The sequence below is a fragment of the Argiope bruennichi genome, chromosome X1 (genome assembly GCF_947563725.1).
Source record: "Argiope bruennichi chromosome X1, qqArgBrue1.1, whole genome shotgun sequence".
Lineage (NCBI taxonomy): Eukaryota > Metazoa > Arthropoda > Arachnida > Araneae > Araneidae > Argiope > Argiope bruennichi.
Window position 1 is genome coordinate 21,594,687 of NC_079162.1, and position 144,179 is coordinate 21,738,865.

A 144,179-nucleotide genomic window follows, 5' to 3' on the forward strand; every position below is an offset into this window, starting at 1 on the left:
TGTAATGTAATGTGTTTCCATTTCCAGCGTGTGTAATGTAATGTAATGTGTTTCCATTTCCAGCGTGTGTAATGTAATGTAATGTGTTTCCATTTCCAGCGTGTGTAATGTAATGTAATGTGTTTCCATTTCCAGCGTGTGTAATGTAATGTGTTTCCATTTCCAGCGTGTGTATTACAATTGGTTGTATGCAATTTCTGTTCGACTGTGTATAATAAAATTGTTTTGTTCAATTAAATGTGTCATTTGTTTATATTAATCGTAAGATCTCTATTCTTTGCTGGCTAAGTAAAGTCATAATGGAAACAAAGTTCGAACTAAAGATTTTAACGTGTTGACTATATATTTTAATTGAAGTCTGAAATTAGCTTGTGAACCAAATTTATTATAATACTTTTAAAATATTTAGAGGTTTTGAAGACCTATTCTTAAACTAAAAATGTTTTGTACATAAGTATTTCGAACGAATGCAATACCCTCTACTAATCTGAACTATTTTGTGAAGAATATTTCTTGGATGATTTTTTATTCGGTCATGAATAACCAGCAAGAGCATCAAGTTTTGAAATTATCCAATGTCCAGATACTTCTGAGAGTTTAACAAAATACTGATAAGTATAATCCTATTCTAGGTAATAAAACGCCTTAAATCGCAGAAATCCCCAATTACTCAAGAGTTAAATTTAATGTGTAATACAGTTCTCAAAAAAAATTATCAAAAGATTATAATTACAAAAAATCTTTGTAAATTTGTTGCTATCGCACCTACTGAAAATTTATCGATGGAAATTTCTCAAGACAAGTTTATGGCGTTTCGGTTTTTATGATCTCCGTATTCAATGTAGGCCTTAACTTCATAAAAAATGTCCAATTCTTAATAAGGAATTGACTTGTTTTTAGAAAACTTGTTTTAATTGAGTTTCCCATCATCTTATCTATAACAAACCCTTTCTAAATCATTTGTCGAAAAACACGGTACGTAAGAAAATGCAAGCGAAGCTGGAGAAGTAAAACGTTCAATATTAATCAGTTAAATTGATGTTAAAGCAGAAACTATACATTTAACAATACAATTGTCTTAAAATCAAAAATAATACAAACGATTCTTCAATTTTGTTGCTGCCAATCCGCTTCAAGTTTGTGAATGATTTTTTTCTATTTAGAGTTAATTAGCATTTCGGAATTTTACCATTCCGAAAATCCGACTTTTTGATCACTCGATCCAGTGATTTTTATGTGCATCAAATTTCATTCCAAAATGTGAGATATAATTAATTTTAGATCTTTTCAAATAGTTTAAAGCAATCCACTATTGACCACATATTAAATAAATCTGAGTGCTAAAAGCAAAATAAAATGCATTAATTTTAATTTCACTTGAATTCCAAAGAATTAACTAAACTTGAATATGACTGATCGTTAGATTAAAACTCGCTTCCAAATTCCAATTAATATATTTTTAAAAATTTCAGGGCTTCGTTACTTCAAAATTTTTCAGAATCCGCCAGTGGTTTATCCCGCCCAAGATAATTTTATATCATGAAATTTTTATTGTGATTGAAATTCGATTCCAATACTTCTAAGTGAAATTTTACTTTATGAAGGAACTAATTAGTTTAATGACATTTTAAGCCAATGAATTTATTAACGTTTAAATAAAGGTGGATTTAAACTCAGTCAATCATAAATTTCAGTAAGTCTCATATCAGCAGATATTAGATTGCTATTGTCTGTTCTTCCAGCTTATACACAAATCCTTGTTCTCGACAAGTACGTGCTTGCGTATAGTAGGGTGGAACGAAAAAACGAGCTTTTGATTTTTAATTTGGACTAGCGTGGAAAAGTTGCCTTTTGGTGTAGATAAAATAAATTATAAATATGAGCAATATTCGAGTACGTCTTGAGGTGCAGCAAGAGCGTTAAAGTGTCATAAAATTGAAATTTTTGCTATATTTTAAAGTTTTTTATGAAATAATCAGCTTTTGATTTTTAATTTGTAATAGCGTGGAAAAGATGTCTTTTGGTATAGACAAGATAAATAAAAATTATTAGAGTACATCTTGTGGTGTCACAAGGACGTTAAATTTTCATAAAAACACACTTTTTGCAACTTTTTAAAGATTCTTGCGAGTCTCGATTAGGAAATAAAGAGCTTTAAATAGGCGTTTTAATATGAATAGAAAAATTAAATTTTACTCTTGCATTGGTATAGCATCCAGGAAGCCGAGTCCTCACTGAAGTAAATGTTATTGAGGGGAGACTGAGTTATGTCTGCGTTTGGTCATGAAATCAGAGCTGGTGCCGAGTTCAGTTGAGTTTAAGGATGAAAAATATTTTACGAGCGGTTATTACGTAACCAATATCAAAGTCACAAATACCAGTGATCAATACTTTTCAAAGAGGGGTGTAATTCAAATTCGTGATACGATCTTACTGGCGATATTCCGATTACAAGTCTTGGATCACGATAGAAAGTAACATCAATACGATCTGTCCAATGGAAGCTCTCGAACAAGAGTTCAATTAGAGATGCACAATCCATGATTTTTTGAATAACAAATAATTTTGCTATTGTTATTTTTAAATATTTGTTCCAAATATCTGTTATTTCAATCATATTATTAATTAAAAATTATTACTTAGTATTAAATATAAAATTTATTAATTGTAATTAATACTTAATTTGCTAATTTAAGTAACGTGTGATTGAACTAATTTATCTATTTGAGCTTACTTCTTAAATTTGATTTTTTTGAAAACTATTTAATTCCTTTATTAACCATTTTCTGAAAAATTTGAATTAAATATATGTCACTTCTTTAAAATGTTTACTTTACTTTAGTTCTACATTCTACTAATAGATGGCGCCAGCAGTAAACATAATCTATGTAAAGTCATGTCACAAGGAATTAAAAATGATTTCTATGGAATAGTGCATCATCAAATGCGAATATCGGAAAGTGAAGATCACTCTCATGAAGTGGAGCGGCGACCACACTTTCCAGCGAAGTCACCGCTTCGATAAATTTCAGTGATATGCAATCAATGATACGATAATTCCAAGAATAACCGGTCCGTTCACTTTTCAATCCGTTCACAGATTTCTCCTTTTCTGTTTCGTTCGAGAGTTTCCATTGGACAGATTGTATCGATTGTTACTTTCTATCGTGATCCAAAACCTGTAATCGAAATATCAGCAATAAGATCGTATCAAGGATTTCAATCACACCCCTCTTTGAAAAGTATTGATCACTGGTATTTGTGACTTTGATATTGGTTACGTAATAACCGCTCGTAAAATATTCGTCATCCCTAAGTTCAATCATGCATAGGAAAAGTCCGTTAGCCACTGAAGAGAACGGACCGGTTATTCTTGGAATTATCATATCATTGAATTGCATATCACTGAAACTTATCGGAGCGGTGATTTCACTGGAAAGTGTGAGGCTTCACTACAAAGTGCGAAGTCACCGCTACACTTCATGGGAGTGACCTTGACTTTCCGATTTTCGCATTTGACGGTGCGCTATTCCATAAATATCATTTTTAATTGCTACTGTTATTGCATATATTCTGTTTACAACTGGCGCCATTGGTAGAATAGAGAACTAAAGTAAACATTTTAAAGAAAGGACTTCGAAGTGGGTGATATGCTCCGATCATTTTGAAGGTGTGTGTCCATTTACTAAATTTAAGAAATTGAAACTCAAAGCCGTTCCAGTAATTTTTTAGAAAAACCCTTCGAAGAAAAAGAAATCGGAAAGCGATTTGCCATTAAAAACAAATAAGGACAATCAAACAATATCGTGAGTGTATTTACTTTATTGACATTTGATGAAATTTCTGATAATTTTAAATATGCTTAAAAGGTTTTAAAATGTTTACATGAATATTGTATTACATTTTACGTGCAAAAAAATCTTATCTAAATTTAATTGATGTAAGTAATCAAACTTCTATTGCAAAAAAAATATCACTCCTAACTTAAAATTAACAACTGATATAATGCTAAACTTGGGTGGAAGTGAATAAATTTCTTAAAAGATTTATTTAATAAGTGAATCCTTTACTAACTATTGAAAATCAAATTTTCTTATTGACTGTTATCATCATTTATAATTGATGTTAATTTGATAAATTGAAAGAGTGAACCAGATATGCTACCATTTTACTGTGGTAGCATATCTGACAAGGAACTTTTTATTAAAAGACATCTGATGGATGTATTAGAACCAAATGATGTTGTGATGGCAGATAAAGGTTTCCAAATTGAACAAGAACTACAAATAATAGGATATAAATTGAAATATCCTGAATTTTTAAAGGACTATTCAGTTTAATATTACTGAAAGAATTGATAACTCCAAGGTATCCAGTTTAGGGGTTACAGTAAAAAGAGCTATTTCAAGAATTAAAATGTGCAAATATTTTGTAGGGGCTCCCCCTTATACATGTTTATATAACATCAATTCATTATTTTTTATTACTTGCATGTTGTGTAACTTTCAAAGACCATTAATTAACATAAAATAATTTTTGTATTTGACTTTTAGTTTTTTTTTGGTATAATAAAATTCATTATGAGGTTTTACTGTTTTACTATGAATATTAAAGTTTTCTTTATCTTTTAGAAATTCATATTATTTAGTTATTGCTAGGTAATCATGTCAATATGGATTGTTCCAGAAAGCATTATTACTAGTTTTCCAAATACATTTGCTGCTTTGTGGTGGATTCAAGGTGAATTTATGACAAACAACTATTTCTATTGTTAAAAATGAAATGTCAATAGTTTCTTGTATTTAAACTGAAACTGATTGTTATCAATAATATCATGCTATATCATTGTGCACCTCTGTGATTTCTGTTTTAAAAAATATAGGTTTTTTCAACATTAAATAACATTTAAATAATATGTAAAAATTTAATTTTTCAAAAACACTGCCATAGCCATTTGTCAAAATGTATCTTTTGAACAAAAAAAGGGATATGGGGAAGTAAAGAATAAAAAAGCACCAAATTAATTAAAAAGCGATATTAATTAATTATGCAAAAACAATAATTACATTGAAAATACTAATTAAAATTTTAATGTAAAAAATAAAATTACATTGCTACGAAAATTTGGAGAAAATAATTCAAAATATTAATTTCTTTTTTTAGAAAAAAATCAAAAGTTTTTAATAATTATTCGGCTAGCGTAACGTTCAACTTCAATGCTTTCATCAACGTTATCGGCAGATATCCCGACATGCGCAGAACGGTTGAAAAGAAGTGGTTTGTTTGGTAGCTGACACGTGACTGTGAATTGACCCTATTATATACATATAGATAAGTACATAGGAAATCTATTGTTTCAGTAGTTCATTTTTCATATCTTACTAAGCATTGAATAAAAGAATAAGTTTGTACATACATTTACAAAATATTTTCTTCGGCTTTCTTAAAAATCAGCATCATTGTATCCTTCCCTCTTTATATATTATTTGCTTCCGAAAAATAGCAAATTTTTGATTGTATAATCGATTTTTGATTGATTTTTTTTGACGCAAGATTATTTATCTCAGATTCAAAACACATCTGAATTTGTGCGTACTGTTGCAACCTTTATTTAAAAACTCTTTTAGAAGATGAGTACGCTAAAAATCGATTTGTGGAGCAAATATTATATATATATATATATATATATATATATATATATATATATATATATATATATATATATATATATATATATATATATATATATATATTTTATTAAATATTCTGGATTTCTAAAATTTTCTTTTATAACGTTTTTTATAATTTTTCTTTTATATAACCATTTGAATTAATTTCTATATTTTATATACCCTCCATTATAAGATCATATATTCGTTCATTTAACATCATATGTCGTCCAAGAGTAATTGATACAAACTTAAATGCGTTGTTTGTCAAGAATGCTCTGACACTGATTACATTAATAGAAAAGTGAGTGTGAAGCATTCCGAATTAGTACAATAACAAAATCGGGTAGTTTCAGTCTAAGATGTAGGAGTGATGAAAAGGAAGAATCCATGGGAAATTATTTCATCCAAAGTTTCTCACTGGAAGACGATGGAAGCTCTAGCACTCTTTAGGCTAACACTATCAGAGATAGATTATTTCTCCTTATGAATTAAAATAGATTTATAAGAATTAACATAAGATTTTTTTCTGTTTTCTCCTGCCTTGACAATGAGTTATTCATCAATTCTTTTCGTATAATTATAAATTGTAAAAGCATTATTTATTTTAATTAATGAAGAAAACTTTTTGTAAATTTTTAAATTAATTCATTTCATTAAGCATTATTTTGCATATGTTATCATTATCCAATTTTAAACATTTATAAATTATTGTAGCCCTATTTGATTAATTCATTTTTGCTGTAATTGAAATATATTATAAATATTAAAAGCGATTCAGAAGATTAAAAATTTTATAAAATTCGAATCAAATTCAAAGTAATTAAAAAACGTAACCCTCGTGAAAGTCCGGTTAAATATTTCCATGACAATGCTACGACAAATTAAGGTGATGTATTGTTTCGATCTATTTACTAAAACCTAGAATGAAATATAACCATATTTTCTCAAAATCTAAGGGCAATTAAATTACAAGAGTCTCATAAAAAATAAATTCAAATATTTACATTCTTTTGATGGTAAGTAAATGAAACTGTGAACATTTTTTTTACAAATATCCTGGAATGTTAACAATGGGAGAAAGGATTAGGTATATCATATTTTAATAAAAAGGAAGAGAAAAATTTTTACTTACTTTTTATTGAGCTAATTAATTCTTAATTGGATATTATTAATTGCAAAATTAATTATTATGTGTTATTTTGAAGCTAAATTAGAGAAATTGTCCTGACCCTTGTCGATAAAGCTCAGCCACCGCTTTTGATTGAACTCTTAATAATGTTTTATTTTGTTAAATTCCAATTTTCAAAAAAAGGCCATTTTATTTTTCACATGTTGTCTGATGTTTTTTCTGCTAGCAAAGCAACTGCTAGCAAAGCAAACGAATTTGCAGCTTGGAAAATATTCGAAGTGTCGAATTCACAATATTCATTTCTTAAATCTAAAAGAGATTCATCGATTCATCAGTATCAAACAGCATTTTATTAACTTATTTTAACTAAAACTTTCCGATATCTAGGCATTTCAAGAAGAACGTTTAATAGTTACCAAGCAGAAAGGTTAATACAAATTGAGCATGCCTGAAACACTTACTAGAGACATCAACAAAGAGAGACAGTGATAGGGTAAAAAAATCAATGGGAAAAATGTTTGAAAAAAGGGAAGGAAATAAGCAGCTAAATTTCGACCGCTTGCTGGCAGTTTGCATGACGAGCCATTTCAGCTGTATTGGAAATCAGAAAGTTAAATAACTACGGGACCTAAAATTATTTTAAAATGTTAATCACGTTAAATCAACTATAAGTTTTCATTAATAACTTATATTTAACGCCACTGGCATAAATATAAGTCTAGAATATGACAAATTTTGGAAAAACAATGCTACACAATATTGTTTTACAATATTGAAACAGTATAATATATGACTTTTGTTATATTGGTCAATATTGGGTTCGGATATTGTATAATATAGTTCCCACTATTGTGCAATACAGTTTTCCCGGTATTCAACAAGTGTCCCAATACTAATAATTTAATTTAATCACCAAATTGAATTTTAATTACACATTAGAATATAAAAAAAATTCTTAAATTTTAGCACATTTCTAAAGGATTTTTTTAATTTAAAAAATTAATTGGTATTGCTGTTTTTTACTAACCTTGAGATTCAAACATGGGTCCTTTTGTTTTGCTAAAGTCAGCTTATCAACTGAATCAGGGAGACCATGAAATACTATTGTAAATCATGGTAATTACATGTTTGACTAGATAGGAATAAACCTAAACTGGATTGCACCTTCAAACTATTAACTGTTTGTGTCTGAATGTCTCCTCTCAGGCACCATTAAAGGCGATGCATCATTTTGAAGTTTTATTTATTCTTTTTAATTTTGATTGTTAAAAATACCTAAAGAGTGATAAGAAGATGTGAATTAATTTTTGGGAAAATAAACTTTAAGCAATTATATATATTTATTTTTCAAAGCAATACACAAATTATTGTAATAGGTGCATCGAATTATTTTCCCGAGTGGAAAGCGGTAACTTATTTATATAATTTAAACTTGAGAAAGTAATTTGAAAATAAAAAGGAAACGAATTAACTCACAATTAAGATTTTCTGGTAAAATAAATTATGGAAGTTAGGTTCAAAACTAATAGTTTTTAAATATGTGAAACAGTAAAAAAAAACTATTTTTTCGAAACTATTTACCGTTTTTTTTAAAATTTTGTTTTTGATTTAATTAAAAAAAATTAAAATTTCAAGATTAAGAAAAAAGTAAAATAAAGGTCTCTTCAAAAAAACTTTCTTGATAATTTGCGTAACATAAAATTTTTGGCATAACCTATTAATAGTAAAAGTTACATAAAAATTTTGAAAATTGAAATTTATTTATTCATTAAAAAAGCAAATGTCTTTTCATTCATTTTTTAATATTCTTTCATTTTACTTTAAATAAATAAAGGGCTAATTAGGACATTTTATTAAAAACAGATGTTTTGTAAATCAAAACAAAGATATCAAAAATTTTATTCGGGCTGCCTGATCATTTCAGGCAAAATATTGCAAGCAATACCCCGACCTAACCAGACACCATGCGGGAAACTTGATGGAGCCGCCGATGAGCAACCCCACCTAGCACGAAGGAACAAACAATATTTGATGACATTTGCAAATAAAAAAAACATTGGTGGAGAAAAAAGAATAGGAAAAAAAATTACATTTTACATTATATATTAAATTTTGATACATTAAAAATGCATAAAATACATGAAATGTACTTTAGTTCTCCTCTAAAGTAAAAAGTTAAAGTCAAAAGCTTTGACAAAATGTCCCGAATAGAAGATTTAATGACTGGAATTTTTATGAGTTCTTCGACGTCAAGAGACATCCAATTTCTTCGCCATTTGAGTCTGTGTTCTCGCCATAGTGCGCAGGCTTTGATCACGTGATTTATAGATCTTTCTTCGGTGCCGCACTGACAAGTCGAACTTTTGTCAAAGAAACGACTTTAATGTGCAGAAAATACACCAGGTCCAGCTTATACTTGATTAAGATAAAAATCACCCTCAATTCGGTTAATAGAAACGTTTTTAAAATGTTAATAGGTTGTTCTCCCCTGGATGGGGTTATTCCATCTCTCTTGCAAATCCTTAATTTTTAGTTTTTTAGTCTTATTTCTGGATTTTGGACTCATGAAAAGATATTTCTTGGGTTTCTAAGTTTAAAGCTTCCTTGGCTAGTATATCTGCTTTTTCATTTCCAATATACCCCTGATGACCTCTGATACAGATCATTTCAACCCCAAGTTCAGCAGCCTTTTCTTTTATATCAAATATTATTATTATTATTTGTTTCACCAACGGAATTAAGGGCCATTACAATCGATCTGGAATCAGAAATTGTCTTTGCCCCTTTTACATTGCGTTGAGTGACAAACTCTAGAGCATTTCTGATTGCGACCACTTCTGCCATTGTCATTCAATCTAAATTTTCTAGATTCTTTTCGTTGTTTATTTTCGTACTATACAAAGCACACCACCCCCATTTTTGATCCATCTGTAAAAATACAATTGCCTTTAGCCGTAACATCCACATAATAGTTTCCTGTAATTCTTTTGACTTTCCATGCTGGATAGATAGTTCTAAATCAAAGTTTCGCCTATTGTCTGTATATTCTACATTCTTTGCTTCTCTAATTAACATAAGCCGCATCCCTTTCTCATTTAATATTATATCGATGGGGGACAACGACTGAAAATTTGAAGTGCGTCTGTGGATGTCGCACTATATGCTTTAGTTATAGAAGTGAAGGAATACGTTGAAGCTGTTGAAGTTTATTTATTTGTCTGCCTTTTAAAGTAAACCAAATAATAGACCTATATGTTATAATTTTTTCAAGTACATTTTTATAAGTTTCTTTCGTTGTAAAGAGAGTAAGTCCCCAAGCAGCCTTAGTCAGTCTGCTTATTTTTTCATTTAGTTTTCATACTTTAAATAACCTTTCATTTAAACGACAAAGTAGGGTGAAAATTGATTCCTAAGTACTTCAACTTTTTAGCGTATGGTATTCTCTTCCCATTTAATCTAATTCCTGGAAAATGACTGATTTCTTTTCTGTATTTAAACATGATATATTTGCATTTATTTGTGCTAAAATTTAATTTATACTTTTCCACCCAATTTTCCATAATTTTCATTATAACTTTGCTCATTTGGGCAAAATGAAAAGATGCTTTACTTCTCATAAGGATAACGCTTGTACTCTAAATTCAGGGTTGTCCTCAAATTCATTCAATAATTCGTTCATAATTAACAACCACAAAATTGGACCAGAACTTGAGCCCTGAGGAACTCTGATTATAATACTAAGCTTCGTTGTTATAAAGAAGATTACACGGTTACTCAAGAAACTGTCCAAAAGTCCATATGATGATTTGCTCACCTCATATTTTCTAAGTATCTTATGTCCCGCCAACCAATTGCATTAAACGCATTTTCAATATCTAATGAAATCATACACGTGATCAATTTGTAATCTCTTTCACAATTAATAAATTCCATAGCTTTACCCGAGGCCTGTATTGTCCTTATTCCTTTTGTGAAACAAAATTGGTTTTTACTTAAAATATTTCGAGACTCTAGGAAATACATCAGTCTGTTCATTAGAAGTTTATCTAAAACTTTGTCCCAAACCGGCAAAAGACAAATGGGTCTATAAAATTTATAATTCGTTAAATCCTTTCCCTCCTTTGGAATTAGAATTAATTTAGCTATCTTCCACTCTTTTGGAAAATAACCGTTATATAAGCACCATTTCATCATACTTGCAAACCATTCCTTGTCCGCAACGAATACCTCTTCAATAAATTCAGCACACAATCCATCGTGACCTGGAGCGGCTGTTTTTTCATACCTTTAAGAGTTTTCTCGATTTCCATAAAATGTTATATTGCAGTTTACAATAGTACATCACAGCACTGATAATTGACAATGTGTTACAAAATTTAAAATGTAATTTTCACAACATCGTTCCACGTCGCTCAAAATAAAATTTTCAATATTTTCACAATATTGCGCAATGTTATACATATTCGGCTTTTAATGAAAAATTGTTCCAGTTAATCCTCTGAAATTGAATTTTAAATTTTCTGAAATAAAACATTAAGTGAAAATTAATATTTTTGTCTCAGAATTTTACTACATGAATGCCTTTTGAATATTATTAGATATCGTGCAATTTCGTTGATACAGTAATCGTCGATATTCACAATATTGTTCAATATTTCCAAAATATTTTAGAATATTAATATTCTATTGAAGAAGTTTAACATTTTGCTTTATTTTATTATCATTTTTGGAACTTTTTACTGTTAAGAAATTAGAATTGTCTATATATTATTATTTTCTTCAAAAATAAAGAAAATTATCTCTTTACATAATATTATTGTACACTTTGAATGAAATATACATATACAATACCATTTATATGCAATCAGGAATATAACTGTAAACAAATGACGCAACACTATGATATATTTTATCAAATGAATGAATATCGAGGTGTTTAGGATTTTTATAAACAAACTTTTAAAGATTCACACAGTAATAACAGTAAGCTATCATATATTCTTACAAAATTTTAAACTTCAACAAAGAGTAATAGCAGTACTGAAAAAATTTACTTGCCATCTTCGGCGACCAACTGTTCATTCATCATCTATACATCTAAAATAACCAAACAACCATTTCAATCCAACGCTCTATCGAATACATGAAGAATTCAGAGGCAAGTTTGGAAAGCTTACATGAGTTCACCAGAGAGCGAATTAATTTATCAACTGAACGAAGACTTGTTATGAAGTCAGAGCAAAAGACTAACTTTTTTAAGAGAGTAATCAAGTCTAGAAGTAAACCCTACCCTACCCGACCCGACAGAGATATCTAAGTCTTTGGCTGCAACAAAATTGAGAAAGAAAAAAGAAGAAAGAAACTGAAACAACAAGAAACATAAAGAAACTGAACGATATCGTTTAAAGAGGTCACCCAATGTTAAGTCTAAAGCTATTCACATCAATTGGCTAGTTCCATATAGAGCTATTGATTGTGGTTTTATCTGGTAAGACTGCTCGGGCGTCAATGTTACGAATTTGCAATGTTGCTTCCCGGCACAGTGGGACTCCAAGTACGTAAGATAATTTTACAGATAGCTCTACTATCCTGCGACCTTCAAGGTCTTACACCCTTTCGGGTTCGCGGGTCGTTGCGAGTTAGACCTACAGATAGCTCTGATGGATGCTGAACGGTTGCAGAATCAATCAACTCGGCTTGATGGAAAAAAAAAAAAAAGAGAATCCAGAATTTATAATAATTTTGACAGATTCATTAGGACGTAAATTACAGTTGCTTTCTAAAGCCTTCTTTGGCTTGTCACGAAAACTATAAAAAGTCGGAAGACAGAGCTGCAGTCAGTCGTGTGCTGACTACCGAAAGAGTATTGAGTCAATCGAAGAGTTGAGTGCCGAGTAGCGAACGAGTTCTCTCTGAGAGCTTAATGCTGTTTATTACTTATAGTGTTCTGCTGTTTTTGTCTGGTGCAGGTGCTGTTCTTTTGTACGATGCGGCTGAGTTTTGTTGTCTGTGTGTCCATGCTTTTGTATAGAGTAAAATGTAGTTATTTTTTATTGAGTTTGTCAAACTGGTTCCTCATATACCCACTGCTCCAGACCCGTTGATTTTGGATTTTCCGTAACGATATAAACTCAACTGAAGAGCATAATGTACAAACAGTATGTTTTATCACAGAAAAATATTTGATCCCATCTGACAATGACATCAGTTTCCTTTGGACACTCACATATTTAGTTCACGATAATTAATATTTTATGTTAGTCAATTTATAGGCACCAGCACATACATTTCATTATATCTAATATATCTGAATCTGTATAAATGCCTTCAAGTCTACTTCCTGTCGCCACAAAAGAAAACCGCAATTAAATATAATTTCTTAAGATAAAGATTGAATGTGGTATAGATAAAAATAATTCATTGAAATAACCATTATTTTTTTCCCAGCTAAATATAAGAAAAGCAGTGTAATTTGAAAGAACGAAAAAGTGTTTCATTTCAGTGTGATTTTCTATCATTGAGATTTTTTAATCTTTTTCTCAGATTGCTTTCTTTCTGAAGAGGAGGATGAGGGAAAAGCCAATTCACTGAAACTAAGATTTACATGATGAATGTCGGACACAACGAAAATATAATTACGGTTTTGGTTTTAAGTGATATAAATTTGATTCAAAAATTTATGATTTGATGATTGATATGAAAAATGATAGTTTAATTGTTTTAATTTCCCCCTTCCTGTAATAAAATAGAAGGCATATTTATATAATAAACGTATATATCAATAACGATAGAAATAAAAACTCAACAGAGCTGAATATGCAATAATATTTTAATACATATCAAAGGTCCACAGAAAAATATTATCAAAAATAAAATGTAAAAATCAGAAATTTAACAGACAAGTTGTTCTTTTGTCAAAAAATAGATAAAGCATTTGTGTTTTAATATGAATAACAAAACGTAGCTTAAATACAATATGCAACAGCTAAAAAAAAAAAAAAAAGTATAATTATCCGAAAAAAAATCCTTCTCTATATTTAGAGAATTGGTATCACCTAAAAATGATTTTTAGAAATGTAACTAGCAAAAAGTCTTAAAAGCTTTAACACTGTTACATAACAGAATATTTTTGAGATTCCTCTAACATCAATATTAACGATTGTCGAAAATCAATATAATGCACTATCCATAAAAATAAATGGCACTATAATTTACTTTTAAGTTAATGTGGAAAATACTTGAAGATCACATTTGAGACTTTAGTAACTTTTGTAAAAAGGTATTAACTACTATTAATCCCTCCCATATGTATATAAAAAATCTTAAAATACTTTGGAAAAAACCTTTAACATCTTTAATAAAGATTAAATACCTTTAAACATCTTTAATACAAAACTAAACATATCAACCTACAAACATCTTGCATAACATTCGAGTTAACTACAGTAAAATTTCAAAAAATTTTATAATTATGAGCCTTATATTATCCATATGGGCTATTTTGATGAAAAGATAAAAACGTTTAAAACAGATTATCAACTTCAAAAAGAAATCAAGCAAAGAAGCAAGAAACCAACGAAGAGGGGGAAAATGAGATAGAAAATAAAGCTCACAAAGTTTTGCATCCATTAAAAAAAATATTTATTGCTCCCTTCTACTATGAAAAAAAAAAAAAAAAAAAAAAAGCAAGAATGTCAAAATGTTAATACAAAATGCAAAGCAAAATGACCAAATCTTGGGCTCAGTCTTAATTTTAAGTTTAATAAAAAAGTCACATTACTGAATTTCATTAAATTGTCAAAATCTTTTGTAATTATATTTTTAGCAAGTAAACTTAGAATAAATGTTTTTGCTAATAATTACGTTTCTAGAAAAAGAGCTCTAGAAACATTTGCTTTCATATAAACTTAAAATTATAATAAATTAATATATCTTAGTTTTCATGATCCTGAGAAAGCCACCTTAAACGATAAGTTTGTTTTTATCATAACTATGCTAAATTGTATTTCACTTACTGTAGCAATAAATTCTCAGTCTGTGTAGATGATTAATAATTCAAAATAAATTTTCATGATCTTCCAAATATGCTTAACTTTTGCCACACCTATCCATACAATTCCTGGGCACAGTCATAAACAATAAAATTACTCATATAAAGAAAAAGTCATGAAACAGATAAATGCAGTTCTTAACAATAAAATAACCCTGAAAAATAATACTTCAAACAAAATACAAATATCTTCATAAAATGCATATAATTTATAATTATATCACAGGAAACTTTGGAAAATATTGAACTAAAAATAAATAAGATTTAATACAGTGATTGTCTAACACTGTGCAGCTTCTGAAATAAATTACATTTTTTTACAGATTATACATTTGAACAAGAATTACAAGTGCCATAGAAAAGCTTTTATAAATAACATGTTGCTTCAACATTCAGTAAAAATTATTGTGCTATGGTAAAAGTAAGAAAAACCTTTAGATAAATCACAGATAATGTATTTCCGAGTACAACAGTCAACAAGAAAATTACATAAAATATATACATTTTTATATCATAATTTCACAACATAATATTTTACTTGAAAGCACATAAAAATTCATACCATTTCACTTATTTCTTTAATATGAGGTATAATATAAAAATAAGTTGATAAGAAAATTCGATTATAATCTTTGAATAATGTTAGACGTAAAAGTATAGAATTTTTCAGATTGCAAAACTCTTTTTGGCAATAATATACTAAGTCAGACTTCGCTTGAAATTTGAAGTTGACACACACACACACATATATATATATAATCAGATGCCTTATAGTCTTACGATAGTCAAAGCCGGTTTTACTAGGCGTGCAAAGAGCACATATACGATGGTGACCAACTATGGAAGGCGGTATAGGTCGGTCTCACCAAAATGCAATTTTAGCACAGGGCTCGTCTTTTCCTGTCAATTGTTTTTAATTTAAAAAATTGAATTCGAAATATAATCGTTTAGAAATGTGTGAATAAATGATTTAGAAAAGTATGGTAAATGAATGAAAGTATTACAGCAAGATTTTAGCGTGCGTCAGTTACGGCTCTGGGCAACTATTTCCCTAAAAATTTCGAAAATGAAAATTAGATAATAGTTTCATCTTATATTCGGGGCACTGATAATACTTCAGTTCAAGGAAGAGATAAAAATTTAGGTATTTTAAAGGTATTTTAAGCGCGAAAAATCTCCTGAATTATATATATATATATATATATATATATATATATATATATATATATATAAGCAAATTTTGGTTCAAAGGAAAAGATGACTATAAACATATTTCTGTGAAAACGGTTAATATTTTTTAATATCTTTCAACACGTCATATCTTTGATAAAATGAACTTCCATCCATATTAGTGATTAAAAACAAATGGAAGATAAAACTGTGACTTGGAATTAATTTAGGCTTGAATTAAATGAAGCCTGACATATCGGAATTGATTATAACAAAACGGATCCATTCATCACATTATTCTTCATCAACAATACATCTTAATATTTGCTATTATGTATTATTAAACACTATATTAACATACAGTATATTTATATCTTAAAATAATTTAAAAGTGTCATTTACGTTATTACATAAACTTAAAATGCTATAATATTTTATTATAAACATTCCATTTAGGATGCATTGATTTTTATATGGAAAATGCTTTTATGAAAGTACTTATATTTTTGATTCTTACTCATGCGGTATAAATGTTAATGTAATTACAAAGTTCTCAGAACCCCAGCATTATAGGATTAGGAATTGGCAGAAATTAACTGCGAAGACAGTGGCTTCGCCTCCAGAATCAAACATGTAATTAGGATCATGTTAAGACTGTATGGTCACATTATAAGTTCAATGAAAAAACAAACAGAAAAGCAAATTGTTTTTACAGAACATAATGGACACCGAGCATAGTGTTTAATTTCGTTAGTTCAGAGTAGTTTTAATAACTACATATGTGTACAGAAAGATATCAATACAGAAAATGAAACAGGTAAAATTTCTGCTAGCATTTTTTATTTTGTCATCAATTTGAAATTAAGTAGCTAGCTAGTTAACATCGGTCTAAAAATTAAACAAAGCAATCGCCTTTTTTTTTAATATAAAAACGGATTATGTAAAAAACTCATAAACAAATATGAATGGAATAAAGAGCAAATGAACAACAACAAAAAGATGATTGTTTATGTAACAAGTTCGTCATTACCATATTAATTTTGAATGAATTGCATGCAAATGAATTAGTAGAAATAATTTACCAATGTATATGCAGTACATTTTTCTTGTTTTTAAAATATTTTCCAATTTAATTTTAACAATAGCAGTAAAATGCTAACAATTCTAAAAATAATTTGATTGGTTCTAATATAATGCAGTATAATCAGGACGTTGGCAAAAATTTAAATACTCTCTCTCTCCAATTATAATGTTTGGTAGAAAACATCAAACCAATTACACTTCAATGGAAATCTCATGAATACGACCCTTCTAAGGAAACATGAAGTCAATTTCACTCCTACACAGATTGCTCCATTTTAGAATGTGTTAGTGTATTTAAAAACAATTAAATTTAAACAAGATATTATTTACTAAAATTCTTTTTTATAATAATTTCAGAAACTTTCATTTAAAAATTATATAAATCATTATTTACAATCTGTAACATGAGAAAAACGCTAGTGTACCATATATTATTAAACGCGAAATCTATTATTTATTGTTTCAACGAAATTGTTAAAAAATCTTCATAACCCTTGAGATGCTGACCCTTAATCTGAGCTTCCCTGTTTTGCATGTAGAGCATATTTAACCAATTAACTGCAATTTTTTCGAAATTTGTAGCCGGAGAAGTTACCTATACGCACAGAAAATTGTGCAACAGGATAATTAGAATCAAATTTTGTTTTGAAAATATTTGATATTATAATGCGCCAAATATAACAATTATGTTCCGTTCAACTTACAAATTTCAAATCTGTTTGCTTGTTATAAAGAAACGGAGCACAGAATACACATCTTCTGCTCCACTCAATATTGATTGATATACGTGGAATGAAACTAAATTGTCAGATGTACCAAATATATCTATGATATATGTAAAATTTCAAAATTGTCAAATGGAGATCATAGTAGCTAATAGGATAAAGTAATAGGATTTGGAATACTAATTATTGAATTAGATACATTAGGTCCTATATGGAGAACGCCTGGTCCTAAAATCTTAAAAGGCCTGCAGAAAGTGTAATTTAGAAGGTTAGGACTTACACACTTCCTATAGTGGGGAGATCTATGTTAGAAAGAAGAGCAAGAGGAGGTAAAGTCATGACTTAAATTTCCATTTCAGGCTCAATTAAGGCCCAACAGCCTTCCTATTACATAAAATAATATTAACTGAAAGGTGCATAAAACCAGAAAGTAAAAGGATATATCATGAGACTGGTTGGAAATGTATAAATCGCAAAAAAAACTTGCCAATATTTAGAATTAGTACTAAAGTAATAGTAGACCAATTCAAAAAATTATAAGAAAAATAATCTTTCAAAGGAAATTCCAGGAAATGAATTATTCACTTCTGCTGAAAACTTTTTAGATCAAGTGGCATATGATAATTAACATAAATTAATTTACAAAATAAAAAATTAACAAATAAAATTTGATCAAGAAAGTAAACAACTTTATATTAAGTTTCATATATAAATTAGTTAAATTGGATCTATCTTCAAATAAAAGAAATACTTTTTACAAATAGAAATGAAAGAAAGACCAAATTGTGTTGCAGTAGTTCACACAGAAATATCAAAACTACAAAGTCAACCCATAATTGGAAAGCCAAAATCAAACAGAATATGATCTTATAAAAATAACTTCAACATACTGGATATATTAGCTTAATGACAGGAAATATGCAGTGTCAATCGATAGTTCATGCAATCAAATTTCAATGGCAGCATGACAAATTATTGTTCATATATCTTAATTATTTTTTTCTTATTTAATATTAACTTACAATATAGAAAATACTCCACAAAGCTAATAGTTGTTTAAACAACACAAAAGATTTAAAAGATTAATAAAATGTTTTATTTCTACACCATGAAAATAATTATGTCTTTATAAAGTAAAGCTATTATATGGCAGTATTTTTCGAAACAAAACAAACCATAAATATAAAGCTTTTTTTTTTCATAATTAAAGAGCATAAAATGTTTAATTTCAGGCTAACAGGATGAATAATCACAATTCAAAAATTAAAACAAGAGGTAGAAATTCTTACCATGTCGAAAAATATAACCTAGAAATTCTCCAAGCAAAAGTTAGTCATGTGTACAATTTGTTTAGTTAAAACCAATGTATAATCTTTCTTTCAAAAGTTGTAAATGGAAGCTATAACCTGTCAGTTCAAACAATGGAGAAGTACTTCTACAATTAATAAACCATAACAGCAGCTTTATGATTTTTTGATAGGAGATGATTTTGCTTCATTCAGTTTTAAACAACGACAACAACGGAAACCTACAAGGAGGGGAAAAAAGCAAAGAAAGCATTCACTAAATATTGTAACTTACTTTAGCTACTCTTAAAAGTCAAAAACTTAAATAAAATTTTAAAAGAATTTGAACAAACTTTTTAATTTCAGAACTTCAGTAACTATATAATGCAATGCATTTAAATTAAAACAAACTTAATAATAATGATTAATAAGACATTTTCTTTAGAGGTGCTATGCTAAATAAAGTACTTGACAATTATTCTTCTGTTTAATATATTACAAATATAGCTTTTAAATCAAAACCAAGAAATATATTTTTAAAAAATTAATTGAAAATAATATGTTTGAAATATTTTATTTATTCAAGTTGCAACTTAAATGATGACCAACATGGAAATATTCCACAAAAAAAAAAAAAGCATTTGGCAAATTTGTTAATGTTGGTCAAAACAGTTATAAGTACCTTAAATATGTTAGAATGATAAAAAAAAAAAAAAAAGTTTCGACATAGACCATATACCTAGTTGAAAAAAATAAATATAACAGTCTTAACATGTATGATTCGTGTTCGTATTTTTAGAAAAGCAGATCTTTTTAGATATATCGTGCGCTGTCCAGTTTCTAGACAATTACAGTCATTAGAAGCACTTATTGCCAGGTTTCTCATACTAGATAACTATTTATTAAAGCACAGAACCTCCTGAATTCCTATCCTTGTTTTCGCGGTCGTTCCATCCAAAGAATAATCATTAAGAATTCTCGACAGTTAGGATTACAGAAATTTAGCAAGATTTTCAAACAGTTAAGTATAGCAAGAAACAGAGATAATAAAAATTATGCCAAGATACATGAAATTTAATTAATAAGAGATGAAAAAATCGGGGGAAAATAATAAATATAGTAAAGGCAAAACTGATAAGTATTAGAATATATTCATATTTGTTAAGTTCTTAATCCTTTATAATCTATGTTTGGGATTTTGATTTTTTTTAAATAAAGTATAATTATAGAAAAGCAATAAATCTATAAAAATTGATACTAATTCAAATAATTCAGCTCCATCTCAGTTTCTAAGAGCATGATTTATAGCTTGAATTGTAGTACGAATGCAATAAGCAGAAATAACAGCAGAGATTTTAATGTATATCCTTGAAGCTTTTCTGAACTTTAAAAATAAAAACTGCCCAACTTAAAAGCACATTTCAATCATTTTTTTTTAATCTTTATCTTTGGAATGTAGTCTTAGTATTATTTTCACTTACTTATGTAGTTAAATTCCTCTTTCAAAGCCATACCATTGTGATGATTGCAATGTCTGCAAATAAGGGCATTTTCTTTTTCTTCATTGAGAACATATTTCATGACACTATCCACTGAAGACTGTCTTTTTCGCTTTAAGCATAATTCTAATAAAAAGAAAAACCGAAAAATATATAAAAAATTAACAACTTTTAAATTAAAAATAATGAACATAAATGTTATTTGGACTTTTCTTTTATTAATAAATTAAGGTATGACAAAGATATCCAGTGGTTTACTTTTTTTATTGATTACCTTCACTTTTTAACATATTATCGTCAAGAAAACACGAAAAAAGTACATCTCAAACCATACTTTTGAGTTTTCCAGTACACAGTAAGATTAGCAATATCGGGGCATAATTTTTTAAAAAAAACACTTTTTTTTAAATCAACATAATTTTTTAAAATGCCTGTAGGAATGCAAAATACACTTAAAATTAATATTACAAAGAATCATTTGAAAGATCATAAATTAGCAGCATAACTACACAATAAACGCAAATAAATAAATAAAATAAAACAATTCACCTGCATTTTTATTCTGGCTTCCAAAATCCTACAAAAAAAAAAAAACATATTAATATACTAAGTAATACATAATATACTAAGTACAATACTCTGCAAACCAACATGGTTATATAAAGAAATTCTTAATTTAATATTTACTTCTAATATTGAGAAATAACCTCGAAAACACAAATACCAATACAGTCTTTATATGTTATTTAAAATAAGATACATTTAAAAAGTTTCAAAAATAATAACAAAAATTCGGTAACTTGTTTCAGTTTGAAAATAATACATTAAAAAGTAAAACAACATTCTACTTAAAAACAGTCATTACAATTTAACCAAATTTAAATATGAAAAATAGTCCATTGCATTGCTAAGCAGTGTTATATCAGGGGGAAACAAAAATGGTGTTTGCACCAACCAAATAAACATGTATAAAGAACTTAAATTCAACAAATTATGCTACGATGCTGAAATAGCAGTTACGCCACTTCTTCAATCAATGTTCATTTCAATTGTGAGATGTATGAATTCGTTAAGAACATAAAAAAAAACATTAGACGATTTTATTAAGTCTATTCTTTTTCACGGATGGTAAATCGCAATTTAGTCAACTCATCACTTCTTTGCCAAATAAAACACATTGAAGTTTGATCGTTGTTCATATTGATATGAAAGCAGTTGAAATACTTGATTCACTACTTTCCAATGAATAAAACTCTTTAGGGTTGCTCGATAACCACGAATGAAATTTATGATACTGCTTATTCTTGTTAATGTTCTGGCAGCGCTTGAGTCACATCCGAAGATATTTGTGAGCGTACACATTATCTGCCCTTTATTTCTAGTTCAATTGTTAAGAATGATCTTCACTGAAATTTACGAAGTTATTCTACAATTAAAATCTTACCCTAGATCTCAGAAACTGCTTTTAAAAGAGGACATAATAAATAGCTACATGATTTTGATGTTGTGTTAGAAGGGTTGAGGCTTTGAATCCATATTCCTTCATAATCATTTTCTGAACACAATGTTTTTATATCATTAACTATTATAAGTAGTTCTAAATTCAATAAACGAATCAAGTGTTGGTTAATTAATATATTTTTTTCCGAATCAATCTTTTAAAAGATGTATAGCTTTTGTAAAATTTTCTGTCATCAGTGGGACATCAGAAATTGTTATTAAGATAGAATCAGTCTACATATTTAAGATAACTGAACATATACACTTCCTTTAATTTAATATGCTTAAGTATCAAGGTTTCATACTATGATCAAAGACTCTAAAATTCACTAATATCCACATTAAATTTATTTAATATTCAGTCGGAATGATCTGTGATCAATTCTCTGCTCTATATTTGTTCTGAGAGATAGCTTCTTTTCATCTTATATAAAATAATGTTATTTCTATAATATAAGCAGCTCTGAAATTCAGTCTCATAATATCTCTTTGTAGTTATTTCAATTTCAATTACGGAATCAATTTTTAACAAGGTACTTTTGTTTTCAATGAATAACATCTAAGCGTTCCTCGAATGAATCCTAATTTCTTGTCAATTTTATTAATTAATTTGCCATAGATGATCCTAAATCTGTGCATCATTATTAAAACTTCCAAAAGTTCCATAAATATTTAAACAAGCCTACATAATTTATCTTTTACTTATTATTATTTTTTTAAAAAATTTATCTGACTTTCATCAAATTTTATCATCAAGCCTTATTTATATTTTTAGAGAAATAAAAGCTTGTATATCAAGTTTTTCGCATCATGTTTTAAAATTAATAAAATTACGCAAAATCAACCACAAGTAGTTACAACCTCCTTCCTATATATATTTTTGTCCTCTCGTTTTTACTATTGCATGCATCATCTCATATCTATTATTTAAATATATCTCAGATCGAATCATTTAAAGCAATAGTTGCATTCCTTACTGTTTTAGATTTTATTGTATGCATCAAATCACAAAATATTAAGAAGAAATTTGCAATACCTTCAATTTATTTAGATAAATGAAATAACTTCAGGGCATTCAATTAAAATATTATCTAAAATTTAAAACACTTTCCATTAAAATGTTTATCAATACACGATTGTTGCATATTTGTATCGAAGATGATTAAAATTTTTTCTACTTATTTACGTACTTATTCAACTTCATAAATGAAAATCTAAGTGAAATCTTTAAGCTTTCTATGGACTCATAACTAAAATTCGACCTTTTTCAAACTAAAGAAAATAATAATATAAATAAATAATTCAGATATTATTATGATAAAAGCAAGAGTTTGATGCAGCAGTTTTCGATTTTTATTGTTTACTAAAGCTTTATGATTATGAACTTTGTTTCTATATTTGAACATTGAGCATAAAAATGAGAGAAGAAACATGATAGAATGGGTATAAAATAACATGCAATAAAGTATAAAATATGGGAAACAAAAAAATGACATCCATATATAATAAGAATGTGTACATTTAGCAAGACAACGCATACATGAGAATTCTGTCTATTTCATTTAATGCAGTGCAAAACAATATTAAACAAAAAAAATTGTATCTATTGAGAAAGCTTCAGTTATAAATGAAAGATAGCAAAATCACATGTTAACCAAAGATTGGAATATCACAATCAAGAAAGGCGTAAGAAGAAATACCAAAAGTAGGCCACAAAAGCTCATTTCCAGACTGTGTGTGTGGGGGAGACAGAGAGGAGGAAATTGGGGGGGAGGGGAGAGCAAATAAATTTATGTGAATAAATACCTGAATTTAAATTTACTGAACAATTCATTGATTTATTATTATCCAAAGCAGATTAAATTCTTTCATTGGTAACACTTCTTTATCAGAAAAAATGATTTATGATATCTTAGTATATAATTATGTAATAATATAGAAACAGTAAATACAGAATTAGTTGAAAGTAAATATGCCAATTTAAATCTGTGTAGTTAAATTGGCCTATTTATTTAGTCTACCATATATTTTACAATGTTTTAAATTTATCTAAAATTTAATTACTATTCATTTTAATTTTTAGTAAAATAAAAGACGATTTCATCAAGATATATTCAGCAAGTGAACTAGTTTCTGATTTTAACTAAATACTTCGATACCAACAGTTTCTCAAAAATATAGTTAAAAATGACCAAATTTCAGATTCTACCCTAATACTTGGGACCATAACTTAGTTCAAGAAATCTTTATTCACATAAAAACAATCATAATCATCGACATACTTCTGTTTGATTTTTCACACAACTATATTCTTCAATAATGTCTTTAGCATCCTTAAATTTCATCTTAACTTTCACTTCAGACAAAATATTCTTCTTTCGATTATGGAGTTCAGAAAGCTTTTCACTGTTTCTCTTCATTTCAAGTTCAAAATACCACTTCAGAGACTTTTTTAAACAAGATATTCTAAAAACAACAACAAAAAATAAGTTTAAAACTCTTATAAAAGATCTTCAAAAGATTTGTATACAAATTAACATACAGTCGATTTTAATAATTAAAAAGGCAGCATATGCTTTCACAGTTTAAAAATGATGAGTGTAAGAAAAATTACACTCTGACCAAACAAGTTTGAAATAAGAGAGTCTCTAGTGAAACACAAAATTTGAACATTGTTTTGAATTAATGAAAAAGAACTAATGAATAATACACTTCTGATTAAAATAACTATATTAAAATGCAGCAAACATTTTATGACATTCATAAATACCAGTAACAAAATGAGGAAAAAAAAGAAAATGTGAAAAACTTGGACACAGAAGATAAAATTGGACTCTTGTTTAAAAAAAATGTTTCACACTTTTCCATACTGATTTTTTTTTTTTTTTTAAGCTTTCATTGAGAACTTTGAAATTATTCTGAGCTTTGGTGATAATTAGCACAAAATTTACAATTGTTACAATATTCTCATGTATTTAAAAAAATTAGTTAATGTATTATCACAAAATGTTATTACTGCATTGCATGAGTTCATGTTACTACTTGAGTTCAATGTATATTTTAAATTTATTTAAAAAATCTGACAAACTTTCAATCAGCTCATATGATAAACCAAATTTCTGAAATATATATGAATCAAAATATTTATTATACCATTACAATTTAATGTTGGTAAAAGTAGTTCTCATTTTTTTTTATTTATTTATTTTTTTTTTTTTTGTTGTTGTTCTTGGAAGAAGATAAAATCGTGAAGAAAAAAAAAAAAGAAAAAAAGATGGAAGTTAAAAAGGTAATATATAGCATAGTTTCTATGTAAGTTATAATGAATTCAATTATACAAAATAAGATAATAAAAAACTTAAACTAATTAAATTTTGCAAATGAATTGATTGAAATTTTAAAAAATATCTGATTAAAGATAATACTTACAAAATATAAAATAGCAATACTGGGCCACAAAATAAGATGTATTCCACTACTGTTGAAGGTAAGGTAGAGAAAAAGAATACTAAGGTTATCATTAAATATAGTAGTCTTGAGTAGGATACAATGAATTCATTTATCATGTAATACTGGTATTCCAGTGTTGCTTTACTTTTTTCCAGTTCCAATATTTCCTATAATGAAACAATTTTTTTTATACAAAAGCATTTCAATATAAGAATTAACATAAGAGGATATAATTTTATGATAGTGATAGTAAATGGTATAAATCACAATAAAATGCCAAATCTCGATAAGCTAAGAGTGTAGTAAAAATTTCATGGTGTATCAATGTGAGCAGTTAAATAGTCAAGAATATAAGTTCCATATACTTGGTTTTTAACACTATTATTAATATTATTTATAATGAAAATCTAAATTTATAATTGACTGCCATGGAATTTTATATAATGTTATTAATTGCTTAAAATATGACTATTGGTTTCATTCTGAAAGGATACATAAACCTAATCAGAACTTTATTATTTTGGTGTTTTTTTCTTTTTAATAAAGTTCAACATTTTTTTAAAATACAAGATCACCAGTGCCCATCACAATGCTAATGGAATAATTTCATTATTAAATGAGAATGTATTATGTATCTTTCAAATAACATTCTATTACAACAAATGCAGAAATATCTTGATGATTATGTTATATGGTGAAATGCACAGAGAGGGTGCCTGGTAGCGCTGGATGATAAATTAAAGATCAGTCTACTTTGTCAGTACTTATGATTCCCATGATGATAATGAAATAATTAGATATTGATAACCGATGACCCTTATGGTAATCTCAAAATGTTAAAATGGAAGGACTGAATTTCATAGTATCCCTTTTATAACCTCAACACATGTAGAAGCACATGCAGCCTCATTCATATCTTTCTTTGCGCAGTCAAACATGAGTGGTTAGTGATAATAATTATTAAGATTTATTTTTACTGTAGGCTATAAATTCAATTTTATTACTAAAAATTTCATCAAATTCTTTAAATATTCTACTCCACATGCAGAAATATTAAGCCACAAATAAAAAATAAAGTTAAAAAAATAAGGGAAAAATAAGTATAAAAAGTAAATGTATAAAAAAAAAATTAGAGAATTCAAATAAAATCATTCCAATTATCTTTCTTACTTAAAAAAAAAATGTTGGAGAATGGATAATAGAATAAAAAATGAATAATCAATCACAAAGAGGGTATTATGAGAGTTTTTTTTTAAACCTTATATATTTCCTAGTTGACTCTTGTAGAGATTACATTGACAATGTACAAAACCAGGTTTTAAGATCAAAAACTTGAATCATGAATAAGATTCATATTTGTAATAACATTTTAAAACATTCTGCATCAAATCATCAATCTTGCTTAATTACTAGCAATAATTACTATACTATGATTTATAATTGCATTTTAGATACATTTTTACATGTTCATGGTTAAACGACAATACGAGAAATGATGTACTATTATCTGACTATTTTATGGATAATTTTAGTTTATATAACAATACAAATAAATATAAAACATTTGCAAACTATCATACTTGTTCTGTTAATTCTGACTGAAGGTTTTATTATGATTCATTGCAAAACTACTGCAATTTTAAAAAAAATGTTCAATTACATAATATGCTTCAAAATTCTACTGGAGTGATGGCAGATTAAATGCCAGGAAAAAAATATATGGCCCATAAAACAAACAAAATATTTATTCTGGAAATAAAGAAACAACTTCAATTTAGACAAACAATAATATGAACTGATAAATACTAAAACTTTTAAATCAGCAAAATCAAGCAGCTGAAAAATGTCTTTTAAATTAGTTTTTAACTCAACATTGTCGTTATCAAGTATGAACCATTTGGATATTATAAATGCTAACCATAATTTGTTGCAAATTTCTTGGTTAATAAAATACAAAAGAATTAATTTGAAAAAAAAAATTAATTGATTTACTTACATTATTAATACCTTCCAATTCTTTCTTGTACACATCTGGGCTCTAAAATAAAATAGCAATAAAAAAATTAGAATTAATTTTTCATTGAAATTCTCCTTACAAAATAATGTCATTTTTACCAGCATATACATTGTGATCCTATTTCAAAAACCAGGAAAATTCTGCAGGAATAAAAATACAATTAATTTAGAATTCTAATGATATACATGCATTTATTATATACTAATGTTCAAATCTTATGAAATGTTCTGATTTTGCTGCGATTCTGCAAAAACTAAGATGGAAGACAAAACATTCATACTACAGATGCAAATACAGCTCTTAAGAGAATACAAAAAGTTTGGTAGGGAAAAAGATGGACAGAACACATATATTAGGGAACGAAGCAGAAAATGACTTTATGGACAGAACGATGGTGGTACAAAACAGTGATTGGACCAGAAGGAAAATAAATATACATATTCCTTAGTAAGGGATATAACTTCTCCTAACTGCAATGATGTGTGGCACCAATAGTTCATATCCAAAACAGTATTATCCAGCAATTCACAAGACAAGTGTCCCCATTTATCACTGAGCATCTGTGTCAGTTGTCTGCTGATCGATAGGATCGTGACTTTGGACTCCTCTCCAAAGCAACCCACATTTGTTTGATAGGATTTAAATTAGAAAAGAAAAGAAGGAGAGGCTAGGAAATTCATTTGTTGGATATTTCCACTATCCGGAAGCTCCTGAATAAGAGAATGAGACATGTGTGCTAGAGTGTTATCATCCATAAAAACTAAGTCAAGGCCTATGGAACCTCAGACAAAATGAACATGGGTCTTCATTATATCACAGCAACACACAACATCTCATTATAATATCTCAGGCATAACAGCCCTAGCTAGAAAAATAAGCATCTGTTGCATCTATCAACCAACACCAGTTTATGTCAGCCAATAAGAGAGCAATAGTGATCATTCATGTTCAATTCAGTGGAGGATGGTCACATCCACATAAGAGATGGGGTGGGGGAAACCTTGACATGGTAGAAAAAAATTAGCTATAGTTTTGAAAACAGCATCCGATTTAACTCTGAAATGGCTCAAAAATCGAACTCAACAGAACTTGCATTACAAACTGTTTCCTTGTGATTATTTCAAAGCATCCTGGCTATCAATGGTTAAAGATATAATAAGGCATAATATCAGTCATATAATTAATCTTTAAATGTTCAATCCTCTCCATAATTTGTAAGCATTTTAGATGATTTTAATGAATAAAATGAAAAGGAATAAAGTTAAAATGATTTAAAACAAAATAGCTCAAATATAGAAGGAAAATATACTTATTTTTTAGTAGGTATACATAAGGTGAGATAGGTTAGATAAGCCTTTTATGATGTAAAACTACAGACAAATAGTATCAAGGCTTGTAAGAGGTATGTAAAATAGATCTTTAAATGATTTTATAATACATGAATGGAAAGTTCAAAATTTTTTTGTTATAATAAAACAAATTTTGAGAAAGCTTTATAAATCAAATCTAAGCCAGTAACTTATTTTTGTTTTTATGAATGCAAAGAGTATTTAAAAAAGAAGTTAGATAATCTAATTACAGATTTATATACATAACTTCAAGCAGAATGTATAAATAATACAGATGGAAAATTTCATTTCTTTTAGATTTAAAGAACATGAATGAAAGCAATTTTTCTGCCAATGTTAATATTTTTATTATGCTAACATATACTTCACATAATAAAAATGTTAATAGTATATAATTTAGTTTTCATAAAAATTCAGAATGTATATTTTTTTAGAAAAAATTAATACACATTATTACTATATTAACTTTTAGAATTAAAATTTCTTGTATGTATATAATAATTTAATTCTTTTTTTCTTCTTCAAAATGCTAATTTTGACAATGACCAGGCATGTTTGGTCCTTTAATGGATTTACGTAATCATGCAAAATATTTTTTTTCTGTATCTCATAGTTCAGATTTTACAACTTGTTACAGTTCATAAGAATTTAAATGTTTTTATCGACCAGGCCTTGGAATCAAAATTTGCTGTCCTATTATTATTTTTCTTTTACCAAACAAGTTTGGTGAAAATTTTTACAAATACAGAGAATGTAAAAAATATAGAAATGCATATATTTATAAATATGTAAAGAACATAGAAAAAAAAAATTAAAATTAGAAAATATTCATATACGGCCAGAAAAAAAAAATATCTTAAGTTATATTAATACATTTTTAAAATAAAATATGGAGTTTTATGCAAACAGTAATATCTTGCAAAGGGAAAAGGATAATCATATATATATATATATATATATATATATATATATATATATATATATATATATATATATACTGTTTAAAAGATTACCACATGAGAAAATAAAATGAATGGTGTTTACCGTCCTTTACTATTTTTGCTGACTTTAAAATTACAAATGACTTAATTTTTTACAAATAAAAAAAAAGGCTTGAAAATGAAATAATTAAAAATTAAGTAACAAATTTGGTAGTACATTATTATAATAATTAGTCACTTGTACGGCTGAGTGATTAAAATGTGTTTTTGAAAAAGTATGAATTTTTACTAAAAGTAATCTGTGCCTCTCTTGAAAAACAAAACTTCAATTAAAGAAACGCTTCATACTGTAACTAGAGAATAGAGTAGGATAATTTTATAAAAGGGATTCCAAAGTGAAACCAGATCAAGAATTCTGTGCATCTTGCAAGAACAAAATGAAAGTAAAACAAATTGAGAGTAATATTGAAAACAGCTTAAATGTTCCAGGATGACAAAGTTCATGATGTAGGATTTAATACTGATGAACTGTTACAAAAAAAAAAAAAAAAAAAAAAAAAAGAAAAGAAGAAATATGATTGATGAACTAAATTCTTCATCCCATGAAAGTGGATGGTTTCCAATGAAATTGCATACACTTCATGAACATAGCAGATCATCCTATAGTAATGAACCTACAAAGGGTATTTGAAAATGTGAGAAGAAAAATTCAAACCCATCTTGAAGTTGATTTTACAAAGGAAAAAAAATTGGAAAAAGTTGTGATAAAAAAAAAAAATCTGTCTTTTTGTTGGAACGGACTCACAAATATAATTAAAAATGAATTAAGTGATGTATCAAGAAACAAACAGATTTGCTGAGAATTCCAGCTTCACTAATGTAGTCCTAAAAAAAGTAAAAGAGCTTTGCAACATATCCCATTATTTTGTTTGTAGGGCTCAAAAATTGTCCAGAGTTTTTTTTTTTTTTTTTTTTTTTTAAAGCAACTAGCTCTTAAATGTGAAAAAAACTAAGTCTTGAAATTATTGAATTGTTACAAAGGTTTTACCAACTTAGCTTGAACAGCTTAGAATTTTGCAGGTGATGAAAAATACAGTAATATACAAAAAAAAAAAAAGTATGAAAGAAAAGTTTGATTTTATGTAACTTAATAAGTTAAGACTCATATTTTAAATTGGAATACACCAATTCAAAAATAAGGAATTCCAAAAAATTGGCTCTCCGAGTTCAAAGTGCTATATATTTTGACTGCTGCCAGTGACTACAGTCAGTTTATATATATATGCACAATGCATATAAATGTTACTTTATTGATTCACTGAAAAGAAAACAGCAAAAAAGTTGTCATATATTGCTTTGTGAAGAAGTGGGAAATGAATATATGCTGCGACATTTTGACAAATGCCCATTTATATATTATCTTATTTAATTTTTTCAATCAAAATTTGTGGACTGTGTAGATGAATATACTGTTTAATACAGTCAGTGAGTTTCAATTGATCAAACTGAAAAGATATGGTGCTCAAACTCAATTAGTTTCAATTTATTGATAAATTAGTAGAAAAATGAATAAATTAAGACCATATTCATACATTGTCAAAATAAAAATTTAATTTTTTTTTATTTAAAAGATATATTTTTCTCAAATACAACTATAATCTTGATGAATTTTAATGAAAACTATGCTTTCACAATATAAGAAGAAGCTCATGGCAATCATTGGGCCTCAGATACATGCATAATTTATCCTGTCATGATTCACTACAAGGATGCAAGCAATGAAACATCGTTTTCCCCTTTTTATCAAAATTAATGACCTGAAACATAACATGAGTACAGTATGAGAAATCCAAAAAATGTGTTGGCCTTTTAAAAACAGAATTAACAACATGCTAAAAAACTTTCATTACTACAACGATGGATGAGCTAGACAATATAAAATTAAATCATGAATCTGTTTGTTCAAGAAGTATTTTCAACTCAAAGCCCAATGGTAATTTTTTCAACCAGTCATGGAAAAATAAAATGTGATAGAATATGAGTACAACCTAGCTAGGAAAGAAAGTTTTTAACAACATATGGGCAGCCAAATTACAACTATGAACAAACTTTTCAAATTTTACAAAATCAATATTAGAAATACTAATATCCTAAGCATTTCTAAAGAAACAGCTGTTTTGAAAAGCTGTAATAAAGATATTCAAACTCTTCCCTAAGCAATATCATTCCACAATTTTTAACCAAAAGATGACTTGGGAATGATTAGATTCGGATTAGAAAAACTTGATGTGATTCGAAAACTTGTGATGTAAAACCAGCTTTTACTTTCAACTTATGCAACAAGCAGCAAAATGGGAGATTATGGAAATGGAAGATTTATACCCTGGTTGTTTTATTAATAGTATTTATGATCAAGGATGAACACAGAAGATGTCACAATAAAGTTCAAATATTCTTAAGAATCACCAGTATCATTTTCTAGTACAAGAGGGACAGTATATGTGCAGTAACCATCCCTCTGGTTACTGCAATTAAGGAATCACTAAAAACAATGACTTAAAGAATTTACCAATTTTTTAAGAATCCATGACATCTTTTCAAAGAAATTTTAAAAACAAATTAGAAAATTAAAAATAATAGATATAGAATTCAAATTATTTTTTAACAGTGATTTTTGCAATAATACATCTTCTATTTCAATAAAATATAAATATGTGCCTAATTTTGCCATTAAATTTTTTTTACATTGTTAGTAATTTCTTTTAAAATTCTGATTCTTAAAGTTATGCTTGGGAACTTAACTACAATACACAATTGCAGTTAATTTCTCTAGTTTTGAAAGTAAAATGGCCGTGCTTATATTAAAGGAAATTTGAATTTAACACATTACAAATTAGCACTTGAATTTTAAAATTCTTTCTATGCAGTAGTTATTTTCAAAGTAGTAAAAAATAATTAAACTTAAAAAAAATCATTTTTTTATGTTCACAATGCAGAGCATATTTTTTAAAACATGAATAAATTTCCTTTTAAATTATTCTTTTCTCTTTTGAAGATATTCCATTTCGCAAAACTCTGTGTTTTATTAAAATTATATATATAAATAAAACTTAGGCATTTTTTAATTGGTTTAACTTATTTGTTTCTAGATTTTTTACATATTAATATATATTCATATAAATTTTCAAAAAAATTAGTTTGTAAATATAGATGATAATTTATCCCCTTATATCTTTTTTTTTTTTTTAAATCTGACATGGAATCAACTAGCATGAACATTATAACAGTTGTAATAAATGAACTGATAAAAAACAAGCTTGCTAATCCAATAAAAAATAATTCTTATTCAAGCAGAGCTTAAAGATGATGACCAGTAAAAAGACAAATACATTTCATTTAATCTATCTCATACATAATAATCTTAAAAGTTTTGAGTAATCTAATTTTATCTCGCTTCTTTAAATGCATTATTAAATGAATGACAACTCATATAATAATAGCCAGAATTTCTTAACCATTAATACATGTGATGATTTTAATTTATACTGTATTAAAATCCAAGGAATATTTTTTTTTTCTTAATTTAATTGAAGACAGAGTATGAGAGATTCAAAAGACAAACTCGTTGTTTTAAAGAATTCAATCAATCAATTTGTGTCTTTTGCCTTTTATACATTCTCTTGTCTCTTAAAAAAAGCTAAACATTTTAACTTAAATTCACCCAATTGTTTTCAAGCAGATATGACCATGCCAAAGCAGAGTTTGAGAAATTCAGCTATTTTTTTCTTTTAATCTTATATTCAAAGAAAAAGAAATGTAAATTTGTTTATAACATGTGCTAATGTAGGAAAATAGAAGATGTAAATGATATTGGATCAACCATTCTATCTTTACTTTGAAGTGATTTCAAATCTATAGCAAACATGATGCTACTATTATGATTTTCATTACATATATATATTGGCAATAAACAAAATTTTAAATGAAAATTAAGGTAGATTTTCCAAAATATTTTTCCAGAAAAATAAATAATGTACTAAATTGTAATAATAATAATAATAATAAAACATTTTTTAACCACACATTATTTGTAAAATTTATTTGACTTGATTAATAGGGTTTTGATAAAAATGTCTAAGATCGATCGTTGCAGTTTAAACATTTTAATCTAGTTTCTTGTTACTTCAAAAAAAAAAGAAGTTATTTACAACACAGGGAAGCCTACAATTATTATTTTAATTTCAACAATGAAAATATTTCATAAGATTCACTACTTTTTTGTTTGTGACAAAATGCTTCAAATCAAGAATATAAAATAATTCTGATTGAATGTCCGCAAGTTAAAACTATACATAAAAACTACCAAATATGAAAAATATTTAAAATCATCTGTCAGACAAGTAGTACAGAAATACATACCTTAGTAAAAGTGATTAATGATCGAATTCTTGATATATTTAAGCCCATATGACAATAGTAAATTACATATTTAAAACGAAATGAGATTCACTCTGAGTCATTAAGGAAAAAAACACGCCAACTGTATTTAGTTACAGTAGGAAAAGGGAAACATCACGTAGTTTTGATTTCCCCATTGCATCGACGAAAACAAGAGAGGAAAACAAAACACAAGTGATGCCAAACTTATGAAATTGTTACAGAAAGCTGTTTTGTTTTCAAGAAATGAACAGCCAAACGCAAAACAGCCAAATATGATTTTATGATTTTTATACTCTTGCCGAAAACAAATAATCAGCTAGAAAAGACGTAAGATTTGGGATCTGAAAGTCATCCTGGAGAAAGACTCGGAAACTCTACAGGTGAAACATGGTAAAACATACAATCATCTCATTCGAAATATCCTACAAATAATTAACTAAAGAAGATTTTCTGCATGAAGAGACGAAAAAGGACTTTTTAAATTCCCATGAACTTTACGAAATCAATGAAATGTAAATACCACACCACTACAATCATACTGTCGTACACCAAAAATCACGCTCATCATAGTAATGATATGCATACCGGCCGTTCAACTAAAAACGAGGTTAAAATTTTACTGATGTATCTCTTATGAACAATCTAATTTTAATGGATTAACACATTTAATTGAAAAATAAAACAACTTGGTGAAACCGATGAGTGAATAACTTGAATCAAATGAGTGGAAGACATCTTGATAGACACTGCTATAAAACAAAATCTAATTTTCCCCCATCAATCTGAGACATATATTTTTTTAAAAAAAGAACGTTAGTTGATTAAAAGCTCCTTTTAGTGCAGTGGCAGGCTTATTCTGAATAATTAGAGAATATATCAATATTAATACATAAAAAATAAGTGGGTAACAAGAATGGGGGATGGATCATCATTTGACTATAGAATGACTTGTATTGATTTATGCTATTTATAGCCATTCGAGGCACATTTCCTTTTCGTACGAGGGACTTCATCACTTCCTAGATACTCTGGTGTTGGGCTTCCTTTCAATTTACCCTCCTAACCATCTTTTGCCTTTTGTTTTCTCTCTCCTAAGAATAGACGAGTGGTTTCTAAATGAGAAACTGTTGCCACGTGGTTTGCTTCCTGCTTTTCATGAACAGCAAATACTTCGCGACCCATTAAAAGGTAGAACATTTTGGTTCCAGGTGTATATGTTGACAGATGTTCCAGCCATTTGTCTGATCTACTCAAGGGAATAAAGCGAAGAGGTCTGTTCTTGGGACTGACGTTAAAGGTGATCACTGCCTCCGGGTGAAACTTTCACCGTGTAGATTCTGGCAAGCATTATGTCAAGTGCCGAGGCTGGAATATTTCTAGAGTTGGTAACTACCACCCCTTGTTGAATTTTACGGTGAACGATGCCGCCGGGCCTGAATTACTTTCAATATCCTATGGCGTCTCTTTTAATAATGTCGTTGAAACCAAATTTACTACATGATACATGGTAATCCATATAGCTAATATTTTTCATTTCATTTCTCATCAGTAAACCAATTTTACATACTATTTGAGAGGATCAAAATATTAAAAAAACTACGATCTGCTGAATGATTGCCGCAAGTTTTTGAAAACCAAGTGTTACAGATCAATAAAATTCACAATTCTATCGAGTAAATGGCAAAAATTTTAAATTTTAAGGAAAGTATGGAGATTTGGTTTGTTTTCAAATACTTTGCTAATGATTTCCTTGAATCTAAAGGTTTGTGAAGGATTAAAATCCTGTTTATTGCAGAGAAACCGTCGAATGTTTGTATTTTGAGAAGTGAAGTAGAATGTGGTCTAAATTATGAATTCCTATTTGCATATTACACACTATCATTCTATTCATTTATTACATATTGGGGTTATTCGAAAGTTTAAATTTATTTTAAAAGCCTGGTCTATTAATGTTTTGCTGGAAATCATTGCACAAATAATATTTTGCATTCTATTCTTTATCCATTTAGTGATGGCTCTGATATTTCTAATTTCTCCAAGTTCTTCATAGCTCTATGCTTAAATTTTCCGATGTTTGAACTTTGTTTGATGTGGCAAACGATATCCTCCGAGTGAATCTAGTGAAATTATGGGCTATATTCCTGTGACTGATTTTGCAATATAATCTGTCTTTTCACTTGAGATTGTAGAGTGTCTAAGATCAAAAGCAGATAAATATGTTTATTTGTTTTAGATCTTTCGATTATTCTGTGAACGAGTTTGTAGATAACGGAAGGATATTTAGAGAACATTTTTGTAGTTCTATTATAACTGAAAAGCTGTCGGTGAAAACAGTCAATAGTCTATGTGGCATAGCAATTGGTGTCAAAAGTAAATTGTCAAAATTTCCACAGTGAATATTGAATTGATTTGTCTGATTTGAATAGCAAATGAAGGAAGTTCTGAGAAACTAGTGACTGAATTCATTTTTTGGATTTTTGACACAGGAGTTGCGATAGCGAAGCTTGAAATCATCTTGCACTGTTTCATTAAACATGTTCTTAATACTTGATTGAAGAAGAGATTTCTTCTGAAAAAATGTTTTGATGTGACGATAGGACATGAGAATTTTTGGAAATTGAAAGGAATTTGATTAAAAAATCATATGTTCCCAATTGATGCTTAAATAAAAGAAGTTTTTTTTCTCCCTAGATGAATCGTACCTGGTTTTGTGAGAATGAGACTAAATTATTTCGAATTCTTTTTGTAGATGACCGAAAAAGAATTATTTGAAATTTGTTCGATGAATAACTTAAGAAACGAACATTTGATTTTGTTTTATTACCCGAAATTTCTTGATAGGCAGTATGGAGTAATACTTTGTTTGGAGTCCATTGTAGAATCCTACGTGTGCTTAAATCTCAGAGATGTTGCATGCCTTCATATGAGGCTCTGGAAACCTGGTAATAATTAGATTTGCACAGAACAACTGCAAATTTCAATATCTGTGAGGGTTATAAGATCTCTTATCTTGGGCCATAATGTTTGAATGCAATACCTTTCAATGCATTAATTCCTCTGATAGTTTTATTTCTAATATTATTCATGATAGAGTCATTCTGATTTTTTTTTCGAAAATTGAATTATTAATGTTATGAATTCTTTCTATGGAAGGTTAATGAAATGTTTGGTAGATTAAGAATGATTTGTTGAAAAGGTATGTGACAGTACTTTTTTCTGGACAAATCGACAATTTTCAATGCATGCACTTTTTCCATTATCTGATGCAATTTTTTAGCGATTGCTGTGCTCAGAAAGTAAAAATGTTGTCAGCAAAAATTAAATATTCTACACCTTGTTCAGTTGTTTCTAAAAACTCAGACATGAAAATTGCAAATAAGATGGGAGAAAGGTCACTATTTTGAGGTAATCTGTTATTAAATTTTCTTATCCTGGACAGTCATTTTCTCTGTCTTACTTGAAAAGTGCGTTGGAGTACGAAAACTGACAGATCCAAAACCAATTTTTTCCTTTAATTCCTAATTCTAAACATACAGACAGAATCGAGCGCTTTTAGGTATCAAGACCAACTAAGAACTTTTTCTCCCTTTTTAAATTAGCATTGGCTAAATATAGAGCATAAGTAACGAATCTGTAATCCTTAAACTGGGGAAATTCAATTTGCTTGGGATTTAATTTTTCACATCTGTTAAAAAATAGGTAATTATTTTATTAATAATTCTTTCAAAATACTTTTGATGATACCTAGGTTAAGGCAATTATTTTTAGGAAATGATCAGAAGTTTGTCTTTATTTAGTTTTTGGATATGGATGAGAATAGCGTATTCTCATAATTTTGGGGTATGCATTCTGTTGAAGATATGTTAAAATAGCTCCAGAATATTGAAACGAGCGCTTTTATTTAGTTTTTTGAAGAAGACAGTGAGTATATTATCTATACTTGAAGTATTAGTTTTCGATTTTTTTTATTGGGACAATTACTTCTTCATTATGAAAATTTGAATTTAAGTTGTTTTCCGGGTTTTCCGGGTTTGCCGTGTATTGAATAAGTAATGGATCATGATTATAAGAAGAATAAGCATAATCATTTGCAAAAATATTACTTGCTAAGAAAGATTCTCTATATAAGTATTTTTATGAAAGATAATGTGGTAAAAGTTAGTTTCTTTATGTTTCAGATTTAAATTTTTAAATAGAAAAAAAAAAAAAAAAAAAAAGCAAAGTTTTATACTTATTTGCTTATCTTGGATTAAAACTTACGTTTCGTTTGTTAGCTATAATATTAGAATTTGCTTGAAAATTGTCTGTACAAAATCCAAAATTCGATTGAAACTGTACGAAGTGCTTTATTCCTGTAAATTAATTTTTAAGAATGTAATTTATGGCAGGTATTGTCCTACCATAATGGATATTGTTTATCTGACAACGAAATTTTCTTTGCATTTTAAAATCTAAGACAAAATCGTTTTTAAATTTTGTCCTTTCTCTTCAATGGCTTTTTTTGGAATAAAATGCAATGGTATTGGAAAATTCAGAATTCTGCTGCCAATTAAAACACACACACACACACACACACACACACACACACACACACACACACACACACACACACACACACACACACACACACACACACACACACATACACACACACACATACACATACACACACACACACACATTTTAATGCATTGTTGGCTTCCACATGAAAATAACCCAAAAAATATCTCAATTCCTGGATTAGAAATATTTTGAATATTAGATACTATTATAACATAAGATTTTTGAACAATATCGAATTCCCACATTTCAAAACTAATTTAAACATTAGATATTTTGATTTTGTTAGTCAGTAAACGTCTGTCTTCACAGCACATGCGTCGACGATAGTTTTAAATTTTTCTGAAAAGATAAATAACAAAGCTGTGAAGGATTGCTTCTTTCTGAAAAGATTCTGGCATTTTACAAAGGCAATAAAATTTGTAAAAATAAAAATATCAATTCTGGAAATTTCAAAGTATTCTCGCACTACATATATTTTCATAACTACTAAAAAAAGCACTGTCTATAACAAAGCATTACACTGGGAACCAGAAGTCGAATAACCACATAAAGATTTAGGGTATCGAAAATAAGTAAAACAGACAAACAACAACAACAACAACAAACTTGTTCATGAACAAAATAAATATTTCATGGTGAAATAAATAAAACCAATAACCAAGTATTTGTGAAGATTATTTTAGTTTTGTTCATTTTAAAGACCTCGAACTTTCATGTAGGAGCTCCACTTCTAGTTTAATGTTGTATTAATTGAGATTTTTACTTTATTTTCATAGTTATAAATAAATTTGTAAAATCTAAGAATACTATGAATTATAAAATATTATATACCAATTATTATACTTTCTAGTATAATTGGTTAGGCTCTTATATTTCATTTTGCTCACTTAGTAATAAGAGAATTTGTAAACATCGAAAGACTACATCAATAATAGTGAGCACAAGCATGAATGCAGGGCAGTTAGGAGTCATCATAGATAAATAGAAGCACACCCTCACAAAGTTAATAAAAATATATATTAACCTTAAATAATAATTAACATATATATATACCTAAATCCGCCATCGAACTTCATATGTTTATCTATAGGCAGTAAAATACCCTTTGAAGACAGTAATATCAAAAGTAATTAATGAATTTTCTGCGAATAATATTACTTAAATTTATTTTGTCTCAAACAGCCTGTTTATCAAGCACCAGTATTTAAAAATGTTTTTAAAAAGTTAAATTTCTGAAGTTTTTAAAAAATTTATGAAATGCTTAATTTTTAATATTTTTTAATTATTTCTATTATTATTTTTTGAATTGTTGACAACAAAAATTAGTGCGCTATAGAAAATTTGACTTTTTGTAAAATTTTAATTATTATTTTTTCAGCTAAACCTAAACAATAACAAAAAAAAAATATTGAAATTTTAGAAGTATCTTGTGCAGTTAAAAAAAATAATTAGTGTTCTCAGACTTAAATTAATGCTAATTCTTATAGCGCATATATATGAAATTATTTACAATAAATTTCAAGCTTCTATCTTGTACAGAAAAAGCCTGAGGGAGTAGAAAACACTTGCATGAACAAAAATAAAAATCTGAGAAAAATGTATTTAAAATCTGTAAAGTCATTAAACAAACAGCAATAACAATACTTTTTTTGGGGGGGAAGGGGGCTTTAACTTAACTGATTTTATTTTCAATATCCACAATAAAATACTTTGATATAGCAAGGCTATTTTTAATTTTATCCTTCATACCTGTATTCAAAACACTTTACTGTATTCAGAAGCCTCGCTAGTTTCTGTAGAATGCTTACTTTCAGAATTATTGTTTTGACTAATCTGTCATCTCTATAAAGAATGATTTTTGTGGTTCCAGTTTAGACCTATCAACAAAAGAATGAATACGAAATACGAAAAATAACAAAATAATAAGCTGCAAAGTTTCTAAGTAAAAACAAAAAATCTTGTAAAAACTAATATCGGTTTTGGGAAAAAAATCCTTTTTATCGATATTAGGTAGAAATGAAAGCTTAAAATGAAAGTCGAACATAAACGGAAACGATTTTAACAGGGAAATATCAAAATACCATATAGGGAATTGATTTATTCAAAAAATATTTTTAATTAATTAAGAACCAGAAATTGCTTCAAAATGAAAAGGAAACTAACCACGACCTTAAAAAATGCTTTCATATTTTTGTCAATTTTAAGGTATTGTGTAATGGGGTCAATTCACGGTCACGTGTCAAGTACCAAACAAACCGTTTCTGTTCAATTTTCAACCGCTCTGCGCAGTCGGGATGTCTGCCGATAACGTTGATGAAACCATTGTTTATTAAATGTTACGCTATCCGATCAATTATTAAAAACTTCCGATTTTTCTTAAAAAAATATTATTTTCATCAAGTTTTCGTAATTATATAATTTTATTTCTTATATTAAAATTTTTATTTCTATTTTCAATGGAATTATTGTTTTTGCATAATTAATTAACATCGCTTTTTAACTCGTCCTTTATATCCTTCCCCCCCCCCCTTTTTTATTCAAAGGATACATTTTGACAAATGGCTATGGCAGTGTTTTTGAAAAATTACTTCTTTTTTACATATTATTGAATATTGAATCTTATGAATATAGTTATTTTTAAAAATAATTATTACTCTTAGATAAGTTAATATTTTAAAGCTTGCTAATAAAAAAATATTTTTTTTCTTATGTAATGATTTTTATTAATATTGAGACTTTGATGTTTTCAGTTTGCTCAGAGGAAAGAACATGAAATTCAAATTAGTATATATTGAATAAATTATGTTTACAATTTCAAATTATAAAATATAAAAAGTATAGATACCTTTTTTTAAATCTATGCAACGTATGAATCAGTTATTTCATTTTAATTTGTAGAGATCATTAAAGGAAAACAAAGTTACACTTTCATATTTTTTATTTACACATTACAATATATATATATATATATATATATATATATATATATATATATATATATATATATATATATATATATATATATATATATATATATATATATATATATATATATATGATAATTATTTGAAAAAATGTGATCAAATGGATGTTTCAATGTACTCACTAATTCAAAAAACTATTTATCAACATTTATTTTTCTAGACACTTAGAAAAAATATAAACACAGTATGACAAGAATGTCAATGTAAATGATGAAATCAATTTTATTCAACAGAAACATTCCAAATACTAAACAACAGTTGTTGTTTTTTATCACGAATAAAAACATCATGTTGAACAATATACTTTTAAAGCAGAACATTTATGAAATTTTTTTAAATGTCAAAGTTACATTAATAAAAATTACATTGAATGATTATCATAAAATAAAACATACAATACAGTAAATTTAATAAACAAAAATAAGGTCATGATATATATATATATATATATATATATATATATATATATATATATATATATATATATATAGAGAGAGAGAGAGAGAGAGAGAGAAAGTTAAATAGGATATAAAGATGAGTTAGAAGAAACACTTTTATGCTTTTACAGAATTTTATAATTCAAAATTGATATGTTAAAAAAATAGAAAAAAAAAAGTGAAACATGCATGTAGCAATGAAGTTGGGAATAAAAATTATATAATAAATGCTGATATGGAAATTGATTTTCAATGAAAAAAACCTATATTTATTAAAACAGAAATCACTGAGGTGAACAATGGTATAACATGATATTATGATAACAGTCAATTTTAGTTTAAATACTATAAACTATTGACATTTTATTTTTAACAATAGAAAAGTTGTTTGATATAAATTCACTTTGAATCCATCACAAATCTGCAAATGTAATTAGAAAACTAGTAATAATGCTTTCTGGAGCCATCCATTTTGCTCTTTTGTTATTAGACATGATTACCCAGCAATAACTGAATAACATGAATTACTAAAAGATAAAGAAAACTTTAAGGTTCATAATAAAAAAGTAAAACCTCATAATGCATTTTATTATAATACCAAAAATCAAATGCAAAAATTATTTGACGTTAATTAATGGTTTTTATATTTAACTAATTTATATACTTAATTAAATGACATGTGTTTTCAAAACTTAAATATATATATATTTCTTATATATAGCATTCAATTTGTCAAATTAAGAGCACTTTTAATAAAATACATCAATTATATATATATTATAACAGTAAATAAGAAAATTCAATTTTCAGTAGTTAGTAAAGATTTCACTTATTAAATAAATCTTTAAGAAATTTATTCTCTTCCACCTAAGTTTAGCATTATAGCAGTTGTTATGTTTGTTCACTTACATTAATTAAATTTAGATAAGATTTTTTAGAAAATGCGATGTAATATTCATGTAAACATTTTTAAACCTTCTAAGCATATTCAAAATTATCAGAAATTTCACCAAATGTGAATAAAGTGAATTAGAAATGCTCTCACGAATTTGTTTGATTGTTTTTGTTGGCAAATCACTTACCAAATTCTATTTTTCGAAGAATTTTTCTAAAAAATTACTGAAACATTGGCGATTACTGGAATTCCATTTACGATTTAATAAATGAACACACACTGAATGAATTCTTCAAAACGATCGAAGCATATCACCGACTTCGAAGGCTTGAAAAAATCTATACCAAAGGTACCAACCTAGGCAGGATTGTTGAAAGGAAAATAAGAAAACATTTTATCATGACACTCTTGTGTTTCGCATTAAAGCATCCATCAGCACACCAGTATTTCCTTTTTTAACACATAATAAGAGGAAAGAAAAAGACTCAAAAATTATAACTTCAAATGTAAACCTCAAAATCCGCTTCATACTCGGCGGAGAACGTTAATGGCAGACTAATCGACGAAAGCGGTGCGGATGAAACTTAAATGCCATGCGCGGATAGCTCATGACATGTGACTTTTACGTCACATGAATTGACCCCATTCGAAACATAAGTTCTCTTATTACAGAATGACTACTATATATTTACATTGTTATTGATCTCTGTTTCAATATATAAGCCTAAACAGAGGTAGCGAAGGTAAGAAGCATATCCTGAAGCTCGAGATAAAAATATTTTCATGTCTTTTATAAAAGAAAAATAATTCTATAATTATCATGAAAGTTTCATTAAACCTCCCTTATTCTTCAATATATAAGCAAAATTTTAAGTGATTATCTATACTTATATATAAAACTCAATGTGTGTGTGTGTGTGTTGGTGCTCTACAGAAAAGATCATTTGACCTACAGTAACCAAATTTGGTACGTGTATACCTTGGAGGTCGGGAATGTGCACCTGGGGTCCCTTTTTTTGAAATTTTAATTATTAATTAAAAACTAACTTTCCCGCCAAAAAAATCCTTTCATTTTCCTCTCCGCCAAATGAGTAAGGCTTCAGTTTTTTTTCTCCAACAACAATGAGGCTAGGGCTAACATTTTTCGGCGGATTATTTCAAACGATTCTGTTTATTTTCTTAATGTTTTATGCATTTAAAACTAAACATTGTTAATTAATAGATTTTTCAGATTCATTCTGAAGTACTTTTGAATTAAAATAAAACAGATTAAAGGAAATTTAAAACTTCTAATCTACATAGCGTTACCCCAACTGGCGTAGAAAAATTCACGCATTTGCGTTACCGTAACTGGCGTTGAAAATTCACACATGCGCATTGTATTCTGATTGTTTACATTTCAACGGAAGCGTACTTGATTTAAATTATTTTTAGGTTAGTTGTATGCTTTTGTAATTAAATTGTATTTATGTTAGTTTAAGTTCATCGTTTTTTAAGTAATTTTTTTTAACCTATTTTCGACCGATTATTTGAAACGATTCTGTTTATTTTCTTAGTGTTTGATGCATTTAAAATTAAACATTGTTAATTAATATACCTGCTCAAGAAGAATCTGATAAAATTTTGTTGACAAATTCTTGAGATATTACATAAATTAAGAAAGATATTCTTTAGTGCCTATAAGGTTTAAATGCTCAGTGACTCTGTTTTCAGTAATCATATTACAAAAAAAAAAAAAAAATGCTTTGTTTCAGTAAAAAATATTATTATATTAATTGCAGATTAAACATTTCCACTTTAATTTAAAGCATAAATTCTACGGGAGCTAACAGAAAATTGGAGAGATACAGATTACGTTATGACTGAATTCCTTTATAATATTCTGAGCGAATTGAAATTTGAAGTTTTAAAATATTTTAATGAAGAAGCTATTAAAGTAGGAATTACATAAAATAGTTAATTATTAAAATTTTAACGAGCATTAAGATTGGCGAATCGGCTGGTCACCAAACGCGGCTAGTAACATTATAAAGGCAACAGTTATCATTTCAAATCGGCTATTGTTGGGTGCGCTGCGTAAATGTCATTTGTTATCGAGTAAAAATATATTTATTATAATTCTTGATGGAATGCCAGCGTCAAGGAAAATAATATATTTTTTAAAAGTATGAATTAATTTATTGTATATAATTAGCCTGCGTAAAATAGTATAAAAAATTCATCTTATTGACTGCAACTTTTATTTTTAACTGAAGTGAAAATATCATTTGTATTAAACAATTTTTAGATCTCATAGCTTCTTAGAAAAATTACAGATTATATCAACCAAATTTTAACCCCTGCTGAAAATTATTATTTTTTCAATTAGGTAATAATTTTTAAAGAATGATACAAAATTTAGGTTTGGTTAAGTTTAAATACTTAAAAATAGTCATAATATTTCCATTCATTAGGAATAGCAATATTAAAAATATATGGAAGGCTAGTTTTTAGTTAATAAAAAAATTACCATTTAATTAATTCAACAAAACCATTTCTTATACTTCATAATATTTGTATTAATAGTATTTGTATTTGTATTAATTCAACAAAACCATTTCTTATACTTCATAGTATTTGTGAGCAACAATTGAAGAATCCCGCTACTCTCGTTCTTGGGGAAAAAAAAAAAAAAAAAAAAGATCACTGTCTTCGATGAATCCACAGCAATTCTGGCCAGCCAAGTTGTATGAAAACTTGCTCTAAAGACAAGACAAAAAGAAAGTGTCCAGTGAAATTTTGATCATGCCATTGCTCATCTCTCTCCACCCCTAACAGTATTAATTATCTATCAAATCTACAAGATAAGTAATATAAGTTAAAAAAATGTACAGAAAATTTTAAGAATATGTACAGAAAAATGTAAGAAAAGAAGTAAACGTCGATGTAACAATATACACCCGCACTGTAATTATATTTCTAACTTAATACAAGTTAACGGATTACCGCCAACTCGAAAACTTATACATATTGTGAAAAGCCGTGTATTCTCAATGGGTTAGTCGGGTTTCTTTATCTTGGATACTGTAAAGGTGATTCAGATAAGAAAATTTTAATAGTTATTCGGTGATACAAATTGCTGTGTGAGACAGTATAGCACATGAAAAGTCGGCGGAACATTTTTCTTACAGGGTATTGGATAGACATAAGTTTTCAGTTGTCAGAAATCTTTCCTTCTTATCTAAAAATTTCATGGAATTCAGATGTATACTTTCGAAGCCTGTTAAGAAAAATCTCAACAATATTTGTATTTCTTCCATTCACAAAACAAACCACTTTCTCTTCATTACCTTGCTTTTAGTTTTTTGAACGAATAAAATATACTTATTAAGGTTTTATCTTTCAACAATTTCACAGTTATTGTTCCAATTCAATGTCAACGGTCTGTTCTCGATTTTCATTATCTTTTGGTGATTTTCGAAGAAACATCTAATCCACGGCTATTACGATTCACTTTAAGGTGTTTCCTTGCAGTTAACTGATAATCCTTTCGAAACCTGTTTATTCTAGGTCAAACTGCACTTTCCTCATCAGATACTCGCTACGTCAAAAGTGAATTCGGATGTCTCCTTTTATTTTTACTTCTCATTTTTTCCTATTCGATTGGCACTTTTTGTATGTAATTAAGATGATGCAAAAAAAAAAAAAAAAAAAAGACAAGTGTGCACAGCAGTCTTACTATTATCAGTTGACTTATTATGTGTATGATATTCATATATATTTGTAACATCCATTGTTAACTTTTTTTTGGAACAGGAATAAAAGTATCATTTTAATCCAATTCTTAGTGATTTATATTTGCATCACTTTAGTCGTTACCGTTTTTCTTTTAATTTTAAACAATTCAATATTTGATAAAAAAAACTGATCTTCACAGCAAATTTTTTTTTGAAGAAGGAAAGCCTTTAGAAAAGAAATTTTAATTATTCTATTAATCTTTTTTAGATTTATTAATTGCATTTAAAAATTCAATTTAAATTTCTTTTTGCATTATTTTTACTCATTTATATAGATTTTGATAGCGTTTGTTGAAAACCAGAAAAAAAACATATAATGTTAGCTAGTATAAATAATGAGAATCAATGGAAATTAAATTTCTCATTTCTCAATAGTTTGCTCACATTACATTGAAAAAAAGTCCCCCACCCCCTCATTTTTTAAGTAAAGAAAAATTTCAATATAAATAGAAGCGACATTAGAAGTCAGTAATGGAAGACAAAGATTTTATTTTTGAATGATTTATTTCTGTTATATTTAAAAATGTTGATATTTGATTTTGCTTATATAATTTAGGACTTCCAGCAAATGTAGTCAAAGATAGCTATTTTTTTATTGCCCTAATCACAAAACAAAGCTTTTAAAAGAAAATAATTCATTTAATCAAAAAAAAAAGGAACAATTTTTATGTCTCAAAAAAAAGACAAGTTTTTAATTCAAAATTTTTAAATTTTGAGAACACCGATATTTTTCCTCTTGCAAAATCCTAAAGTAAATCTAGTTCTGAGTGTACATTTTGTTCTTGTATCAATTTTTGGAAAAAAAAAATTAAGAGAATTTGCCTTGAGGAAACAGATATAGTTTGAAACGAGAATAATAATAAGAAATCTAAAGGGAAACAGAAAATTATAGTTGATATTCAAGAAATTTTTATGTAGTCAGGAAAATAATTGACAAATATGCCGAGAAAAGATAAAGGATTTTCAGAGAACAGAGAGACCATGATAAATTTCTGATTCAGATGTGAGAACTATAAGAGCAGAGATCGAAACAATGCATCTGAAAATATGTAAGAATGTCTCAAAATAATATGCAAATATCAAGTAAAGATAGCAAACACATATAAAAATCATAGAGGAGTTTGCTTCGGCTCTGCCTAAGAAAGGGATGTAATCTGAACGACCGCAATAGTAAGGAAAGAAAAAGGCTGAGCCCAAAGAGCCATTACCGGGTACGATGAAAAACTCTCGTAAAAATTACGGCTTGCCATTGGAGTGGAGGAAACTCGACATTACTATGCTATGTTGCCCACCAGGAAGCGTGAGCTCGATTGCTTGTACAGCGACATATCGCATAAATACAAAAAAAAAAAAAAAAAAAGAGCAATTCCTGCAATGCCTATGCATTTGGGGTAATCTGAATTACCGAGTCGCAGTGAAGATTAAAACGAACCCAGTGGTGAATACGAATATTTCTACAGAGGTACGACCCGTTATCTCACTCTGGTTAACTTACCCTAATATTACATCCAACAGGGAAACGTGAATCAGCCACTATACCAGACGCTTCTTATTATCATATCTGATGGAAAGATTCCGCATAAGAAACCACTCATATCTGAAGGAAGCCAGAATAAACGTCTACAATTTGCCAGAAAGCGCCGCAGCAGGAATTTAAATTTTTGTAATAATGTTTTATATAGTGATAAATATAACTGAAATTTTCCGCGCAAAGAAACCGGCAAAAATATGAAGACGGAAAAACGAAAAATTTAGCAATAAATATGCGGTTAAAATAATTTTTCTATAGTATGTCGATATGGGAGGGTTCTGCTATGGTTAAGGAGATGCAGCAACAGATTCGTCGGCTACTTAACTAACTTGAGACAAAATGTTGACTCTAGCATTGAGAAATCGAAATTGTTAAAGAATTGAATATTTCAAAAAGTTAACGGTTTCAAACACATGACATATCTAAAGGGTTGGTTCAACATAGGGACATAAAACATTGCATCTCCCGAGATTCTCAGATTTTAATATCATTGAATATTTGTCGTCAAATATGATAACAAACTACTCTAAAGAATCCTTTTAAATAAGGAAGAGCTGAAAAACTATCAAGGAAGAATGAGAAAAAATGCCGTCCGAATTGACAAAAAAACTGGGGATATCGATACTTTGACGATTAAAGGTGGTGATTAAATCAAAAGGAAAGCAGATGAAATATTTTCATTTTATCATTTTATTTTAGTTATCAGCGTTTTCTCATTTTTTGACGAGTAAATTGGTGTCCATTTTGTTTAAATTATTATTATTAATTATTTTCCATTGTACTTTGTTTTAATTAAATATTTGTAAGTTGCTAAATTTTACTTGAATAAATTTTTAAGTCAGTATATTTATTTTATATTCAAACATGTATGTTTAAAATAAATGATTTTATAAATCAGCATGAATACTAATTTTTTGCTATCATTTTATATTACGATTTTCTTGTCAACAAGAAGTTAATACTTACCTACTTACTATACTTAATACATATCTTTTAATACCTACGATATCTTAATTTCTAAGGAGTGGAAACTAACATAAAACTTCGAACATAAAAGTTGTTCATTGTGATAAGGTAGTTATTTGCCTGATAGGATTAAAACTTTTTGAACTAAAGATGGTTTTGAGTTCCAAGTACTATAATCTGAGAAGATATGTAGATGTCGTATGGTATCTGCAACAATTCTCGTGCCATAACATGTACTAAAATATGTAAACAGTTTCAAAGGAATCTATTTAAAAGTATTTAGGGAATTAAACATCACTTTTTCCGAAACGGCTTCAAAACTTTAATGCAGTTACGCTCGCATATACAAGAAGAAAATAATAATAATAATTAAAAAAACCGAGAGTTTAAAGTTCCATACCAAATAGCTTAAAGCTGAGAATTTTTTAATATTACCATTTGCATAATATTAAACTTTATAACTATGTACGTGTATATATAATAATATTAATAATTTTTCTCTCCATTTTTTAGCCTAAGTATGAATTACTTGTACAGTAGCGATTATTACTTGATATAAATTAGATTTATAAACAAAAACTCTTTCGATTTAAGAGCCGTGTTTGATTGTTCTTGCTTTTAACTATTATTTAACTTCATTGTTGCAATTTATAAAATTGATGTTTGTAGTTTATTGCAACTACTTTTTCACAACCTTCCATACTCCGTTATTAATTTTTGATTTACGACTACTTTATTCTCTTTTTCAGTATTCCATGCATGATTAGTAAGAGAATTAGCTGGATTCATACTTGTTTCGTGCTCCGATTTTTCCAATAATTTAATAATGATTTAGATGTAAATAGCTTTGTTTTATTTTGTGAAGGCAAAGAAATACTATCTTTTTATTAAATATCGACAAGAAAATATTATTTTAACAGTGCAAATAATTGATTTAAAAAAATTTTTTTTTCCTTTTTTTTCAAAAACTTTCCATTAAATCCAAGATTTTGAAAAACTACAAATCCTTTTATCAATAATTTCTTTCGATTCTTTATATTAAGTTTCCAAATCTTCTCCTTCTCCCTTACATTAATAAATAAACTTCTTTTAAAAATCAAAATTGTTTATTTTCTTCAGTCACTGAACAAAAGTTTCTGCGCGCAGCTCTACGTTCGACCTCACGTCTAATGATAAGAACATGAAAAATATATTTTTTGTTTTTAATTGTTTTCGAACATTATTCATTATTTTATTTGCATTTGAAGTTAAGGAATTTAAGGATTTTTAAGCAGTTTTTTGAGCGTATTTCAAGATGAAAGTTCTTATCTTAGAAACGTTCATGGAAATTCGCTTCTTTTTCAGATAGGTTTTTAGAATTTTCTCAGTTAATTGTAATTTTACTAATTTTTCTTTTATAATTAATTGCTATACCTATTCTGTTTTAGAAGTATAGATACATAGATTTTTACAACGTTCTTTAATAACAACTTTTAATAATAACTGTTTTTGGAAAAAACAAAAATACAGATTTCTATTTATTTCTTTACAAATATCATTTATATTTTTAAAAAAATTAAACCACATTTTATTACATTTAAAAGTTTGAGCAAGAATTACGGAAGAAATATAATTATTTTAAATTTACGGTTAATTATATATCCAAGTAAAAAATTTCCCAAGTGTCAGAACAGTCTCTGTAAAATTCAGATAGAACAAACAAAATTCATATTTATATTTTAGACTGAGATGAATATATTAAAAATGAGTGAAATAAAGAAGAGTTTAAAGTTAAATTTAGTTGTTTCGTAGGAAAAGATTTTTGTCTCATCATTTAATGCATTTTCCGTCATTTCTCTCAGACAAAATTTATGTACTTTATATATTATTGTGTAACATAAAATTTGAAGAATAATTGCATTATAATGCGAAGACGGTCTTCTTTTTAATTGCTTTTTGTCAAAAAAACAAAATATTCACAGTTTTGAAGCTCTAGACAGCATTTACAATTAGAAATCCAATGAAAGAATAAAAATATAACGAGATTTTAATTAATTAACAATTTATTTACTTCACATTGGTATTAATGAGCCCGATACTATTTCGAGTCATGAATAACAAAACACAAAGTTTTATATAAGAGTTTAAGAGAGAATATAGAGCAACTGTTCTTCTATTTAAAGCTCGATGTGTTACATCATTTCTTCTGAAACGCCGATACCATAGAAAGCTATTTGATTATCATAAGCATAATATAATGTATCAGTTTCATCTTAATTACTTTAATAAGTGAAAGTACAAACTTTCTTCAATCACTTTCCTGCGACGTATTGGTTTTATTAATGAATCATTTTGGCCACAAGAAGTCCCTGGGGGACAAACATCTGACTGATTGGAAATGTTTCCTCCAGAACACGTGAACCCCTCCCATCCGAGGCTTCGAGCTGGCAATCCCTTCTCAGAGGGCATATTTATTTATTAATGGCTAATTTTTTAGCTAAGCTTTTTTCTTGCAGACGTCCTACTCTCTTCAGAAACTTCTAAATATTGAACTCTTTCGCTTACGGTCAAGTTGCAAATGTTCCTGTTTTTTGTTCTATTTATGATGTTAATTGCCGCTTCTATTAAAAGACACACCTATCGATCTTGAGCACAGGTGATCATTCGGAAATAAAAATATTAATTGTACGATTATTCCAAGATCCATTTTCTATATCAAAAGGAAGTCACTATAAAAGTGAAAGGAGGAGTGAAACTTTACGTGCAGATCGAGTAGCGCTCACGAATGACATGGCCTTTACGGTAAGTTCTCTCATACCGTTGACTGTTTCTTTATATTGACTATTGACCGTTCACTATTCCATTGTATGGAATTACTAAGTTTGGGTCAGCAGTGTTTTAACTTTAAAAAAAAAAAAACCTATATTGACAAACTGTATTAAACTTTATTTTTCTGTCAAATTTTTGTTGTAGTCTTAAAAATCCTTAAGATTCAAAGAAATTTTAAATTTGAAAATCATTTTAGGAAGTTGGTATGAGATACTATACTAAATTATTATGCTTCAGTAGTTTTGTTTTGAAGAAGCTTTGTCACGGGTTGAATAGCCCCTTCTGTTTATTTCACAAAGATTTAGTTACAATTTTTTAAATGAAGAAACTTTACTATAATATTTGAACTTGAAAATCATGAAAAATCATTTTAGCATCTAAATCTGTGGTAATATTAAAATATCACAACAGTTTAATTAAGTTTGATAAACTATATTTGAAATTTGGATTGAAATACATCAGTTCAGAACTCAATTTTTTGTCAGTATTTTGTGAATGCGGAAGCTGAGTGGTTATAGTATGTAGGTTTAAACTATGAAAGAGACTTCTATGACTAATATTAATTTAATATTTAGAATTCTGACAGTGCTAATTATTTTTTAAAGATTTTGTAACATTTTTTCCTTAATTGATATCTGACTGATTGTTTAAGTCATTACTAAGAATCAATGTTTTTGTAGTATATTATATTAACTTTGGAATTAAAAACATTTACTGCATAGCGCTTTTCCGTTCGTAGAAATTTTAATCTTAGTTTAATATAAATTTAAGAAAAAATTGCTCCACAAAGAGTAATTTACTAAATATAAGTATATAGTAAAATGTTTATTTGATTTGATATTATATTAACACATGGGCCGTAGAAAATTTTCTATAACTTACTTTTCATTAAAATATTAGAATAATTTTTTCATTACTATATTCTGCACTTTAGTTCAGTATTCTGATCTATTATAAATCGATTTTATGTTTTTGTGCGCGTAGGTTTGATATATGGATAGAAAATGCCGGTTCAGATGTCGCCTTTATTCTTTGACCATGGTTTTAAATTAAATACGAAGTAATTTAAATAATGTTGCTTTTTTCAAAACTTTATATAGCTTCAGATCGGAAAGTGTTACACTACATAAATCCAAGTTAATTATATCATGCCTTTCGTCGTGTGTTATTTAAATTATAAATGTTATCAATGTAACATATCGGATTTTTCATTTTTTAAAATTTTAATTAATGAAAAGAAGTTTTCTTCAGCTTCAAATTTCTAGAGATTTCTCACAATAATACAAGAATATTTTTTACTTGCTTTAAAATATTCATAATTATCCACAAGTAGTTATGGTTAATTGAAGTGAGTTTTCTTTTAATAATTCTAATTCAAAATATTGAATTTTTTAATTTACTAATTTCAGATGAAAATTAAATTAAAAATTTAAATTTTCAATTATTTTTCTTTATTTATTGTACTTAATTACATAGGTTCTGAAAACTTTTGTTTTAAAAAAATATAAGGTTTAGGACTAATTAATATGTAGTGCAGAGAAGCTGAATGTATTAAACATTTCTTTTTCCTTATTATTTTTGAGAACCTGCTGTTAACAGAAGACCGCCTAAATGAAATTTTATTCTGATAGGGTGAACATAGGTCCTTTCTTATATACAATCAGATTATTCAATTTTAGCATAATAAAGTTTAAATTGCGCTGTCCCACTTTAAAGTTTATCCTTTTTTTTTCTTTCAAAAAGAGCATTGGAAATAATCGCTATTATTTTATGGAAATTATTTTCAATCATATAAAAAGCTTTGTTATTAAAAATTAGTATTTTAAGAGAAAAAAATCTCTTGGCGGGCGGGAAATAGATCGTTATATAGATTTTTTATAATATATTTGTTTTATTTGGATCTATAGAACAAAAATTTACGATAAAAGTATTGAGTTTTGAATAATTAGAACAAACCTTCAATTTTGATGCTTTGACAGTAATATTCAGTTAGTAAAAATTCTTAAACAATCATTTTTTTTTCAAAATTCTGCTATGTATTAAACAGGTTGTTTCTTTTTTACAGTATAAAATTTAGAAAAGGAAGAAAAGCAAGCAATTTTTTTTTTGAAATTATCCTTATACATTGCTCTACTTTTTCAAAGCCTTGATGATTAAAGTTTGCAAAGGATTTCAGAAATTAAGTTCTTGAACGCTACTATTAATTCATCAATGTTATGTTTTTGTAAATGGTGTTATTTTTTGCATGCAAATTTTATAACCATAAAATTATTCTGTGTAAAAAAATTATCAGATTTTATCTTGCACAGTGTAATTTTCCGTTTGCAAAAGATGTTTAATATGAATTAATATATCTGTAACGATTTTAATTAATGGTGAAATATTTATTGAAATAGGTGGCATTCGCTCTTTTACTCCTGCCATTCTCTGCAGTTGAAGGCACATTTGGAGTGCAAATTTTTGGACCACACTTTTCTCCATTTGGAATATCTCAAAGTAATGGCTGGATAGGATTGAAAAGTTTCCCATCTCATAGTGAATCTTCTGAAACGTTGAATTCTGAGTATAGCCATGCCTTATACCCTATAGGTAAACATCAATACTTAAGAATACCTGTAAAAGGTGGCCTTAAAGTTGTACCAGCTCCAAAGAATTTAGATTTGTTCAAAGGAACTCATGATTATTTGAAACATGTTCCCTTAGTGAAAAAGCCACCTCTGACATCTTTCGGAGGTTATCATTTTCAAGATTCTTCGTATCTTGCGAAAAATTCTGAGAGACCATTAATATCAGTACCTGGAACAGGAAATTCTATTATATTAATCCATGGGCATCCTCTTAACCACCATGCTCAGTTACACACTGCAAGCTATTTAGATGACATTTCTCTATCTGGAATTCATAGTTACAAACCTATAAAAACTGTTAAAAGTATTCTTGAAAGTTATCCCCATTCCAAATCTCACCCTGTTTTAAAATTAAAAGACAAATATGGAAGTTCATTAATTTCGTCCGATCATAAAGGTCACAGCTATCCTTCCCTTGTTTACAAAACACCTCATGTCGAGGATTCTGGTAGTAAGCACGAATTACCACATAGCCAGCATCATAGTATTGGAGATAGTTTACTGTATAAGCATAAATCTGATGTTGCTCATAGTTTAATTCCCAGTCATCATTCTGGCGTCGGACATGAATTAACCCATGTTCATCACTCTGATATAGAACATGATTCATTACATGATCATCATTCTGATACTGAAGAATTTTTACACGATCACCATTCTGATATTGAACATGATTTATCACACGAACACCATTCTGATATTGAACATGATTTATCACACGAACACCAGTCTGAAATTACACATGACGTGCACGATCATCATTCTGACATTAGACATAGTTTATCGCATGGACACCATTCTGATATTGCACATGATGTACATGATCATCATTCTGATATTGCACATGAAGTGCATGATCACCATTCTGATATTGCGCATGATGTACATGATCATCATTCTGATGTTACACATCATGTGCATGGTCATCATTCTAATATTGCACATGATGTGCATGATCATCATTCTATTGCACATGATGTGCATGACCATCATTCTGATATTGCACATGATATACATGACCATCATGCTGATATTGAACATGATGTACACGATCACCATTCTGATACTGGACATGATTTATCACACGAACACCATTCTGATATTGGACATGATTTATCACACGAACACCATTCTGATATTGCGCATGATGTGCAAGATCGCCATTCTGATATAGAGCATGATGTGCACGATCGCCATTCTGATATAGAGCATGATTTATCACATAACTATCATTCTGATATTGAACATAGTCACCATTCTTTTCATGACTCAGATCATTCAAATATACATGATGATGATGAAGATGACGAAGAGGAGGATGTTGAAGAACATGGCTTAGATATTGATGAAGAACATGATGTAAGTTCTCATGCTGAAGAAGAACACAATACTTATGCAAAGAAAATACGTGATTACAAATTACTGAGACTCGCAAAGAAAATTCTTAAACCAATTGCCAAAACTGAAGAGAAAATAGAAGAAAAACCAACCGAGGAAGAAACTGATAAAAATTCTAAGAAAAAATTTCCTCCATCAAAATATTTTAAAAATTATCACAAAATCGTAAAGCAAGAAAAAATCGAAGACATAGAAGAAAAAGTAATGGAAAGCATGAAAGAAAAAATAATGGAAAAAATGAAAGAAGAGATTATGAAAAACATGAAAGAAGAAATGGTAGAAAACCTGAGCAAAAAAATGATGGAAAAAATGAAAGAAGAAATGATTGGAGGCATAGGAGAAAAGTTAGAGGAAATTGACGAAGAAACGGAAGAGATGGATGAAAAAATAGAAGAAATTAATGATAATTTAGATCACGTACCTATTCCACGTAGGCCAAATATTAAATTTGCAAATCCAAGTTACATTCCAAGAGAGACAGAAACCGGTAAATATCATAAACGAGAAGACACATATAAAATATTTCATAAAATCCACCATAAAAGTCCAATAATCGAGAGAGAAGATATCCGGAAATTATACGACAAGTACCATGTGCATCGTCAGACTAATCTTGAAGAATCTCATCCTAGTCATCCATACATTCCAAAAATCCTTTCTCATGAGGTTGTAAAATATTCTGGTGGAAGGCATCCAGTTCGTCCAGTTCATAAATATGTTGAGCAGACATATTATACAACCGAACAGCCACAGAAAGCCGAAGATGTTGAAAAAGAACATAAGTATTTTCATGAAATTCCTGTAAAAGTTGAGCAACAAGAACAATTACAAGAGGAAGATTACAAACCAAAATTTCCAATTAAAACTAAATCAGATTCTTTTGGCAATACTCAGAGTCATTCGTACCGTGAGTCTCAAAGATCCAAGCATGTTCGTTACGAATATAAACCTAAAATATCTCTTCCACGAGGTAGATCAAAAATATATCGAAACTACGAGCAGCCCCGCACTAGCAGCTACGCAGTTGAAATTCAGCATTCAAGAAGACATGGAAATGCTAAAAAAGATGCAACTGAAAATTATCGTCTAACTCCTAAAAAAACAGAAGTAGATCGACATGAAAGACAACAAAAGGAAAACGACGAGGAAGATTTTGATTATCTGGAAAGCCAATTATCCTTCACCGAAGAGAGTTTAGCTGGAAAAAAATTTGGCGATAAACTGAGAAAAGAATAAGAGACCAGAGGTAATAAAAAATTTTTACAATGCCATTTTATTCATAATTTTTTTACTAGTTATAAGCTGAAAGGATTTATATATTTCAGACACATTCATGATTTATTTAATAGATATTATATTTATTTATCAGAATTTATATAACAAATATTTATAGGGAATTTTAAGCTTAAATATTTATTAAGGATGAGTTCAAAACATCTTAATACTTTTAAAAAGAATTTTTAACAAGGGAAAGTTAAAACTAAACATTAAAGAATTGAAATAAAAGTTTATTAGCAAAAACATTGCTATCATTTTTAATTTAAAGTAATCTAATTATTTTTATCCATAGACTGTCCGAATTCATAATTAGTAAAGAAGCAAATTCTAATTCTAATCGGAATTCATAATTAGTTGCAAGTAAATCCAAATAATATTACAACTAAAACATTAGTAGAAGTAGGTTATTTAAATTGTTTCATTTCATGTAGGTAAGCATTGACATTTTAATTAATACTGCAATGTTCGGATTTACTCAGTCACTATTTAATGTTATAATAACTAAATACATTATAAGCAGATGCTTAGTTTAATAGCTTTTGTGATTTAAACATTAGGTTATTTTGGTTTTCTCGGATAATTTAACAAATATTTTGCATAAGAATTAAGGAATTATATAAATTACTTTTCCTTATTTGTGAGAGCCCTATTTTAAATCGATTTAAACTAAATGCGAATCAACCCATTCATATATTATTAAATTAGAATTCTTTGTTTGAAGAATTCTATTTTAATACTTATTTTAAGAAAGATATGATACACCAGTTAAAAGAGTTTTGGAATTTTTGAAATGAGAATATGGAAAAAAAGAAGTTGGAATGATTTTACCCCAATTCTGAAGACATAATCATTGTAGATAAAAGGTATTATACTATGTTATATTGTCAATAAGACATTAAAAATTTTAAAACATTAAAAAAAGAAAAATATATTGCACAATAAAACTTGAAATTATAAAGAAACTGGAAATATTTAATTTGGTGGTGCAAAATATTTGTTTATCAACATGTAATCAAAAGTTATTGTCTCCTATTGTAAATTTAAGGAATGAATATTGTGAGTAGTAACATAAATCTTAGTTTTTTTTCTGTATATGATTTTATAGTACCTTAATAATCAAAGATTTTTTTTAATAATCTGTTAAATTATTATGAAAATTCAGTTAGTTATTCATAATCTACCTGGATATGTACTTTAAATTTCTTTTAAATGTTCAATATTCTTCTAAGCAAGAATATAGCTATAATGATAAACAGTCGAATAAGCTTACCTCATGAGAAAATGAGTTTGCTTTAAAAATAAAAGAAATATTTTCAATTTTTTTTAATATTCTTTTTGCAGTTAGATGATTTCATTCTGGAAGAATTTGTAATTACTTTTAGAATATTTTTTGATGTATAATACTAAAATATTCAAAACTCATCCTTTTCGACAAATTCGTTGAGACTGAAATTTCTTTAAACCACGTCACGAGATAAAAGTCAAATATAAATGTCAATGTACATGCAGGTTACATTATGCCACATCGATCAATTCCTTCTTTCAAATTCAAAGATGATTTTTATAGAGATTTGGGCAATTACAAGTCATAATGAAGCTATTACCATTTAACGCCATAATTTTTCTGTTTCCATTTTAAGTTCATAAAAACAGTGCTTGTCTCTTAATCGAGGTAAGACATGATTTTTTTTTGCTTCAATTTTTAGACGAGGAGAAAAAAAGCTTATCTCTTTATTCAGGTAAGGTATGATTTTTTTATTTTCCGGCTTCAGATGAGCTGTGCTTGTCAATTGTCTGATGGGAAACGTATTTTTCAGTTTCCATCTTCATATCGGGTACCTTTGCATTTTTTTTTCAGATTTGACTATTTTTTTTCCATTAACAGAAAATTACAGAAATGAGATTCTTTCTAGACCTAGGACTGCAGTTGCCTCAGACATGGCCTGAAACATAGGACATGAGCTTTCCATGTTCATGAAATCCTCTGACTTTTCCATGTGAGGTTTCCAATCTAATTCCACCAAAGATATGGTACCCATGTTGGCCTGTTGTGTATTAAATCTGATGTCAAAGGTCGAATTTCCTCCTGCTGCTGTGGAGTGGAAGTTTGGAGAGGGAAATGTTGGCTTCAATGAATTTTAGCCATCTGAAGTTAATTCAAAATTTTTGAATCTGTCTCAATAAATCTCCTGAAATCGGGCATTAATTGAAGTAAACTAACCCTTTTTAGCATCCTTTGAAATAAAGCAATGAATCCTTCTTCCTCTTCTTACTTCATTAAAGAATGTGCAGTACTACCAGATCGTCACCACTTATTATCACATTGTTATAAATTTTTTAAAAAGATATTGCTTTTATTGTAATTGTAATAATGATTCCGATTCGAATTCGATCAGACACTCTTCTTCAGCTAATGTTGATATTTCATTTCTGTCATCATATCGACATCTTTTGTTGTTGTTATTACTTATGACACTTGCCAGATACAAGCCCTCTGACGAAATCGAGATCTTTTCAAATTATTGATAAATGCTCTTCTTCGTAATGTAATATTTTTTTTGTGAGTATTTGCGAAAAGCCATAGCTTTCAATACAACCTTTCAACTTTATTTAAGTTGAGGAGCCTTCTTCACCGACCAAATTTTAACAATTTTGTTTTTAAATAAAATAATTCACTTTTGGTATTGCAAGCTCATTTACAATTTGATTCAGTTGTCTTTGTCATTTTGGAAATTTCACCTCATACGAAAATAAAACGTTGCAGCTTAGAGCTTCTCAAATGAACCCAGAACACGTTATTTTGTTATGATTAATAAATTTATAGAAGAAGAAAGTTCGAAAAAACAAACAGCAACAATGAATAAAAAATAACTTCACTACATTAAACTCTTAATTCGATTGAATTTCTAGAATAACTCATAGCATTTTATATAATAAACCCAGATTTTAGAATGTAAAAATAAAAAGAAAGAAGACAAGAAATTCCAGTGATATGTAGTATTTGAATGAACGTAATTTTTAAGAGGTTGAAATTTTTATTCAATCAAAGTAATTGATTTTTTTTGACAAAACGAAATGAAAGATTGAGTTTCGAGAGTTTTTAAGTTCTTTCGAGTTATTTATACTTCCCCGTATTTTAAATGACCTTTACTGTCATTTCGTTAATAAAAGCTGATAAATAATGTCATAATAACAACTCATATAGAATATATTTTTAATGCGAAGAACAAGAACATATTTATAACGAATTGAGTTTTCTCATTTTATATATACATATATATGTGTACGTATGTATATAACATTTTTCTTTTTTTCTTTATTAGTTAATTTAATCAGCTAACTAATCAGTCTTCTCTCTTTATATTAGAGAAAATATTTTCTTAAAACTTAAAATTAATTTTCTACATAATTTTTTTTCCTGGATTTTTCAACAACTGAAGAAAATAAATAACGTGAAAACATTCTTTTCTTTTCTTTTTTTTAAATGATTGATATTCTTTTCTGAAAATATATTTACATGTCATGTCGGCCAGAAAACAGAGACGCGTGTTCGAGAAATGATTTTAGGAAAGATCCGGCTTCTATACGGGTTTGAAGCAAATTAAATCCGTCGAGTCGTACATCCTTCCGCTGATATGACGTGAGAATACGAAAGAGGTTTTTCCTTTTTTTTTTTATCTGACCGCTGTGGAAAATTACCAGATCCTTTTTTAATCTCTCATACGAAGAACTTATTTAAAATCCTAATAAAATGGCACGTTTTATTTTGGACATTTATAATTATTTCTATCAGTATAAGAATGGAAAAGAGCAGAGATAATTTAGCGAGTGCAAGAGATTTTTGTAATTAATTAATTGCCATTTTAATTTAAAGGCAGGATTGAACATCAATCATTCTGTAATTCGACACACCAGTCTGAAGCGTTACACAAAGGGTTAAATATATCTAATATAAAATTTCTTTTTTTTTTAAGTACGGAAATGATAATTTAATCGGTTGGTTTGAAAATACGTAAAAAGGCTGTAAATTTGCCTATTTTTGAAAAGTAAAATTATGTAAACGCAAATTTCTGTAAAAAAAAGAAAAGGTTATCAAAAAGATTTCATTTAATTAAATCTACGTTCGATAAAATTTTAAACATAAAAACTTAAAGTTTTTTTTTTTTTTTTTTTTTTTGAATTGCGTTCTAAATATTACAAATGTTAGATTAATGTTGGAATGAAATGAAATGAAAGATTAAAAATCATTGCAAGTTTATAATCCATTTCTCTTCTGAAAGTTTCATTTTTATATTGAATAGCAAAATTCATATTTATTTATCGAGTGACAGAATGAAAGTATTTCTAATAATGGCAGCATAGCAGAGAGATAAAAAATTTCAATCCCAAGAAAGGCAAATTTGAGGAATATGCATTTTTGGGAAATAGATGAAAAAAAGTTTCCACATCTCAGAAAAGAGGCAATCTGGCCTTTTATAAATATAATTTAATTTTTTTCGTATAATTATTCAATTACATTGATAATGAATCTCACTTAGAATTAAAAATAATGAAAGTATATAAAAAATTTCCGTTTTCATACTTTGCCTAAAAACTCCAGGCTTTCTATACAATTTTTAGGTAATCTATAACTGTTGCCCTCAGTAAAAAATTGGATCTAGAAATTTAGATGAAACTCGACATTTTAGCCTTTCCTGAGTTCGAAAAAAAAATTTTTTTTTAGAATTTAGCCTTTTTGTCAGTGAACAGGGTAACTAACTAACTAACAGGGTAACTCAAAAACTAAACGAATTGGGAAATTTTATATGCGATCATTAAAGTACAATTTTTGACTCCTATTAAATTATGGACGAAATCGTCAGTGGGAATAGTTCATGTGCATCTGAAAATGGTAACTAAAGGCGTATCGAGTAAGGCAGAAGAAATTTGCTACTAGAATTATTGTTCTGCTCAAATTTTAGACCAAACGCGTGGCTGGTAATAATCTATCGAATGCGCTACAATTGAAATACTCAGCTCGTGAGGGGATGAGTTGTAATATATTATCTTTGCGTTAAATCTTAAGATACGAGTTTGATTATGAACTATATCCGCTTGTTTGTTTCGTACATGATCCTGATTATTTTTGTTATAGAAAAAAGCTGAACCAAAATTATTTTTTTTAAAAATATACCGGAAAATCTTGGGGAAAAGAGTATCGCTGGTAGTATCCTCTGTTTTCCCACAATCTGAACGACATTCTATCGTGATTTGGTGTTTTCCTGCGATTTATTTTTATTTTCTCTAGTTTTCTCATTAAGGATATTGAAATCTTATTATCTCATACAACTGTAAAATTGCAAATCTGTATGTGTAAGAGTTTTTTTTTATTTTTAGGTAAATGGCACCATTGCTTGAAATGAAATGTGTGTAGATTCTCGTCATCCTACGGATAATGATCCGATGGAATAATCTTCAACTCATCAGTACAAATACTTTTAGTCCGAACACTATCTTCACGCATATGTTGGGGTGTGTAAATATAAAAAGTAGTAGAGTCAAAAGAAATTCAATCTTGATTCCTGAAACTGTTATTATATTAAAAGTGTGCATGAATTGTAAGTCTTTTATGATATGAAGGAAACAAGCACAATCTTGTATATATATCTACTACTTATCAGTTTGCATTTTACTACAGTCAAAAAGTATGATTAAAAAAACGACTCCATTATAAATTTAATATAGTTATATACTTTGCACCTTTTTTAATTAAAAAAAAGCAAAAGTAAAAAATTAAGAAGAAATACTTGAAATAAATCAATTAATTCAAAGCATCATTATTTCAACCACAATTTTTAATTCTATCATTGACGATGTGAAAAGATTTCGAATTATTCATAAATATTGTATAAGAGACTTAAAATTGCAAATAACATGCATAAGCAGCACAATCTTATGACTAATGTTTAATTTGAATTTGTGTTGAATTTCATTATTCACATAGCCCTACCTATTTTAATACGTTTTATCTATTTTTTAAAATAGAAATGAATCCAATATCTATTTAAAATTCGCTGCTCTCCTTTTACTTATTCGCTTTATTAAAGATCGCAAAAAAAAATGAAAGCTAATTTGAATGGTTATACAATGAGTGCTAATTTTTAAAAGTATTTTTCAATTTTGAACTTTATATGCCTTTGAAGTAACATGATTTTTATTTTATATATTGAAATATTTTCTTATTAACCTTGATTTTTTAGCGACGAATTAAATATTTTTTATCCTTATTGGGTATTAAGATGCAGTACTGTATGTTTTTTTCTGACTGATCTCAATACATTTTTTTAAAGATCAGATTTTGTCTCGTCAGTAAAAGTTATTGTTTCTTCAGAAATCGATGGATTTTAAGGAATTTGCAAAGATAATATATAAATATTACAAAAGATTTGATAATTGGTGGTTATTTTGTGTATCATAATGAAGAGAAAATGATGCACTATAGAGAGGGGAAAGGAGAATATGAGGTTTATTTGAGGTGATAATGTTTGAGTACTTTGCAAAAGAATTGATAAACAATTGGAGGGCAGTGCAATATAGTTGATTCTAATTTTTCTTCATCGTGATGAAGAAAAATGATGTCCAAAAGAAAAAGGAAAGGTACACATATTTTTACCTATCAAAACAATAGTTCAAATTAAGTTTCGCACTTATTCTTGTAGAGTCGCAAATATTGAATTTATCCTCGCTTTTTTTCTACAATGTATGTATATAACGATTTTTTTCTTTATGTATACTGTTTTTATGGGAAAAAAGTTCTAAGCAAGTATTGGTGTAGTTTTCAGTCATTTCTTTTGTATATAATTTCTGTAAAAAGGTTGTATGTATGTATATATATGATGAATTAAATGTTATTTTCTTTTCTACTTAGAGTGTCTCGTTCTTTCTGAGAAAATATAAAGCTTCTTTACTAAAAATTTTACTTTTAAGTGACTCATTACACACGTAATGCCTTCTTTAGTTATATTATGCTACAAAAAAAAAGGAAAAGTATTGTGAACAGAAAATAGTGATGATATGGAATAGTATTATTTTCAGACATTTTCGGTCTATTTCAACTTTGAACAGAAGTGGTAAATTTTCTAAAGAAATATCTTATAGGCAGAAATCTCAATTATTAGCAATGCATCAGAGTTGAAATTGTTATGTAGAAGAATTTGTCAATGGGCGATTGTGGGTTATAAGACCTGTTTTACCAAAAATAAATCGTTTAAATGATATTCAAACATGCATAGACAGACTTTGTCATATAGGTTCAGTAGTTGAGCCAGTCGCTTGATAACTCTTAAACATTGCGATTTAATAGTTTTTGCATCGCTATTAAATGAAACGTTAATCAATCAAATCAATAATGTAAGGAAGTAAATTTAGTGTTCATGGAAGACTTCGAAGAAAAACTAATCTTATGTAAGTATTGAACAAAGAAATAATTAGAATAGGGTCTGCTGTAAATAAATTTTTTATATTCTACTGGAATAATAAGAACATCCAAATAACTTCATTTACAAAATTATTTTTCATACTATTTGGGAAATACTCAGATCTAAACGCTTTGTTTATGGACGAAAAGAAAGATACGACAGTATTTAACCTCAAATGCTCAAAAGCTGGATGCATAGTAATGAAAAATTAGATATTCTAATGTTTTTATTCTGAAATGTAAAATAAAATCAAACTAATGTTCATAATTCTATTTTTAAATCACAGTTTTTTGTATATTATTCCTAAATTGAGTACTTTTAAAAAGCAGATAAAGGATTTAGTCAAAAACTGCAGTCATTAATCACAGTTTTATTTCATAAATAGAAATAACTCATTCATGTCTGTGAAATTAATTTTATTTATTGTGCCTTTCTAGCTAGCAATATATATCTTATTGCAAACCTAATTTAGTTTTCAAAGCATTATTTTAGGAAAGTGTTTAATTAATTTTTTTTTAGTTTAACATCCCTTTTTTAAATCAATTCAAGACTATTATGGAATGAACTTCAGAATTTTGAATGTGAGCAATTTTCTTAGTGGGTACCCAATTCTCTTAAGCTTATGCAAGCATCAACTTAAAAAAGCTTGAGTGGGTATGAGAATTATGAAACTTTGAATATCACTGTTCTAGGCCATTGTAGATTAATTCAATAGCCCCCTCGAGGAAGATCCGAAAATCAACAGGTAGTATTGGTTCCAGTCAGTTGTTGATTACCTTAAAATTATGAAATTCAAAGCTTTATAATTGGGTGAATTTTAGTCACTGAAGCCAGGAGCTTTTTTATTAAAAAAATGTTAATGTATTAAGAATATTCTGAAATGTGACTAATAGGATCGGAAGACTGCATAAAAATTTAGACTTGATAAATTTTTAAATATTCAATAATTATGTCAGACAACATAAAGAATAATTTTTACTTATTTAAAGCGGTTTACCAATCGGAAGTAGAAATCTATCTCTAACGTTTTAGAAATTGCTTATTGAGCCATGATTAGAGTGAAAATCTTGCATAATTATGTTAAACCAATAAAAGCCATACTGGTCTACAGTTTAAAATATTTTAGCATGTGTAAAGATGTTATCTTATCCGTAAAATACAGTTTAAAATATTTTAGCATGTGTAAAGATGTTATCTTATCCGTAAAATACTGTTTAATCTAAATAAATTTAAAAACATTGATAAAAACAAAAAGAATTTATTTTAACAAAATATTCACTTAATTCATATTTCAGGAAAGCTACAAAAATAACAGAAAACACATATACAAATACATTGAAAAAAAAAAAAAGGTGTGAACATCATATCTAATATCATAAATAACACTGCTCTATGAATATTCAATAAAACTGCGATGTTTTAATTAGATATTAAGCAATGAGGATTAAGTCATGTATGTCCCGAGATTAAAAGAAAGTATTCTGTTTAAAACACGTTAAAAAAGATGAATTTTTATTGCTATAGGTCTATTTTATACTTTCTGCACATTTGTCTGAAAAAATTGTACCCTAATTTAGCTTCGTTATGCATAAAGTATGCATAAAAATTCTTATCCAATGAAAAATCAAAATGCATTCAACGATATTTTAAAATTTAAAAGCTTTACTAAATTTTAATGAAGTAAATTAATTTCCTTAGTAAATTTTTAATTTTTAGTGGTAAAAGAACAAAGTTCTGTTAAAATTTTGCCATTCCAAAATTTTGCTTTTTTATTATGAATGGTCACTCTCGTAGTTTAAGGAGCCTTGCTATAAATGATACTAGAACTTTCGGGATAAGTGAGATTTAACAATGAAATAAGATATAATATCGTCGACTTGGTTTCAACCTAAATCTGAGTTCTTTTGAAAACACGATTTCCTTGGTTTCTAATAGAAATAAACGATAAAGATTATTTTTAAACCCTCATAAATCAGTTCATCAAATTAGTGCTCCTTATAAACATTTTATAAACTTTTATTACAGCTCTTAATAATGTCTACTTAAAAATTTATATTTTTCAACTCGCTAGGGTTTGAAACTAAATCAACGTTACAAAAGTACTTTTCCCAAATTTGGTCTCAAAAGAGTTGTTTAAAAGTATTAATGCCCCTACCTGATGGAAATTTACATTCATATACATTAATAGCAAAATAAAGTCTTAAAAAATTTGTTTTTCTACCATCCCCATTCGACTGCACTGTGTCCAGATCCTTTTCAACTTCCATATCCTCCCTTACCTATTCCGCCACCATGCCCACCGTGAGCGATACCATTGCCATTTCCTGCGACAACAGCAACATGCTGTACAACAGGTACATGCTGCACAACAGGAACGTGTTTCACTATTTTAACATTTTTAACAACTGGAACATGTTTAACAACTGGAACATGGTTAATGACTGGTACAGCGATTACTTTTCCGCCACCTCCATTATTTCCTCCATGTCCTCCATGAGCACCTCCATGCCCACTGTGGCTTCCTCCAAGCCCTCCGCCATAATTACCGTGCCCACCAACTCCTCCATGACCTCCGTGGCCTCCTCCATGTCCTCCGTGCCCTCCTCCATGACCTATTCCATGGATACCTCCTAACCAGCCATGACCACCAACACCTCCATGATCTCCGTGGCCTCCTCCATGTCCCCCATGACCTCCTCCATGTCCTCCGTGACCTCCTCCATGCCCCCCGTGACTTCCTCCATGTCCACCATGACCACCTCCTAACCAACCATGACCTCCATGCCCTCCATGACCACCGTGACTTCCTCCATGTCCACCATGACCACCTCCTAACCAACCATGACCTCCATGCCCTCCATGTCCTCCGTGGCCTCCTCCATGTCCCCCGTGACCTCCTCCATGACCTATTCCATGGCCACCTCCTAACCATCCATGACCACCACTTCCTCCATGTCCACCGTGGCCTCCTCCATGTCCATCGTGGCCTCCTCCATGTCCACCGTGACCTCCTCCTTGTCCTCCATGGCCACCTCCTAACCAGCCATGACCACCACTTCCTCCATGTCCACCGTGGCTTCCTCCATGTCCACCGTGGCCTCCTCCATGTCCACCGTGGCCTCCTCCATGTCCACCATGGCCTCCTCCTTGTCCTCCATGTCCACCTCCTAACCAGCCATGACCACCACTGCCTCCATGTCCACCATTACCTCCTGCATGTCCTCCGTGGCCTCCTCCATGTCCCCCGTGGCCTGCTCCATGTCCTCCGTGACCTCCTCCATGACCTCCATGACCACCTCCTAGCCAGCCATGACCACCACCACCTCCGTGTCCTCCAGATATTACATGGCCAGCATATTCTCCAACTTCATGGACAATGAGTACTTTTCCAGATCTACCATCCTCACCAACATGCTTTCCATGACCCTTGCTGAATCTGCCTTCTGGTTTGAGAGATCTATGAGCATGTCCACTAAAATTCTTGTTAGCTTTGCTCGTTGTCCCTCCATGAATTGAATAAAGACTCATCAGCAAAATTAACGCTGTAATCTGTAAAAGGAATACGAATTTATATAATAGCCAGATTTTTACTTAATAACTTACAAAAATAAATTGTGCATTATCGAAACATTATGACATGAACAAATGTTGAATTCTTTTTTATATATAAAATAATTGACAGTTTAAGAACATACATTTTTTATTTTGACTGACCCAAATAATCTTATTTTTTGTAAAGTCAAAATCTTTCAACAAAAAATATTCCCTATTCCAAAATAAACTTGAAATAAATGTTTATTTGTCTTTTGAAGGCTTGAATACTTCGTTTATCAGCTGAAACAAATCATATTACCCATTTCCTTCATAAAGAAATATTTAAAAGTGTCTGAACTTTCCTTTGCTTTTCATTTAGGAAATATAATTTATATTTCTCATTGTATACTTTAACCTTCGACACAATTTTCTGTCATTAAATGCTTTTACCTAACTTGCATATTTAATATTTTTTAGGATGGAATTTTGTAGTCGACATACAATTCATTCCTCATGTACTAGAAATTTAAAATTTTAAACATCTATTAGTTCCCAATGATAATAGAATATTTTAATAACTTTAGATGTCTTAGTTATCAATTCATGTGTAAGTCAGATAAAAACTAATTTCGCAGAAGTGATATCATCTGGAATTCAGCAAGAAGAGGCTTTAAAACCATTATAAATATTATAAGAAACAAAAAAAAAAATCTCCCAAAAACATTATAAATTCATTTAACATGATTGCAATACCAGTTTACTTAATATGAGTTTATTTAATTTTCATCAGCGCATTGCTCTATTTGATTTAGCCTCCAGATTTTTGATTAAAAATTCCTCATAAAAGTGTTTTTTTTACATGTTTTAATATTAATTATTATTTTTTAAATATATACAGGCAGCTTTTCTTCAAGTGCAATTCCGAGACAGTAAAAGATCATATTTGGTTCAACGAAACAATTTATTTAAAAGTTGTAATCAGTTTGATGAGTATTTTATTAGGTTTTATAAATATTATGGTCCTTATATACATATCATTAATTTATATTCACATAAATTGAAGTTAGACCATCAAGGAAAATCAATGATAAGGAAAATCAATGATAATAGTCAACTCAATAGACTATTATATCCGTTGCCTAACAATGCTGAATCCTTTTTAATCCTTTTTTTTATAACAATGACCCTATTTATGTCACTATGATATATTAAAAATCCCTACAATTTGCTGCTACTGTTTACCAACTTGAATCCAAAAAAAGGAAAGAGAAAAATAATAAAGTTGCGTTAACAGTAGGAAACTTCTGGTAATGGTTTAATTAAGTTAAATCCAGGTCCTGTTTAGAAACTATATGGGCGCTATTTTAATGCGTCATTCATAAGCAATCTAGGGTAATCTAAAAAAAAAAATACTTCATTTGCATCCCCCATTTTCCAGCCTGAGATCGGCTGACATGGGAAAACTTGGAATAGTCAAACCGGACTGTAATTAATGTGTTTAAAATAATAAAACATAGACCCTAATTCCGATTTAAACTCTTTGATCACTGGCCTATACCAAGATTGCTAAGATGCTGCCCCCCCCCCCAACCATAAAATAGGGAAAGTAATTGTTGGCGGACTTTTGATGCATCATTTATGATGTCATAAATAAGGCATCTGAAAAAAATTCTTAAAATTATTTCGAAGAAACCAATGTTTTGACCGATGTTTTCGAACCACAAAGAGACAGTGAACTCTAACAGGCTTTTTTGCAAATTATTAACTTAGAGTTATGAAATATTGCTTATGTATATATTAGAATATAAATATGTCTAAGATCTTTAATTTTTTGAAATTAAATGCATTATTTAAATCTTTAAAAATTCTAATTAAAAAATGTGAATATGTTTTAGGCGCTAATTCTTTTATTTGATTTTTTACTATTGTCATATAAAAATACATTTAGAACAAAAGTGGGAATTACTTTCTAATTACATTCAAAAGTTAGCTTTCTGGAAATATTTTTAAGCAAACGTATTGAACTTTGACCACATTTTTTGTTTTTGTTATTCTGGGCTAAAATGAATTTTAACTATCTAAAAGAAGTTGAAACATAATATACATATCCATATTTAAATTAATTTTAAAAAGTAATCATTTTTAATAATTTTATATGATCTTTTATAAAATTAAGAAGCCTGAAAAAAAATTTAAAAACCAGTTTAGTCTGAGAAAAATCTTTAATTTGAGAAAGTAATTAAAAGTATGCTTATTCATCTGAAGTTCACTTGCCAATGTATATTTTAATGCTCTTTATTATATATTTTGTAAAAAAATTCATATATTTTGATGATAAAATTTTAAAACGAAATTTTATAATTTAGTCTATATTTTTGTTCATTTCAAAGAATTAAAAAGATTCACATGTTTCTATCCGGCTATAGTATAAAATAGTTTATAAAATAAGTATAAAATAGTTTAGAAGCACAATTTTTTAGCACAGCAATTATCAAAATCTCTGACATGTCTGGGTTTACAATTCTATTTTTTCATTCATAAGCTCTTAAATTACTTTAAAGATTTTCATTTATATATCATGTAATGAAACACTATTCTAAAATCAATATAAATATAAATGCAAATTTAAAATATTTCAGTTATTTTTCAATCAAAATTTTAGTTCGAAACTACATGAATACTGTTGGGGGAAAAGCATGTAAATCTGAGCTTAAAGCAGGGTAACACTTGAATCGATATCCCAGGCAACAAATTTCTATACCATTCTAACGTGATGTCGATTGAGAACTAGCAAATTTAATGTCAACTATCCATTTTGTGATTCTTAGAAAATGAAGTTCAAGCCTACGCTTTTCACTCCTAAAGTTGTAATTTTCCAAGAAATCTTTGTATCATACAATAATTTATATATTTAAAACAACAATCATAAGGCATCTGTTATTCAATGCGTATTTTCTATCACAGAGTAAATTTTTCAAAACAACGTAGAAAGTGTATCTCAGTGATAAAAAATATTTTGAGGTTCTGACAAAAAAAAAAAAGTGAGCAAAAAACCCTCTCATTGTTGAGGCAAATAATCTGCAAATTTATAAAAATTTATATTAACTTGACACAAGTGTAATTAGCTCTAGCAATTTAATTTTGGAATTATCTAGAAGAAGCAAGGTCGCAATATAAGATCTTAAATCATATGCATAGTTACATCTGTTATGAAACAGTAACGTTATGTGAATTTATTACGATCATTTTTACCAAGAATTAATGTTGTTACAATCGGAATTTTAGTGTATGTCGGCAAATTCTACTGAAATTTAGACTAATATATGTCTGTGAAATATAATACATAATTTAATTATCAGTAAATTTTTATCGAAAAAACAAAATTGCAAAGCAGAATATAAAATGTAATCCTATAAGTGGTAAAAGAAAGTGTGAAATATATTGTCATAATGACCACTCCCATTGATATTAATGCAAATGAAACATCAAAAAAGAAGTATTGAAGTGAAAAAAGGTTAACAAAAATAAGGTTCGTGGCAAATTTTTCAAAATTTTACAATGAAAATTATTGAAATGATACTTAGCCATTTTTAAAAAAGATGAATTCTTACCTTTATATGCATTTCTCTCATATTTCATATATTATATAAATTCAGTAGAGAAGAACTGCACTTGTTACAAGTGAATGCAAAACTGAGTGTGATGCTTTCTGGATAAAGCGCTCACCTTATATACTGTAAAATGTTTTAGTGATATTAGTAATATGTGAAATGATCCATTTCCGTTTTGTCCTCATCCTAATCTTCCGCGAGATTCCTGATAGTTACGAATTCATCTTCTCTTCTTCAAAACAAAAGTTAAAAGATGGTAAATTATTATGAAAATTGCTTTCATTTTTCTAGTTAACGATTTCGCTGAGTGAGCAAATCTTGCATTCACTTTCACTAAATGTGGTAAGGAAGTACTGGATATGCCAATTTGTTCCGCAAGATTAGAATAATTTTGAGTGAATAGTGTTATTCACACTTCAAAAAATAATTATAAGATAAAGATTCTTTGAGCAATGAGGTTATCTAAAGAAAATCGACTTTTATGGTTTTAAGAAGAGCTTTAAAGATTGATTTAACAATAAAGAAAGAATCACTGAAGCTTATGACAAATTTCGGTGGATAATAAAAGTAGTTACATGATAAGAATGCATTTGAATGAAATTATTAATCCTGCTTTACTCAGAGATTTTTATTTGTACTACACACATTTTTGATTAATTTTGAATAATTTTATAACCTGATGATAAAATTATATAATTCCTTCACTTTCGATTTGAAGAAGAAAAGCTTTCCGTTAGAGAAATTTTTATTAAAATTTCTGTTTTTAATTTATATTTTAAATAAATATAATATTTAACTATTTAAATTACATAAATAAAATTACATAAATTCATAAGATTGCATCTAGAAGAAACTTTTCAGAAAAATGAATTTATCAAAGTTTTGCGTTAATTAAGCTTTTTCACTTTTCCTTTCTCCAAACTGTTTAGTTGCATTTTAGTATTCAATGAAGTTTAATTTATTAAATTATTTTAGTTATAACTGATTGAAAGAAATGTTAGTTAATCAGAACTTTATTGTCTACGTTTAATAATGCGGTAAAATAATGTTTAAATAATATTAAGAAATTTGCATGCTAGATAAACTAAAACTCTTTTTTCACTAAAACTTCATTTTATACGTAAAGATACTTTAAGATTTCTTTGTTGTTCGACTTACAAATTCTAAACCAAAACAAAAAGTAGATATACAATTTTTATAGTTTAAACTATCAAGAAGATAAAGTAGAAAAAGAGGCTACTTAAACGGTTTTATTTAACCTGGCTTTCTTAACTATGAAATGGGAAGTAATAGATTTTTTACTGTTTCCCCAATGCCTTAGACCCAAAACAATATTTTAATATTTTTAGAGATTAGTCAATCATTAACTACTCAATATTATCTCGTTTTTATCCATTATCAGAGGTACCTTTTAACTGTGAAGAAAAATTGCTGATGAGATTCCATAATATTTGTAATATTGGATTACAATTAAAAATTAAAAAAACTGAAATTAATTAAGATAAACTTATACTTTTTAGGATGATGATAAAAGTACGCTTTTAAAAATCGATTTCATTTCTATTTATTCACTATTTACACAAACCTGCACTGGAATAAAGGTTTGAAAACTAAGTAGTTTCTTATATCTTTTTGGGTGGTCATTACTGGAAAAAGTAATTTCAACCTGACTGTATTTATCAGGTTCTCTTTTATTGCATATCTATATTTTCGAATTTTGCATTTTAATGAGCAACATTATTTTTTAAAAAACATTTAAACATATTTATAGATTTTAAATTATATTTGGCTCTAAATAATTTTTATCCGAGAAAGAATAAAATATTATTTGTCTAAAATTTCCTTATAAATTGGTAAACTATTTGTTAAATATAATGCTAAAACTGGAGAAAATTGAAACTGAATCACTAGACTATTGCTACATGTCCGACCTGTTCTTTTTCATTCCTTTTCCATTTTCAGCTTTTTTTTTCTTGCACCCCCCCCCCAATTCTTTCTTGGTTCATTTAAACGAGTACTATAAAAAAAAACTGAATTGAAATTTAGCAATGTTTTGTATTCATAACATAAATGGACTGCTTACGGCGATATCCTTGCTTTTTCAATGAGTGGTTAATAGAAATTTACGGGTGGTATCAAAATAATGAAAACACCTTAGATTTATAAAGAATCCTTTATTAGTATGGTCTAGGACCACCTCTGGCATTTAATACAGCTTGGATTCGCCTAGGAATCGATTCATACAAGTGTTGAATAGTGTTTAGAGGAATATTGTACCATTCTTCCTGAAGATATTGTGAAAGCTCTGGAAAAGATGCCGGTGGAGAATATCGATTCCGTTTGAATGCTTTAAATAGACCATAACGGTTCAATTATATTGAGGTTGGGTGACTGTTCCGGCCGAGGCAGATATTTAACTTCATCCTCGTGTTCATCAAGCCTGATTGGACAATGTCTCCCTGCATGTATAGGTGCATTATCATCCTGGAAAATCCAATCTCTTGCAGGAAATAAAGTTTGCATTATAGGATGCACCTGGTCAGATAAATTTCTCTAAACTTCTCCCTAGTGACCCTTCCTTTCAGGGTTACGATTGGTTCAGCAGAAAACCACGACATGGCTGCCCATATCATGACAGATCCACCTTCATGCTTGACAGTTGGTAGGAGACAATCACGATCATATGCTTGTGTAGCTGTCCTCCAAACGTGCACCCGTCCTGTTGTAGGGAAAAGTGTGAAAAACGATTCGTCAGACCATATTACTTTCTTCCATTTATCAATAGACCAGGTTTTGTGAGTGTGACACCACCGTAGACGACGTTTACCATTAACATCTGTGACAAGTGGCTTGGGAATTGCAGTTGTGCCATAAATGCTCTGTTTATGAAGGTGCCTTCTAACTGCAATCACTGACACTGGATAATCCAAATGGGTATTGAGCTCTATGGTCACTTTTGCTGTAATTTGTATTTGTTCACTTTTTAGACTCGCTTCAATACTCATTGGTATCCTTCACTGAGCTTCTCTTTTCCGCCCACTATTTTGCTTTTCCGAGCTTGTCTTGCCGCGTTATGTGTATGCTGTCCTGACTTTAGACACCTTACCTCTAGAAACGCCGAAAAATTGGGATGTTTCGGTCACACTGCTCCAGCTAGATGGGCACCTACAATTTGGCCTCTTTGAAAATCTGAGAGGTCTGACATTTTTTTGAAAAAAATCCAAAAATCCTTTTGAACAAAATCCAAGAATTACAGAACTTAAATAATGCTAACACATACTACCAGAATATGCATATTGTTATTTATAAAAAAACTGGAGTCTATTTTTAAATTTTAATGCTTACGAAGCGCATTTAAAAATATCACTTTTATTCACAGGTGTTCCCAGTATTTTGAATACCACCTGTACATACTTATTTTGCGAATGAAGCAGTCATGATAAAAGGTACATTATGTTATGAAAAGAATGGAAAATATTAAACATTAAAACCTGGAGACAAAAATATTCAAAGAGAAGATTTGATTCATCCAAAAAGTTTTTCTTCTACCACCACAAATAAAATTAGACTTGATATGAATGTGTTAAAGCTTTACTGACTTGAATGTGTTAAAGCTTTATATAAGGAAGAGAATTGTTTCAAACACATTTATGAAATAGTCTCCGGATTTACTCGAAGCGAGATGAAGGAACCGATATTTGTAAGACGTGATATCAGAGAGTTGATAGAGGATGAAAATTTTAGCTCAAAATGGAAACAAATGCGAGAATGTTCTGGAAATTATTCCAAGCTAGCCTGACTCATTTTCTTGGAAACGAAAGATATCGATGCTACTAATCCATTGTAGAAGAGATGTTAGAAGGTTTCTATTCGGGTGTAGAATGAGCTTAATGATTCATCTTCTCAATTTGCATTCGAACTATTTCTCTTAAAATCTATGTGCAGTTAGCGAGGTAGAAAATAGACAGATTTCGCCTAGCTATAATTGAGATATAAAGGCAATATCAGAGAATACAAAATATCAGCATGATAGCCAACGCTTAAAGAATCATGAAAAGAAATGATCCCCGTAAGTTTGCCGGAAGAAAAGCAAGAAAAGAAGTTTCTAGAAAAAGAAAGAATTTAACTGATAAAATTTTCATTAACTCATTTATAATGTAAATCATGGCAGAGTTAAGGGATAAAAGAAAATTTTGTATACAAGTTGCTATAAAATAAAAAATAAGAATGTTGCAATATTTTGATTTATTTTTTCTAAAATACGATATCATTTTGTGAAAAAAATGTATGTTATAAAGGAAAATGAATTTTGTACTTGGAATCAATATGGAAAATAATACAAAAATCAATTATCAAAAAAAAAAATCAAAAAATATTTTTTGTAGACTTAAGTTACATAAATCAAATGCATTATGGAATGCATTAAAAATAAAAGAGTAGTTAATATTTTCTATTATTTTTTGGTTTCATTCCATTCATTTGTTTTGGCTGCAATGTTTTGTCTGGTCCTTCCTTTATATTTTCTGAAAGTTAATTAACATATATATTTTCTTGTCCTGTAAGTAGATATACAGTTTTACAGTCCATACATACAGTTTTACAGTACATACAGATATACAGTCAAAACCTATATAGTATATTGCCTGTGCACAGCATTTTGAAAGTAATCAAGTTCTTCTTTTACATAGTCTTCCTTCAAAATATCTAGATACACGATGACACAGTACACTTTAATTTACTTTACGCCAGACACCATATCATTGCTATTGCGCGAATGTTCAAAGGAACGGTTGCTGTTTCAGGTTTCATCTCTGACTATTTTTTTATAATCAAGAGATCCGTCCCAAGGAAAGTCAATGCACAGTTAAGTAACACCGATATGTAAGGGTTCTTCCTTTGTATTTTGATTCAAAATATAATTTGGAAGATATCTGGACCTTGCAAATAATTTCCAACGAAAGGAATTCATGATTTTTTTCTTAAAGTTTATAGTGCATACAAACATGGCTTACTGTCTAATCTCGCTTCAACTTATCAGATAAAAGCATCTGAGAAGAAGTCGGAACTCAGCATCACATGGTTAAATTACAAAAAAATTGCCACATCTCGAGCTATATTTAATTTTTTTATTGTCAGTGCCTTTAATGAATCTTCTATTCCTATTTCATCTTTCAAAGACACTGAGTAAGAAGTCTCTGTTAATAATGAGAATATCACAATTAAAATTCCTTTTCTAAGGCTTTTAATTTACAAACTGCATGAATCTTTTCATCATCAATCCTATTTTTTTTATTTTAAACCTTTTATTCTTTTAAATTTGATTTTAAGATTCTTACATCAATTGTCCAAAGATTTCCCTAGGCTCTAGATTGTTCCTTTCGCATTGTTTTTACGCTACATAAAATTTGTGGACTTCAAAGTCTTCAAAAATATTTTCCACATAACTGAAAAATTTTAATCCAGTAATAAATAAATTACCAAATACAGTAGCATAATGCAGGCACACAAATTTCCCTTTATATTTTAGGCACATGCACTTAATGTCCAGATGCCTTGAAGTCCTCTGTTTTAGAGCAGGAGTAGGATCTGTATGGTTTAGTATTTGTATAGACTGTCAAAAAAGTATTAGTTTTATTTGTTCCTTACTGCTGCTCCTGCTCTCGCTATTCAGGAAGTGACTACTTAGACACAATTTAACATTCATTTGAACCAAATTGTATTTTTATACTTGACACAGCAGAATTGCTTGAGATTGAAATGGATTAGGATATCAATGATTAGGATCGCAGGGAGCTTTGGAAAATCTTTGATTTTTGAAGTAACAACAACAATATTTATTATTATTATTATTTTGAAAATTGGTTTCAGCGTAGAAGAATGGATACATTTCTGAAAGCATGATTGGATGAAAAAGGAATGAATAAAATAAAATAATAAATTTATGAATGGATTAAAGGCCACAGTTAGATTTTAAGATAATACTAATTTTAAAAATGAAATGGAAATTTATAGCTATATTAGTCAATTTTTTTTTATTTATCATTCGATTTACTGAAAAGCAGTTGAATATAAATGCCACATCAAAAAGTTAATATTAATGATTTAAAGTGATATTCATTTTCGCTTTATGAAAAATTCAACATGAAACTTATATTACATTGATGAAGAAGAATTTTATAACAACCATATAATCATCATTTTTCTTTTAGTTGAAACGGTTTTCGATTTTAAAAAAATTTCATACCAACTGTTTGCATTTTTTAATATTATTAAAACTTTAGCATATGAAGAACAATACAATGAAATGCGAATCACATATTTTTTCCTAAATTTGGTTTTATATATTGAGAATAAAGAAGTAATCAATTCGAAATATCCAAGATTTATTTATGGACAAGGAATTGAAAATAAAAAAGTTTTTATTAATGCTAAATATTTTTTTAAATTTTAATTCCATTATGAGAATGAATATAAGGAAATTTAATTTTGTATTCATATTTCAACAAATGTTTTGAAGTATTTTTTTCAGTGCACACCTTTATAAGATATAAGAGGTACAGGGTCAAACGATCGAATCAATTAATGAAATGTGAAAGTTAAGTGAAGAGCTATAAGAATTAACTGTTTCCTATAATTATATATATTGAAATTATTGAAACCTCTTTTCTTGTATATCTCCTGTTGTTTTGTATCAAATTATATAAAATTTCATATTTGAGGGCCTCTCAACGTAAAAAAAATATTTAAAAGAAGAGAAATAGTGCATTGTTTTTGGAAAATTGAAGATGTTATAAAAATAAATATGAAAGAGAACACTCGCACAAATCCAATACATATGCATTTAAATTGACTCTCATTTTTGAATCAAATGACACATTTAGCTTGATACATTTGTAGATCACGATTTATAAGAACAATTGGTATACTTTTTTGATGGACGGTACCAGCCTAGGCACAAAGAGATAATTTTTACCGATTCAAAATTTCCCATCAAAAAAGGTAAAGGTATAGAGTAAAGATTTATCAGAAATCAACCAAAGCTTTCCATTAAAGCATCTGATGAAGCTAGGAAATTTTGCTCACCAAGTACCAGAATAAGCATGGTTTTCAGCATCCAATGTATTGAATATACAAAGTGATTCAGTACTAACAAATTTGTGGGAGGAGTAACGGCACAAAGACGATTCGGAATCGTATAGCATTGTAGAGTCGGAAGTGATTTTTCACGATTTAGGACAGAAAGAAGGAAAGAGATTTCCAAAGAGAAGAAATGGAGCAATCAAAATACTAGTGTAGTAAAGGATTTTAATAACGAGATTTATACGAGTAAAAGGTGTATAAAAGAAATGCTTGAAGTTTCGACCTTTAATTTTGCACAGGTTTTATCTGATAATATTTTGGAAAATTTCTGTTTTAGTACGGGACTTCCTGGCAGCTAGAAGGATGCGAATGATATGATTATCAATTGATTTGATGCCAGTCCTTTGAAACTTTTGCTTTCATATAATCCTAGAAGGATGCATGATAAGTTCACCGTTTAAACAAGCCATTACATTTAAACATTTACATTTAAACAAGCCCAATCAACACTGTCTAAATGTAACGCTTAAGTGCTTCAGAATTTTAATAATGAAATGAACGTTGAATTTCTCTTGCTGGAATCCTGAAGTGCAGTAAATGAAGAGTTCTTTTTTTGGAAAGTTCTTGCAGGATATGTTGTGAAAAATTGAAGTATTGCCAACGCCCAGTGAGCAGGCATAAATTTATATTTTATGAGGAATTTTCCTACAAAAGCCAGATTCAATCATTTACAAAGAAGTGTTTTTGGAGTGCAAGTGTACAGTTGTTTCAAAATAATGCCGTCCGACATATGAAAAAGATATTTCTGGAACTGTATGTAAGTGATTACCAATTGTCTTTGCGTCCCCCTCCCCATAAGTTTTTCTTACTGGAGCTAAAGCACCCTCTATAACAACTTCATCAAGTACCATCAATATATCTACAAATTCGGCGTCAACACAGATAATAATGAAAAAGTAATAGGATCAATTTTTTAAAATTATCAAACTGTATTATGACCTTAAATTAACCCCAGCTATGTAAACATTGTGTTCGCCATTAAAGTATTACTATTCTTATTTTGTGTTTTCCTTTCAGATTTTATTTCTCTCTCTCCCCTCTCTCAAATTAATTTCTATACGAATATCTGATTATTTGTCAAATTTCACTTCCCAGTTAAAATTTTGTCTTGGCATTTTATCAGTATTATCAAGTGTAGGAGGTTGCGAGTCGTAAGCCCAAGTACTCCGTGAAAAATCCTCTTCTCGTTATCCTGTTATGACTTCAAGAAGTCATCCTGAAAGCGAACATTTTGCTTTTGTGTCGTTCGTGAATATCGCCAGGAAAAGAGTGGAGAAAATTCAAAAGACAAAGTCACAAAAGATTATAGGTAAACTGATATTTTTATTTCAAAAACATCTTGGATTTCATTAAGGATCTTTTCAAAATCCTTGATGTTAAATATTTGAAATGCATACAATCCTTTGTTTCAGATTTTATTCATAACATCTAAGCCATTCTTTATTATAAATCATTGCACATGGTTTTCATCATTGAGAGATTATTAATAAGTGCTGTATTTTGCATTTTTCGCAGTTTTGGAAAAATATTTTTTATAAATTCCCCCTTTTTGTAAAATAATGGAATTTACAAATATAAATTTCATTTGAAATAAACTTCAAAATTTTTTTTCTTTCTAATTGAGCAGGTATATTTTTAAAAAAGAATTAATTTGTATTTAAATTTCTACGTAAAAATAAAGCTATTTCAGTAACAGTTATTTGCCTTCACTCAGATTTCTGCTTTCCGTTTCATTTTCTCTCAGAATTAATTCTAAAAACTTTTATTGATTGCAAATTATAGTAATTCCTTCTTTAAATTTGAAAGTGATGTTCTCTTGCAGGCAATTTGGTAAAAATAATTTTAACGCTGATGATATCTCCAGCACTCTAATTTGACGTATTTCCAGCAATTTTCTAGCATTCACTGACAATTACCAGCTCTTCCTTTTCGAATTGGGGTAAAAAAATGAAAATTACGGAAGGATAAAAGCATTATTTAAGTAACTCACGAGACATTTCATGTTGCTTTATATTTTAATGAATTGACAATTAGACTTAGAGAGAGCACTAACCAGACATGGGAAATTCTAGATATGCTCAATTTCCTCTCATTTTATGCATATATAAAAACTGAAAGCCTTTCGTAAAAGAAAGAAATGGGGCCTCAATGGAAATTATGATTATTCTCAGATTTGTTATACAACTGTTCTATAAATGGTTATTAAACTAATGTGAGGTTTTTTTAATGGAAAATTCTTCTCATAAGTTATTAAAGTTAATAACAGTAAAATATTTATGACATATTAAATTATATAAAAATAAAGTCACTTTATTGAAGCTGGCATACTAATCGTTTTGAATCGATCAAATCGTCTTCACTATCAAAAATCAGAATGTTTCAACGTGTTTATAAGGAAATAAAACACCTTTAACGATAACTTTTTCTTCCTATTTTTAAAAGTTCAATTAAAATAATTTACTGTTATACATTTTTAGGCTGAATCCTAAGCAAATCTGGATCTTTAGCTATTTATGGATAGAATTTAAACCCGATTGAGCCGAGTTATATTTTTTAATTATTTATTTCCTAAAAGTAGAAGAAAATAAATAACATACAAAAAGAAGAGTTAGAGCAAAAGACATTTTACAAGAATTGCAATTTCTGATGCAATTTTTGAAAAATGCAATCGTTTGTCTCTGATTTTATGATTTAAAATATTTTATTTATTCAAGTTTATCTCAAAACCTCAGTCGGTTTAAAAATACTAAATCCGATGAAATTACTGAGTCTGACTGACCTGAGTTGCTTTCTCGCTTAAGCTGAAATCCAAGCAAATGGATATAAATGCACTTGAGCCAGTATCATGGAAAGATAAAGTAACTTAAATACCATTTTTGAGCAAGTATTTAATTGGTAATCTTCGTGGCTGTTGATGCTTCTTATGAAGATTAATCATCACAAATATGAAAAAGCCTCTTTGTTTAAAACTGGGATTAGAAGTCTTAAAAAATTAAAAGAGTTATTTAATTACACAAAATACGAATATAGCCTGAAAGTATAGATTAAATAATAATCCGATAATATTAAAAAATGTTAATTCAAAGTATGAAATATCACATTTCTATACTACGAATATTTAAAGAAGTTTTACGTTTATAAATTTGTCAAAAAAAGGGGGGGGGGAATGACTTCTAGTCAAAAAGAATGACTTCTTTAACTCGAAAATATCTGATCAAGAAAGAATAATGAAAGTGAAATCACTTTTGAAATATTCCTTTAACAATATTCAAATTCAAATTCATATGCAAATTTCGTAATTAAGAAAAATATTATCTGAAAGAGATCATTGAAAAAATGTTTAAATCTCATTTACGAAATTTATCCATAAAAACTTCTCGTTGCTTGAGAAAAAAGATTAATTTTCTGTCACAATATTGAAATAAAGCAATTTTGTTAATGAAAAGGTAAATTTTCTCACTTCTGTGCTTTCACTTTTTATGTACTACCAGTTGACTAAACGCGAGTAAACCTCGATATAATGATAGCAAAACATTATGTGACATAATGTTGACATTATGATGGTAAAATTGTACACTATACCAGTTTTACTCTAAAGTTCCTTGTAGTCCAAAAGTTTTTCCATTTAACTTTTATTACTTGTCTGGTTCATTTTTTATCCGCAAGCTTTGTGATATTTTCTCCTGTAGTGTTTATCGCAATAATAATAATTTAAGCGTCACATATAATGTCGCCAGAGTGGTAAAAACTCTACCAAATGAATAAAACCGGAAAATATCTCCCTAATTATCTCCCTAATTATTTTTGTCCTTTTCCTGGTCCAATGGCTTTTAAGGGGCTCAAGAAACCTCAAGTACTTAGGGATATATTGTTGCTTGTATGTTTGTCTAGATGCAATAGGACAGTCGTGGTAGTCTCGTGACAAGGCCTAGGCCTTGAAATCCCATCTTTAAGAAAGATTAAAGTTATTCTGAGATGGACATTCGCAATTTTGTACCTAGGTCAAGTGATAAGAATAGTTGCCGTGTATTAGATTTGGGTCAAACGTTTAATAGCTACTGCCATGTAGAAGTTCGGATGAGTGGAGTTACTCATTCTATCAATTCTTGCTATGTTGTTCTTTTGTATCTGAAAGGAAAATAATTTGAACGAAGACTGATCGATGCGGGTGGGATCTGGAATCGATAAAAAATGCACTTGAATCTACTATTAAAAGGTAAACTGGATACAAAAAAGTATCTTGATGGCTAAGAATAATCCTAGGGTACTAAATGAATACTGGCATTTGGGTTGTAGATAAGTTGTTGTCTGCAACCGTCATCTCTCTTTCAATTCTTCAGTTTGCTGTTACCGACACCATTCGTCTTATTGCTGTTGAAGAAATCCCTCAGTCTGCTGTTATCAAAGTCACGTCAAGTAATGATTTCTGAATTTTATTCGCCAAAAGATATCCAACCGATTCTGATTGTGGGAGTTTCCACACGGAATATACAGAAATGAGTTTCAAGCAGAAATAAATATAAGCAAGTGATATAAAAAAATTAAAGTCAATTCCTACTTTCGCAAGAATTGATTCACTTTCACATGAAAAATACTGAAATCCTTGCATTTTACCTACTGAGCTACTGCCTGTTGATTTAAATTTTCATTACAAACTACTAAAACTCTAAAGTATTAAAAATTAATTAAATTTAATAATTAATGAAATAATATTTGAAAAAATTGTATTAACATCAAGTGTCATCCACCACAAGTTTTAAAAAATGTATTCGAACTTGAGTGGATGAATAAAAAGTATTTTATTAACGATTGAAAATTTGAACAAGATATATAAATATATATAGGAAGACTGTGAACTAATAGTAGGAATTGAAAAAGGAGATTGAAGTGGAAAAAAAGGGATATGAGCTAAATGGAGTTGATAATAAATTTTTGTAGAAAAAATTGAACAAGATTGAAATACGAGATTTTTTATGACAAGACAAACTAAAAAAGTGAGCAAGACAATCGGAAAAGGTTTATACTCCTTTTTTTCAACTGAGACTTTTTTTAAATTTATATTCACAAGTTGCTAAGGTTTAATTCTGTTGTAGGAATGGGAAAAGAGATCTTAGAGTAGAAAAAAGATCTTAGTGTTTTGATTAGCCATGATCCACCCAGCTTGATCCACCCTATAGAACAAGATGAAGTTTTGTTTCTCAACCGAAAAAGACATTTAGAAACAGAAAATAGGTTCATTTTATAAAATTTTAAATATTATAAATAAACAATAAAATGTAGTTTCAAAAATTTCCATGTGTAATTATTGATTTTAACTGAAAGTCCAAGAATTTCTTACATAAACTCCTTTAATAATGGCAAGTAGAATTTGCATTTTGAAGTTATTTATTAGTATTCAATTATAAAAGATATAGATTTTCAAGAAAATAGTATATTTTTTATTTGGTTTTCATTTGTCGTTTTTTAGAGGAATAACACAATTGGAAAATAACGTTTATATGTGTTTATGTCTTAATCAACTATCTCATTTCTTTTCAAGTATGGTTAACAAGGTATTAAAAATGATGACATATTTATGGAAATCTTATTTATTACAATTCAGAGTAAGATAGAATACGTAAATTTATTATGAAATATAATTTAATTCATAGATTTCTATATTCTGAACATTCAGCTATATTCAGTTCAAGGAATCTATTGTTAAAAAATGAAGGAAGACAATGTCTAAATCAATAAGCAATATTCTGTGATCAAAAATATAAATATAAAATGATTGAGATTATGGAAGAAATATCTTCGGCATGAATATTTTTATGCAAATAATAAAAAAAGTCTTTTAAATATATATAATACAAAAAAAAAATGATTTCGTGAAATGAAGTATATGATATATTTAGCTATTTATTTTTGTGTTTTATTTAGTGTTTATGCAATGCAGTAGAGTGTGGTGAAATTTGGTCATGTGATGTAAGAACATACCAACGTGCAGTTTTGCTTATATGAACACCTTTTTGATTTAACAGTAAGAGTAGGCAGTCCATAACAATGATTTGATGGATGGTAACGTGAAAAAACAGTTGGTTGCATTTAATAAGTAGTCGAAACATAAAAACATGCTAGCATATTCTTATCCTATTTGGCGCATTCTACTGTGTACTGGAAAATTAGCAGATGTGAAACGATTAAATCTTGCTAATTATTTAAGCATTTAGCTCATATTCTTGATGAAGCAAACCTGTTCATATTGAAGCATTTAATTTCAAGATATAATCCAAACATTTTGTTTTGTTTTGTTTTTCATTTTACTTGTTTGCAAGTATTTATTTAAAAGATAAGGAAATGCAATTTTCCACATATTAAGGATACTTAATCAGGGATTTAACTAATTGTTTTGAATTTGAATTTACAACTGTAGACGGTAGATGATTTTATTTACTTAACTTTACTTGAGGAAGAGAAAAAAGAAAGAAATCCGTTTTAATTATTTTAAAGCTGTAATTTGTATACTAACCAGGAAACTTTTTCTCTTTTTAAAATCTGCTTATAACTTGATTATAATTTTGTTTAAATAGCATAGATTGTATAAAATATTTCGAAGATGAGGCATTTATAGCATATATGACAAAGATAAGGAGAGTTTATTGGAAATTTATATGGTTGTGAAGGATAACTAAATAAAGAAACAGTCAGAAATAAACAAATAAACAATTTATTAAAAACTATTTATACATATACAGTTTTTATCCATGAGTTTATGAAGTAGAAATAATTTCTAATATGTGTATATACAACCACTCATTTAAAAGAAAAGATTTACATTGATCTTTCTAATTTGAGATTATAGTGAAATATACTAAGATACACAAGCGCGCAAAACCATAATTGGCTTAAAATACAATAGGTAATTTTAAAAAATTCAGTTTACATTTTGTTAAAAAATATAATTTCTTAGTACAAAGAAATACATTTCAAAATGGGGAGAAGATAAAAAATATTTACTTTTAAAATTTACCATTCAAGTTAATTTAACATGCTTTGTAAAAATACTGCGTTTTGAAAGACTTGAACATGGTTTATCACATAAAGAGTTTTCATGGCTTCAACCTTTGGAACATAAATTTAAAACATAAAATATAATTATACTGGCTTCACTCTGTATTTCATCAAGCACATATCAGCAATATCTTATTTGAAGCTGGTGTTTTGAATTAAATGCTCAAAAATAAATACATCATTAAGTATTTTTACCACCAACCACTATGTTCTCCACTGTGACCTCCTCCTAAACCTCCATGTCCTCCTCCAAATCCACCATGACCTCCGAAACCACCATGGCCTCCTCCTAGGCCACCGTGTCCACCTCCTCCGCCTCCGCCTGCAACTACAGCTACGTGTTGAACTACGGGTACATGTTTTACAACAGGAACATGCTTTACAACTTTTACATTTTTGACTACACGCACATGCTTCACAACAGGAACGTGTTTTACGACTGGCACTGTAATAATATCTCCTCCACCACCTCCATGTCCACCAATACCACCTCCTAATCCACCATGCCCGCCATGTCCACCATGACCACCTCCTAATCCACCATGCCCGCCATGTCCACCATGACCACCTCCTAATCCACCATGCCCGCCATGTCCACCATGACCACCTCCTAATCCACCATGTCCACCTCCTAATCCACCATGTCCACCTCCTAATCCACCATGTCCTCCTGATACAATATGACCACCATACTCTCCTATCTCATGAGCAATCAGTACTTTTCCGCCACCTCGTCCTCCACCTCCATGTCCACCGCCGAGTTTTACAATATGTCCACCCCCATGGCCTCCTCCGTGTCCTCCACCATGTCCTCCACCGAATCCATCGCCATGTCCTCCAAAGTCATGTTCAAGAAGAATGCCATGTCCAGCACCTCCGTCGTGAATATCGTGAATAATTCCTCCATGGATGGAACAAGCGCTTAGAAAAAGAATTAGGACAGGCACCTGACGAAAAAAGAAGATAAACAATGTTAAAATTTCTGTTAAATTTTGAGTATTTTAAACTGATTAAATATAATATAACTAAATTTAGATATAAAAACTAAGGCACTGCAGTTAAGGCAGTTTTCATTATTTAATTCATGATTGATATGTATTCGCTCAAAGAAGAAAGAAATTATCATAGCTTCGGGTGCCAGGACAGATAAGGGCTTTTCATGCACTTAAGATCTCACAGTTAATTTACATCTAGAAAGACATTATTTTCAGTATTTATTAAATTACTATTTTGTTTTTAAATTTATTTAAATTGCAATGAGAGTCTTTAAGGCTTTTTACAAACAATGAATACTCTATTTTGTAAAAGTTTGCAGAACTTAATATTTTGTAAAAGTGCCATTTGTTTGATGACGATTACAATACTTCCTGTACTTCCTCTAAACTTCGTATATGAGAAAATAAAAACCATTGTTTGTATTTAAAATAATCCTTAAAATATTTTAAGGATATTTTGATATATGTATTTAAAAAAAATATATTGCAAATAAAAACAATTTAAGCAAAAATTGCCGGTTTTTTCCTGAATGATCCAATATTCATTTCGCTAAATAATCTTTCTGGTATTTTAACGTTACGAATTTTCCATAGATTTATCTTACACAGATTTATAAGCAATCACATACGCGATACATGCTTTTGTAATATTAAGTAATGAGTTATGCGTTTTATTCATTTTGCTTCTCGACAATATGAATGGGTATTTCCCAATTCTGCTCTCATACAAATAGGAACGATATGTTACTGTAAGATTTTAGCAGCTTGTTGTATTTATAACCCAGTTTATAAAAAAAAACACAAATGTTTCCTAAGGGAAATATTCCATATCGAATTTAGCCCTTACATAAAAGTATACGAAGAAAAATTTTCCTTTCACTAAAATATTTTGAAAATTAATGAGTAAAGCATTATTAAACAGCTATCATGGGAAATCATGTAAGCACACACAGAACGTTTTGTTCAGATTTTTAAGTTAAATCATTATAAATAAAAATGGAAAACCCTTTCTTTAGTAAAGTGGTTTTTATCTAACAATCGGGAAATAAAGCTGATTATCTTAATTTATGAGTATTAAGTTTTGATAATAATAGTTTAATTTTCTAATGCATTTTATTATGTTCAATATTCCTGTTCATTTTTGAGGAAGCTACGCAAAACATAAAAAAGGTCATGCTCTGAACAATGTTAACATTTTGCATTAATAAGACGCTAAGATGGTTTAAAATTCACTAAAAAGATTTTAAAATGTTTCTTAATCAAATAACAGCAATTTATTATGATTTCGACGCATTACCTTTTCATTTGTCGAAAAAAATAATTATTGAAGAAAAGGTATATAAAAAGAAGAAATGAAAAAATTTAGAATATATGTATGCAAGTTTAACAGACAAAAAAGCCTACATTTTAGTTATTAGCAATATTTTCTTAAAGGGAAAGAAAACAAAATTTTATTAAACAGTCAAACTTTACAAGGTAAAAAAATCGAATATCTTCAAAATAAATTATTCTTTTCATTTTTAAGGATTAATAACATTCTTTTTATCACATCACTGAATACCTTCGAAGAAAATGCTTACTAAAAAGGAATAATTGTTACATTCAGAAACACTAAACAATGTTTAAGAGAGCAAACTTTTTCCTATAAAGAAGATGGTTTTTTTAATTTTTTGGATAAGTTCTTATAAGCAGAACCTTTAAATGATATTGAAGAAAAATATACAATATATTTATATGTCTTAGAGAGCGAGTCTTTACATATACATTTGATTCTATGGAGAGTTTAATATTTGCTTTAGAACCGTAACGTGTAAAGGGATGCTTTCTTTCAAGTTATAGAAAATATCTGTTTCACATTGCTTATGAAAAGAAAATTCGTCAATTTGAAGTAGATTTTAAAACTTTGACTGATGACACCAGATAACATGAGACAGAGACATGACATGACAGCAGATGACAACCCTACATGAGACAAAAGCTTTTTAAAGCAAACTGTTCATTTGAGTTTCCACAATTAGTTATCTGACTGTATGATTCTAATATTATTCAATACCTAAATAACATTAATCCTTGAATATCATTATGCTTTTTCTCATGTTAGATCGACTTAATTTGTGGTAACAATTTTAATAGATAGATATTTTTTATTAATTAATACTGTTTTGTTTTTGAGGAATAACAGTAATATTTTTTTCCTTTTCCTTATTTTCTTATTCACACTTTTTAAAACCGCTGCCAACTACTGATATTATTACTTATCGAATTATTTTTTTTGATAATGTCAGTATAAAATAATGGACTGATTTCTTTTAAAAAGGGCAACTGAAGCAAATAACGAATATATATTGCTTTTTTTTAAAACAGAGTGTAAGTTTTGTTTTATGATTTAGGTCTCATTATTTATGTTTAAGGGATTTAATTAAAGAGATATTTATATACATTGACTTCTTACGTGACCTTTATATTATGTACCATTTTATAGATCTGTTTTAAGAGGAAAGGAATATTGAACTAACATACCCAAAAGATGTTTTTAAAGAGAAATGTTCCAAATATTAATTTTTAAGAGTTATTTAAATTTTTCCCAGCTTTTTTTAATAAAGCGTGATAATTTAAGAAAATTCAAGAATTTTAAGCTTAGTTCTATGTAATCGAAAATTCATTTAATTTTTTTTAACTATTTCCGTTTATTCCAATGCTTTTTCATCAGGATGTACTTAATTTATCTTTTGCTATTAATTGTAAAAAAATTCATAAATTTAGATTCAGAAAGAAGAACTACGGAGATTATCATTCATCAAATCGTTGTATGTAATCAATGCTATTAATACAATAAAAATTGATATAAGATCGTGATATATCCAAAAACTTTTAGAATTATGAGTAAAAATGTTCTGAAGCTGAATTTTGCAATTTAAAGTTGGATTACAGAACGCACTTGCTGAACTTCTTCTAAACTAAGCTCATAATGTTTCTGAAATTAATGCTCCTCATTTAACATTTTTGGAAAAAATATCTATTTTAATAATAATTTCTGTCGCTCTGTTTCCACTGAATAATACCGAGTTTCAAAACTTTTTAAAAGCGAGATTCATTTTTCCGATTACTGTTCTTTCGCTGAACATAATAAACTCAAAAAAAAAAAAAAAAACACTAGATATTTTATTAAATTTTTATGACTTTTTGAAATTTTTCTGTTCTCTTTATGCTACTATCATAGAAAATAAGTTATTTACGTACAAAGTTTCTAAAACATAATTGGTTTCAAATATCATATCAGAATCGAACAATAGCTTTAAGTTATTCTTTAAGTCTAATGCATAAATATTTGCATAATGCACAAACTAAAAATGTATAACTGTTTTAAAGAAAAAAAAGGCCTAATAAATGCCGAAACAGTTACTAGAAAACCGCTTTCATAACTTTCTTTCACAGTTATATGAAAATTTTCAATATGAATTAAATATTATTTATAAATTACATCAGAATCCCAGAAGGCTTAAAATAAGCATAATTTTTTTCAAACAGCTTCAAATTAAAAAAAAGTTTGACATTTAAAGGCCTTTCAATACATTTGTATATATCTTCTCATCAAAGTAAAAAAGAAAAGAAACATAAACAGCATTTACTGTTCTACTTTTGTTACGCATATTTGTTGCTAAATTCCCTCATTTTACTTTCAAGCTCAAAGCGAATGACTTACCTTTAGATACATTTTTCACTTATTTTCCTTATATCCTTAGAGAATGAGAAGAACTGTACTGCTTATGCAAAGAGCAGGAGAAGGTTTTGAGTGAGAAGGATTAACTTAAGAGGTTTTATACTCGGGAGTTTCTTTATGGGTGTTGATAGCCTGGGAAATGATCCATATCGGACCACCCTTTTCGGAATCTTCCGCGAGATCCCTGCAAGATACAAACTCATCACTTCATCCTTCCTGTTTGAAAGGTTTTGGGTAGAAACTAAAGAAAAACGAAAGTTGGGAAACTGAATACTTCTGGATAATATCTACGATTTCGTTGGCTGAGCATCTTCAGATACAAACTTTCACTTCCTTCGATCATCAGATATAGGAAATTAAAGATAAGTTCAGATTGATTCGGGTGATTTGGATTATGAACAATTTACATAATTGGATCTCGATATGAAATGTTCCCAGAAATGTAGAAATTTGGCTCTTTTTTCTCCACAATCTTAAGAGTTTTTAGAACAAATTGAGATTTAAACTGTTTCTGAGACAATTTAGATTTAGATCATTTTTGTAATTAATAAAAAAAAATTTACTGAGCAGAAGAGCAATAATATTAATCAATGTAATGTTATTGCTCTTCTACTGAAACATTAACATTTGTGTATTGGACTTGATAGTGTCTATGCTATTGTTGGTCTAGCATCGTTATTTGCACGAATTACTCACAATGATGGTTAAATATAGGAAATCTCAGATATACTCAGTTTAATTCGTGTAATTTGAATATTTTACCCAATATTTGCTAGTCTCCTTACATGATTCCATTTTCGTTGACATTTTTCGCTTCTTTTCTCATCATCTTTGGAAATACTAAATATGGTTTCATATTTTGTTGAAATTTTTCTCTTCTTTTTTTAGCATCTTAGGACTCAAGGAAGTTGAGATTTAATCTTCCTTGCAATCCTCATAAATCAATTTTAGATTCAGGAAATTTTGTAAATTGTTGTAAGAAATTTATTAAGTTGCAGAGCAATAACATTAATAGACTGAATTTTACTACTGCATATTATTTGAATAAAACTTGCATGTTTTATAGCAAAAGCTATACAAGATAGTGGCAGACCACGGTGGCCTAGTGATAAGGCCTCAGCTTCGAGGCGGAAGGAATCCAAGTTCGAGATCCGGTTCCAATAAAGAACCGTCATGATGCGGGACAGGTGCATCTTGGGCCAAATTTTCTCCCGTCGGGATGATGAGCAAGTTTGGAAAGGGGTCTGCCAGCTCAGGTGCCATCATCGTCATCTGACCAGGGTTCAAAATTACGAGATCTATCCCAAATAGCCCTCGCCTTGCTTACAAATGGGGCTCCAATATAAATAAACTACTCATTAAAAAAAGAAGATGATTATTTATATTGTATTTTAAAAGAATTTTTATCATATACATCATTTAATAGCATATTTAGCACTAAAAATTTAATTTTTTCCATTATTTTTTGAAATATTAAAAGAATATAAATTTATTTTTATGACATGAATTTTCTTTGGACTGCTTTTTAGATGATAAGATTTAATGAATAGAGTTGCAATGGCTTTGATTAATTTTATGCTCGTATTTGGTATTCGTAAATTCTTGTTTTTGTGTTCTATATTTCTAATAAAAATGCTTCAAATATAATAAAAAAAGAGAAATTACAATTTAAAAGAAGGTTCAAAGAAGTGTTAGAGATTCTTAGCTTAAACAGATAAAATAAAAGACCAAAAAATGAGAAAAGGTAAAGATTTATATTGAGAGACCCTGATAGGATCAATGACGAATGTGATGAGGGGATTGCTCCAAGCTTTGCCTTTGAGTTTTCAACTTGATAGCACATGTCATTCGTCAGCAGCTGTTTAGGACTGCATTTTTTTTTTTTTTTTGTAGTTTCCCGCTGACTCTCAGCTAGCACTGCATGGTGAGCAGAATCTCTTGATATACCACCATTAGATAATTTTAATTGAAAACCGATAAAAAGGATTTTGTACCAGCCAAAAATTTGCAATTTGGATGATTTGTAACTACGTACCGCAGATTTATAGATATCACAAATACTATAAGAAAACTTGAAAAGAGACCATTTTCAATTTATACATCAGCTAAACAGTTAATGGTGTTCACACTGAAATTACTATGAATAAAATTTGATGAGTAATCTCAAATGCAATTAAAATTTGCAACCGATCATGTTCGTGTTTTTTTAAATATAAGCCATTTCTGTCTGGTATTTTTAGCATGAACACATTGTACTATATAAAGGTTTGAAGATTAAATTCTGCAGCAATGTTATGGGCTTATACTAGCAAATTTAATGAAACATATATTTTGAGAATTTATGTATACAGGGTGCGGCAGGAAAACCTGGACAAACAATTTTTAATATAACTTGATTAAAAATAAATAAATTAACAAAATATAACAAATAATAATAAGAGTAGACTTTTAATAATAAATACATTTAATTTGTTTCCAAGTGACCACTTTTTGTAGAGATGCAGATTCGCAAACACTTATTGAAAATTTCAGCAATATCTTTTATTCTATCCTATTCCCGCCGAAGACATTGCTTTAGAGAGTCCAAATTTTTATGCCGTTTAGTGCAAGCCCTCGACTCCAAAATGGACCATACACTGTAATCATGAGATTGAGATTCAGCTAGTATTGTGAACCAGATGATACCACGTCAGAAAATTGCGCCTTATACCACTCTTCTGCCTTTTTACTCTTGTGAGTCGGTGCGGAGTCTTGTTGAAACTCCCACTTTACATTGCCGAAGTGCAACTAGCTTCTAAAATGCCCCATTGGTACACTTTTTGATTTATTTTAACTCCCTCATCCACAAAAACCAGAGATGTTTTGCCGCTTGCGCAAATTCCGCAAGAGACCATGACCGACTTTAGATTTTTACGATGTTCAACAATTGCTGAAATGCTTGGAGCGTCTACAGATTAGATCCTGTAGTTCTAGGAGTTATGAACTTTTGGACGTTAAAGAGCTTCTCATTAGTGCAAAGGAATCTCTCTCAGTGCTGACTTGCGGCTGGTCTCAAAAGTTTTTGGCGTCTTTCGAGCCACACGAGTTTGTTTTCTTCAGTGAGAAGCTGAACTTTTTGGAACTTGTAAGGCTTTAGTCCAAGCTCTGTCTTTGCCATTCATTGCACTGATCGGTCCCTTATTCCCAGTTCATGAGCGATCTTTTTCATGGAAACTTTCTAATTTCATTGAACTCGCTTTTTGATAACCTTAAGACTATTGAAAGTGTTCACCATACATTTTTGTTCACTTCCTGGACTTCGACCATCATTGTCAAGCTCTTTGAAACAATACATTGCATCAGATAGTATTTGCCGAGTCAGTCGTTTGCCTTGCTTAAACAACTCTAAAATAACATATATTTTGCTTGGCATTGTAAAAGAGCCAAAAAACAACACGTAAACTAAAAGATACATTGTAAAATATGTTATAATTGAAGTGGTAGACAAAAAGAAGTGAACAAAAATTTAAAAAAAAAATTAATTAGTTTCTGTTCTATGATGTAATTAATACCATTGTCTGAGTTTTTTTGACACACCTTGTAATAATGGATAAAATTTATATTGATTTTTATGCCTCCGAAATCTGTTATTCAGAATTGTTCAACAAAATTTTTTATGTCAGACCTTATGCTTGTATTATATTTTAATATAGACAATATAATAGTTAAAATGCAGACATGTAAAATCTTGCAAAGGCCAATCCACCAAAAAAAAAAGTTTTATAAAGCATACAAGCAGAAACGTCATGTACATGCTAAAGTGAATTCCAGCTGTTATTAACTCCTACCAAACATGTACAGAGTTGCTGAAATAGCAACAATGGATGTATTATTTATGACAGTTAATTGGAATGAGCTAGCAGAGATGACCTAATAAATATTTTCAAAAATACTCGTGTGTCATCGTGAGCTATTTTTATATTTGCATGGAAAGTTCACGAAAAGGTAATCTTAATATAGATTATAAAAGTTCCAGTTTCATAAAATCTTTGGTGCAAACGAAAAAAAAAAATCTTGGTAGGATACGGGTAAGTTTGGAAATTACATGTGCTGTATACACCCCTGTTCACTTTTCCCCATAAATTGCCTCATACAATAAACATATTTTAGTCCTCTCAGTAATAATGTCCAATTCTATCTTACTTTTGACTCAACCTTACTAAATCAATGAAGAATCTAAATCCTCAGTTAATTTCATATACATGTATATTTCAGCTTATATGTTTCTGTATAAAACTAGTTAGTCTTGGCTTGCTTCATCTACCCTTAAAATTTGCCAGAACCTTTTCTATTCACTTTGTAAATGGTATAGCTAAAATTGTGAGGCAAATTACGAACAAGACATATTTTCAATAAAATTTTGTTTGTGAAAAATAGCATAGGATCTGAGTTATCTGAAACTTAATAATTTCAATATGATTCAAGAAAAGCTTGGCCACTTGCATCACTAAGAAATAAACAGACTATTTTTCTAAATTTAATGTAAGAAACGAACGTGAAATATTAATAAATTTTTCCATCATATTTAAAAAACTAGCAAACATTTTTTGTTTAATTAATAAAGAAACAAAAGAATAAGTTAAATTTAAGAAATAACGGATGGTGATATATGCGTATATGTTGCAATAACTTTCATTTATCAAATAGCTTTCGTTATTTTTTGCATTTAAAATGGTTTATTAATAGAAGCAGACCTTACCTTCAATGCAAGAGAAATTCATTTCAGTTTATTATTACTTATTTTTACATGTTTGATGTAGATAAAAGCTCATTCAAACACGTAAAACAGGTGTAATCAAAATAATTTTGTCAGAGATTAATACTTTACTCTAATATTTTATGATATTTCATATTTTTAGAAACTTAAACTGGATCAAAATGCATTAACCTGCAAATACAATTTTTATTTTGCTTGTAGGAATATATGCTTTTTTGAATAAATATTTTTTTGTATTCATTTATATTTTTAATGAGATTTTTCTTTCAGATCTGAAAAGTAATGAAATGATAAAATTAAGATCTGTTTTTAAATAATGACCTTATTTCTAAACTTTTTCAGGAGTTTTAATAATTTATTAAAAAGTGATTTCGATTGCAGATAATTTAGCAGCGCATTTCAAAAAATGTGTCAAGTAAATAAGAATTTCATATATTTTGATTTAATTTATTAATAGAAGCTTCAACAAATCATATTGTTTAATATTTCGAAACTAGAACAAATATACAGTAAAAATAATTATGAAAGTAATTTTATTTCTGCCAAAGATTTTCGTTTAAACTGAACTGCAGAGTGAACGGAAACTAAATAAATAGAAAAATAATTATAGTAGAAGAAATACACCTCAATCAAACATTTTCTAGGAAAACTTATACAAGCACTTTTCTTTCATTCACCTTTCAGAAATGCTATTCTAATCCTTTGTTGTTTAGACCTGGATATGAATCGCAGTGTAATGAACGGTTCTTGACAGGTGAAATAAACGATGAAATGATGTTTCGTTGGCAGTCAAGTGTAAACATTTGTCAACAGATATGATGTGTTTAGTCTTCATGATTTATGGTTTAATTTCGTATTTGTAAGAGCCTTGGTATAAATCAAATTAATATTTAAATTTGCATATATTTTTCTTTCTGTGCTGGGTTTTAAAGAATTATAAATGAGATATATTTCGAAAGAATGTTACTTTTAACTTTAATACTGCACTCGTTTGATCGCTGCACTTCACATAAAGGGCATTTTTATTCGAAGAAAATACATTTTTTGTACCACAGATAAGTAACTTTCATAAGAATTTCTTAACTTTTTAAATTTTAGTGTTCAATTCACTTTTTAAGATCAGTTTTTCCTATTTTTAAGGTTTCCTTTCAATTTCAGTGATACTCAATATCTATTATGCATCACTTACTGGAAGGATATCTTTCTGTGCTGTCATCAAATAGAATCTCATCTGCAATTTTTTTAATGCTGTATGCATTTATATTTTGTTGCGTTTTTTGATGTTGCAATTATTGGGACATTTGAGGTAACTAGGAAGGAATTGTCATTTTTTCAAATGCAAATTTATCATTTTATTCTTTTTAAAATGATAGCATGATTTGAAGACGAGATCAATATTTTTGGTGAGTGCATGATTATGTTAGGCATTGCTCATTAAGTAGCAGTTTTATCCAAAATATATTATTCATTTGCAAGCCTCATTTACAGGAAAGTTCCTAGGTGATAGGAACATGCGTAGTAGGGTAAATAGGAAAACATATTTTGGCTACTGATAAATAGATTATATTTGAATTGATATAATACTTCGGCATATTGTCTCAGAGTACATTTTACTGACTTTCTCCAAATTATCTAAAAAGCTTTTTACTTTTCGTGGAATAGCGCATAGAAAATATTATAATTATTTATTACCTTCAATTTTAAAAAGTTTATAATTATTCTGTTTCCAAAAAACAATAATGACTAAGTGTTAAGGTACAGGAGAAAGGAATTTTAAGACTTAGAAATACGCATTAGAATTTAGTAAAGCTAGTAATTCAGTTTAATAGTAAAACGTTGAACTTCTAGTTTAAATAGAACTTTAATCCATTATTTAACTCATTTTCTAATTTTTTAGCATTTATTTTCGGAAGCCTCAGAATGTTTTTTAAATATTCTTCAAACTTATGCAATTTAGAATTTCCAGATATAGAATGCTGTGAAACAATATAGAGTAAATTTAGAGACAGAAAAAAAAATCAACTTATTAAAAATGATTATTCAATTGCAGATTACACTGATAACTGTCTATACACTTTAGTTAGATGAATGAGCGTGAGTATTTATTTTAGAACAAATAAAATGTAACGTGAAATTAAAATCTCGATCTCAAAAATTATTTCGAATTGTTTTATTTCAAACCTGGAGTAAATGTATTTATCTACACAAAAATACTTACTTTTAATAAATATTTTTACTACATATTTGAAATAAAATGACGATTAAAAATTTAAAAACATAATCTGCAAATTAAATATTTTACAATGAACTTTAGTATAACAATGTTTATATTAAAATTATATTAATGTCATTATAAAAATTCTTGATATTTCTATCTGAAATAAAATTATTTTTATTTTCAAACTTTTTATTATTGTCTGGCTACTGATTTAAAGGTCGTGAATTGTTTTTGAGGCAAAATGTCAAGTTCTAGAGTCATTAAATATGAATATTCTTTAGAAATTCCTGGCATTTAGGAATACTCAGAAATTTTTTCGTGCTACGTATTTCACTCACACTTTATCATTTCTTATTATATATGGCACAGTTGCAAGCAATAAAGACAAATTCGAGCAAACTTGTAAATAAATAATAAATAGAAATACATCCATCTGCTTTCTACGTTTCTTAATGAAACCAGTTCATGCCCATGTGATACATGTCAAGGATTCCACGTCAAGTAAATTTTGCAATTCGTTGCACATTATGCAGGAAAAAAGGTGGTATGATAGAACAGCATAAAGCAATGAATAATTTAGTATTACATATTATATATATTACGTTTTGGTTATTATACATATTCTAAAAATTTCCTGACTGAAAAATAGCTCTTTAAAATTTCTCATATCCTAGAGAGAAATATCTAATTAATATTGAAATCAACCTTGATAATTTAATTATATTTCAAGTTTAATGAGTTGTTAAAAACCTCTTGATTTTTATACAGTCCAGGCCAGTATTAAAGAAATATTGTTTAAGTATGTTTGAGTCTTTTGTTACTTCCTTTTCAGATTCCTGGAATATAAATTTCTACTCATTAAAAAAGACAACTGAGATCATAAACAATAAAATCTCTAAACTTTCTACACCTTAGAGAATGCTAAGTTAAAAGCTCGAAATTACTTAACTCCCCCTCTCGACATAAAAATTCATTTTATCTATGAATTAAATGATGCATTATGTTTTTACTTATAGAAATCTCATATTGAAATGTCCCTTTAGCCTCATATTTAAGAGTATCCACTCAATTTTAGATAGATGAAAAAATTTTAAAGCAATTGTATTACGATTATATTAGTTGTTTCTTTCACTGTCAAACATTCTCTAATTGAATGCACATGTCTGACATGTAATTGTAAATAGATAGGTTAGTGAATGTTATATAATACAGTAAAATACAAGTGATATATTACTTGTATTTTGCTGTAGTCACATGAATTTGATATTGTTATTAATAAAAAAAGTCATCAGTTAATAAAAGGTTGATTTTGTGTGTAAAGAATTAAGGCTATTGCTCAGCCTGATAACTTCATCTCAGCGAATGGTATTAGGAAACTTGCCAGGTACTTCGGCAATAAGATCGTTGTCATTCAACGATCAATCAGTTACCCAAAGCAATCGGGAAGAGACGAATTTGATGAAGTTCTCAAGAACATATTCAAAAATATCTTACAACTTCCTGTTTGACGTTATACTTTCTACGGGTAACTGTCCTCTCATAAAAATATCTCGCTTGTAAAACATCAAGGACATGCATTAAAACTAGGTTTGGTATCGCGATAGGATTAAAAGGGATTGGAAATTTTGGTAACGCTTCAGCACCCGTGACATACATTTGTTACTCTTCTCAGTATATTCTACAAAAATGATCGGTAAAGTGATGGGGAATTTAGCTTCAAAGTTAGATTGTTATAAAAGCATAAGGAGTCTTCCCACCCAGCCATGCAATGGTTTCTCCTTAACGACCTTTTAATAGCATAGTATAGGCTCCTCGGATTGCTTCCTCTGATTCGCAGATTACAGATAGTTCCAGTCACTGTATGATTAGAACGCATTTACTTTAAGGCTCTAGTTGTATATTTACCATTAGGCAGGGATGGATTATTTCTGTTTAATATTAAATAATGGAAAACAAATGTTATAATAACGTAGGACTATAAGTGAGTAGAGCACACATTTAAAACACTTCCTCCGTTACAAATGGTGAATTACCGTTACTGTAAGTTGTGTGGTAATAGATGTGGTACTGAGTACCATATCTATTATCAAACAACTACGACTAATAGACGTGATAACTCAGTCATCATGTAGTAATTTAATTAGTTTTCCTGTATGATCTTTATAGTTATATTAACAAGTATTCATTCATGAGTTGTCCCTTCCTTTGGTACTTTAGCGCGTAAAACTTTTCGGCTAGATGAAATGTCATAAAAATTTATTTTGCGCAAGAACTTTAAATCTAGGTTCTCAAAATTGTATGACTGCTTTTAATAGTTCTTAGATATTTGTTAAATGTTTCTTTATTTCTGACACAAGAAAAAAACGGATTAAGTATAAAAATTTCATTCGCTTATATTAAAATGTTTATTGCATTTCACACAGAATGGACATGATTTTATATTAAACTAGCTGGTGCGACCTCTGCAAAACTTTCTCGCATGCTCTCTGATAATGTGTTATCCTCCTTCTAACGCCTAAAGCTGTGCACCTTGGGCAAGGCTTCCTCTGATCTAAGCACACGTGAGCGTCGCGAGTGTTTCGATTTTGATTTTCCAAATACCACACGCGAGAACTGTGTGTATCGTAATATAGTGAAGAAAACTAATGCTTGTGTATTAATTGTATGCCACTTGTGGACAATAATTACAAATGCTCGATCTTAGATGTGAATTTAGAGTGTGATCTCAGCCAAATAATCACTGGCATGCGGTTAATACACAATTGCCAGAAAATCGAATATATATGTTTTAGGTGCTTTTTCCGCCTGATAGGGACCAAAATTTATCATAGAATTATCATTAAAGTTACAAAATTACATACTGAATTTCACTTATTTAAATCATTGCGTTTTAGAATTAATTCTGTTACATACATGTGAAAGTATAGTCTAACAGACTGTCCATTTATCAATCTTTTGGCAAATTTAGTTAAAAACTTAATAAAATTTACACTTTATATGCTAAAACTGTGAACCAAACTTCATTTATCTAAGTTTTATGTTTTGGAATTAACGTGTTTACATATATGCAAAACTACTGACCGACAGACAGTTCATTCCTTAAGGGATTTGGTTACAAATGTGATACGGATCTACATTTTAAATACTAAACCTCCATACCAAATTTTATTTATCTTTTCATGTTTCGTATTTAGTGGATTTACTTGCACTAGGACAACCGGACAGAAAGACATCTGTGGAAAGGGTTTCTTTCAAAATATGATAGAAATTTACAAATATGGTGTTAAGACTATATATCAAATTTCATCTGTCTAACTCAAAGCATTTTTAACTTATCATATTTACAGACAGACAGACATAATTTTAAAAATGTGATTTTAGTACTCGATGAGATCTGAGCCAGAGATACGTCAAAATCTTAAGTTATATTTTTTCACGATTATAATACTTTCTCTTTTCAAACAAGAAAGCAAAAGTTGAAGTAAAAAAGAATAAAATTTTTTGGGATAAATCAAGTATACAGGATGAGCTTAGTTAAAAAAATAAACTATTCCGAGCTATATATATCCGTAAGTATTCATGTGAAAATTATGATATTGGGCAGGGTTCTTAACAAAACAACGTGAAATACATTGAATTCAAAGTAAATGAATAAAAATAGTTAAAAATATTACCAGCAGAATATGTTTATGATAAAACTGCAGTATGCATGCAAAATTTAGCAACCATACTGTCGGCGGCTAATGAAGAGATTACTAAATAAAAAGATGCAATGAATCTTTTGATTGTTTCATCCCTTTTTCATGTACATTGTCTTGTAGTTTACAAGATCATGCCTTGACGGCTACACTTTTCTTTGCCTGAATAACAATAAACTTTAATGTAACAATAAACCTCACAATAAAATTTGCATATGTTTCCAGCTTTGCAGAACGTTCTCAGAGATGCAATGACGGCAAACGGATTATGAAGAATAATCAGGAAATTCAAGGAAATCAGATTATTGGGTATTCGTTCTGCAATAAGAATAAAACTTGTTGACGCAGAGTTCATTGAAGATGTTGCGATCCTTGTGACGAAGAAAATAGGGATTCAAAAACTTTATGAGCAGCATGAACTTTTGCCATGTTGCAACAACATTACATCAACCGAGTACTTTCGTTCATAAGATTATTTGAAAAATTATACAATTTTATCACGATGAATTGACATGCATTCAACATTGTTGCCAACGGACACATCTGACATTTGCAATACATTTCCTTTTTCGCTGTAAGGTCGATATTTCCGATTTGTCTTCAGGAATCAATTTTCTAGAGTAATTTTTTTCCCCTTCCTTTTTCGGGATAAATGTCTTTCACATCTTATCATTAAAAAGTTTGAAAATTTTCGTAATTCTCAGGTTAATATTTATGCATATATATGATTCTAAATAGATCAATTTCAGTTATATACATCCTATACATTAAGTAAAGTGTAATCTCAAAGACATTCTTTCGTTAATTTTAACATAAAAATCACTTTACAGTTTAAAATTGTCAACATTATTTTGGAAATTCTGTCACAAAAATAGAATTCATATCCTTTTAAAATTGCTCATTTTAATGTTTTTGCCTTACAATTTTCGTTAGTAGTAGTTTTTTAATTTTTCTCAAGTGCCAACATTTTCATTTTCCTCATGTTCTCATTAATAGTAATACAGATATCGTAATTTTACGTTTTTATATCTCTACCAGAAATAACAACTGTGAAATTTTTAAGTATTGAGATTCGATTTAGATAAATTCTGTTTCATTAGTGGAATTTCCTGAAACACAATTATATTGAGCAAATCATTGAGGAGAAATCAATAATTCAATTATATATATATATATATATCCTATCCTTTCAAAACAGGAGATTGATTACCGATATAATTTGCGTTGTATATTGCTATGAAAGATGAAAAACATACACCTCCAAACATTTTCTGATAACCTACTTCATCCAGACTTGAGGAAATGATTGAATACTATCATGATATCACAATCAACAAAGAATTGCAATCGGAATTAATTTCTCTAGCAGTGTGAAGAAACCAATTACGTTTAAAATAGTTACACTACTATTTGTCATTCGTAATTATATACTAATTGCTCCAAAAGATGTAGAAAGAAATCTGCTGCTGAGGCTAAAATAAATACCGTGCATCCTAAAACGGTCAGAGGTGAAAGTAGAACAGGAGGTTATTGGCCTTCTTGGGTAGAGTTATGTAAGTGACGAAGATAAATTAAAAAGTGTTTATATTGATGTTTTTTATTGGTCTGTTTGTTTTGTAGATGACTACAAAATTAAGCAAGTATCACGGATTCTTTTAACATTTCTCATTTCTTTTTAATCGCGATATGGTTTGCATATTAACGAAACTTTAAGGAAAAATTCTTCTTTTGATATTATAGCTATATCTACTTCGTTCAGAAATAATACGTAAATATCAATTAAAAACAATAAAGAAATAATGGTATAGTATGCTATACTTTTTGAAATAGGAAATGATGATTTTCTGAATTTTTCGTTTAATTTATGATGCCATTCTCAGTCAAGTTGGGAAGCACTGATCCGATAAATCTAAATCTTAACAATGCAGAATGAAAAGAATAAATTTTCCAGTAGAATTTTAAATAAACTAAAAATTGAATTGGCTATCAGATTTTGATTGACAGTAATCAAGAAAAATTTTATAAGTTTCTGAAAAATTTCATTCACATTACTTATGATTATAGACCCTCTAAAGTATTTGATAAGAGTTATACCATAAAGCATACAAATGATTCATTATTAATTAATAATGATTCTTAATTAATTATTCTTTTCTAAGAAAATTTTTTTATTTTCCAGTAAATACGGCCTTTTTTAAAACAAAAAGTAATTTGTAATAAAAGAAAATGCCGAAAGAAATAGAAGCCATTGAAATAGAAACGGAAACCTTTCCCGTAAGATTTTAAAAAAGATTTTTTTTTTTAATATTTGCATATACTCCTGTATTATTTCTCCAAATGTGTGAGAATATATGCGTATAAGTTATCATTACTTTTGTAGTACAAACCACAGTACGGCAATTTTTGAAACGAAAAAATCAAACTACTCCCTTTTAACGATAAAAAATTATTTTGAAATAGTTAAGTAATGCTAATGCAAATAACAGCATTAAATATTCTTCTTAGAAAAATTGGCACAAAAGTGGCTTAATTTATCTTTAATCAGTATGAGAAACTAATTTAGATTCCTTAAGAAATTTCGGTATGTCCAGTTCGTTAAAACAAGTCTTCTTGCATTTAAGACAAGATTGAAAATTGGTATGAGTTATATGACTCTTAATTTTTCATTTAATAGTATTAAAGTTAGAAAAAGTTTGATCACAGAAGTATATATAAAATAAGATATTCAAAACTGAAACAAAGAGAGCAGACAGTTGGACTTTTATTCCTGGCAAAGATGATTTACACTCAAAAAATTATACTTACAAAATACAATGCATAGTCATATTAAATGTTTTAGAGAATGAAATAAATCATCGCTATTCAAATAAAATCTTTCAGAAAAAGTACATGACTAAATAATGGCGTTTGGAAAAAATCCAATTTAACTCTAACGCAAAATTTATATAAATGAAAATGTGATAATTAATTTTTATTTTCAATTTTTCTCAAAGATCCTAAAAGTATAACGCACAAATATGGAGAAAGCGTAGAGCTTCTAGTAGTGTCTTCATCATTTGACTACCGTTCAAAATAACAAGGTCCGAATTCCCTTTATCTCCGTTTTACTTTAAAACGGAGAATTAGTGTAATTAATTCTTCTAAACGTATCCGAACAATTACATAAGGTTACGGTCTCTCTTTGTAATATATCGACTTCGGAATTGAAAAGTTCTCGGTTGAATTCCTTTTCCACCAAAATTCCGCTGTGTATGCATGCTTGGTGCACGTTAAATCTGACGTGCCGAACAAAACATCCTCCAACTGATCTTGTATGGAATTTTCGAGAAGATAAGCTGTTTAGTCTGGTGCCGTCCTCTTCATCAAACCACGGTTAAAGCTTCCGAGGGGCTTTCCAAAATATCTTTAGAGTTGCTTCGGAAACGAGACGCTAGTATAACTTAACCAACCAAATCGAAGAGTCTCATATCGCAATTATTTGAGCATGTTATAGACTAAATATTAGATTATGGTCTTTGATTGGATAGTCTCTTACATTTATTTCAACTTTTGCCTTTTTTTAGCATTTATAATGAAGAATTTAATTCATGTACAACGTAATAGAATCTTTCCTAACTTTATGGAAAAACTGGCTAATTTAGAATTACAGGAAATTTTTTTATATATGTATATATATATACCAGTTTCGAAGACAGTGAAGAGACTTTCGATTGTTTAACTTCGTTTTATTTCCGTTCCGGGAGACATGATTTCTTGCATAAGCAGAAGCGACGAGCACAACACAGAACGACACAATACGAAATGAAGAAAAGCTAATGAAAATTTTATCCTTGTGAATATATACTGTGAGATTTTAATAGGAATTTCTAACACATGTCAATCACAAGTAAGGGAATCATAGTGATCTCTTTGAAGAATTTGTTTAGATCGGCAGTATTTTATCCCTTCACTCGGAGTCTGGGAACCGCTGACTAAAGCATTTCCACAGAGTTTTTGTTGCATTAATTAATTAGAAAAAGTGGAATGGAAATAAGAGAATATTTTTAAATGAAAATATGAGCTAATTTAAGACAATACTTTGGAAATTAATTGTTTAAATTAGAAGATTTTAAAATATGATTACACATATATATATATATGGTTCCGACGCCAAAAAACAACAGGCTTCGAAAAAGGTTGATACTCTCTGAAATATGAAGGCTTAGTTTCGAAGAAAGAAACTACGAAATGAAGAAAAAGATAAACTTTAGGAAATATCTGATAAGTGTAAAACAATTAACGTCAGTAATCCTGCTGTGATAATCCGTTAATAAACATCATTGTCGAAAAGTAAAATTGAACTGCCATAGATACATTTACGGTCAATTACCCATTAATTGATTTTGCTTGCTGGGTTGTTAACTAATTGTGAAACATCCTAACTCATTATGCAGTCTGTGGAGGCATGAAGTTGATCTAAATCTATGAGTTTTCTCCATTTTGTTGTAGATAAAATCAATTGAAGCATGATAATCATCGAAGCGATGAGAATCTTTCATATATTAAGAAGGATGTTCTATACCGTGATACGAACGAATTAAATTTTAGTTCTCGGCGCTGCCCACACATCATAAATTAGTAAAGCTTTTACTATTTTTTTTTCTCTTTTAATCTTCATTAAATTATGGGAGTAATATCTCTTCCTTTCAAATAAATATGGATTATGAAAAACGTTTTAAAATGCAATGAGTAATTATAGCTTAATAGTACTTGTTTGCATGTAACAATTAATAGATATATAGAAAGCATTAAAAACCCTATTTAATAAGGAAAATCCTATTTAACAAGGTATGAAAAATTAACTAAAAATTGATTTGGAAAGTTTATAATGATTTTACCATAGCTGACAAATGATTTCTTTAATTGTCACAACTGATAAAATTTATCTTTATGATCGATATAATGGAATATTAGATGCTTCAAAAGTTGTACACGCTTTGCTTGATGCTAGAAAATTAAGGTTCAAAAGCCATTTTGGTTATGCTGTGCCAAATTAAAGGCTAAAACATAAATAAAAAAATACCTACAATGGAAATAGACAAATATGGATGAAAAACTAAATTTAAAAAGGCAAAATACTGTTAAGAGAGAGCAAAAATAAAACAATAGGGAATTACAACAATGTTCATACTCGTATAAAATTTACTTGCAATAATGTACTTAAATCTGACAACATTTGCTAAACTAAATAGGTTGAAGCGAGGAATTTCACAACTCTTCTTGATGGTTATCTTGAGAGTTTCACACAAGTAAAACTCTCAAGATAACCATTTTTCCAAATATTTAATTTTTGGGAAAAATTTGATGATGTGAAGCGAAACGAAGGTTTTGACTAAAAATTTTTTAACTGATTTTAAAACTGTATATAAGACACAAAGGAGAGAGTTCCCTCTCAGCAGATACAGTAGGTGAAGACAGCGTGTTCTTTTCAATATTTCGTTTAAAATGAGTCGAACATTCTATTAATTAATTTGGAACAATGCTGTGTCAAGTTTGAAATGAAAAGGATTTTTACAAATCTGTATTGTAGCTATTTTTTCGTTCGGGGTGAAAAGTGAATGCTATTTAAGTTAGAAAGAGCTAATAAATGCATGATTTGTTTATTTGTATTAACGTCCCATTTCAAAGCAACAATAGGGCTATTTTGGAACGGAGCTCGAAATTTTGAACCGCTGTCAGGTAACGAGGACGGCACCTGAGCTGGCACCACCTCTCCAAACATCCATACCAAGCCAGCAGGAGAACATTTGGCCCCGGCCGGCGTATTTAGCGTGCATCGGACCCGCTTACACGTCGGTTTTTCGGTGAAATCGGGTCTCGTGCCTGAAACCCTCCGGTTCCTAGAGAATAGAGGCATGCATAAATGTTTGAAATCCTAGAGAATAGAGGCATGCAGGTTGACGGAGCACCATAGCAGCCTTAGCACCATAAAAATAATACTTAGTACCCTTAGTACCCTAATAGCACCTTAAATAATTCTAGCCGAGCAAATGAATTTTGACATTTCAACTACGGGCTACAATTTTCTACAAAATATTTTATCTTAACTTTTTAAAAATAATTTGGAAGGCCTCAGAAGATCTCATTTTATTCTTCATTTAAAACGGCGATTGTGACAATATTTTTTTAATCTTATTTCTTATTTTATTCCTTTAATTTTTTCGAAAAATTAATCAAAATAAAATTTTAAAAGCGATACGAGCCATTATCGAATTGGTTTATTGGCGTTTCTAACTTATATGAATATATCAGGAATAATTCAAGTTCGGACAGCTTCGAAATATCATGTGGATTTCAGTTTCGTGCATTTTACTGTTGGAGTTGTAAAATTAAGCTTTTCTTTCATGGGAATTGGATAGATTTCATTTTAGTTTTGTTTGTAAGCATTTAAAGGAAATAATGCCTTTGATACATTTTCTTTCTTTCCATTGTTTGGAAATTTAATTATATCTAGAATAATGCGAAAGATTTTTAGAGATAAATCTAAGTTTTAACTTATTTATTTTTATACCAATAAATAAGTTAAAATAAGAATTAATTTTATGGTTCAGAATATTGTGGTGGGACATCATTATCTGAATATTACGGTGTTGAAAAATAGGATTGAAAGCATAATATTTTCTCTTTTTCATTTATTTCTTCTGGTAATCATTGATAATTTCTCATTAAAATAAATGTTAATATAGCCCTTCTTTCATAAAAAAAAGCATTTGAAATAGAAATACTCTGTTGTCTTACTATAGGGATTGATTCACTAAGATACTTTTTATAAAATTTATCTTAAATCCCTCATTTCCAGGGCTGTATCGAAGAGATAGCGAGATTAGTCCTACCAAGAATGCTGGTAAAGGGTGAGGGCAAAATGACCATTAAAATGAGTTAGATGAATACGATCTGCTGTGCAAATAAAAAGAAAATCAAGAATAAGCCTTCTGTGATTGGTGAAAAAATACGAGTAATTAATTTTTTTTAGAAAATATGTATAATTTGTTATTTATTTACTGCGGTGATGCATTTTATTTGTATGGTACAGCAGTTTTGATGAATACAGTTTATCAATACAGTTATTATGAAATAATTCATTTTTTCTAAACATGCTTACAAAATTATATATATTTTTTTTTTGTGTTTTTGTCAAAAAAATTGCAGTTAAATAGTAGATGCTAAAGAGGAGAAAAAATCATAGAAGGGATGAAGAATTTACAAAATGCAATACGTAGTTTACATGTGGAGGGTGGGGGGGGCGGCTTTTTTACAATTCTGCCCGGGGAGAATGTTCACCTCCGTATGATCTTTCTCTTATTTCCATCTAAAAGAATATAGTTACAGAATTTTACAGACAACTAAGAATTTGGACTTTCTATCAGTGGTGGAGCAGTGGTAAGTTGCACCTGAAATATAATACTGAACGCCCCTAATCACCATTTACAAGTGCAAACTGTGCCCAAGAAATATTTTTCTTTTTTTCACCCTATCATTACGTTTTACTTTAAAAGTGTATATGCATGTTTATGTTTTTGTCACCATTGCGTCTACAAGTACTGGCGTCAGGGATATTTATTACCCACTTACCTCACGGTCGCTGACATTTGCTTTCTATAATCTTTGCTGTTATCATTAATATAAAATAATATAATAATAATCAGCTCTCATTAATATAAAAATATATTACATGGCTTCCATCTATTATTTCTTTCTTAATTTGTTATTCAAAATTTGTTCTTGACATCATAGGGGTTTTATAAAGGCATTTTTTATAGGCATTTTTTTGCTTTGTTTTTTCAATACGTTTTACGTGCCTATATTACTTTGAGACCCTAATCTATTCAATACTTCCTTATTTAAATATTTCAATGTCGTATTTAAAATTATTTGATAATCATTTATGATGCCCTTGGTTTAAGAAGTCAAGTAGAAAGAAGGAAAAGTTGGTGATTACCAAGCTATTAGCTTGTATGTCTTAAATTATTCATGTGCTACTCCTATCATTTGTGAGCTTTGTTTTTACATTATTTTTTTATACGTTCTGATTCAAAATTCACAAGAATTTATTTATCCCATTAAATATTAATTTGCAAAATACTCTTGTTTTAGAACAATCGAAAAAATGGAAAATTTCTAAAATAAATCTATAAATAAAATTTTTTGAAAACTTCTGTCTAAAACACAAAATTACTCGTTTCAGAACTGTTAAAATCGCGGAAAATTATCACGCATATTGTCTTTCTTTTTCCATCGAAATCTCATAGTCGGAATTTTTGACGATTTCAATACTTTCTCTTTCAATATTTCATGCACGAGAACGTAAAAAAAAAAAAAAAAAAAGAACTGCTTTAAAAATGATTAACGATGAAAGAGTTGCCAGGCCAGCGAATCGATGATTATGCGCCAGGAAAATCATGAAAACAAAAGGAAAAAAATCAAGGAAAAGTTGATGACCTGATGCGTATCATTTTGTTAATTTCGACTATTCGGGATTTTTATAATTTCCTTTAAGAAATGCATCGCCCTCTCTTGGTTCTTTATTGTATTATTCTAAAAGATGAGGAATAAGTGAAATGTGTCTGTTGAGATTTTTTCTTCATCAGTAACTTTATGATTAAAATAAGGCACTCAACACAATTATTAGTATATAAAATAAAAATAAAAAATGTCAATTTTGATATATATATATATATATATATATATATATATATATAGAGAGAGAGAGAGAGAGAGAAAGAGAGAGAGAGAGAGAGAGAGAGAGAGATTGAATGTGCCTTTTAAAAAACATTCATTTACATAACTTCCTTCATTTGCAATAAATGACAGTAAAATTTTTTAGAAAGTGCTAATCTCTTTTTAAAATAACACCATAAATAAAAATTGAACTCATTTAAAATAATTTAAATCAGTCGTAAATATTACTAGAAGCATTTGAACCTGTTACATGTTTTAATAAATTCAGAAACAATTTGTCCTTTCTTTACCACAGACGCTATCAGCAGATACGACGTCAAACCTAACATCATATGTTTCGTGTTTTTAATGATTGAATATTGCAATTGAATTTTTACTCCATAATGCAGTAGAACTCTGATATTTTGTACAATTTATTGGTTTCCGTTGATAATAGAATATTTTAATAATTTTAGAGCTCTTATTTATCAATTAATATATAAAACTGGCAAAAAAAAATGATTTATCAGAAGTAGCGCCATCTAGGAATTAATATGAGAAATACAGATGTTTACACTACCATAATATTCGTAACCATGAACTATGGAAAATATATTAAAAACTAAAATGTAAAAGATTAAATATAAATTACAAAAATAAAAAGATTTTAAACTCTAATTTTTGATGTAGAAAAAATAGGAAATAATATTATTTAATTGAAAATCAAGATTTATTTTTTTAAAAAATCAAGCCACAATCTATTCATAACTTTCAAATAAATCCTTAAATATTCATTGAAAGTTGAAATATATTATAAATATGATTAAAATTTCAATCTCCTGAAAGTATCTTTTACCAGAATTTCTCACTTTTACAGGTTTGCATAGATATCCATATTTTTGATAAATAATTTATTCAAGTAAAAAACTAAGAGTATTACAAAAATAAGAATTTTATTTCTAGAATAATAAAATCAGGAATGGGTAACTAAAATATTTTCTATTCCGGAAGAATATCAAATGCATGGATTATGCACAAATAAGGAAGAGAAGGTAATTTTTTTTCATGGTGAAAATTTTACACGACTATTTAGATTATGAATGTAAGCAGAAAGAATTACTGGCCAATTTTATGTGGTGGTTTGTGGGCAGTACTACACCAGCAGCGGGAATGTGTTCGATTCTCTGATAAAGCAGAATTGTTTGACGTCTAGTATGAAGAATAACATAAATAAAAACAAAAAACTAGAAACAAAAACCAATTCGGTGAATAAAGTTTTATTCGGTAATAAGACTCAATTTAATTAATTCTTAAAAATCTGGAGATTAAAATAAAAATCTGGAAAGCGTCAAAATAAATATCAAAAGAAAACAATGGGAGAAGGATATAAAGACTCTCTAAGAATTTTTTAAAAATACCCAATTATTGGTTATGTAAAAATTAAAATACACCATAAATTTAATTATGATTCCAATTTACTTTATTATTTTTTCCTATCATGATTTTATCTCATGATTTTACGAATTTTGCTTCAACCTTCAGATTTTTACAAGAAAAAAAATATTTTTCCTTTTTAATACACTGACAAAAACACTTTTTTTAAAAAAGTTTTTTTTATATTTATTATTTGATCTGTTAGAATGAATTAAATAAATAATATAAAAATCTTACTGATTATTTAAAATTAACATAACTACATGCAATTTTATGTTTTGAAAAATTAAACTCTCTCATTAAATTGCTGTAATATTATAAAATTAAAATGTCGCATTTCTTAGTGTAGTGTCATATAACTTCAAACGCCTGCCTGCTTATAAGATATTCGTGGGAGTTTTGTGACTCACTGGAGCTTCTTGATATGTTTTGATGGGGTAGGGTATATGGTATAAGGAGCACTGCTTGACCATGCTTTTTCAATCAAGGAAGTAAATTGTAAAAATTAGTAATATAACATCTATTAAATGCAAAAAAATGTTATATTTTGGTATACATACTTATTATAAAGAGGAATAATGGAAAAGGCATGTTAAGGTGTTACAAAGTGTTCAAAAATATTTCATATGAAAATTTGTAAAAAACATGTGAATGAAAACCAATGATTTTTATATATTACAAAAAGAAAGCTTACAATCGTCGACCATTCAGTGTAATCAATTTATGTGAGGTCGTGTTAAAAAAATTAGCCAATGGCGAGTTTTAAAATGTTGGCAATCAGCAAGAATGTAGTAAGGGTGAATGTAGAGGCAAGGAATGTAAGGGCAAGAATGTAGTGTCGACAGGTGGGTGCTAGTTAATTTTTCTTTCGCCACAGAATATCCCCGAACTTGGAATCTCTAGGATTCCCTGTCGGTTGAAAGGATATACGTGGGAGTATTTATTAAGATAAAAGAAATACACATAAAAAGGCAAAAAAATCAATATACACAAAAAAGACATAAAATATCAATATACACATAAAAAGTAACTATATACAATATTATAATGATGAGGGAGGTGTTCGGTGGGGAGTATGAGCAGATGAAATCGATTGAAGGTAATATATTCTGGAGAAGAGCTTGGTTGAGAAATGAAACGAAATTTTATACTGGGCTTGGGTCTGGAGAAATCAATTCCTCGTTCTCTTGTAGGAACCGCACAAGATTTCTAATTTTAACCTTGGACATCTTGTTTCTCATAACGTTGGTCCACCAGATATTTTCTAGGTCGTGGATGGGTTTTTTGAGATGAAAAGATGTGGTGAGAGGGCAACTAGTGGCATAATGAAGGGGATCGCCTACTTCGCCGCAACCACATTGATCAGATCCTTTAACATGGAATCTCTTGAAATATGAAGGGAAAGGGCCATGGCCAGTTGCAAAGATAATGTCAAGCCTATTCCAAGATGATGGGTTAAAGGACACTTTCGAGATGATTTGATAGATGTTTCTGCCAGTTGAGCCATTATCCCATTCTTCTTGCCATCGCTGTAGGCTCAATTCATTTACAATACTTTTCAGATGGCTTCTAGGAGCTGGGTATTGAACGGGCTTACCTGCAGAAATGGCCTGTTTGGCTAAGGAATCTGCAACCTCGTTTCCGTTGTGGCCTACATGTGCTTTAACCCATCCTAACTTAATAGAAGGTTGGGGGAGCAGAATGGCTTGAATTTCCTGAACAATTGGGCTTGAGGTGGAGAATGAACTGATCGCTTTTAAGCTGGACTCGCTATCACTCCATATTTTAGCGTTATGATCGTATTTGCTAGCCCATTTACATGCTTCCTTAATGGCCAGCAGCTCTGCCTGAAAGACAGAATTATTTTCGTTCAGTTTGCCGAGCCACTGATGAGTAATTTGTCCGTTTTGGAATACGCAGTAGGCAAAGCCGGTTTTCCCCTCGATTTTGGACCCATCTGTAAAAATATCCGTCTTGTTTGTAGGTTGGAATTCTTGTTTGAGGGAAATTATGTCCTCAAGAAGAAAGTTTGAGGGGAAGATTTTTGTGTGAGAACATTTCATCTCGAAGTTCTCAGGATGGAATGTTATATTCTGAAAATGGCTAGGTAATTGAAGACGACTTACTCTTACATAGGTTGCTTCTGCTTGCGCTTTGATGTGAAGTGGAAGAATTCCTTCTATAACTTGCAGTGCTGCCGTGGATGTTGTTCGGAATGCTCCAGAAATACTCAGGAGAAATTTTCTCTGTATTGAGATTAGGATTCTTTGTTGTCGGGATGAGAGAGGATAGGCCCAAGCTGATGCTCCATGTAGGATCATTCTCTCGGCAACGGTGAAGTAGAGATGACGCCTGAAATCTTTTTTCAGACCCCATGTGGAACCAGAAATTCTGCAGAGATTTTGGTATAAGAGAATCGCCTTCGTTTTGGTGTTAAGGAGGTGAGGAATCCAGTTTAGCTTATTGTCGATAGTAACACCGAGATATTTTAAAGATTGTTGCATTTTTATTGTTACGTTATTCCATTTAATTGTTGGGCCATTGACTAATTTGCTTATCAAGATATTACATGATTTTTCTACGGAGATTTGAAGGTGATGCTTGTCGGTCCAGCGCTTGAAGATTGAGAGAGCATCCTGGGCGGCTGATTTCAATTTTGCTCTTGTTGATTCGGCTACTACAAAAACAAAGTCGTCTGCAAATGCCTGGAGGTGAATGTTAGGTGGCCATTTTTCAGAAAGAATTTCGTTTGCGACAAGATTCCAAAAAACTGGTCCAGAACAGGATCCTTGCGCGCAGCCTTTCTGCTGTGACCAGGCGACAGTACCTTGAAATGTTTGAAGAAGGACTTCTCTATTTTCTAGGACATCTTTAAGTGTTTCTGTAGTTTTTGAATTGAATTTAAGTTTATCGAGGCTATTGCGGATGGAAGAGAATTGCAGATTATCGAAAGCTCTTTGGATGTCTAAAGAAATTACCAAAATGTGTTCATTTTGCTGTTTGAAATTATGGATAACTAGCAGACGATAGCATTGAGTAAATTCTGTTTGTTCATTTCGAAGTTTGGTCGGAATTGTGTCCTATTTTGTGTTAACATCAACTGACCAGTTCTCACTCACAGATTAAAAATCAGGATTATTATCATTTAATTCTTAGTCTCCAATTCTTTAAAACTTTGATTATAAACAAATGTTAGCATATTTTTAATTACAGGAGTATTTAAAAACTGGATAATTAAATGACAGAACTAATTGTTCATTTCCTGGAATAGCTACATGAAATGATAACCTAATAGAGTGATAAATCCTTTGGAAATAAGATTTTCGTAGAAGTGTAACACAGAAAACGCCAGCGAATGGCTTTTATAATGTAAACCCATTATTAGATGGATTTGCAAGACGTTCAAAGAATTAGTATAAATTGAATCTTTTCCTTTTGAGCTCTGTGAAATATGCTTTAAAGCATGAAGATGGCTGTAATATGTTCTGTGAAAATCGAGCAGAAAAGATGGAGAGAAAAAGATGAAACAGAGTTGGAAAAAACAGCAGAAAATGAAACTAGAGATGGCAATTTCACAGATAATCCATTCATATAATTGCAAAAAAGTCATGATATCTTTGCTAATGATCCCCAAGCTTTACTGAAAGATTGTGTTCAATGTGTTAGGCACAGCGATATCAAATGAACAATGGCTTGAAATCTTTGAATTCATATTCTTTTTAAGATGGCAAAATATTCAATTGTTGAGGAAATGACACTTTTTGTAAATTAAAAATAATGCCATAAGGTTATCCATTCTTGTAAAAAATGGTAATATGAAGAACAACCGTGCTTGTATTAATCTATAAAAAAGGAGGAAGTTGAAAACTATGAAATCGGTGATTAGTATGAGGTAAAGTGGGCAATTAAACGAGTAGAGAGAACATATGACACCTGATTTCCAAGGAAGGCTCATAGCATTCAACATATAAACTGCTCAAGAGGACATTCGAAGATCTTCTGAACATACAGAAAATGCAGATGGTGACGGGGATCAAATTTCTACAAACACTCTCACAAGCATAACATAATTTGCACAATTGTAGTCCAGTTTGAGGAAGAAAATGACTCAATATATATGTTGTAATGAGAGTCTGTTATCTCCCCATGAGATATTTATACTTTAAGAGTATTTAATACCATTCCCCAATTTTTTCCCGTATATATTTTGCCAATGCCGTGCCCCAAATCAGAATCGATTTTCAAATCAAATTATTCTCTCAAAATATATTGATTTTGTGCTATAAATGAAAACACCTTTTATGGAAAAAGTGAGATTCGGAGGACTCAGATGTAGGAAAGCTAAAACCGTAAAAAACATATGTTGTGCAAGCTTATGAACAGTACCAGTATCTGTCTTACAATAAAAGAAATATGGTATATAAATGTCCTTTGATAGATGATAGCAGTTCTGTTAAAACGCTATTAATTTTGACACTAAAAACACGTCCCTGTGATACTCTCCTTCCTCTTGGGTGAAGAATTTCAGAAAATTACTACATGGGCTTGAAAGTTTCGGAGCCTCAAAAATTTTTGTATAAAAATGGTCAGATTTTTTTCTGAAATCAAAAGTTATATAGATCAATGAGAAGTATTTGTCTCCGCAATCGCATGGCTTCTCAATCTTGAAGGAAAAGACAACTATATGTCTTTTTCTGAAGAAAAGCAAGAAATACATCAATTTTCAAACTCATCAAGACATTAGATCGCTTGCGTATATCGAATTCGCAATGCTTGTTATACCTAAAGGAGATATGACGATGAGGGAGAATTGCTCGACTTACTTTACGAAAGTGGACTACAGATTATCTTCCTCTTCATGCCCATCTAATTTGATAACCTTCAAATTTTACTTATCTGAGGCTTGGAATCGCTTTATGTCTTCATCTTCATCGTGTCTTTTCTTATTAATTAATGTTATTCTCCTTTCTCTATGTGTATTTGCTTATTTGATTGGCATAAAGAAAGAGTTCGACAAAAATAGAACTGTCTTCATACATTTAAATTTGATCTTTGCCTGCATTAACTTACTGCAAAATTGTTTAACCTCATAAGCCTAAATTTCATATTTAAATTTATACCTTCAAAATGATTATTTTAATATTCATTAATTGAGTACCGGTTAAGAGTTCATTGTATTAAACTTTCGACAGAAATAAAATTTTAGCCTTTTGGAAACCATCTACACAAGCGTAGTGAGTTATATAATGTATACAGAAATCATAATTGCATTTTTTTATTTTCACCATAATCAAGTATGAATTTAATAGTATTAAATCTGTATTTACTGTATACTGTATGAAGTGTGAAAATTTCTATCGTATATGAATGCCTTAAAGTTTTGCCTATCATTGCGAGCAATAGTTAAGAAATGTTGATATTTTTTGTGAATTTAGCATTTTCACTAAATCGATCGTTTGATCCTTGGCGATTAATCGCTGCGATGTGACTAACACACAAGCACCAGGAATCCGATCATGTATTTGGGAAGCTTTTTTCCCAACCGAATGATATCAGAATTTTGCAAAAATCTAAAATTGTAGTCACAAAGTCACATACCAAATGTCATAAAGTCATTGCAATTTTTAGTTATCGCGTTTACATGCATATGAAAATACAAATCGACAGATGATCAATCACTTGACGAATTTGGTTCCAAATTTGACAGGTGTCTATAGATCTTAATTCTATGCACTAAATTTTATTCATTTAGTTCTCTTTGTTTTGTAGTTATCATGCTAACTTATAATCGGACAGACGGATAGACACGTTTCTTCTAAACGGATTTCGCACAAAATTTAATAGAAATCTATAAATTTTGTGTAAAGATCATATAATAAATTTCATTCGTCTTGGTTAAGGCGTTTTTGAGTTATCACAGAAAGACATAATCTAAAAATTTGTTTTTCAAACTAAAGAGGTCTGGATAAAAATATAAAATCATCAAAATATATATTCGAATAAGTTACAGTTGTCTTATGCTTTTCTGGATCTGAAGTAAAGGCTTCCATTATGATGATTTTCTTACTAATCTATAATCTCATCGGCTGTCAACATTTTATTATGCAAGTCCAATAGCTCAAAGATATTGTTACAATTGACTTTTAATGGCAACTGCATAAAAAAATTGGGACTCTTTTACTGTATAATTCACTTGAATAAATTCGGGCAAAATTTTGAAGAAAAAAAAGAAAAAAAAAGGATACATTTTATTTTTATGTTATTTGTTTTTATTTTTAAAGTGAAAAATATGCGATACATGAGGAGAAAGTAAAAAATCATGTAATTTTGGGTTCGTGGAAGTCTTTATGCACTTGCCAGAAGAAGTTGCGTGTAAACACATAGCAAATATTGAAGAATTAAAAAAAGCTTATTACCATTATGATATCAATCTCATTTTTGTATTTTATATTCCTTACATTATTCATTAGCCTTTAATAACAATTGTAGAAATATAACACGAGTTGTTTTTAAAAAAATAATTAATCTTTAAAACACATAAATGGCAACCAGAAAATTTTGCATACATATAAAGAATGCTTGCAAAACTTAATTACAATAAACAAACTAAACTTCAGCAACTAGTTGGATAGCCCTTATTTCGAAGGATTACTGCCAATCATTTGGGCATAGATTGGACCAATTTAAATGTTTCTTCAAAAAGAAAAGAAAAAAAAAAACTGTAATACCGCTTGGTGGTAATCACTCTTTTTAATTTATTTTTCGAGGTTATTTCGTATTGGTGAATCATAGCCAGAGCACCACGTGAGCAATATGTTTAGGATCATTGCCATGAATAACCAAAAAGTTCACCCCAAGGTTCAAATACTGTGCGCTTTGTTTTAAATTTTCTTTTAAAATATTGATAGACATCATATGATTTAATGTTGAAACTGTAAGGATTAAATGACATACGCCCCTAAACCATTACTTCTTCTCTACCATGCTTAAATATAGGTATGCTTAATGTTCTGCTTCTCAAAAAATCGTGCCTTGCTTCCTCCACATCATTTTGAGGCGAAAGATGCAGAACTTGCTCTCGTCAAAGAAAAGAATCCCTCCCAAACTGTGGAAGACTACCGACATACTCATTTATAAAATCTATACCCTTTTGCTTATTGACGATATGTATGGCTTTTCATGATAATCAGTTTTTTCCTCAAAATTTTTCTTATGGTATCTTCACGAAATTTTTTTTACATATTTTTCTCTAATCCCATTAGCAATTCGAGATCCAGTAATCTTAGGATTTAGATGCGCAGACTTAAAGATATATCCATTTAAGACGTCCGTTACGTGATTTTGAGGTAACAGATTCTGATGAATTGTAATTATTGATAATTCCTTGGATAGAAGAATTTCTTCCAAAACTCCTGCTAATTTAATGAAGAGATTTGCTTTCATCCTTAGTTTCAAAATAATCTCCTTTTTCTCAGAAGTAATCTCTTTTCCTTTCAAATTCATTTTAATTTTAACTCAATTTTTCTTCTAAAACTCTCAAAAATGCAATATTTTAAATTTACTTACCTGCGCTAAATAAAAGTTTGCAAGAAAATTAATAACTTGCCTAATTAGTTTAACTTAAATAATAATTAACTTACGTATATGGTTTCATCAGATTTTTATGCAAAGTTTTTCTTGTTGCCATTTATGCTTTTTTGAAGTTTAATCAACTTTAAAAAAAATAATGTGTGTGATATCTCCCAAATTATTAAAATTCAATGAATTATTGAATATTTGTACATAGACTTTTTCTTATTATAAATATTCTCGAACTCTGAGTTGGTACGCTGACTTTTCTTGTTATAATTATTCTAGAACTCTTTGTTTGTGCGCAGACATTTTCTAACAGCTTTTCTTTCCTTCCACGGTATTTCGAAAATAGAGATTTTATTTGCTAAGCTACTAACTATATTGCATTCGTTTCCAGAGTCAATAATGTTATTAACTTTATAGAAAGGTAATGAGTTGTTTTAATTTCTTTAAATATATACTTTTGATCAACTGTGAAATAAATCCTGATATTAATATTGAATTACTGCGATATGCACGACATCAACGTAAATGAAACCACTTTTAGCAAAACCGCTTCTTTAAGGGCTTATTTTCATTTAAATACAATCCGCGTATTTTGTTTACAGTTGCTAAAAATTCTGAATGTGCCTATTGACCAGCATAGCGGACAGCCAAACCTTTACTGCCTTTTGTCGATTTTATGGCATCTGAAGTTTCGAGAAAGCACTATTGATTATTTCAGTCAACATAATACCTGATTTGTCTCATAAAACCTATTTCCGATTATTATTTGGTGAGAAGAAGGAATAAAAATTTTGCATAAAAATCTTCATAGATTCACAAACTGATTACTCCGACCCGCCAGAAGGCACACGGAAAATGACCGGACCAGCCGCAACAGCAACACTGGCGGAAACTGTGATTCAGGCCTTAGGGCTATCACCGGCCACGGTACAAATCTTCCCAAAGGAAGTATGCCCTGTCATCGATGGGAGGAGTCAGACCGCCACCTTTCCATGCACCACTAGGGTGGCGAGAACCAACCACCATACTGGAAGCTTCTGATTCTGAATTATGAGGTGTCCCCCCCCCCCCCAGTGGGACCATCATAGGCATAAAGATGGCTTTTAGTAACTGAAGTTTTCTTCCTTCTTTCTTTCTGTATTCTTGATTTTCGTTTTTGACTAATAAATAATAATGCAATTTTAAGAATTAGGTTTGCGATGAATTAATATAAAAAAAAATGGAGTCGCATTTGTTTAGTCTTAAATAATATTTTGTTTTACATAAACACGCTTTGCTGTTACTCACTGACAAGATGTTATAAAATTAATATCACAATTCATTTTGTTTTATTTTTGAGAGAATATGGAGCCGAAAGGTATTGCCTGATTTTTATGCAATTTATTTTTGTATAATTCTTACTAGGGAACTGAGAACTTAACAACAAAATCTGTAACAAACAAATTGAGAAAAAATTTTGAATTCCAAAAGTTCATGGAAAAACTATCGATTTTATTAATCTTTTATGACATGCATACCTATCAATCATCAGCTACACTACTTTGTTCTCGTTTTCATTTTTACCAATTCACAACTTTTCTTCAGTATAATGATATGAAAAGAAATTTTTGAATTTTTAAGGCCTGCTATTCTTATATAATTCAAATCTTAAATAAATTAGAAACAAATTCAAAATTTCTTGCGTTTATAATCGCTTATCTATTAAAAGTTGATTTTGATTGATAGGAACTTCCCAACTTAAAACCAAGTTGAATGCATCTATTTATTAAATCAATTGTTCTGTACTTTTTTTATTTTTATAATGGAACTTCCGATGTCAATTTTGCTCGCTCCATCTTGCAAGCGACTTTTGTTGAATTTTACCTCTTTCTAAAAAATTAAGAAATTTAAATAAGAAATAGTTATAAAAAAATATTTTTTTATATTACAATGATTTATTTAGTTTTGTTTTAGAAGTAATATAGAAAATTGCCTATCGGCACATAGGACATAATATTTATTTTTCTTCCCTTTTTCTCATTCATTACCTTCTTCATGTAAAATATGCCCAACAATTTTGTTTCACTGCGCTCTCTCGATTTCGATTGTTGTTGTTTTTTATTAGAGTCAGACAAATCGGCTGTAGAAAATGCTGGATGGTTTTAGCGATATCAACAGTCTACCTGTTAGTTTAATTTTCACATCGAGAAGCCAACACAAATAGAAAAACATATTCTAGATGATAGAAAAATATACCTGCTTCTGACTATTTACATGTTACTTTTGATTTCATAATAACCTTACATTTTGGGATGAATAATTTAAAACGCTATTGTTAGAATATGATGCCCTTTTTAATGGTGATTTCACATGTTTACATCTATACTTTAGTAAGAATGGATTCATCTGTTTACTTTTTGAGTGAAGAGTAGAAATATTTTGACGTTGCACTTTTTAAGGAATATTGAGGTTGAAATATTCCTTAGTGAGGGAAATTGCGATGCAAATTGTTAGACCGTTAATGGTATTTTATTTTGACATTTTGAAAAGATGTAAAAATATTGTTTCCATCCGATGTGTCTTGCAATATATCAATTTGTCCCTGAGTATTTTTCAATTTCGCACCTGATTTCAAAATAAGATTGTTTGAACTTGTTGTTTATAATGGCACTTGCCATGGACAAGCTCGCTGACGAAGTCAGATTTAAGCCAAGGGAGCGTCTCTTGTTTTAGTAGCGCCAACTAGGGCCAAGAGTACGTCTTAGCTAATCACGCATCACATTCGCTTGCACAACCCCTTTTTACAGGGGGGCGTATTCACACCTCTCAGAGAGAGAACAGGAAAAACAACCATGCGCGAACCGGGACTCGAACCCAGGACGCCCAGGTCACGGGGAAGACGCGCTACCCCTATGCCAGGACGCCGGCTTGTTTGAACTTAATAATAGATAATGAATCTGATTTAATCAATTATATTCAGATGTGGGTGTGAGTATATGTGTTTGAATAGTTTAATTTATTTATATTAGTGCCCCGTTTAAAGGCAACATGAGGACTATTCTGGGACAAATCTTAATTATTTTCAAATAGGCAAGATGAAAACCTGAACTATCCTCACCTTTCCAAACTATCAATCCATACCAGCGTGTGTGAATACAATAATATAATATTAAAAAGTTGCAATAAAGCAATAAAGAACTGTAAATTATTGAAGTACAGAAAATTAGTTAGATTGAATTGAATTTACATTAATTAAATTTCTGCATTGTCTTGAGGTTGACTATTTTTTAGAAGTTGGGGGTAAATTAGTTTATGACATTTTAAAATGAATTAACGCACCAAATATTCTAATTTGAGATAAAATATTTTCTAAAAAGAGCGACTGAAATATTTTAGACAAAATCGGAAGAGAAAGATTTCACTTCATTTAATTTTGTCGTACTCTAGATACAAATATCTAAAAAACATATGCTCAAAAGGCTATTGAAAACTGCAACTTTGCTTTTACCTCGAACTGTAAATAATTTGTAATGCTATACTTAAGTCTACTACATAACTTTTGAAAAAAATTTGTAACAAAACTATGCATTGATAATGGAGAACTCTTAAAAGGATTCCTCAATAAAAAAATTTACAAAATATTTTAGAATCTAAAAGGTAGAAATTAAATAATGCATTCAATTGATTCGTGATTAGTAGTCTTTATGCTTAATTCTTTTTTCTTTAATTTTATGTTGATTCAAAAGAAAAATGTACAATTCTTAATATAAATAAAAGTCAACTTGAGTATTACATATGTATGTTCTACATTTCCTCCTAATCAACTGCATTCAGTTCATCCGAATTTTTCAAACATAATATTTAAGACAAAGGAAAGAATTCTTTCAGCTTTTCTAATAACAAAATTTAATTAAATATTCAATTAATTATCTAAAATATTACCGTTTTCCGTCCTCCGTATAATTTCGGAGCAAATTATACCACAAAATTATTTTTATGTCGTTTTAAAATTCAAAATTTTACCTTTTTAAAAATTTGGTTTTCATTTCCGTGCAGTTTTCAATTTTATTATTTTTTTTTATCAAAATTTAATAAATAATTTAATAGACTATTTTCAAATAAGATACAGATACTCTGTTGCTAGTCAATGACCAGATTTATTTTTATCTTTATTTTTTGACACTTCTGTTTTATTTTTTAAATATTTTTGACAATATTTCTTTGGTTTTAAAAGGCTATTTGTACATTATTTGTAGCAATGTATTTTTTTGTTGAAGAGCAAGGATATAAATGACAAACTGCGGCCAGAATGCATTAGCTGAATGTCGCAGTTTAAAAGCAGACGATTAATGATTCATATAAGGAATAATTATATATTCGGCTTATTGTTGTGAAGGCAGTCAATGAATAGCCTTGTTCATTTGATATTCCTTTTTTAAAATGTTTCAGGCGATAAAATGATTGTGTGTTTTATAATATTTTATGCAAAAATAGTCTTACATAAAAAAAATTATGGACGTTAAAGTAATTTAATCCTGAAAAATCATAGTGTATTAGCTACAATACAATATTTTCTCTTAATAACCTTGAAATGTAATTGAATCCGTTCATCCTCTCATGATAAAAGTCAAATGAACCGATTCACTGAATTAATTTTGAAATATATTTCACTTCTTGTTTGGGAGATAGAAAATCACATGTCTTCACAGTGCAATCGAAGATAACGTGTATTAAATGTTAGATGGCCTGTTCAGTAAAGCTAGTCATATAATTCTGACATTATGCGGATTGACTCAATTTTACAGAACTGAGGGACATTCTCAGAAAACAATTCTGCTATTTGACACAATAATATAATACAGTAATAGTGAATTGATAATTAGAGGTTTTAGGTATTTAAACTCAAATATTTTTTAAAAAATGCATTGCAATGTTTTTTACACGATCCGCATACTTTGTTTTAAGATACGAAAAAAAATATTTAAAGCTATTAAACGGACGATTTTTTGGTTGTTATACTAAAAATTTGCTTTCTCTAAACTACACAATAAAAATAGAATTTTGAAATTTCCAAATTAATTATCTTAAATAAAAAGACTTCATGTATGGATGCAATGGCTATTTTGCTTTATTAAAGGCTGCAAAATCTTAAATGATAATATAATTAATCTGAGTGTGCCTTTTTCATTTTAAAGGTTTTTTGGAACAAAATTAAAAGTTATAAATGTCTAAGTATTTGTTTCTTTTTTAAAGCTTTCAAATAATGCAAGGCGAAATTCTAAGAACAAACGAAAGGCAGCCTTTAGATTTTTTCGATTATTTCTGGGAACTCTTGCAGTTGACAAACCGAGAAAGGGTTTTCAAATATATTCTCAATGTGAAATGTTTGTCTTTGTAATATTTCTCTTCGTTCGTCCTAAATATATGTTTCCTCATAAACCATACATTCCTCCAGTTTTTTTTTATAATTTATTCATGGTAATTCATATCAAAAGGGCATATATTTCTGTCTCTATTTAATTTTGTTTATAATAGCTATCATCTGCCTTTCTTCATAAACGTACAAATGTTTTACCAAATCAGAAATAATGTTTTATGTTTGGTTTCTATGTTTCCTATAGTAAAATACACATTTTTGAAAAACTATTCATTGTCAATATCTAATTAACACAACTAAACTTTCATAAACGAAATTTAAAGAAAAAAAATCTTCATTCTGGAAAGTACAGATCGTTTTGAAAGAATCGAGTAAATACGGTTTTATAGCTAATTTTAAGTATTTCTGGGAAATTCATTTCAAAAGTCAGAGTAAATTTTTCCATCAAAATCTGTGATGACAAATTGTACCATTTAGTTAAAAATATTTAATTCTTTAAATGTAAAGGAAATTTTTGATTTTATAGATTCAATCCTGAAGTCGTTGGCACGGTACCCTTACAATTTTGCATTCTAAATTTATTTTTAAAACTGATAGAAATTATTAAAATTATTTTATAGCTATATTAAATATTTTAACACTGACTGCAAACTAAAGAAGTGTGATTTTTTAAAAGAATGATTAATTTTCATTAAAAACGACAATATTAGTTCAGAATATTAACAACAATACAGTATTTTCTTAATTATTAGAATTAGTTTTTCTTGTATACTGATTTCAATGCTTATATTTTACTAAAAACACTGAAAAGTTAGGGAAAAATGGACTTTATTAGTGCTTCTTAACAATTGCTCATGTATTTACAAACAATAAATAAATAGATCAATCTGAGATCGTCAGAAGTTATCCAAACATTCTACGTCTCAATTACCATGAATGTCCATAACTATCGGCTTCATTTGCTTCATAACCGCTTTCATCGGAATGTCCGTATCCAGAATCATCGCTTACTTTTACATGCTGAGTTACTGGGATATGCTTTAAGACATTAACACTTTTTATGATAGGAACGGTAACGATTTTTTCATAGAAATGTTTGTCAAGTCCATCATCATTTCCGTAGAATCCAAGACCATGTCCACCTTCCAATGAATCAGATTCATGACCTACACCATAACCTTCATGCAAATCTTGTTCTTCGTATTCTCCTGAGAGACCGTGTCCTTGTTCATATTCAGCAACCTCTGCGCTGTATCCTCCCCCCAAACCTTTTCCACCTCCGAGTCCTTTTCCATAACCACTTCCAAGTCCCTTTCCGTAGCCACTTCCAAGTCCAGAACCTTTTCCAAAACCACTTCCGATTCCACTGCCGAGTCCTTTACCGATTCCACTTCCAAGACCTTTCCCGATACCACTGCCTACTCCAGATCCTTTCCCAATGCCACTTCCAATACCGCTGCCGATGCCTTTTCCAACTCCACTTCCAATTCCGCTTCCAATTCCAGATCCTTTGCCTAATCCACTACCAACGCCACTTCCGATGCCAGATCCTTTTCCAAATCCACTACCAACGCCACTTCCGATGCCAGATCCTTTTCCAAATCCACTACCAACACCACTTCCGACTCCAGATCCTTTTCCAAATCCGCTACCAACACCACTTCCGATACCAGATCCTTTTCCCAATCCACTACCTACACCACTACCAATTCCACTGCCAAGACCATGTCCACTTCCAATTCCAGATCCTTTTCCGACACCACTACCGATACCGTGACCACTTCCAACTCCGCTACCTAAACCATGACCACTACCGACTCCACTTCCAAGGCCATGTCCACTACCTATTCCGCTTCCCAGACCATGTCCGCTACCAATTCCACTTCCTAGACCATGCCCACTACCGATTCCAGATCCTTTTCCAATGCCACTTCCTAGACCATGTCCGCTACCGATTCCACTTCCTAGACCATGTCCGCTACCAATTCCACTTCCTAGACCATGTCCGCTACCAATTCCACTTCCAAGACCATGACCACTACCGATTCCAGATCCCTTTCCAAGGCCACTTCCTAAACCATGTCCGCTACCGATTCCAGATCCTTTTCCAAGGCCACTTCCTAAACCATGTCCACTACCGATTCCTGATCCAAGACCTTTGCCACTTCCAAGGCCAGAACCGAGACCTTTGCCCCTTCCGAGACCAGAACCAAGACCTTTGCCGCCTCCGAGGCCTGAACCAAGACCTTTTCCACCTCCAAATCCTGATCCGAGCCCTTTTCCTCCGCCATATCCACCTCCTTCACCGCCTCCGTAGCCTCCTCCATGAGCATTTCCTACTCCGTATCCACCAGCATGGGATCCTTCATATTCGACACTTTCTGACCCATAGTCTCCTAGAGATGATGCAATCAGGAGAAAAGCACAGCAAAGGGACAACTGAAAAGAAAATATATATTTTATAACTCCATTATATTGATTTTCTACAGAGTATTTCCAATATATTGATTTTCTAAGTACAAACAGATTTTTTCAGAATTTTTTGACCTGAAAGAATTTCATCTTTCCTTAGTATTTAGCTTAGAGCTTTATCTTGACAATATTTGTAACTTTATGAATAAAAATTGGATTTTGACCATATTAGAGCATTTTGTTTTCAGAAATCGGTGAAAGAAAATTCAATAACTTCATTACCCTACTTGAGAAGCAATGCTGCCAAGAATGTTATCTAGAGAATGTGGCTCGTAAAATAGCTCTTTTGCTGTTATAAGGGGGGGGGAGTTTACTCGAATAAAACTGAAAGTGCTTACCGAATCCTTCTATTTTTTAGGATATAGTACTAGATTTAAAAAAAATATTGAACTTACCTTTAAAATATAAAAACTTCTAATATTCTAGTTATATCATACAACATAATCTCAGAATACTTTAGGAATACAAATAAAATTTTAAAAGAAATAATAGTCATAGCATACATAAGTTGCGAAACTACAATGCCTCCATATTACATAATTCACCCATTTTCATTTACTCTTACGTAACATGATTTAAATAAATGTGAATGTAGAGAGCATCTTAAATTAAAAATAAATCGATAACAATTTTCTTAGCACAATACATTTCTAATTTAGAGTTCATAGAAATTAATAATAAAATTATATAATATATTCATGAAATTATTAATAATAAAATTATATAATATACTCATGGAATTATTAATAATAAAATTATATAATATATTCATGAAATTATTAATAATAAAATTATATAATATATTCATGAAATTATTAATAATAAAATTATATAATATATTCATGAAATTATTAAAAATTAATTTAATAGTTTTAAAATGCTAAAGGACAACGAGAGGAACTAATTAGTGAAGCAATTTTCAGCTGTGTGCAGAAGATGAAAGCCTCGGCCGAAACCATTCTATTATTTAAGCTTTCAGTTTACACCAACGATAGAGCACCTGACCTCGCTGTAAAATTTGATGGAAGCAGAATGAAACTTGTCAGAAGCAGGTTTCGAGCCAGGAAATCGGGTCCGAAGAAGGAACCTCACCATCAGGTCAACATTGTTCTGATGAAAATAAAATGACAAATGCTGCATACGTTCAAAAATTTCATGGAGGGAATCTCAGAAGTACTGTTCCATAATTCTTTGGAACTTTACACTAGTAACCTCTTTTCATGCTCTTTGGAATTATATAGGGAACTACCAGGAAGTTTTCAGGATTATCATGTCTTGTCCATTTTATTACTAAAAATGAAAAATGGTATTTGAATTTTCTTGATATTTACATCTCTTACTATTTTCAATCTTTAGTTCACGAATTAAATTGAAAAAAAAAAAAAAATTCTGTGATTGTTATTGTCAGTTCGTGCATTTTATTTTTGTTTACATTGGTCGTTTCTCCTAAAATATTAAGAAATATATGTTAAAGAAGATTAAATGACAAAGGAAAATTTAAACGAATGCGTTATTAAAATTATGAATTTTACGCGAAAATATAAAATAATCATAAAATGGGGTTAAATGTTTTATTAGTGTAACTTTGAGAGAATCATTTAATACTGGAAACAATGGAAGTTTTACTATATGCAAAATTTCACCAATAGGGGTTTCTCCTTTTTTCAATGTTTCATAGTTCAAAATTTTGAAATCATCATTTTCAACTAATTGCGATAAAATAGTGAGATAGCTTCTAGCTACCCTGATGATTCATTACTAATAAAAAATTATTTCAAGTGCAAAAATTATGTTAGAATTAAAAGTGGAATCTTTAAATTCAAGTACTTTAAAAAAATGCTTTCGGCAAATCGAACTGTATATAAAATTTAAAAGGCTGTTTGTCTCCTGATTGAATATTATCTGATCATCAGACATTTGACAAAGGGCATTAAATTAGTTAACAACCAACATCACTCATCTTAATTTCCAAAATTCCATAAAAGGAAAAAAACATCATGCTCTCTCTGTTCATACTTGACGTGATTCCTATGATTTTTTTAGAAAATCAGAGAAAAATAAATCCAATCAGTCTAATTAAAATTCGCATAAACAATAAAAATTTAACAACACTTAAAAAGTATTTTTAAATATTGCATTAGAAATTAAAAAGATTTAAATATTTTTAAAGAGATCAAGCAATATTATAATTATATAGACTGAAATTTGGCAATGAGAAGAAAAGAAATATTATGTGTAAAATAATTTTTGAAAATAAATCTTCAATAAATTGAAAATTATTTGAAAGTTTGCTTTTTTAAAATAATTTTTTAAATTTATTCTGTATTTGACAAATACTTATAAGAAAATGTATTAATTATTACTATGAATTTTTTTAATACCATCAGTTTGTATCTTCAAGGATTAAAGCTTTAATTAATTGAAAAGAAATGTATGAAATTATTATTCTCCATTTTTTTATTACATAATTTCCAAAATTCGAAATTAAACTTTTTATTTTATCAGCTGAAAATTATCTTTTGCTCTGATTAAGATGTAGTATAGCAATCTAGAGTACAAAAGTATTCAATTCCAAATCTAAATAATTATTTATAAACAAATTATTTATTTAGCTCTCTTTCCATCTAAGCATCTAATTTTCTATATTAGAAGACAATGCTGATTTTAAAGAATTTTTTTTAGTTCTAAATGAGATGCCCATTTTGAATACACACTAAAAATTCTCAATATGATATAGCTCACTATTGAGTTTTATCAGCACCCTCTAAAACCTTTATTCTCTAACAATATTTTCATTTTTTACTGGATGTTCTGTACCAAAGGATTGCCAAGAACGAGCTAACACACATGAACTCCCTTTCAGAACACTAAGCAGCACAAACTGAAATATCATACATTACATAGTCCAAATTTCTTACAGACATTCAATAATTCCCCTTTCGAGTGGTTCATACTAAAGAATTTCAACAATCCATTTCCAAGTAGACCCTCTCTGTGGCTAACAAAGGCAGATTTTCGACAACACTTCGGTTCTCGCAACACTGAAAATAATTGCACAATTGTAGTTTGCAACTTACCATTCGATTCATTGTTGTCTCTTATATGGTATAATCCAAGAGATGTATAAGAGATGAGAGAACTTGTTGCTTTGTGTTGGAGTGAGAAAACTCTCTCCTTTTATATATTTCATCTAAGAAAAGTTAGAAGCATTGAACCGTGGATGGACAACGCCCATCTTCGGGGTAGTCCATCCAGTTTCGCATGATTCAGTTAGGGGGAGTGAATTAACTTTGCAACACAAGCGTCAACCCGGAAACAAAAATTGATCATCATAATGATACTCCAATTTCACCAACAGTTGGACTGAATAACTTCGGTATGAGTTTACAACCACGTGCTAATATCCAAATTGTTTAGAAGTGACATATTTGGTGTTGTATTCAACAATTTACAAAATAATCAAAACAAGCTCATTTTGGATGTAGAAAGTTAGTTTCGCACTTTTATGTTTACTGAAGCGTATATCCTTATTAGGAAGAAGAAACTTATTGTATAACTATTTGTTATATATCGCTTCCTTAGAAAACAAATAGTCATTTTAAATTGTTGGCAGATCATCACTATCCTTCGATACGAAGAAAATTTATGACATTGCTCATTTCGCATAATGTGTATAAGAGTTTTAAGTTTAAAGTGTTCGTATTATAATTCATTTAAATCAGAATGCAATAGCCGAAGCAATTCGCATTTATCATTAGCATTTTAAAGTTAAATAAAAAATCCCGCTTTGCATAGTAAAACATAATTTAACTAAAATGATTCAAAAATATTAAAGAATAAAGGGAAAATTTTTTAAAAAGAGACACTCAAATATAACACCTTAATTTGAAAATCAATGCATTTATCTATAGCGAAGACTTCTGTACTATTAAAAAATTTACTTTATTATTCTTCGAAAGACCTAAAAAATACTTGTTTTTACACAGAAAAAATAATTAACTTTTTCGTTATCGACTAATAAGCTTTTACATTGATTCATATTTTGAAATTTAATTTCAATTGTTAAATTATTTATCACAAAAAAGTACAGTCATTTCATTGATTTTTATCAAAGAAAGAGTATCAAATCTCGAAATTTAATACATTAGGGGGACATAATATGTAATTTTTTCATGACTTTATAGCTGTTTTTTATTATGATGTGTATCAATGAATAATTCATTATTGTACCAATTGCTACGAAGAGATATAGAAGTTAATTATGCTTACATTTAATATCATCACCCTGTTCCGCTTAATATCTTTCGGTTTTTTGTTTCAAAATATTTATGACACAATCGTAATTCTCCAACCAAATATCTCCTTAATTTAATGTTATATTTTAATTAAAAAAAAACTTTACATTTTGCATTTTTACTAATAAAAGGCAGATCAAAACCTAACAAGTTTAATTTCTTTTGGAATAAGAGCTATTTTTAATAGATTAAACATAGTTACAGTAAAATTTTATTTTTTAGAACTTCATGAATTAATTATTAATTAATTGAATACATGTAAAAATAGTTTTATGAAGTTAAAATTAGAATTTAATTCGATATAAGAAATCAATTGAAACAATAATCTAACATATTTTATTCATATTTTTTATTCATATTTACTAACATTTTTTTACATATTTTATTGAAAACGTCGACATGTGTGTGAACTTGGTACCCATTTAAAACTCATCAGATATTCTAATTTAGATTGTAAATATCTGATGAGTTTGCGCAATCTGATATTGTAATGTTTAATTAGGTATGATTCTTGTTATTTGTCTAGATTTCAGAATCATGAGATCCCATTCTAATTATCTTCTTGTAAATAAATATAAATCGCATTTTAATTCCAAAATGCACATATTGTGAATGAGTTTGCCTTTAATGTTCCAACTGCCTAAAATGATTTTTTTAAAAGGGATATGTCTGCATATTAAGATGTTTCAAATTTTTCATATTAGACTTGGGTATTTTTTTCCGTCTACCTAGATATAATGCATATCTATCTACATAAACACATCTTTGATTCTCACGATGCTGCTTTAGATATTATTGATAACAACATTGAAGTGGAATGTTGCTGCAATACTTTTATATGTTCTTAGTTTCCTTTTAAGTTAATTAAACTCTAATATGGTTTATATTTCATCAGAAAACATATTTTCAGAAAGATTTTTTTATTTTAAAACATATCATGAAAAATAATTTTTTGGATTTTTTTTATTATTATGAAATTTTATTTCTTTTCAGAAGTTTTAGTTTATAAAGCTTATTTTCCCAAAAAAAGAAAACGGAAAAAATTTGAGTGAATACAACTTTTAACGAATGAAAGAAAAAAAAATTATGATTTGATAAAAAGTACATTTCGATAATTTAATTTGCAAGTTAAATCTATAGAAAAAATTGAAAGTATTTTTTTAAGTAACGCTAGAAAACAATAAAATTATCTTCTTATTTCAAAAAACATGTTAAAGATCACATCATGAAACGAATATTGAACACATTTAAGGAAGATGATTGATCCTCTTACAGCTCCGATAAGGATTAAATTCTGTTTCTAAAAGAAGACAAAAGAATAGGGTGGTTATGAAGATGAGAAACTGTTAATCTATGTAATTACGTTGTGCATTTAATCAACCATAGTAATGCTTTTCTCACAAAATCAAAAAAAAAAAAAAAAAAAAAGCTCTCTATTTCTAATGACTTGGATTTGATAAAGAAAGGAGTTTATGTTTTGTTACTTTCGTTTTTTAAAACAACAATGAAAGTATTTTAGTTGTCATAGTTCCGTTTTATTATAAATTTTAATGTTACACGGAAAATATAAACATAGTCTGGAGGACGTCCAAAAGTAGGTTGACAAGCTCCACTGAGTTTTAGGATAATGGGCAAAGTATAACTGACAGAAGTCATTATTTCTGAGAAGAACAAAAATTTCTTTCAGCAATAGCTTATTGTGTCGAAGTCATAGCGGTGATTACTGACAAAACTATTTAGACTCATTTGAAATGATTTAAATATTTTTGCATTTTTATCTCGTTATTATCAACTCTTGTTCATTACATGAACTCTAAATGGTCTCAAGGATCAAAAAATTATCTTAATTAATCCAGATTTGAAGTTATGGGGAATTAAAGTTCATTAAACAATTTGTATTTTGAATTTACTGACCAGTGGTTTTTATGATAGACAAAGCTTATTTCTCGGCTGTTGCTACTTAAATAATTCAAATAATCTGTGTATAATTTCAAAACTGTTGATTTTTTTTTTATCTGAGGAAAGAAAAGGAATTTTAAAAATCAAAAGAATGCTTTCTTATCACAAATAAGTTTCAAACTTTACTATTAAAAATTGTTAGGATTTATTTTACTTGACATTTGGAAATTCATTTTTTAATTTCGGTTGTTTTTTTTTACAAATTTTGCATTTAATAATGAATTATCAATAGATTTTTCCCTTCTTGAATCTTCTTAAGAAAAGTAATTAATACAAATAACTTCTTAAAACGCCTTTATTGATATATTAATAAGTAAAAATAATTTTCATTTAAAATTTGGTGTCAAAACCAAAATTGCAAATGCGGAAGATGCAGACTGAGATGCTGATAGCTTATTAAATTGCAATCACATTTGAAATGTATTTTAATTTTTATATAATGGAAATTTATTAAATTTTGCTTATGACATTTATTTGGCTTTGTATCTCTTTCCTATGGTTTTCTAGAATTCACGCCTTTAGAATTTTTTTACATCCATATTTTTGATTAAGAAATTATTTTTTCTGTTTTGATTGATGAAAGTGTTTTTCGTATTTAGTAGTTTCTAGCCTTTCTTATCTTTATTTTTTATAATATTCACTTTGGCTTTAAAAAGACCATTAAACTATTTTATCAGGGAATCAAGTGCCTTTACAATTCACTGCAATGTTATAAGCAAACTAAATACCAACTCGGCCAATTCTTATTAAGAATACATCCATATTCTGAAAAATCATATTATATTTCATTGCAAAAAAAAAAACCAATAATAACATTCCATTAATATTCTAGAATTCTAAGAAAAAAAATTCTAATTTGCTTATAATCTATACATCTAATATTCTACTATATCAGTAAATATTCTAGGTTCTTCTTATTATTATTCTTATTCTAAAAATATTTTTTAAGATTCTTATCATTTTACAATATTTTTAATTTCTTATTTTAATTAATTTTTTTAATTAAAAATACAGATGTCAAAACAAAACCATAAAAATGTCAGATTCTGATAGAAATACTGTGTATAAATTGGAATTGAAGGGAATTTTCCTAAAGGTGAATAAATCCACTTATTTCTAAAATGTTTTCTTCTTACAATTTTGTAAACTTATTACTCGACTGTACAGTAGTGTAATCTAATTTCCTGAGAAAAATGATTTTTTTCACCTTTTTAGAGATCTTTATATTTATTATTCTTTGCAAAACAAATTATTAACTTGTAAAATAATTAACTATTTTACAATATATTTTTGGAAAAGAGGAGTATATCCATCATACCATTATATTTAAATTTATTCAATGGTTTTTCCAAACTTAACGTATAAACATCAGCCTTCAAGAAATCTCAAATCGCTAAAAATGTTGTTCTAATATACCTCTTCAATATAAGATATCGTTTCAGGTTTACAGTACGGTTTTAAATGTCAGTTATACGATAAAATGTGGTACTATTTCTTCTCCTCGCCACTTCGATGTCTAACGTCTTGAGAAGAAGGGTTTTTTTCCTACTTCCAAAATTTTAGAAAGCAATTAAAAACTTATTAATTTTCTCCAAAATTTTGATTTTTCGAACATTTATAGAATGGGGTACTTTAATAATTAGAGAATGAAGCTCTCGCAGTTTGACTTAACTCTGGCTCAAGAAAGAGGAAACGCTTATGAACCGAAACGATAAACAAAAATAAATAAAGAAAGAAAGTATGGTGAATAGGACCAACTGCAGTTTTGTAAAAATAAACTCGACTGTGCAATCATAATTCCAAAATTTAAGGTACCGCACCATCTTCGATGAAGATATTAAATCGTAAAACTTTTTTACTGAGATGAGAAAATAAATAAAGACACGGCAATCATCAATCGCACTTATTTTGACGAACAAACAGAAAAAGACTAAGAACTTGGTCAGATTCCCCAAAATCGGTTTTCCTAAAGTTTTTCACAAAGTTAAAATAAAAAATGGGACCAGTTTGCAGGATTTTTTTATCTTTTGCTATGGGCATATCAAATACAGTATTGTTGAAAATTGAAAAGGGGATAATATAGGGAAAAGTCCCTAGAAAAAGAGGAGAAATTCATAAAGTAACCTTATTTTAAGAAAAAACATACTTGAATTTAATAGAATTGCCCTTGTCTAACACAGTGATAGTATTAAGGAAAAAAATAAGTAAATATGTATATTTAAGCTCCGAAATGGACATTAAAAGTTTATCAAATTATTTAATTATTACCAGATTCAATGTCGATGTCGGATTTACTTTTCTTTCTTTCTGTTACGAAATACTACGACGGATTTTAATTTTTTTTCAACATAGATTGATGCCAGTGCAAATTGTCCACATCTACAATTAGATCTAAAAACTGCAAAATGAAATATCGAAGATTTAATGATATATTTAATATTCTACACGATGTGGACAAAATGATTTTTATCTAACAATGAAGGAAACCGCTAATAACTATGAAACAGTCACTGTTGTCTTTAGTTTACAGCAAGTGCATTCATTACGCAAACTCTCATTGGAGACGCCTTTTATGGATTATATCTTTATTTTTTGCTGTTCGTCTTATACCTCTAGATATTTTTAATTTTTTACCTCGGGATGAGACGCCGGCCAACGAAATCGGATCTACGCTTCAGCACCAATTAAAGAAGTCTTGATTATTCAATAACTAAGCAATTTTTCCTTTTTTGCGATGACTGTGTCACACAGAACCGAAATGCTCACATTGTTCACCATCTGTGATATTAGCTTATAAATGAGACCACTGAGAGTGTAAAGTATGTCCAGATCCCCTTTTGTGGTCATATTTTTTTGTCTGCATATTGAGATTTCGGTCGAGTTGAAAATTCATTGTAGAAGATTGCTACCATAATAAATAATGAGAAAACTACAGGGTTTATTAAGACTTTGGAGCTATTCATCGGTTTGGTGAGGATTGGCAAATATAGGCCTTAGAAAAGATTTTGGGCATCTAAAATAAAGTTTCCGGCATAAGTCCGTACCAAATCTATTTCCGGCAATCTATACCAAAACTAGATTCCCCTCTCATTACAGATTGGATTTTGATCAGGAGTTCAGAAATTTAGAAATAATACGAAAGCGTGAGGGCGATTTAACATCCCTTTTTACTTCCTCTTGGGAATCGGAAAGAAAAAGAAAATATGGAAATCGAGAGATATTTCCTCATCAACACTTTCGGAAATGAATGAATTTCAAGATATAATAGATGCTATTTCAGAAAGTGCCATTCTCAATGAAGAATGACACTCACATTTAGGCAATTGCCTAAATGATGACGATGGTTTGAATAACCATGTTAAAAAAAAGATTTTTTTAAAAATATCATTTTTTATGGAGTTTTGAAAGAAAAAACTTTTTAGTTTTAAATTTTAACGTCTTTTAACTTATTCGGTAAGCTTTTTGCTGTAACTGCCCTCTCTTCCCAAAAAAATTTCCGCCAATTTCCTTTGATATTATTGAACATTATTTTTTAAAGCAAATAGTTGATTTAAAAACTATTTTCAATTTCAATCAATTTTCTGCGATTATAATGCATCTTATTTTCTTTGTAATATTTCCTATTTTTTACTACACTAATAAACCAATATTAAAAGCTTTTGTACTTTCATTCTTTTCTATTTTTTTTAGTTATTAAAGTACTTCCAAATTCATGGCTAAAACACTTTGATCGGGAGAAAGAGAATGAAAAATCGATTGCAAAACTCAATTCTTACTGACATGAAGAATGAGATGTTCAGTAAAAGTGTTTAAAAATAAATCTTCTTGTTCTTTCGCCTTTTCTAGAACTCTTCATATTTTGGCAGTAGATCAAAATGTATATTTTATCATTGCGCATTAAAGGACTGAAAACAATGCGAGATGTAAATCAGCACGATTAGAAAATGCAGAAAAAAAATTTATTTTTACTTACAACTTCAGAAATAAAATGGAAAATCATATGTATATTCCTAGCATCTTCAAACTTTTTATGAATATATTATTATGCTGCCACAGCAAAAATAATTTAATTTTCCTACAAAATTATGTGCTAAGAATAAAGTGGAAAATGCTTTGCTCCATACAGCATGAAGTTGTTTATTTTTTATTTTTGTTTTTACTTGTTTCAAATCGAATAACATTATTTTACGTGTTTATTTTCGCTGAAGTGAAAGAATCTCAAAACAATCATTCATTCTCCCCTCCCCCCCCCCTTTTTGTAATCTATCATTTCCTCTAAGATAAAACACCACTGTTGACAGTTTACTAATTTCTTTACCATGCGTCAAAAACTTCAAAACATACGGTATAATATCACGGATGACAAGCGAAGCGTTGTTTTTTTTAAAGAAGCCAGTATCTGTCATTTATGTTTCCACCAATGAACTTCCGATCAATGCTTATTTAAAGAATTTTTTTGAGTATTATCTTTTATAGAAAGATTATGGATATCATAAAGAAATTAGAATTTTAGAAAGAATAATAAATTTAAATTAAAAGCTTTTAAATGCGTTTTTTAGTGCACTCAGCAGCATAGATTTTTAAATCCTAATTATTACTTTTTTTTTTTGCTTTTGAATCTGGTATCTGTTTCCCAAAATCCATATGACGGCCCACTGCTACGAAAATAACATTTAATTAATTTTATAACATTTAATGATAATTAAGCTTGAAAATATTAAAGTAGTGTATGATCACCGAGGAAACATAAGTGTACAAAGTCTGTTATCAAGTGAGTGAAAATCAGTTGTAAAATTCTACTTTTACAAACATGAAACCTGCTAAGTCAAATAAATTTAATAAAAAAAGAAAATAAAAAAGAATATAAAAGGAGTCTTAGTTTTAAAAAATGGAACAAATGAACTAAATAATTCGGCGAGCTTTTCGAACAGAAATTAGAAAAGAGATAGCAATTTAACTGAAAATTTTAAATTAGAAAATAAAAATAAAAGAGAGATTAAATATAAATAAATTCTAGTAAAATATTATTTAAATACTTCCTAGCCGTAAAATCACATTTAATCATTATAATTTTGCAGAGACATTTGAAACTAAAATAAAACTCTTGCAAATAGATAGTCGTATTAACAAAGAATTTGTAATAAGTAAAAATTTCATATTATTAACTAAAGCTCAATTAGCTGTTTCATTCATTTTCTTTGAAGTAAATACTTGACATTTTGCGTTCTGCAAATAGGAGCAGGCTACAAAAATGTAAAGAATACAATTACTCTTTTTTTCAATCTCTAATTCATTTTCCTTTCCATACACGTTCAATTTTGCAGCTTAAAACTGGATGTCGCACGCGATATCGTAAGATAATATGAAAATTTTGTATTATTGTTTCGGTTTTAACAAAACTTGCGGATTGCTTATTGTTTCTTTGATTGCTTGAATTACAAACGATTAGTATTACAAACAAACGTATTTCATAAACCACGCAAATCATGTATATGTTTTAAAAAGAACCAATGTATTAATAAAGAATTGTGAAATAAAATAGGACAAGTTCCCATTGTCTTTCTAAATCCTAAAGTTATACAATAGGAGCGAGATCAGTTTAAAGCTACGTAATGAATTAAGAATATGTTTGGAAAAAATTTGGGCAGATTCTTAAAATGCTTTTGGAAAGAATTATCAAACAAGTTGAAATTCAATCTAGATTAAATCACCTCAATAAAAATCGTTGTTAGAGTAAATTGCCCACAGTGTGTCTATGAATTAATTTTATGTGCAGTTTAAAATGCTTGTAGTTCTCTGTAAAATGATTCATAAAAGGAATTCGTAAAAGGTATTAAAATTATCGCTTTTTCAGGGTATTTTATTTTCAGAAATTTGAAAATTACTTGAAACTTGAATTTACTCCTAAATTTGAAAATATTGAACTGAAACGAATGTTATTGTTACTGTTTAGAATAGAAAAGACAAGAATCACACAAGAATTTCATTCCGGAGTGAATTTAAAAAAATCCAGGAAAGAGGTTTTATACCTTTTATTTAAGTGAACAGTGATTTTCTGATAAGCAATACATTTCGTGTAGGAAACTTGAACCAGAAACAAGATTCATTTTCCTTTCTATAGAGAAGGATAATTTTAACTTTCTCGAATGCAAAGTATCGATATGAAGAGAAAGTACTGACTTCGAGATTTTGATTAATTTGCAAAACTTAGACTTGCCTGAGTGTGAAAAAAAATCATTTCTGGAATTATTTCTGTTTGTGAGCACTATAACTGAAAAACGCAGCAAATTAGATGGATGAAATTTAATATGTGGTGTTTTCAGTAAAACTATATATTTCTGTCAAATTTTGGATCCTTTTCTTCTACAGGAAATCTGTTTGTCTGCTCAAAACGCAACGAATTTGATGGATGAAATTAGTATTAGATTTAGTATTTGATTTTATCACCAAACTTATAGATATGTGTCAAATGTTGGATGCATTTCAGGGAAGAGAAGTGCAAAATCGTACATGATTTTCTTCACTATGTTGCGAAACATAAAACCAAATTAGCTATATGTAAGAGAAAGTTGCTAGCGGCTAGTTTTTACTGGATTACAAATATGAATGACTGATTAGAACGTCTTTCGTCTTTTTGTTTTGAGAAAGGGTATTTCATGCAAGAAATTCAAAACTGAACCATATCTAATGACGTCAGTGAAACCAGAGACAATGATCTTTCTTCAAAACTTCAAACCATACTAGTGGGAAAATATTTACTCCCACAGATTTGAAGTATACAAGGCTAAGATATTGGACGGATCTTTTGTAGAATTAAATTTCGAAATCATAATCCACCGATTTCAAATCCGAGACTGTATTACTAAACATCACTCACTTGGATTCACGTATGATAAAATAATGCAGATTTGCACTAGAATTTTTATGAATCACAGTCAGACCGTTGAAGCTTAGCTAACTCATATAAACATCTTGTTTTGAAGCAGCAAGAGGACTATTTCGAAACAGATTTCGTAATTTTGAACCGTGCTCAGATGCAAAAGATACCAGATTTCTGCTCCAAACCAGTGAGAGGACGTTTGCCCCTTGACGCCAAATTTAACGAACGCATTGTCCATATACACGGTGAATTGTGACTGAAACCGGAATTCGAACCTGGAATTACCTGGTCTCGAGTTCTCAGCTATATCATTAGACCACCATGACCCATGAAATTGTGTAAGAGTATTTAGAAGTCAATTGTTGTATCTATCTATGCTGAAGGGAAAAGTATCTGATGTATGATTATCTACTTATTTTCAATCATCTGCTCTGTGATGTCTCTAATCGCGTAATATTATTGATAGTGCTTGGATTGAACACCAAACCTGATCCAAGTAATCGGGAAGAGAGGGGTGAAGTAGCTTCTGAGGGTAAGAAGCCTGACTTTACCTCATATGAAATGACACTTACACACGCACTTGCACAATCCCCCTTTTTTGGGGGGGCGGGGGGAGTTTTTCACAGATAGAGCACAGGGTAAACAACAACCATGCCCTACCCAGGACTCGAACTCGGGTCGCCCAGATCACGTGGAGGACGCTCTACCTCTAAGCCAGGACGCCGACGTCGGGAAATATTTCTAAAGCCAAGGGCACAGCTTTAGATTGAAGTGAGGTAGAGTGAGATCTTTGTTTCTTTCACCTATCGAGAATACTTGATATAAAAATATACATTTTAAAGTATTATTCATTTTTATAAAATGATATCTTAATATATAAGTTAATATGAAAATATTACTCTGCACCTTATTCCAAGCTTTTACAATTATTTACAAGATTGATATAAATATATTCATTTATATTTATATAAATGATATGATATAAATATATTCATCTTATCTTATAAATCTGTGGTAATTTCATCCCACATCATTTAGCAATCTTAGTTTACTCAATGTTTGACATGGTGATTTCAATATTTTATTACGGATAAAATATTAAAATTAATTTAACATTTTTAATAAAAGATTCTTTATTATTTTTAATGTCGAAATGGCCTTTCTCCATTACAATCCATACAAATAATATGTATTTACTGCAGTAGTTATGCAGGAGAATGTGCATGTTATATTTGATTCAATTATTGCTTTAAAACACGCCGATGTATAGTGGGTTATTCTTTAACTAGTGGATGTCTTTACCACTGGATGTTGTCATTGTTGGAGAAAAAGACATTACAAATGCTGTTACTTAATAAATTTGAAGTGATATTTTTTTAAAACATATCCGGGTTTTGTCAGATTTTTTTGGGGTCCTTAATTAAATCTATGTTTAAAACGTAAACATTATTCAACCAATCCCTTTTCGGAATTAACTTCTGGAATTGAAATGTTTCTTTGCATTAAATTATAACTTTTCTAATATGTAATAAAATCTTATTTAAAATTAGATCAATTACAAAAATACTTCCTATTACTTTTCTAAATTTGTAATAAAATTGAAATTCGGAATTGTTTAATTATATGCTGATTTTCATATATATATATTTGTTCAAAACTTATCAATATTTACGTAAAAAATGGAAAATTCTCGAAAATTTAACAATATTTCACCTCATTTTAAATAACTATTGCTTGTTTATGTATTGCGCTGATCTTGAAATTACGTTTGTAACAAACTAAATAAGTTTACAGTCGTTTTAATTTTTGCCAAAATTATACGCACTTATGATTATTTATGCAGAAAATATAGCACCAAGTTATCATAAAACTGGTTTCTAATGAGTGAAAATACTCTTCCAAAGTTTTAGCTTCCAGTTTTGTAGAGCATTTTTAAGTCTTATTTATTGAAATATATCTTATTCATAAGAATATAAATTTTATTCACATTGAGCGCTTCTCTGTATAAATTATTTCCAATAACTAATGAGCAAAATTCTGACTAACTATTCAATTAACATCAGTTTTCTCTGTAATTTTCATTTCTTTCATAAATATTCTGTTAATATCTATCGTCAATTCTTTTGAAGCTGAGAAATTATAAGTGTTTTGAAGAAAAGACAACTATTGACTGGTTTCTATATAATTCTCTGTTGCATATTCTCCAATCAAATTTTAAAAGTAAGCAGCGTATGGTGCATAAATGGTTCATTTTTTTTTTGTAATTTAATTCTTGCTTGAGACCCAACACACATTCGTCTCGCATTAGATGCATTATTGTAAGAGTACTCTCGGCAATTTCGATCATCAGTTTACATATATTAAACATATTTTCATAATATGAGCCTCATGTTCTATATTTTGAATGTGAAAAGAAGAAGAAGAAAAAGAAAAAAATTCCTCTCAATGCAACTTAAGATTGGAAGAAGTATAAAGTTTTCTTCTTCAATTCAAGCATGCTCAACAGAAATCAAATCTTACTTAATTACAGAATCTAACAAAAAGTAAAATGTTAACTCAAACGATGTTGAGAGTAATCATAACATTCTGTAACTAATGTCATTTAAATTATTTTTAATAGAAATTTTAATATTACTCCATTGTTCTGCAATTGTAAAAATTTTGTTGCATAGCTCTTATGATACTTCTTATTTGTGAAATGTATTTACTGATTTTTTTATAATGATCTAAATGTAGGAAGAGGGATCTTTTTTCCTAATTAACAAATTTAGTCTAAAAATGCCTGAAAATGTAACTTTGTGAAAATTAATAGTAGGGATATTTCCTTTTCTTATTTTGAACATTTTTGTATTTTTCAAAATAAGATAGGAAATTAACTATTTTAATGAAATAACTTGCATTAAAATTTGAATGTAAAATTATTGGATATATTGAGAAACTTCTATCAACAATTTCGCATTTCAATCTTTCAAATTGGTCGCTTTTCAACTTTTTTGCATATTGTTTGTAAAATGATACTTGCACCAAAATAATTCTGATAGTTTTTAAACAGTATTATTATGCATAAAATAATCACATCATGAAAAGGTTACGCTATTCAAATCGTAATACAAAATAAAATAATCTTATATTTAAACATCTGATGTATTATTGTAATTCTAGCTTATAGCTACCTACTTTATCAGTGTTTAAGTTAATAATTTCTGCTATATATGTAGTTTAGAATTTCTCACTGATTGTCGCTATATAAATATTTTTTGAATTGATATTCATGTATAGGTAACATAACAAAATCCATGGTTTTTTAGCCCTAGGTCATTCTCATATTTTTACTTTTAGTATATTTATAATTATAATTAAATATTTTTCAAAATTAAAATAGAATCTATATTTTTAATTTTTGACGCTTTTGGAGAGCTATAATGCTTTTCACCTTTATAAGAAAGCCCTATCTTTTGTTTTCTAAATGCGCTGTCGTTTCAATTCAAGTAAAAATTCATAGAGGGTTTGAGAAGTTTATTGATTCCATGTAATTTTCGTACTAACTTGCAATGTCTATGTATAAATGAATTTCAATTTATATAATTACCATAATTCGATGCCTTAATGAATCACGAGTAAATTATTTAAGTAGTTACGTTGTTTTCATTTCAAATCCTTCACATTATGCTCATGACAATGAAAGGCATTCCACTTGTCATTGTACCAGTTTAATTATTGGCTCTAAAAAGTCAAAATAAAACATACTGAT

The 144,179-nt window shown here is 29.0% G+C and overlaps 5 protein-coding genes across 5 annotated transcripts; 1 reads left to right on the forward strand and 4 right to left on the reverse strand.

The window, feature by feature from the left end:
- Nucleotides 1–16,089: 16,089 nt before the first annotated feature.
- Nucleotides 16,090–34,475, reverse strand: LOC129958643 (endoplasmic reticulum junction formation protein lunapark-1-like). The gene is made up of 7 exons (XM_056071244.1): nucleotides 34,291–34,475; nucleotides 27,561–27,602; nucleotides 25,544–25,731; nucleotides 24,397–24,580; nucleotides 21,164–21,191; nucleotides 20,597–20,740; nucleotides 16,090–19,357 (listed from the first exon to the last, which is right to left on the reverse strand). Exons 1-7 carry the CDS (start codon nucleotides 34,336–34,338, stop codon nucleotides 19,293–19,295), a joined length of 699 nt encoding a protein of 232 aa, XP_055927219.1. The 5' UTR covers nucleotides 34,339–34,475; the 3' UTR covers nucleotides 16,090–19,292.
- A 17,690-nt stretch (nucleotides 34,476–52,165) lies between these two features.
- LOC129958685 (uncharacterized) lies at nucleotides 52,166–64,422 on the forward strand. The gene is made up of 3 exons (XM_056071331.1): nucleotides 52,166–52,244; nucleotides 54,668–57,542; nucleotides 62,951–64,422. Exons 1-2 carry the CDS (start codon nucleotides 52,233–52,235, stop codon nucleotides 57,530–57,532), a joined length of 2,877 nt encoding a protein of 958 aa, XP_055927306.1. The 5' UTR covers nucleotides 52,166–52,232; the 3' UTR covers nucleotides 57,533–57,542; nucleotides 62,951–64,422.
- Nucleotides 64,423–67,287: 2,865 nt separating this feature from the next.
- On the reverse strand, nucleotides 67,288–68,559 carry LOC129959164 (uncharacterized). The gene has a single exon (XM_056071987.1). The coding sequence runs from the start codon at nucleotides 68,557–68,559 to the stop codon at nucleotides 67,288–67,290; it is 1,272 nt and encodes a 423-aa protein (XP_055927962.1).
- An 18,001-nt stretch (nucleotides 68,560–86,560) lies between these two features.
- LOC129959166 (ctenidin-3-like) lies at nucleotides 86,561–91,139 on the reverse strand. The gene is made up of 4 exons (XM_056071988.1): nucleotides 91,068–91,139; nucleotides 87,019–87,316; nucleotides 86,860–86,976; nucleotides 86,561–86,652 (listed from the first exon to the last, which is right to left on the reverse strand). Exons 1-4 carry the CDS (start codon nucleotides 91,077–91,079, stop codon nucleotides 86,561–86,563), a joined length of 519 nt encoding a protein of 172 aa, XP_055927963.1. The 5' UTR covers nucleotides 91,080–91,139.
- Nucleotides 91,140–125,654: 34,515 nt separating this feature from the next.
- LOC129958979 (uncharacterized) lies at nucleotides 125,655–130,465 on the reverse strand. Its single transcript, XM_056071744.1, has 2 exons — nucleotides 130,372–130,465; nucleotides 125,655–127,261 (listed from the first exon to the last, which is right to left on the reverse strand). The coding sequence occupies exons 1-2, from the start codon at nucleotides 130,381–130,383 to the stop codon at nucleotides 125,750–125,752; spliced, it is 1,524 nt and encodes a 507-aa protein (XP_055927719.1). The 5' UTR covers nucleotides 130,384–130,465; the 3' UTR covers nucleotides 125,655–125,749.
- Nucleotides 130,466–144,179: the final 13,714 nt, after the last annotated feature.

Coding starts and splice junctions, on each gene's coding strand:
- LOC129958643 (XM_056071244.1), bottom strand. CDS start 34,338: ATGGGCTTAAATATATCAAGAATTCGATCATTAATCACTTTTACTAAG. Junction 27,603..34,290: donor CATTAATCACTTTTACTAAG/GTATGTATTTCT, acceptor ATTTTATTTTAG/AGCCCAGATGTGTACAAGAA. Junction 21,192..24,396: donor GTGTGAAAAATCAAACAGAA/GTATGTCGATGA, acceptor TTTTTTTTGTAG/GATTTTGGAAGCCAGAATAA.
- LOC129959164 (XM_056071987.1), bottom strand. CDS start 68,559: ATGAGTCTTTATTCAATTCATGGAGGGACAACGAGCAAAGCTAACAAG.
- LOC129959166 (XM_056071988.1), bottom strand. Junction 86,977..87,018: donor AGGACATGGTGGATTAGGAG/GTGGACATGGTG, acceptor GTGGATTAGGAG/GTGGTCATGGTGGACATGGC. Junction 86,653..86,859: donor CGGGCATGGTGGATTAGGAG/GTGGTATTGGTG, acceptor GCCTAGGAGGAG/GCCATGGTGGTTTCGGAGGT.